Below are 103381 nucleotides of genomic sequence, written 5' to 3' on the forward strand. Positions count from 1 at the left end.
GAATCTTGTGTGATATATGGGTTATGGCCTCTGGTAATCGATTACCAAGGGTGGGTAATCGATTACAAGGCTTAAAAATGAAGACAGGAGGCTAAGATGGTCTCTGGTAATCGATTACCACAGGGTGTAATCGATTACCAGGCTTGAAAACGAGGTCAGGAAGCCATGAGGGCTTCTGGTAATCGATTACCAAGGGGTGTAATCGATTACCAGGCTTAGAAATGAAGGCAACAGGTTGTGAAGGCCTCTGGTAATCGATTACCAGTCTGTGTAATCGATTACACAGAGGAATGGGCCACTGGTAATCGATTACCAGGTATGTGTAATCGATTACACAGTGCCTTTTTCAGGTTTTCATGTCCTGAAGATGTGTGATTCGAGTTTGGCCTCTGGTAATCGATTACCAAGGCTGTGTAATCGATTACCAGAGATGAAAAGCCTTAAGATACCCCTTTTCTTGCATGTAGTGGTTATGAGACGAATTGTGTACGGCGTAGTTAGATTTTCGTGAAAGAGTCTACCTCTTTCTTTTCTTTCTTGTAGATCGTGATGGCGGTGCAGCTAATCCATGATCGAGTAGAGATGGAGTGCCTAGAGGGAGCTTGGGAGACCCTCGAAGGCAATGCGAGGTGCCGATTTCGGGGCACGATTCGATTTACGGCTACTTCTTTGGCGCATCCAGATGAACCCGTGCGCACGCTTCAGCGTACTATGGAGTGGATACTACCCACGCTTACATCATACCGTCTAGTGGAGCCAGTCCAAGTGATCGAGGTGACGTCATCCGAGGAAGACCCTGAGGAGGATCCCGAAGAGCTACCTCCTGAGCCTGCTGTAGATACTCTTGACTTTCTAGAGGGTGATGAGGACCCACTCCACTTCCTGAGGTGGATTCTCCCGAGGAAGTCATGTCGGCATCTGAGGCAGACTCTACGGAGGATAGTGGCCCGAGAGAGATGGCGACCAGTGGAGGCTCTTCATCATAGTGGACAGTTCCATGGACTAGTTTTATATACTTTTTTAGGCTGGGTGTATCTAGGACTGACTATTAGGTTTACTCTTTTTGTTTTTGTATGGGTAGACCTGTTGTATAGGAATTTGATGATTGTATACATGTGGCTGAAGCCACCACTGTGGACACCTTTGCTCTGGATGACACTATGTATTTTGTAAAACTCCCATATTTTGGATAGCTTTAAATGATGAATGTATTTATGATCAATCTTGTTACTCAAAAAGAAAGCATTAGCAAATTTATTTGTAAAAGAGTTTATCGACCGTGTTTTATTCTTTTATTTTCACGTGACGACCTAAAGTAATGGCTGGTACATTCTTCCTTTTGAAACAGCAAAATAGTTTAGAGATTATGAGCGGTAAGAAAGAAATGACTCCGAATAGAGTTGTGAACTGGCCATTCAGGACTCTATAGTGAGGATTTTCCTTCTAAACCTAGTTATGGTGAAAAGAGAAAGAAATGAAAAAGAAAAAAAAATTTACCATGGTTTTTGTTATTTAAATCATTACTATCAAACCAGTCATTAATTTAGGGACGCCACAAATGGTGTTGGTGTGATTTGTGGATAGGTTTAGGTTTGCTTTTAAAGAAAGGCTGGGGCATTTTGATTGGCTGAGGTGGGTGGAGGGAGTAAATGCAGTGATAAAGGTGGTTGATGAAGTGAAGACGAAGACGTGTAACGGACTATAACACACAAAAAACACGCAAGTAATTGATTAAAATTACATAGTAATCAATTAAATTCACCCTTATTTCACCCAAAACCCAAAATCTGATATAAGTAATCGATTAAAACGTAGAATAATCAATTAAAATAAGACACAAAGCCAAAGAAACCATAAACCAGAGCATGTAATCGATTAAAACAAGGTTGTAATCAATTAAACCATAAACTTTAAAACATAAAAACACAAAAGCATACATTGCAATCGATTAAAATATCAAGTAACCGATTAAAACAGAAAAACACAAAACAACACTGTGTAATCAATTAAAACGAGCACATAATCAATTAAAATAGTGAAAAAACATAGTAAAAATGTATCTTTTAAAAATTCAAACACATCTCAACATATCAACATACATAGGCATTCAAAGAAAAAAAAAATAGATAGACATAAAGAGCATATATCAAGATGCACATACTATAGCACAATACCTTTCAATACTAGATCCATCTATGATACCTAGCTCATTTCTAATAAAGAAGAACCTATCTCCAGCAAGAGGTTTAATAAATATATCATCTAGTTGATGTTCACTATCAACAAAGTCAATGCAGCAATCACCTTTTGATACATGATCTCTTAGAAAATGATGTCTAATCTCTATATGTTTAGTTCTAGAATGCATGACTGGATTCTTAGACAGATTAATAGCACTTGTGTTGTCACATTTTAGAGGAATGTGATCAAGGGTTACCCCAAAGTCTTCAAGTTGTTGTTTCATCCAAAGACTTTTAGCACAACAACTTCCAACTACAATGTATTTTGCTGCTGTAGTGAATAGTGCTACACAAGCTTGTTTCTTGTTATTCCAAGATACAAGTGAATTTCCCAAGTGTTTTTCCTATCTACCTTGCATCCTGCAAAGTCAGAATCTGAAAAGCCAATTAAACTTAAGGAGGTACCCTTGGGATACCACAAACCAACATTGGTTGTGCCCTTTAGGTACTGAATAATCCTTTTAACAACTATTAAATGGAATTCTTGGGATTTGCTTGATATCTTGCACACAATCAAACACTAAGCATAATATTAGGTCAACATGCATTCGAGTAAAGGAGTGAACCAATCATACTTCTGTACTTTGACTCATCTATCGATTTACCTTTTTCATCCAAGTCAAGATAGGTGGATGTTGCCATTGGTGTCAATGCTTCTTTGCACTTTTCCATATTGAATTTATTAAGCAATTCTATACAATACTTTGTTTGACATTGGAAGGTTCCATGTTTCATTTTCTTTACTTGAAGTCCAAGGAAGAAAGTTAATTCTCCCATCTTAGACATCTCAAATTCATCCTGCATAGAACTAGAAAATTTCTTGCACAAAGCTTCATTAGAGGCACCAAAAACTGTCATTAACATAAATTTGCACAAGCAAGAACTCATTGTTTGATCTCTTGATAAACAATGTTTTGTCAACTTGACCTCTTACAAAAGACTGTCCAATTAAGAAATTGTTTAATCTTTCATACCAAGATCTAGGTGCTTGTTTTAAACCACATGGTGTCTTTTTCAACTTGTAAACATGATTAGGATGTTCAAAGTCTACAAAACTTGGAGGCTGGTCTATATATATCTCTTCTTCAACGCATCCATTGAGAAATGCACTTTTCACATCCATTTGATATAACCTGAAATTCATAATACAACCAAAAGCAAGCAATAGCCTAATAGCTTCCAACCTTGCAGCAAAGGCATAGGTCTCATCATAGTCAATGCCTTCCTCTTGGTTGTATCCTTTAGCAATCAATCTAGCCTTGTTCCTAACTATGATACATGATTCATCAAGCTTGTTTCGAAACACCCATTTGGTTTCAATTGGCTTGTGAGAGGCAGATTGAAGGACTAAATCCCACTCTTCATTCCTTTTAAACTGATTTAGTTCTTCAAGCATAGCCAACAACCAATGTTCATCATGTAATGCTTCATCTATGTTTCTAGGTTCAATTTGAGGAACAAATTTCATGTTATTGCATAAAATTCTAAGTCTAGATCGAGTGGATACTCTCTTAGATATTTTACCTATGATGTTGTCCAAGAGGAGGTCTCTTTGAGTTCCTCATTCCTTTGGGAGGTCTTTAGGAGGTGTGGTTGTGATTTCTTTATTTTGTTCAAGATCCTTAACCTTGGTTTCATCTTCAAGTGCAATGTCCTTATCCTGAAAACCTGTATCTTCATCTTCCAAAGCATTTTCTTGAATAAGAGAGTTAGTTTCATCACACACAACATGTACAGATTCTTCCACACATAATGTTCTCCTATTAAACACTCTATATACCACCTTGCTTTCCAATGAATAACCAAGAAAAATTGCCTCATCAACTTTTGCATCAAATTTTCCTAGAGATTCCTTTCCATTGTTTAAAACAAAGCATTTACATCCAAAAGCCCTTAAATGAGAAATATTTGGTTTTCTTCCTTTGTAAATCTCAAAAAGGAGTTTTCTTTAAAATAGGTCTTATAAGAAGCCTATTGAGAGTATAGCAAACAATACTCACAACATCAGCCCAAAAATACTTTGGTAGTTTTATTTCATTTAAAAAAGTTCTAGCTCCTTCTTCAAGAGACCTATTTTTCCTCTCCACAACACTATTTTTTTTAGGTGTTCTTGGGAAAAATTATGATGAATTCCATTTTCTTCACAAAATTTTTCAAAATACTCATTTTGAAATTCACCTCCATGATCACTTCTAATTGAAACAATATTGAGACCTTTCTCATTTTGAATAACTTTGGCTAGTTTGCAAAAAGCATCAAAAGCATCATTTTTGGTTCTCAAAAACAAAGTCCAAGTGAACCTAGAATAATCATCAACAATTAATAAGTCATAGTAGTTTCCACCTAAACTCATAGTTCTTGATGGTCCAAATAAATTCCCATGAAGTAGTTCAAGGGGTTTTGAAGTAAAAACAATGTTTTTACTTTGAAAAGAGTTTTTGACGTGTTTCTCCTTTTGTTAGGCTTCACACAATTTATTTTTCTCAAACTTTAGTTTTGGAATACCAATTACTAAATCATTTTTAACTAGATGATTGAGATGATGCATGTTTACATGTGTAGCCCTACAATGCCATAGCCAAGAATCATCAATCTTACTTACCAAGCAACTAAGCTCATGAAATGATGCATGTTCAATATTAAGCATATAGATATTGCCAATTCTTTTACCTATGTGAACAACCTCACCAGTTTTTGCTTCACAAATGAGACAACAATTCTTGTTGAATTCAATTTTGAAGCCTTTGTCACATAGTTGACTTATGCTCAAGAGATTGTGCTTAAGTCCATCAACATATAGAACATTTTTTATTTGTGTCTTTTTCTGATTTCCAATATTTCCTTCTCCCATAATTCTTGCCTTATTGTTGTCTCCAAAAGTGACATATCCACCTTCCTTTAACACAAGGTCAGCAAGTCTGGACTTGTCACCAGTTATGTGCCTAGAGCAGCCACTATCCAGGTACCATAGTGAGTCTCTTGATTTTAGGCTACAAGACAAAATCAATTAAAGAGAGGTGGTACCCAATTGAGGTTGGGTCCAATGGGGTTAATTTCTACAATTAAATCTTTAGGAACCCAAACACATTTACCTCTCAGAACATCAAATCTCCTAACATAACATTTGTAGGATGTGTGCCCTCATTTCATGCAATAATGATAAGTCTTTGCATCAAGCTTAGGATGCATTATGTTTTTCTTTTTGGAGACTCTGTTTGGGTTCACCTTTTTGGAGGATGCAAACTTAGTTTTCTTTAAAAAGTTAGTTTGCTTGTTATACCCCAAACCAGTCTTACTGGTAGTATGCTTTTGCACACTGAGCAAGTGACTAAGATCATTCTTTTCTTTGTTCATTTTCCTGAAAAGATCTTTAAGATAGGAAAACTCAGTTTGTAACTTTATAAGTTCTTCATAGTAATCCTTTTTAAACTTTTCAAACTCATTTGGCAAAGATTTGTAATCATCCATATTAAGAGAAGTAGAAACACAAACACAACCAATGGCTTTATAACTTGAAACAAGTTTTTCACTTTCATGCTTCAATTTAACAAGCTCACTTTGTGTTGAAGCCAATTTAGTGATATTTCATTTTAGATCGCTTCTTAGCTTATTGTTCGAAATAGCAAGCCTTTGTGTTTCCTCATGCATTTCATTAAAGGCTTCTAAAAGTTTTTCAAATTCAAAATTTACCTCAGTTTCTTCAATGGTTAAGGATTCATCCTGCAAGTTCTTCTTCACTAGAAGAATCAGAGGATGTTGACGCATTGTCTTCCTAAGCTATGTAGGCCTTTTATGGTTTTCTATATTTCTTTCCTTTCTTTTCAACAAGTTGTTTTTTAAGGTAGATAGGACAATCTGATTTGATGTGGCCTTGCTTCCCACAATCTGATTTAATGGTTTAGAGAATTTTTTTTCATTGGATCTTTTGAGAACTTTATCAAAGTTCTTCACCATCAAGCTCAAATTCTCTACATCTTTATCATCACTAGAGCTTTCTTTGTGATCTTCCTTTGTGGAACTAACCTTGAGTGCAATCCCTTTCCTTTTCTTTTTTGTATCTTCCACATGAAATTGTCGAATCAACCCATGTTCATATTCAAGAAATTTTCCGAAGAGAGCTTCCATCCACATAGATGCCAAGTCCTTGGATTCCTTGATCATTGTGATTTTCGATTCCCAAGTTCTTGTAAGACAGTTGAGAATCTTGATTTTTAGCTCATCATCTTCAAACGTTTTTCCAAGACCAAGCAAGTGATTTACTATATGGATGAATCTTGTTTCAAGTTCTGAAATGGTTTCACCATTCTTCATTCAAAAAGCGTTATATTTGGATACAAGAGTGTACTTTTTTGCTCTTCTCACATCTATTGTGCCTTCATGAGTGACTTCAAGCATTTTTCATATCTCCTATTGTTCGACGGTCGGCAAGTGCACCGGATCGAGCAAGTAGTATAAAACGGTAAGTGAATACCGAGTATCGAACTCTCGGGGAACTTGTTTTACTTGGTAAGCTGTGGTTCAGTAAATAAGTGTCTTTGGATGAAAGTTTGGTGTGTGGTATGGACAAGTATGGAAACTAAACTATTCAAATGTAAATCATGTGAGTAGTGGTGTGAGAAGACAGATAAAAAAAATGTGTTGGTATTCCTACTGGATGACTGATGTTATTAAGGATGTTCTCTACCTAACAATGTTCATGTGTTCTATGTTGTCTCCTGGACTACTAAACCCCGATGTCTCGTGCATGTTTAGCCTAATCCTAATCAAGCGTCATCCTCAGATCCCTCTTGTTGGACTAAACTTAACCAGAACCGCATTGAGACATAACATAACAAAAACTAGGTTACCGTACCCCGATGTCTCGTGAATATACGATAAGCTAGGCCTGTCCTATCAGGTTCTAAGGATCAAACCATTTCCCAATGTTGAGTGACCCTAACTAAGCATGCAAGTGCGTGATCAAGGCAAAGGCACACTAGAATTAAGTACTAATAGCACAGTGAACACATAAAACATCATTAGATAGATATGAAAGTATTTATATCAAGTACCCCATAGGAAGAACCAATTGAGGATTTAGCTCTCCATAGCAGGGAAGCTTCTTTTACAACAATGAGAAGAAAAGATGAAAGATAGAAGAAATACAAGTAGTGGGGATGTCTCCTCCACCTCTAGAAACCTCACAATCTCTCAAAATCTCATCCAAAGCTCCGCAAGATGGCTTCCTCTTCAAGCTCAGCTCTCTCTCAGTCTCTCCACAGCCAAAAACTCTCAAAAAAACTCAACTCCTTCAGAAATCGTGATTTCAGCTTAAATAGGCAATCCTGTCGGTGGACGCGCGCTTAGCGGAAGATGAGTTCCCTTAGCGCACGTAAGTGACTTTTGGCTTAGCGCCAGTCATACTCGCTTAGCTTGAAGGTGAAGACGGTGCGATTAACGAGTTGGCTTTTGCTCAACGCCTTTATACAGCTCATCCTTCTTCCAGAATTGTTCATGCGCTTAGCCATCAGATGGGGCGCTTAGCGGATGATGCACTTAGCCAGAAGATGAGTGGCTTAGCGAGTTCATGAAATCTGCACTTCACCAATCTTGCCTATTTTACCTGAAATTGAAGTGGAATGATAATTAAATACACAAAATTGGGATACTAAAGTATCTATTACCTAAATTATCAAAAAGTAATTACAATACTACCAAAAACAACTATACATGGGAGGAGTTGTATACAATTTACAACAGTTTTTTACACAAAAGTTAGTCGTATTGACCGACTAACACCTATGCACTTTTACACCTTGCAATATGGAAAAATTCAATCAGAAGATAAACCAAAAGTTAAAATGATTTTAGCCTTTTGATCATCTTGCACTTTTCTTTTCTCTTCATCTTTCATCTCATCCCATTCTTTAGGAACCAATTCACCATTGACTTCTTTAGTTAGTATAAATGGTCCTTTAACAATAGCATTTCATGCACCAGGATCAATTGATTGAATAAATATTTCCTTTCTCTTTTGCCAAAACAAAAAATGCTCTTCCTCAAACAATGGTGGTCAATTAAGAGAAGCACCCCTTTGAAAGTGATTTGTTTAGAGCCCATTTTTTGAAAAACTGTGACCTTGAGCAACTTTCAAGATGTAGCTCTAATACTCATTGAAAAAGATGATGGAACTCACAAACCAAGAGGGGTGAATTGGTTTTGAAAACAAATCAAAATTAAAAACAAAGTTTTGAAAAACTTTTGCTTCCAAGGATCGTATCATAAACTTTTTATTTCAAACCAATATCTAATCAATCACCCGTACACAATATCCTTTTGTTAAAGGACTTCAAAAAGAAATATCTTTAAACTCATCAAATTGATAAAAAAAATGCAATGAAAGAGAGATAAGATTCAAGAGAAGATGAATAACAAGATTTATATTGGTTTAGTCTCTATTTCTAGAGAAGCTACTCCAGTTATCTAATTCAACCTAAATTAGATTTCCACTATGCACTTTGAGTTCTTACAAGCAATCAAAATCAATCTCAATTGCTACCCAAAAAAAGAGACTACGGCACCCAACCCTAGGGTCCATTGTGAATAAAAGCCTAAGAGACACCTAGCCTTAGCTCAAACTAGAAAACCCTGTTCTAGAATGCTTTAGAAACTCATGCATAAGTTGTAACAATATGTAAGAACATATGAAAACAGAGTCAAGGAGAGACACAACCTTATCATTTAAATGCAAGAACCAAAACTCGATTGAATGGATTTCTTTTTTATCTCACAAGATGTTAACAACTCACTTTAACCTTTTAAAGCTTCAAAAACGACGACTAGAAAGTGTGAGTCGTGAAAGCTCGTTCTAAATCATTGTTTAAAGTGAAAACACAAGGTGACTATTTATAGAGAAAATAGTTACAACCGCCTGTAATCGATTAAATTACCAATGTAATTGATTATCTCAAAGAAGTAATCAATTAGATTCTCATTTCAATCAATTAAAGTGTTATTCCCAAAACTTGGAAAGCTTTCAAGAGCAATGTAATCAATTTGATTCTTGACTTAATCGATTAAAGTGTTCTCGATCACTTCTAGGAGCACTTCAAGAATGATGTAATCGATTACTATACCCACATAATCGATTAAAGCAGAGATCCTAAGAAAACTAAGATGGTCTCAAAAGAACAGAGTAATCAATTACGGATAAGGAGTAATCGATTAAACCAAAATGAAGATCTCTCTGCAAACTTCTCAAAAGACTTATGTAATCGATTACGGATAGCATGTAAATCAATTAAAACAGAGAGTTTATGCACTGAAGAAGTTTCTAACCTTAGAAACAATCTTCCTATCTCTACATGATGATGCATGATGTACACATAGATGGATTAAGACTAAAAAGGCAACAATTAATACAAATGTCACTCAATAAGTTGGGCATGTAAAAAGACAAAACTCTTCAAAGCTTAATCTTCATGTTGCTCCCCCTATCTCTAGCCAAAATATAACATATTTCAATTTTGAGGACCAAAAAGGACTCAAAATTTCGCAAGGACAAATTCCAAACATTTGGATATTTATTGGGACAAAAAACATATTTTAGCCTATAATTTAAGTTTTAAAAAATATCACGTAGGCTCAGATTCATCCTAGCCTAGCTCTAGGCCAAAAAAATAATACATTTCAATTTTAAGAGGAAGAAAAACATATTGAAAATTTTGCAGGGACGAAAAACATATTTAAATTAATTAGACCTTTGGATCATATAATTTCCCTTTTTATCTCTCTTTTCCATTAACTAAAATACTTCATTTTGTTGTTTATGTTTATAATGTTTCAGACTTCAGAGGGATAGGATAATACCTCTCAATATCTCATAACCATATCATGGAGATATGAATATGAATAAAAAAATCCTATAATAAATAAAAAATTATAAAGATATGGATTATTAGAGAAAAAAATATACATCTTATAATTACACATATGATTTTAGTTTAAATGTTTTAATCATTGTTTTTTTATAGATTTGAGTATTGATCCTTATAAATTTATAAGGCATGGGTTCTTATATTTTCAATTAACTAAATTTAGTCTATGGAAAACTAAAATCATAATATATATATATATATATATATATATATATATATATATATAATATTTAAACCCAAATATATAATAAATATAGCTAGACTTTGTGTTGGGAGAGGTGCATCATGACTTGCTTTTTGTAGCTTAATTGGTTTATATTTTGCTTTTTCTTTTCCTCCTATTCCAAAAAAAAAGGATAAATAGTTTGTTTTGTTCCTGTAGTTTGCATTTGGTGACAATTTTGTCCCTGAATTATGAAAATGATCAATTTAGTCCACAAAAATACAAATGTCCCAACAATTTAGTCCAACCATTAAGTTATCTTGGTCTCTATTAAAGTTTTAGGTAATGTGGCATGTGAAGATCAATGTGGCACATCCACATGTGCGAAAGTGAATAGCATGCGCTGAGCCAAGCAACTATGGACCAATTTTTCAATTTACTCTTTTTGTTTTTACATCTAAAAGTCACCACAACCACACAAAGAGAGAAGAACCTAAAACCCCTGTGTTCTTGACTGTTCTTCTTCCCGCCATTTACATTATTAGTGGCCAATGGTGATGACGCAGCGTCAAATGGTGGCATTGCATTCGTGGTTTTTGTTTGAACACAATATATCCCTGTGCATTGAAGATGAGAGAGACCATCTTGTAAGGTAAGGCCACATCTCGTTACTTCATTGCACAACAAATGCATGAATGAGGATGCTTTGTTGGAACCCTTAATTTTCCAACCACAGTTTGAAAGAATGTATTTGTGCCTTCATGCATGTAAGAAGGGATTCAAAGCTTGTTGCAAGGACATCAACTATATCATAATTCGATCAATGCATGGAAGCTGTGAAATGGAAGATGATTAGGTTGTGATGGATAAGTTGCAATTTCCTCTATTATTTTAATTTGAAGAACAAATTACTTTCTTAACCTGTTTCTTTTTTGGAATTTCTGTTGTGACAATATTATGTTTTGTAACATCCCAATTTTCTCAGGTTGTGAAGTTTGATGTAGAAATTGTCTATGTTTGTTGATATGCAATGTAGTAGTATTATTCTTAGTGTAATCATACATATAAGACATAGAACCATCATCATTAGATAATCATGTGACCTAGATTTAAGTCTTGAGTCTAAGGAGTAGTGGTTTAGATACATAGAGCCCTTAGTCAAATTGTAACGACTTGCCTCGTACCATAATTTTTCCTCATGAAGAACCACAGGTACTTACTAACAAATTTATACTATTTTCACGCAGTTATGTAGTATGAAACATGGGCTCCAACAATACACTGACCTCAGATAGTTAAATTTTTTTTATAAAAAAACCCTTCCCTCTCCAGGGACACTTATAATTTTTAAACCAATCATCTTCCCTTTCTAGGGATATTCAGACAGGGTCACTACACTCCCATGTACATACACAACAAACATTCATCTCAATGACATCATCAACATCAACATCATCTCATCTCATTGTCATCAACATTACAAGCAATCGAATTCCACATATACACATATAAACTCATGCATGGGATTCACATTCCCCAGGTCTTCAGTGTAACGCCCTGCAATTTCGATAACTTAAAATTGATGTTTAATGTAATTCTTGTGTTATTTGATTGATTTGGATAAGTTGAGGTGTTGTGTGAATTAGCCATGTGTGATTTGCTTGATGTGGATGTTGAGTTATGTAGAGTTTTATTGACTTAAGTTGAAATTATGAGATTTCAAGTTTTACCTAAACTTGTTCCAATAAAACCGCTCAGCACAAATCCCAACTCGAGAGGAATTGCGCTCCTCGCAAAATGTCACGCTCTGCACCAAAAGTGGATTTCCGCTTAGCGAGACGAGCTCGCTAAGCAAGATCTGTAGAAATATATTCAAGGGAAATTCGGTTTGCCGGAAAGCGCACTAGATCGTTAAGTATTTAAAAATTAAAACGGATGAATTCGAGTATCGAACACAGGGAACTAATGTTAGCCTGAGTTAAGTTCAGAAATGAAACATTGTTGAGAGAACATGTATGATTGATAATTTCAAACAGAATTTAAACTAAACTTTTATGCTAAAAACTATAAAGTGCAAAGTAAAAGTGACAGTAGTAAGTAGAAATGTTGGGTCTTTCTAACAAACAAGCTTATGTATATAAATATATTTTTCTAATCAATCATGCTCTTGTGTTCTACGTTGTAGTCTAAATTACTAAACCTCGCTGTAAGAGAAAAAAAAACACAAATGAGTGACAATGCATTAACCAATACCTTAAGAAGTAACTCATACGAATCAAAATTGAATTGGATAAAAACTAAAAGGATTTTCTTTATTATTATTTAAATCTAACTTTCTTGTTCATACTCGTAAACAATTGTCCACCTACAATAATTTTGTCCGTCACAAAAGTACTTCATCGATTTCAGTAAAAAAAAAAAAAAAAGGAGAAACAAAATACAAATTACGCAAAAAATGTATTGCACATTACTAGCTAAGATCTTTGAATAATGCCAAGACTACAGCTTCCTCGGACCCAGAATGGATCGTTCTTGTTGATATTTAAAAAAAAAAAAATCGGTTCAATAGTAACTCAGAAAAGATTGTATAGTATGGACATCATGGCTTAGTTTCAGCTGAAAGAGACAAAATTAAAAACTATAAGACAAAACTGAATAACACTCGTATAAAGCCCTTCTAGTATAGGACAAGTGGAAAACTAATCCAAATCCCTGATACATGCATTTTATACTCGTTTGACAACTAGGAAGGGCTTTTGTGGTATTGAACCCAAGTTGTTGCTTCAAAATGCAAGACGTTAAATAAAGGGTTCTTAGATGTTATGTCATTTTATGCTTTTAGGGCAATATGATATCCAATGGGATATGATACATGAAAAGTCACCCTTTTACCTAGAACGTGAAAACGACAAGTAGCTGTGCCCTTTGCTCAGGTAAGGTGGGTCAAATGGACTCCACTTGCCAACCAGTAATTAAGAGATTTGCAGACTTTCTCCTATTTGGTGGCATATTGCATGACTACTTTGGAGTGGAAGGATTGAAAAAAAAAAACAGATTAAAGCCAAAGTGGGAGTGCTTATTGTAGTTACACCTATCAATCAACATGCCATTAATTCTTCTTTTATTTTTATCCATAAGATCTTCTTTTATGTTTGGCTTAAATTGAATTTAAACTCGTGGTCATATCGTTTTTGTTCACTTATAGTCACATATACTCATAAAAAAAAATAGTCACATGGTATGAATGTATAATGCCATTTTCAAAGCTTTTAAATCTGTCATCAACTACAGCACTATTAGACATTCATCTTTAACATTGTTCTATTATAATGAAAGAAAAGGAAAGAAAGTATGTGAAAAGAAAATAGATGAAAAGAAAAAAAATGAAAGAGAGTGAAAAATAAGATTGTCAGGTAGAGATAAAAAAAATGAAATAATAAGAAAAAAGTGATATGGTAGATAATAAAAAAATATAAATAAAGTATTTGTGAAATTTCAATTATACTCATGTTTTTTTCTGCTTTAATATTTTTCTCTTAAACGATTTTGTTTTTTTGAAAACAAATTGTATCCTTTTTTATCACGTTTTATTTATGTGTGTGCAATGGATTTTACTGCCATCAAATTCGATGCTCTACGGAAATTCAATTTTACTAGGCATAGGCATATTCTAAATTATGCTAGTCATATTTCATTCTCCAACCCATATTCGAGTGTGCCTGCATTATATTTGATTTTGTTCCCTACGTGATGAATTAAAAAAGTGACCCACGCACATCATCAATTCTTGAAAACACCCATTTTAACATTTTTACCGTATTCTTTCTTTGCATTTCTTCTCAATTTAGCGGAGAAATCCGAAAGCATGGACAGCATAAATTTTGTACAAATTTCACTGTAATTTTCTACTAAAATGAACGAACGAAAGTTTGTCTTTTTTTCTATTTCGTTGGTGCAATCACTTTTAGCACATTTCTTTCCTCTAAAAGGAACGTAATCTAAGAGTGTGTTTAATTTAGATCATGAAAATAGAAAAGATAAAAATAATTTTTCTTTTTAATTAAAATAAAATGTAAAAGATAGGAGTCTCAAAAAAAAGTATAACATTTCTCTCTAATATTATTTTTCTCATTCCTTCTAAACACACCCTAAAAGATGTTTTGACAAATGACAAGTTTCGAAAAACACTGATTAGGAATTATAAAAGGAAGAAATATTGAATAAATAAAAATTCAATATGTTAGATAAAATTAATAAATACATTTCCTTGAATATTTCGGTTTTATAATATTAATTATTTAAATAAATGAAAAAAAATATTTTTACTTTACTAAAAATTATAATACAGTAAATATATTTTCCTAATTTTATATTTAATCTCAGTTTTTATGTAGTAAAGCAAATAATAACATTCACAAGAAAAAATATTTAAATGTAATTATTTAATATGTTTAATGACTTAACCAGAAAGAATTTATGGATAAAAAGATTTAATGTTCTCAATTTTAGCCAATCACAATAAAACTCAGTCGTTACTTCAATATTTTCAGCAAGTAATAAAACAGAAAGACATTTATAAACTAATAAAATAAAATAATAATTTACACAAATATACTAGTATATCATTTATTTTCCTTCATGGTGACGAAAACCAGTCAAAAAATCCACCATTTAATATTATATGATTTGAATGGTTGGGAGTTGAATAAAGAAGTTGCAAGTTTCCCATAGGACACCTCAAATGCAGCGCAACGGGGTTAGGGACAAATAGCAATAAATTAAAGACCACTGTCTTTGAATTTTGTCACTACGCTGCACTAGGAAGCAGAAACGAGAAGAAGAAAAAAAATGGTACGTATAAGACAAATTAACGTGCAGCACATACCCGATCCTTGCTATTCTGGGATTTCAAGGGCGAGCCATTATAAAATAAATAAATTCACTAGTATTTCTATCCCCGTTTCATCCTCCTCTTATTTTTCTTCTCTCACTACTACAAAAAGCAGTTTTAACATCGGCTTATTAACATCGATTTTGGACAAAACCAATGTTAAGTTAAACACGGTGATATATTTATAAATAAAGTATCATTCTTAACATCGGTTTTCCAAAAAACTGATATTAATGCATACACATTAACATCGGTTTTTCAAAAAATTGATATTAACATCATTAGTTAACATCGATTTTTCAAAAACCTATACGTATGATATGTCAATATCGATTTTCCAAAAAACCGATGTTAATGCATACACGTTAACATCAGTTTTTCAAAAAACCGATGTTAACGCATGATATGTTAACATCGATTTTCCAAACAACCGATGTTAATGCATGCACGTTAACATCGGTTTTTTATGTTAACTAATGATGTTAACATTGGTTTTCCAAAAAACCGATGTTAATATAATTTTTTTTAAAATTATTTATATATTTTTTTTAAAAATCATATATTGTGTTATTAATTATATTTTAATTAAAAAAATATAATAATTAATAAATAATAATAAATTCAAAAGGTAAACATTTAAAAATTAAACTAAATTTTTAAAATGAATTTCATAATTTTAATTTTATTATTTCATGATTATCATTTAAATATAACACACATTTATATAAATTATTTGTTATTAGTTAATTTGAAAAAAAATTATTTTTAATAATAGAGTTTAAATTTTATAGAATTTTTATAGAATGTTGGTAAAAATAATTATATCGTAAAAAAATTAAAATTTATTATTACTATATTTTTATTTAATTATTATAAAAACAAAAAATTATATTTCTTCTGATTGTTTTACATATATTATATTTCTTCTAATTGTTTTAATCAAAGATGGTAATTAAGCATTCGCTTTCAAAATACTACTACATTAATTAACTATTCTCACCAAACTTGCCCTCAAACCATAATAATAACTAACGTTAAATTATATATTGTGGTTGGAAGGGAGATCAAATTCGAATAGGGATTACGATATTGGCGGAAGTGAAGTCATGAGCAAGGTGTTCAATGCTTTTGGTGCAATTTTGGCCGAGATACAAGTCATATTTCTATTCTTCTTTTTCTTACACAAATTAATTGCGATGACACTTAAATAGATAGAGAAGAAAAATTATTTTTTTTTCTCTCAAGAAAACATAATAAATTAACTAGTCAAGTTTGTCGAAAGTGGATAATTAATGCCACTTAACCCGTGAAACGTTACATAGATAGAAAATTGCTTTTAATTTTATTGATTCAAATATTTTATTTGTTTTATAAGTTTGTGTTTTAGAAATTAAAATTAAGAAAAATATAAACTTATAAAGATTAAAATGAAAAAAAACCTTACCAAGATCAAACATAAAAAAAAAACCCAAATTTACTTGAATAAATTTAATAATTATATATATATATATATATATATAATTATTACACTATAATTATATATATATATATATATATATAATTATTACATATATTGTGTTATTAATTAGAGTTTAATTAAAAAATATAATTATATTTTCTTTAACGATCAAAACTGTCCAATCATTCTAATTTTTTCTATTTAATTAAATAAGTTATATTATTTGTCTTATCTATATAAAGAAATGTTAACGTATTCTTTTTTCAACACTCTCTTATGATTAACTGACATTTGTTAAAAATTATCAAGTTTGATTAATCATACTTATCATTTAATGATTTTATTTCTTAATTTAAATATAAGATTTTATCTCTGTATATCCACTTAGATAACATACAATCTCACATAATATTTTTTCTTTTTTAAAAAATTCCTCTCTATTTCTTTTTAGCATCTAAAGTGTAAAAGATACGAGCAAATTTTCAAATTTACCCAACTAAACGCCCCTTTGTTGTCAGGAACACAGTTTCATTGCTTCTACGCCACTTCCTTTAATTCATTACAAAAATAGTGCAAGGTCGCATCCTGTGCGGACGGTGCCAAGAAATGTCACGTTTATTTTTGTTGAATAAGGAATGTCATATTTATTAAATTTGTTGTCATTATTAAAAAAAAAATACAGGACCATGCGTTTAAAAAGTGAAATCAAGAGGTGGCCTTGCTTTGAAAAAAATTAATGTATAAAACGAAATATAAAAAAATTAGAAAAATCTTTGTTTTTTTATATTTCACATTATTTATTGAATGAATTAATAGATTTGTAAATATAAAATAATATCATTCTTGCTTTCTTTTTTCTTTTTATTGTTATCATGTTTTTTTCTTTCTTTTTCATTCTTTCAATTCTCTGTTTTACTTAAATTTTAATTTAAAGAACCTTTTCGTTTCATTTTAAGATAATAATAATAATACATCAAAATCTCAAGTTACTATCTATAAAAAAATATAAAATTCTACTATATAATTCTTTATAATAAACTATTATAAATATAATTATTTATCAAAATAATTTCTTTCTCCTTAGTAGGTAGATGTTAAGCAGTGCGGTAAATTTTTAATATGTGTTTTTACAGCGCCATAGATTATTGCTAGTTTAATAGGCATGCTATCATTTGATTATTGAGGATAACTATTGTTTCATTACCCTTTATTGAGCCCGAGTAGTGCGGTAAATTTGGCTCTCAAATAACTGAAAGGATGTGTACCTTTTAAAATACAACTTGCATTTTAAATATAAAAAACGGTAGATATTAGTTCAATTCAATCAACGAATTCATATACGGAGAAAAAATATTTTGTGTTTCTTATTTAAAATCCTTTCTATTTTTTTTTTATAGAAAACTCTCTTATTACACGCCCATATAAAAAAAACAAATCAACTGTTCCCTCTTATTACATTAGTGTATCTCAATTTTTGTTATTTTATGAAATTATATTGATCACGCTTTGTCATTTAGAAAACATATTTGGACACCGATACAATATATTTTTATATTCTATTACGGTTATTTAAATATTTGTGTCGCACCACCTGACTAAAACGGTGGGAACGTACACGGTACACCAGACGGTGTCTACTGCTTTGTCCAAAATTAAACAGAATAAGTATAACGTGTATAACGTGTATATCAACATGCTCATTATTATTTGACGAGATTCTACTCCTTCAATAAATTTTATTAATGTTTTGTCAAAATAAAAAATATTGACATAATATATTTCATTAAAAAATAAAAGTCTTAAAAAATTAAAGATGAAATCTTCACACATGAGAATCTCATTTTGTTTTACCACTTGAGAGAATATCTTTCCCCTAACATCTAGATAACACCTAAGGAAAGAAGAAAGAAATAAAAGTACAATAGATGAGAAAATATATTAAAATTGTAAAACAAATTATTTTTTATAATATCATTAATCATAAATTATTATTATTATATATATAATAATAAATTTATTAACTTTAAAAATAATTACTTTAAAATCACACTAAAATTATTAGTGTTTTTTTACGGGGTAAAATTGATTAGTTACGTCTCAGTACTCATTCATTTAACTTATAAATTTTTTTGAGAGCTTCATTTAACTTATAATATTTAATAAGTTTAAATATATTTTTTTATCTTAAAAAAATATCTAAATTTTTTTTATGTTCCCTACAATTTAAAGACACACGTCACCTATCCATGTGGTAGCAGACGAAACCTAATTAAAGGGAGCAAAGACAAAAAAAATAATTAATTATAAGAACAAACATTAAAGAAAAAAATTTCAGAGAACAATAATAAAATTTAACTATTTTTTGGAATAAAAAACATATTTAATTCCGATTAATATCATATCATACTCTAAATAAACGACCCCGACTCTCCAACAAAACTTAAAACCTTTTCATTCATCATTCCTTCCTTCGAATCCCCAAGCACACATCAATGCCAACCAAAACCTCCACTCCAAGTTCTCAATCCCCAAAACTCTCTCATCTCCGCCCTCAATACATTCCCAACCACATCCCCGACTCCTCCTACGTCCGCATCTTGGACACCACCCTCCGCGACGGCGAACAATCCCCGGGAGCCACCATGACAGCAAAGGAGAAGCTCGACATCGCACGGCAGCTGGTGAAGCTGGGCGTGGACATCATCCAGCCCGGCTTCCCTTCTGCGTCGAACAGCGACTTCATGGCCGTCAAAATGATAGCACAAGAGGTTGGCAATGCTGTTGATGATGATGGTTATGTGCCTGTCATTGCTGGCTTCTGTCGGTGCGTTGAGAAGGACATTTCTACTGCATGGGAGGCTGTGAAGTATGCTAAGAGGCCACGGCTTTGTACTTCCATAGCTACGAGCCCTATTCACATGGAGCACAAGCTGAGAAAGAGTAAAGATCAGGTGATTCAGATTGCCAGGGATATGGTCAAGTTTGCACGGAGTTTGGGTTGCAATGATATTCAGTTCGGTGCTGAAGATGCTACTAGGTACGAGTCTTTCATTTGTCTTACTCTTTTTGGATCACGTTTTTAGTCTTTATATTTTAAAATAAACATATTTAGTATTTCATTTTTGTAAATTTTGATTTTTTCATCAAATTTAAAAGACATGATTGATAAGAAATTAGCATAATGTGATTAAAGTATGTTTTCACATTGAGAGAAAAGGACCAAAACTGCAAATTTTGCAAAAAGTAGAGAACTAAATATCTTTATTTTAAAATAAAAAATTAAAATTATGTATTTTAAAAAATAAGAAAATTAGATGTATTTATTTTAAAATAGGATCAAAATTAACGATTTTAAAAAAATAAAGAGATCAAAATTTCTTTTAAATGTTTATGAGAAATGCTAGGAACATCTCTCACACTTTCCTATTCATGATTAACTAAAATTGATTAAAAATTTCTCATTTTAGCAATTGTCAATTTTAAATCAGAAAAGAAACATTAAATAAGAAATATAGTTTATGGGAATATAAGATTGGTCTAATGCTAAAAAGAGAAGGAAAGAAAAATAAATTAGAGTTCAAATTTTTTCACTGACAAAAACTAATCATATTTACAATTTATAATTACTGATAAAAAGAGAGTGGTAGAGAAAGTATTCCTACCATTTCTTTAGAATTTTGATAATTTTATCTTCAAAGACAATTTTCATCTTTCTTTAGACTCATTTATATCTAATTTTATAATATTGGATGAGACAAGATTCATAGATGGAAAGTATAAGTATATTTTCTTTAAAGAATTCAAGAGGTTATAGTTAATTATTTGGCTACCCACTTTATTCCTATCTGTGTTATAAATATATGTGTCAGAAGATTAAGATCCTTATATTTTTTAGTGGCAGCCATGTTTCCATTATTTTGTGACACTTTAAGACCTACTTATTGGAAATATTCGCTCTCACAACATCACTAATGGCTGTTGTTTTATTTCTTTCAAAATAAATAAATGTATCAGAAGATTAAAATCCTTCATTTTCTTTTAGTGGCAACACCATGTTTCTATTGTTTTTTACACTTTAAGGCACACCTATCGGAAATATGAATTCGCTCCCATATGGCATCACTCATGGCTGTCGTTTAATTTCTTTCCAGAAATATACCATGGTGAAGCCAAAGCAACCGCCCTTCTTAATTACCTTCTTGTTGAAATTTCTTTTGTGCAGCGAGAGATTTTACTATTTTAGTTACAAGTACTAGGACGATGGACTAATTTAGGGAATTTAACAAATTATTTACTAAAATGAGGTTGTTTTAAAACAAAAATTACCGACATAAGATTGGTTTAAATTACTAATGATTATCTTCTGAATATCTAAAAAAATACACTAATGATCATTGTTTGACAGTTTTTTTAGACTATAAAAAATGACATTAAGTAGTTTTAAATGATCTCATACCAGTGATTCGTTTTAAATAATCTTATTTTTGAAAATAATTTGTAAGAGAGACCCAAAGGTCAATCACTCTTGATATGATGTATTTTTAAAGTGTCAAACTTCTTTACGCATTATGTTATTTGTCTTACATGTTAATGTTAATTACTTTGAAATTCCTTCCCAAAAAAGGCCTTCACTTCTATCCTAGTAAAATCTATATTAAATTACTATTGATATACGCCGTTGACATGATATTTTGTAGCTCATATATACGCTTGTTCTAAGTTTTAAATATTGAATAAGGATTTAACTACACTTAATCAGTTATGTTGCTCTTAAAGTAGTCTAGAATGAAATCTTTTAAATTTTAAACACCGGTTTTATATTGAGATAACTTCCTTTTTAAATGGGTTGTCTCTAGTCCGAATTTGACTATTGAATTCTAAGGTTGGCAAGTGTACGATGATCATTTCTTCCTCTCAAGATATACTATATGTTCCAAATTTTAAAACTTATTCATGTCATTGGTATTTGTTTAAAAACAATATTTTTTATTTATTTAATAGAAAGCATTAAATTAAGAGTGTCAAATTAATATTTCGTTAAGATTTGAGAAAAATAAAGATTAGGTAATTGGCAAAGAAAAGAGGAGAACAAATATATTATAGGCTAACCCGCTAGATCAGTTGATTTAGTGGTTGAGAGTTTGAATAATATGTATGAGATTAAAGGCTCTATCTACCCTGTAACCATTGTTATAACAACTTGTTACGTAAAGCTACAGGAGGAAGAAGGAGAGTATTCAGAATAGAGAGGGAACTAGATATTTTCTTCTTATTCCTCCTACAATGAGCTATCATATATATAGGCACTTGTAGGGCACCAAAAGATAAGCACTACACGAAAATAGAAATATTATAATGGGGAACAAGCCCTAACATCAACTCGACAAGCATAAAGAAATATAATTGCCTAATAACATATTGTTGTATGCTACCCATCACTCGACAAAGACATGCACTAAATAACAGAATCTAACAACGTCTAGCTACGCTTTTGAAACATTAGCACTTAAACGTAATCGCAAAAACGTTGAGGAGGTGTGACCTTCCTCTGAGGCCTTCCATGCTGGGCTTCATGCATGTTGACTGGTCTATCATTCCTGATCCCTTCAAAAATCACCTTGTCCTCAAGGTGATATTCCTCCTTTAATGAAGCCCAATATTCCCAAGATGTGTCGTCAACTGGTAAACTGGCCCTTTGCACTAGCACATGTAAACGAGGTCCATTGTTTGTGTCTACCCAACGAGTATTGAGGATAGTTAGAGGGGTGATGAGAGGACGGTTGTCGAAGTCCTTTCCAGGTAATGGAAGTGAGCTGGGTTTATTTCTTGCATCATGCCGGAATGGCTTGAGGAGTGAGCAATGAAAGACAAGGTGGATACGTGAGTCCTACGGAAGAAGGAGCTTGTAAGCCACAATACCTATACATTCCAAAACCTTGAAGGGGCCATAAAAACGTTTAGCGAGCTTGGTCTTGTTGGGGCCCGTTAGGGACGACTGACGTTGAGGACGGAGTTTGACCAAAGCCCAGTCACCTTTTGCATAGTGTACTTTTGGATGGTTATTGTTTGCAAAATGTTTCATTTGAGCTTGCGCTTTTAACAATTTATGACGTAAGCTATCAAAAACTGCCTCCCATGTGGTGAGTAATGTGTCCACTGCCTCTACTAAAGAAGAGCTTGTGATATACTAAAGGATTGCCGATGGTTTATTGTCGTATGTGACCTCAAATGGGGAGGTTCCAGTGCTAGTATTTCTGGAAGTATTATACGACCACTCGACCCAAGGTCGGTCTATTTCTGGCATCATATCCATAGTTAGCGTATTCATCATAGTAATTGCTCAATTATGCGGTTCATAACCTCGGTTTGACCATTAGATTGAGGATGATAAGTCAAGCTTAAGTGTAACTTTGTGCCAGATAGCTTAAACAGTTCTTGCCAGAACTTACTAATAAACAAGGGGTCTCTGTCGGAGACTAAGCTCCGAGGCATGCCACGAAGCTTGGAAACTATGTCCAGGAAAGGAGTGGCAACTTGATAGGCAATATATTGAGATGGAAGAAGGCCCAAATGAATACCTTTGGAGAATCGATATACAACAACCAGTATTGTGGTGTTTCCTTTATATATCGGTAATTCGACAATGAAAATCGAGTGATAAGTTCTCCTATGGCTGAGTAGGAAAAGGTAGTGGAGATACAATCTGCTGGTTTCCTGGTCACATATTTGGTGTGTCGACAATTGAGGCACTGTGCAACAAAATCATGAACGTCCTGTCGAATAGAATTCCAGGTGAAGTTGTCCTGTAGTCTGGCCAAAGCTTTTGTGACACCCATATGACTGCCTGTGGGTGTGGAGTGGAATTTATGCAACAAAAGCCTGATGAAGTTCAGTTTGTTGGGCAGCCAAATGCGACCATTTTGTAAGACCAACCCATCACTGTAAGTTAGAGTAGGACGATTGGTTGGGTTCTCTTGTAAGTCTTGTCGTAGAGCATTAAACTCGGGGTTATCAGCTAGCTCTCCTTTTAGTTCATCTATAAAAAAGAAATGTGGCATTAACAAAGTGAGGACCATTCCCTTGGAATGGTCAAAGGTACAAGATAAGGCATTTGTGATCACATTGGAGCGGCCAAAGCAATATTGTATGATAAAATCATATCCCATTAAACGCGTGAGATACTTCTGTTGCTCCGGTGTCTGGATAGTTTGAGCCATTAGTTCCTTGAGACTCCTATGGTTAGTGAGAATAATCATGACCCAATAGGTATTGTCTCCATTTTTTTACAGCAGCTGTTATGGCGCATAATTCACTAACATAGGTGGAGGCTTGAAGAAGCTTAGGGCACAATGGTTTACTGAAAAAAGCTATGGGGTGCTGGTAGGCATAGCACTGGTGCTGAGCTGACTGCCTCTTGTAATGCATGAAAGGCTAGTAGGACCTCCGGTGACCAGATGAGGTGTTCCTTGGTCAAGGGATGAATCAGAGGGGCTGCTATGGTAGCATATCCTTTGATGAAGCATCTATAAAAACCTGTGAGACCCAAAAATCCCCGCAGGGCTTTAAGGGAGGTGGGTCATGGCCATTGTTGAATGGCAAGTATCTTGTCGGGAAAGGGCTGAACACCAGTAGCGGACACCACATGACCCAAGTATTCAATTTGTTGTTGGAAGACACAACATTTAGATAACTTAAGGAAGAATTGACCATCTTGTAGGATCCAAAAAGCATAATTCAAATGTTGAAGGTGGTTTGCGAATGTCTGACTGTAAATTAAAATATCATCGAAGAAGACAATAATGAATTTACGCAGGAAGGGTTTAAAGGTGGTGTTCATCAATGCTTGGAGTAAAGAAGGAGCATTGCAAAAGCCAAAGGGCATTACAAGGAATTCGTAATGCCCATGGTGAGTGCGGAATACAGTTTTATGTACATTGTCCTCGCGCACAAGTATCTAGTGATACTCTTGTAGCAAATCGAGTTTGGTAAACCAGCTTGCACCACCAAGCTCATCCAAGAACTCATCAATATTTGGAATCGGAAATCCATCTTTAATAGTAATGGTGTTTAATGCTCTGTAATCAACGCAAAAACGCCAGGAACCATCGTGCTTCTTGACCAATAAAATCGACGAGGAGAATGAGCTCCGACTGGGTCTGATGATACCATTGCTCAACATGGCTTCGACCTAAGTCTCAATCTCATGCTTTTGAAAATGGAGGTTTCTGTAGGGTCAGACGTTAATGGGAAGGGAGTTTGGGAGAAGGTTAATGGTGTGGGTAATATTGCGGGGTAGGGGTAAAGTGGTTGGTGGTTGGAAAAGGATATGGTATCGGTGAAGTAGGGAAATGATGGTTGGGTCTTGGGTCAGGGGTTGTGTTTGTTGGTTAGAAGGGAGCTTAGGGTTCATGCGGTCGATATGGAAAAAAGCATTGACGCCATCTATTTGAACCATCCCTTTGAGTTGATAGTGATTGATCCCGCAAATGGTGTAATCACGTTCACTGTGAAGTTCGATGATCTTGTTGTGGTGCTTGAATTTCATAGTCAAGTCTGTGTAATCCGTCAAGATTGGACCCAGTGACTTGAGCCATTACACACCCAGCACTAGATCATCTCCACATAAGGGTAGAACATGAAGATTTATAGTGAATCCATGTCCCTAGAGCTTAAGCGAAACGTGCTTTCAAATTTGTAGACATTCAATCTCGATACCATTACCAATCATAATGTGTAATGGTGGAGTAGACTGTGCATATGGCCCTAGCATGGTGACCAAGCGTTCTTGGATGAAGTTATGAGTACTACCTCTGTCCACCAAAATGAGGACTTTCTGGTCAGAGATAGACCCCATCACGCGTAACGTTTCTGGTGCCATGTGCCCTGAGATGGCATGGAAGCTAATTTGAGTTGGAAGTGGATCATCAGGTTCCTGTGCAACCGGAAAAGCTTTAGTTGGTGGCATCTCTTCCGGTGAAAGTTCATCATCATCAGCTATCAGTAGAAAAAATTTGGAAGAGCATTGATGGTCGCGGCTAAACCACTCGTCACAATTAAAGCAAAGTCCCTTCTCTTAGCGTATGGCTATTTCTTCAGGTGAGAGGCGTTTGAAAGGTATGGAGAGTTTTGGTGGTGTGGGTAATAAGGGTGGAGGTAGGAGTAATGGTGGGGTTGGTGAAATATTTGGTTGAGGGGGACGAGGGCCGAAGGAATGCAGAGAGTAAGCATGAGAGTGGGTTGGATGACGTAAGTCACAAAACTTCTCCTCCTGAAGCCGCACGAGAGCGATGGCTTGACTAAGGGAAAGAGGTTGGAGCGCTTGGACTTCCCATCATATTTTTGGTGAAAGGCTGGAGATAAAACAACTTAATAAAAAAGGAGGCGGAAGGCCTATTATTTTGTTAGCCAAAGCCTCGAAGTCAAAGAGTAGTTACTCACGGAATCTTGTTGGATGAGTTTGAACAGGAACCGGTGGGATCATCAAAGTGAGAAGGCGCAAAGCGAGACTCCAAAGCTTGCAAGAATCCAAGCCATGATGTAATCTGGCCATTGCATGACATCCATTGATACCACGCGAGCGCAGGTTCGTCCATGTAGAACAAGGCAATTGTTAATCGCTTATGGTCCGGTGTTGCATGATATTTAAAGAACTGATTGATTTTGAATAGCCAACCCATCGGGTCAGACCCATCAAAACATGGAACTTCGAGTTTCATGCAATATGGTTGCATGGACAGAGATACGGAAGAAGCGGGGGAGTGTGTGGAAGACGAGACCGAAGAATGGTGAATGGACTCCATAACCGCTAGTTTCTGATGAAGGTCGTTGAGCTTGGTTGACATTGATGCTTGAGTTACAGCGAGCTTGGCTATCGCATCCTCCAAACAATCGAGGTTGGATTTAGAGCGAGTGGATTCCTCCATGATTTAACTCAATGAAAGCACCAGTGTTACGTAAAGCTACAGGAGCTACAAGAGGATGAAGGAGAGTATTCAGAATAGAGAGAGAGAGAGAGAGAGAGAGAGAGAGAGAGCTGGATATTTTCTTCTTATTCCTCCTACAGTGCGCTATCCTATATATAGGCACTAGTAGGGCACCAAATGATAAGCACTACACGGAAATACAAATATTATAATGGGGAACAAGCGCTAACATCAACCCGACAAGCATAAATAAATATAATTGCCTAATAGCATACTGCTACCCATCACTTGACAAAGACATGCACTAAATAATAGAATTCTAACAACGTCCAGCTATGCTTTTGGAACATCAGCACTTAAACGTAATTGCAAAAATGTTGAAGAGGTGTGACCTTCCTTTGGGGCCTTCCGTGTTGGGCTTCATGCATGTTGATTGGTCTATCACACCCAATGGGATATTACATTTGTCTTTTTATATCACTAAATTATAAAACTTAGCATATAAAAATTATGAGAGTAACCTACGCAGAAACTAAAACTTAAAAGTTAAAACATACATTACATGAACAAACTAATACAAATCTCTTGACTCATATGTCTTTTACAAAAACATAAGAAAGATACATTAACATCCACTAAAATCCCATACATTGGGAGACACAAACCATACTAAACTTTTTCCAAGTAGCTCCATGCTCCAAGCTTCTCCTTGAGCACATTCACCTGCTTAACTTAAACATAAAACTAAAAGGGATGATACATATCTCAATGAGTGCTCTAAAGACTCTAAGCCGACTCTCCATTCTAGATATCCTTTTCTTAACTCTCATGCTTTCTCTTTTTCTTATATACCTCACAACTATTGCCCCAGAACATCAACATTATATGTGTGTTGGATCATACCTTAATCTTTACTTAGGCCATTAGAATTGATCTCCTATACCAAATCTAAGACCACTAGTGCACTAATGCACCTAAACATAATTCTTACTCTTGATTGCTCACTAGGGTTTCACTTGACTTCAGTATAACATTGGATAGGAATGTGCATAGCATTTACTTTACTCTAAATTGCCTAAATATTGGGTTTACATCACCTCTCTCTCTGTGACGCATAACTTCCAACGTACCTTTCTAGGTAGCTTACATCAAATTTCTATAGGTATAACCCCTCTCCAACCACTAAGGGTAGATTCCAATTACACACGTCCTCATCTAATGTGTTGATTTACCTTACATCATACAATAAAAAATTTTCTAGTTTTTTTCTACAACTGTGTTGCTTGTAATATCTTTATTATTAGATTTCACTTCCGCACATGAGGTATAGTAACATGAGGTATAGTCTTAAATGTCATAACTATATCTTATTAAGAGGTTTATCGTTCCATACAATCCTAAGCATATGCAACAATCATATGAATAAAACCACATTTAGCTACACAACTACATCCACAATCCATAAATAAGATTTAATAAGAACTCCAAGCAATAACAACTATACAAATAACATGCATGGGAGGTAGTGAAATAAACAAGCATAGATTGCACATTAGTCCTCAAACAACTTTAATTCTAATTCTAATAGTCTCACTCCCAACCTAAGGTATTTCCATGCTTAACATGAATTTTAGAAACTCAAACCCCCTCTTTTTGCCTCCCACACACCCAACATGAGGAACCTCATGCTAAGCTTAAAGTCCCAAGCCCAACCTTAGCCCTTCGAACTAACATTCTAATCTGGTTGTGAATGTCTTCTTATGGTCATCCATAATCTATCAAAAATTCATATTTAGGGTTCAAAGGAAAAACGGGGAAAACATGAAACAACTATGGAGGGATAAGGAAGACAAAGGAAGGAAGCACTCACCTAATCTCTGGATCTAAGCTCTCTTTTCTCTCTTCCTCTTCTTCTTTTCTCCTCCTTCTCTCTAACTTTCCCTTTCTTTTTTATTTCTCTCTCTAACTCTCCCTTCCCTCATCTTATAAGAACATGAATGTGTGTTAGATGTGGTGGGCCTTGGGTACCGATATGGATCCTAATATCTTGTTCCTGTCAAATCCTAATATAAGGTGAGTATTATTAATAATGGCTAAAGGTATCCTTTAACCATTAAATGAAGACTATTTCCATAGAAGGGGTCTATTTTATTTTATTACTAAAGTCCATAAAATTTGGGATGTTACAATTGTCACTACAACAAAATTTGAATTTTACAATAGGATTCTAGATTAGTTGCAAAACAACTAATCTAAAACAATGTGGTTACATTTTTGTAATTATAACAATCTTTTTTACATTGATTGTATTTAATTATAATTGATGTAAAAATACATGTTTACATGTGCTAGGAAATATGAGGAGAGATATTCACCAATGGGCCATGAACAAACCACACAAGTGAACTTGACACCACACTTTAACCCAAAACCTTAAGGCATTAACTTTGTGGATCTTTTTCTCACTTATATGTTATTCAAGTTTTCCAAAACTATCCATCGTGTGACTTCAACTATACACTTGCACTCCAACTATATCTCTAGAGTTGTTAGTAATAGAAATCAGAATTCTACAATAGAGTAATCGCACACACTAACACAAGATTTACGAGATTCGGCAAGTTTGCCCACGTCCTCAGGAGAGGAACAGTTGTTTCTTTTATCCTTGTTTGAAATCAGGGTTACATATGTTTATAAAATAATATATTACAAACCACTTACAATATCTTGTACGTACAACATTATCCTTGTATCGTACCACGAGGGCTTCACCCCTGTACCATTACCCACATCGTAAGCCAACAACAAGTGACTCAAGCTAAGCCCAAAGGGTAGATGCTTATGCTTTATTGTGCTATTCTTTACTACACTCCAACATTTGTCCGCTCATAAAACATGAGCCATGCACAACAACGTCATCTATATAAATTGAACTAATGTAAAATGTTATCTTATACTAGTTATAATTATAAATACAACAAATTTAAAAACTTTTATGTTTTATTTGTATCTAAAACGTCCATTCTTCATTCCCAACCTCGTCAAACACCCCAACTCGATTCAAAACCAAGATTCTGAAGAAGAAACCCTCATTCAAGTCCAAATAAAATGTCAGTGATTTGACATTGAAGATCATTGGCATGATGTCGAAGCTCCTCCACCTCTGGCACTCTATCTTTGACACCGCCATCATTCACATCTAAAACAACATTGTGAATCTTGTGGGCATGAGGAAGATCATCTTCAGTAAGGATATGTAGATATGAACCTATGGCTTTAGTTCCCTCTACGTAAGAGGTTGTTGATTGGTAAACATAGTGAAAAGGCTTTAGGTTATTCTTCAATTCAATTTCACTTCTTGGTGCTATTTCTTTCATTATCAATGGTGGTAATATTTTGGAGTGGCCCATGACTTTAGTGAAGAGGGTGTGGAAGGGCTTCTTGGTGGACTAGGTTTGAGAGGTTGGGCCAAATAAGGGTTGGGATGTGGTGGGTCTATGAAGGGTTTTCAGACTTTAGGGATTAAGGGGTGACAATGTACAAAAATAGAAAAGGGTATTGAGGATACTCATGGAGAAAATGAGTAAAGTATCAACCAAATGGTGAAACCTCAATTACATCCACAACATTGCACATTGTGAGCACCAACAATGACAAAACCATTTGTATTTGGAACTAGCAATTGTGACAACCAAACATTCACATATGGAACTAGTATTCACATTTGGAAAATGGAAATGACACACTTGTATAGAACCGATGTAGAAAAAGAAATATTTTACATCAATTCAGTTAGAACTAATTTAAAAAATTCTGACTTTGTGTATCACCATGTCTACATCACCATAATATCCAGTATAAAATGTCCTATTTAACCTATGCAAAGTGTCTAAAGTGAAGTGGTGTGTACATCAGAAAAAATATGTATCATAGGCTATAAAAGGTAAAATAAAGCATTTACTCTCAAAAATTGGTACCACTGTTTAATTTGATATATGATATTATGAAAAAATAAATCTAACTCTCGTCTTCGACAATAGTAAATCAATTTGGTTCCTAAGATAGATATTAAAAGATAACTTAGCTCTTAGCTTTTTTATTTTAAGGTAGCTCCTAGCTTATTAAATAATCCATTTTTTGAAAAAACAAATATTTGCACTGAAAAAATCAACCGTTAGTATTGAAAGTTGGCGATTAAACAAAATTCGGCCCCTAGGTTCATTGTTATCTTTGATGTTAGAGGTCAAATTAATTTACATGTATTAGGGACTAAAATGCATAATAAATATCAACATGAAAGATCAAACTATATATCCTAATGTTTAGGATTGAAATGACCAATAAATAATACGTTCAATTAATTCGTAAATCCTTGAACTTTGATATATTTTTTTAATGTTTCCGGAACTATTTTTGTTAATTGGGTTCTCGAACTTATTGTTTTTTTTTTACTTGGGTCCTTCTGTATAACGGCCTTTACGAAAAATTAACTGCCTTAGTCAATTACGTGAGTTTGAGCGGGTTGTTGTAGAATGAAGCTTGGAGAGACTTGTAAAAGAATAATTGAGTTGAGTGGATCTAGAGAGGTGAGAAATATCGGTTGAAAAACTTGATTAAGAATACTAGATTTAGAATTTATAGAGGCGAGAAGACTTACATGAAGAGGCGATCATATATACTTTCATAAAGAGGTGTGAATATTGGCCTAGAGAGATGAAAATGCATAGTGTAGACTTGTAGAGGTGACAATACTAGATTCAAAGACTAATTAGGTTCTTGTGATTCATTTTCCATAATGAGAGTTAGAAAAAATGACACAATTAAAAACAAGTACAGGTTTAAGGACCTAATTGAAACTAAAATTCAAGGAATTGATTAAAAAATAATGTTAAATAGTTTAGAGACCTACAAATTAATTTAACCTAAATATATTAATTTCAAATACTTTTATTTTAAGGACTAAATAACTAACAACAACTAATGGGGGTTGGTTTAGTGGAAGGGACTAGACCTTTAGTATATGATGAATTAAAGTTTAAATCTCTATTGAAAGAAGTATCCATATGTAGTGTCAGATTGTATCTCTAAATAGAGTTGTCTTTAAAGAAAGATATATATAACAGAAAAATAACTACATTTTTAGAAAGTTTTACATATTTTGTTAGGGTTTTCTTAACCATTCTCAATTATTTGTATGCACTAGTTATGCGTAGTAGAAATTGTTTAACATTTTCTAGATTATGTAACAACAATGCCTATTTAATTTTTATTACTTAAGTATGTAGTGAATTCAATACCAATAAACATCACAATTTTAAAGCTTCATATCACCAGGATGATCTATATAGCACTTGTTTAATAAAATGTTGTATCTACGGAATATTATGTACATAATTGTTTGTTTTAAATATTGTTGTATTTAAGAATTTTGAACCTTTATTTTGTATTGTTCAATATGATAACAGATCAGATAGAGAATTTCTCTATGAAATTCTTGGAGTAGTTATTGAAGCCGGGGCAACAACAGTGAACATAGCCGACACTGTAGGTATAGTAATGCCATTGGAGTTAGGAAAATTAATTGTTGATATAAAAGACAATACCCCAGGAATTGCGAATGTTATTATTTCGACTCATTGCCATAATGATCTTGGGCTTGCTACGGCTAACACCATCGAGGTATAACGTACAACTCCACTAGTTAATTTGGACAATTGAACTACATAGCAATTTTTACATAGTCTTGGTTACTCTCAGGGTGCTCGTACAGGTGCACGGCAATTAGAAGTAACCATTAATGGGATTGGGGAAAGGGCTGGAAATGCGTCGTTAGAAGAGGTAAGTATCAATCTTTCTTATGTATGAATTTTTCCATTATGGAAAAAAATCATTTTGTTATATTTCAACATGATTCCTTTGGATGCATGCTCAATTTCACACTATTATAAATTAATTTGTCCAATGTGAATATGAGACTAAACACAATATTTTGTGTTTCCTAAATTTTTTCATGATAAAGGTGTTAAGTCCTAATGTTTATTTCTATATACTACAAACTAAAAGGGTAGAAATAATGCATTACGTTTCCCTTGATAATGTTCATAGTCTCTATATTTGTAGCTTTCTTTATTTCTTCATCATTTTCTGTCATCAATTTATTTACACAATATAATCTAAAGGTTTTTGGTTTCCTTTGTTATTCAACTTAAGTATCACTACTCTTAACATGCATGTTATCACTGTTTTTTTTTGTGATAAATTTTTTAACATGCATCATTGATAATTTTTGTTTGCCATTATGCTAGTTATAAAGAATATCAATGACACAATCAGTTTCTTAATCCTAAAAATTAACAAATATCACATTTCTAGGCATGTTATCTTCCATGAGAATGTTTTTTGTTTTTATTTTTTTATTTTTCCACAATCCGTTTCTTTTGTTAATCTTTTAAATTACTTAATCATACCATAGTTTTATATTTCTTTTCCAATATCACTTCACAATAAGCCTATACCTATTCAAACTTTCTGAAAGATGATCATAAATAAAATTTTGTTTTATTTATGTAACCATTCAATAGTCATGTTCTAATTAATCTTATGTAACCATTTCCCTCCTTATCATTGTTTATAACTTAAATTTTATGTCATATCATTTGTACTTTAATTGGCTCCTAAAAAACATTCTATAACATTCTTTGAATATAAAAATCCTTATTAGAGGGACACGATGAAAATGTTCATGAAATCTAGTTAATACACACTTTGGAGTATTACTGTTAATGGTGATTATAATGTTCCAAAATCACCTCTAGGGATTCCTTTCTTAAGGGAAAAATAGGCTATAGAAAATGTAAGCAAGATTCAATTGAATATAAAAGTATGATACCTTATAATCTTTTTCCTTATAAAATAATAGAATATATGATTAGGTATATGCTATTGGACACAACCTTGTACTTACTGGAAAAACAGCGTTCCACCATGATTTTTCAAAGCATTCAAAGACGGTTTTGAATCGTCTTTGAATCCAACATCATGGAAAGTGAAGACTTTCCACGATGATTCTTAAAAAACCATCTTAAAAAAGTTATTATTCTAAGACAGTTTTTAATCAAATAATTGTCTTAGAATATATTTTTTTAAAAAACAAAAGGTTCAAAATTGAGAATTCTAAGATGGTTTTTCCAAAAAAATGTCTTAGATTGTAGACGGTTTTTCAAATAATCGTCTTAGAATGTTTTTTTTTTATCAAAAAATTTAAAAATTGAGAATTCTAAAACGGTTTTCGCAAAAACCGTCTTCGAATGTCTTTTAAAAAAAGGAAAATTAAAAAAAACACTATTTTTTTTGCCTAATAAAGAAGATTTATTCATGAAATCATGTAACATATAACAAATCATATATATTGCTTTAATAACTATTTAAGTGACATAACATATCTAAATAATTTATAAAGAATAAACTAAAGTCAAAAGGAAATAAATTAATAACCATTGAGCTGAACCAATGAGCATTTATATCATGTGGATAAAGAACATAAAATCTTACAAAAAAAAAGAAAGCTAATTAATGCAATAACGATTCAAGCATTGTTTAATTCTTCATCGTTCCTCATCACCAATCGAATGTGGCGCGACACAATTCGAGTCTTCTTATTGTCTCTTGCAGCGTTTCCAACCAACTCCAAAACTTAAAAAATAAAAACATCAAATTCCAATTTTCCAATCATCCAATTGCTCAAAAAACATACAAGTATTAGGGGAAATTAAACCAATTGAAATTCAAAACCCTAGATCGAATCACATGGTGAGATAATTTCAAAATCAGATTTAAAATTGCGGCTATTACCTCGGCTGTGAGATATTCGAGGATAGTGGCGAGGTAAGCGGGAGCACCGACGCCAACACGCTCGATATATTTTCCGGCCTCGAGGAAACAGGCGATAGGTCGACGGGGAATTGGAGGCCGGCTTTGCTACTCCTTGAGGTGGCCTTTTTGGCAGTGTTGGACCCTAGGGTTTTGCCACAACCAGCCATTGATGAACTTTAACCTAGTTGTTGGAAAGAGAGGGTTCAAGATGTGCGAAGTGAAGGTAGAAATAAGTTCTGGTGACTGAGAAATATGAGAAGAGTATGTATTTCAAGACTTTTAGTGAATGCGAGGTTTATATGGTGGGATGCGTGAAAATTCGGTCAATGAGAGTGAATGATGTGGAGCCAAACCAAAACATAAAGGAAGGGAAAGGGCATTGCAGGTGAGAGCAGAGGTGGAGCCAAACCTCAAAATGAAAGCGCGAGAGGTGATGGCTTGGGAACCCTAGAGGGGGAGTCGAAGCGGAAGTTGAAAAGTGAGAGCGCGAGAAGGTGGAAGGAGAAATGAAATATTAAAAATAGTATAAAATATTCTAAGACTGTTTTGTAAAAAATGTCTTAAAATGACAGTTTTCTAAGAGGGTTTTCGCACAATTATCTTAGAATGACAACCTTCTAAGACGGTTTTTGAAAAACTCTCGTAAAGTTGTTATATTTATTTACAAAAATGTCATCGTATTCTCTCTAAGTTGGTTTTTTTTATCACAAATGATTTCTTCATGAGGTGTGTTTTGGCAATGCCCCTAAAAGATTTATCTGCGGTATCCCATGCAAGTCCCTCATGACACAACAGGAACTTCTCATACATTATGAGGCTACAAAACTAGCAAGGGCTAAAACTTAAACCTAGGAACAGAGAAAGCAAACTAGAGAAGAAAAACGAGGTGAGATAATTCTTGATGTGAAAAAATATGAGGCTACAAAACTAGCAAGGGCTAAAACTTAAACCTAGGAACAGAGAAAGCAAACTAGAGAAGAAAAACGAGGTGAGATAATTCTTGATGTGAAAAAATAGTGTCAAAGAGACTCATATTTATTGGGTTTAGAAGGAAAATCCCGTAAAAGGATTGCACTCACAAGGGGGAGGGTAAAATTAGTGGATTTGCACTATGACAAACCCACACAACTGAATTCAAAATAAATCTCAAAATAATTTAATTGAATAAAACGTAAAAGGATTGCACTCACAAGGGGGAGGGTAAAATTAGTGGATTTGCACTATGACAAACCCACACAACTCATGCTCATGTGCATGAGACTTCCATCTCCTGGTAGCCACTTTGAAAGTCCATATCACAAAATGGTATATAAACACTTGAGCCAAAGCTATCCCAAGCAACATGGGACTTTGTCTTTTGCAATACTCAAAACTACAACATATTCATGTATGGTTGCAAAGGAAATATAAGTCACCTTGACTTTCACTTGTGATTGAACTAAGTTCAAAAAATGAAGATTGTATATGTTGGTGGATCAATACAATATATTGAAAATGAAATACATAGAAACTAATGATAAAATGTTTCAAATATTAAAAAATATCATTAATGGTTTTATGGCTATCAGAAGAAAATACAAATATAAGGATAACATTATAAAACTCCTCACAACTTCACCTTTATCTAAGAGCCTAAGATCATTGTCAATCAACAACCTTTCTAGATGAAAGGAAAGAGAAATTAAATAACTTAAAACTGTTGAAATACATGTAAAGAGTGCATAAATACACAAGCATACTGAGTTTTGAAAGTGTTAAATACATCCAAGGGCATGAGTGAGTCAAGGCGCATATAATGGAATCCGATGGTTGAATATAGAAATAAAAGTCTGAAGCCTAGGCCTACCCATAACAAATACATTGAGAGATAAAGGTCTTGGACTTAGAGTAGTAATCTCTAACACCCAAGCCAATTTGGAAACTACACCCAAGCATAAGTCAGTAGGTGTTTGAGCATAATTAACCAGTATACCCAAGGAAGTGATCTACGCCTCTGATCACATCGTGTATCCATCGTCTCCAAGTGCACTTATCCTCGAGATAGTGTCATCTCTTTACCCGTAGTATGATCCTAAAATAAAAACATAAGGGGTGAGTCATTTTGCTTCATTAGCCAAAATACAAAAACCGTAAGTCAAGTCAAAACACACAAGGATAACAACCACTGCATTGGGGTTATTCACTAGGTCTTACATGCATCCTAAGGTGTCTCTTTTTACTAACTCAATCATATAGATCACATTAGCCAACCGCCACTGAAACTCCCAAAACTCATTGGAGTTACAAAATTTTATTTTGAGTGATTACCAGGAGTACACCCTATGCCATGGTAAGATGGCAAGCTCTCACTAGCTAGTTATGTCTTGCATTTGTCAGGATTGCCAAGTTGGCACTATGGAAAATGAGACCTCAACCTCAACACCATATCCCCAAGAAACAATAAGTTAGTGAACATAACCCAGGTACCACCTGTAAGGCCATCCTAACTCTAAGGATTTAATCCTCTATCACTCCTCACCGAGTGCTTACTTTGTCATTACCGTGGGGCCCAATTGCATAGGTACAAAACATCGTAGAAAGGTGAACCAAGTCCGAGAATCAATCAAACTTAAGATAATCACAAAATAGGAATCTCATCTACACCTCTTGGTGGAAACCGCCAATCGATCATCTTTTAGAGAACTCTCATAACTTCCTGCATGTCCCCCAAAGTCGAATCTCTTGAAAAAAATCTTCGCATACCGTTGAGAGTCTAAATTTCCTTGTACGTCTCTCAAGCGCATTAATCTCTCGAAGGAAACATCCTAGTCACATGGGTACTTATGTTCATGTTCTTGCAAACTAACGTAAAGCATTGTACGTCGTTCGAGACACACAATGTTCACTAGAACGGGGTTCTAATCCACACCTGGTGCATGCCTTTCGAGATGCACTATGCCCATTAGAACATTGTCCTAGTTGACACCAGGACTCGTGCCCGAGTCCTTGTATCTACCACACATAGGTCTTAGCGTACAAATCATTATCGTCTCCAGTTGCAAGCCAACCAGGTCACACACAAAAGATCACGTGCAACAGTGCCTGATGTCACACCTCCCGGTCTCCAATTAAAACATTACATTCCATAGTTATAGTTGCTCAAAATTCACACTCCTTTGGCCTTTCAATAATCAAAAAACAGGTCTTAACTCATTGAAATCATTAAATTCAGCAAACAATCCTTAGACAAAAAATTAACAAGGAAACACATCAACACATAGTGAAAATTTAATGATTCAATACATCAAGTAACATGCATTAAAGACCCTAGGTTTTAAAAGCATAGAACATTCAAGCCTCTTTAAAATTTATCAAAAAAATTTATGATTGAAAATTTTTCATACAGCCTTAAAGGAAAATTTCTTATCTTTCCAACAAGTTAAAGTACTTCATTAGCAAAAATCTACAAAAACACATAAAAATTTCAACAAGGCAGCAAGACAGAGAGCACTTCAGTTTGGACATAGGTCAAAGATTTGCGAATTTATACCTCTTCCCAAAACCAAAAAGAATTATATTTTTTACAGTGTGAAACTAAAAAACTTTCTTCTAAGCAAGGTAAAAATTACACAAAAATTCTCCCTATGTTGCTCCCAGTAAAATTTTATTTCTAACACTTTTCCCAAAACCTAAATATTTCCTTTCTTATTCAACTCCGTTTTGCTAGGCCTTTAGAAAATGAAGATGAAATCCATATTTTTTGAAATTTACATGTCTAAATAGAATTTATTTCTATATTTTCATAAAAAGCAAACCTTTTGTTCAGATGACAACCACATAAGCTAAAAGTTACAAAAAATTGAGCACAATCAGACACTTGTTGCACAACAAGTTAGTCACTTTGCATGTCATAGATGGGCTTCAAAATGACCCCATCTCTCAAGGTCTTGAACACTAAAGGTGTTGAAAATTGTGTCTAGAGTTAAAAACAATTTCACGAAAAACCAACAGGTAAGTTTCATTCAAGGCTTGAAACCTCGAGACTTGTCCAGAGAACTAAGCCTTCCAGCCAACCTCTCCCTAATCATTGCCCATTTTCGAAAATCCAAACTTTCTTTATAAAATATAAAAAAAAACATGGAAAAGTCTCCTTTGTATTGGGAGCTCTTCTAAAGCATGAAAATGAACAAAAGAAGAAGATAAGTCATGCATGCAAAGAAAAAGATCTTAGCTTGTCAAAGCACAGTTGCAAAAAAAACTATAAAAAAAGATACTTTTGATGTGTGCAATGAAATGGAGGATCAAATCACCATGGTTTCCAGGGTTGCGTTCACCAAAAAGACCCCCTGACCATAGATTTCACTGCTACATGAAAATTAGAGGAAGAGGTGGTTAAGATTATGTAAGCTTCCAAGCCTTGCAAGCACAACACAAAACTAGTGCAAAGATTTTAGAGTGACTCTTCCTTCCTACTTGGCGGTTAACGAATTTGTGTGTTTCAGAAGAGGATATGAGTGCTCTTGGTTCAATTGAGGGTCATCTGAAGCGTTTTTGGTGAGAGAGAGAGAGAACCTAACTTGTTTGCTAAGTTGAGGGAAAATGAGTAGAGAGTGAGTGTGAGGGGTATGCATGAATTTTGATTGGTTAGGAGGGTGGTGTGTGAAGGTTGAGTGTTGAAGTGGCTAAAGAGAGGATTCAGGAAGGGTGTGGCAAGGAATTGTCAGCCCCTTTCCCCATTGGTGACTAGAGATTTGCTATGATTGTGAAAAGGGTTTACATTGGGTAATTAATTTACACAGTGTAACTCTACATTGTAAAAATATATTTTTCTCGCGACGGAAATTATTTTTCTGCTAACTTTAAGAATTAAATTTAATCAAATTATTTTTTTATAAAACTTAATACTTGAGATATATTTGTGTAATTAAATAAATCCTAATGATCAAATATATATATTTTGTCTCTTAAAAGGAATTAAATCACATCAAAATGTCATAGGCAAAATAATTCACTAGCAAACACTTACCGACAATTAATCTAAAGAAAACCAATTATTTAAAGAAATTTCGCTAACAAATAAATAAGTTAACACTTAATGTTTAATCAAATCACACACTACATGCAATTCTCATAACAAGAAACACTGAGATATAATTACACACATATTCACATAATTGATTTTTGTAGACTTTTCTAAATAACCATTATTAAGAAACTACTAATTTCTTCTATTTTTCATTATTTTACACAATTATTTTATTAATCACATGCAATTTCTGAAGACATTCTTATTATAAATAATTAAATAAATCTTAATTAAATTACTTACGTAACAATTTACAGGGTTATAAATTTTGAAGTGTTACAAATGAACATTTTAGTTTATTAAGAATCGGAGTTATATATTAATAAAGAAGAACCTAAGTGCGCATGTCCATTGCCAATCCAAAAATAATATTCTAACTTCAAGTCTTAAAATTATAGTGACCATCCCTATGTGTTTTGGGTGTTGTTGGGGCATTTTGTTTGGGGTTAAGTTGTTGGTTTTATTTGGCTAAATCATATGTGAGTTTTTAACATGGCTAATGCACTTCTCTTGCTTTTAGCTACTCTTTTTTTTTATATGAAAGTTTAGCTTATATTTTAAAAAATTATCCCTAAATTTATATAGTAAAAACTATCATGAAAAACCTATTACATATTACAATCAAATGTAATTTATGTTCAATTTATACAAATAAAAATAAATAGTGAAAGTAAGAGTATTACACAAGGAATTTGAATAATAACATAAAACTTTACTAAGGATAGTTTTCCATAAAGATGTTTATTTACATCTCATCTGCACATATCAATAAATCATATACATCTTTACTAAGGCTTTGTCATATTTTATTGTTCCATTATTTTTTAAATAATCTATTTTTTTTTTGTTTCTTAAGAGTCAAGATGGTGATAAGATAAAAAAATATATATTCATTTTATTTTCATAAGATAAGATCAAAGTGCTACTTATGATGTTGGTTGATATTATTAGATTTTGTTAGATTACAACACACTAATTATTATAAAAATGTGTCATAGATTTCTATCATTTAATCTTTCTATAATTATTAAAAAATATCACTTGTTGCATTAAAATTTACTCTTTCTATAAAAACTTAAAAAAAAGTAAAAGTTGTTTGTGAACTTTCATTTTTGAGATTAAAAGTTCCTTTCAAACGAAAAGTTGAATGGTATTTTTTTTTAAAAAATGCAGTCTTATTTAAAAATCATTATCTTATCAAAGACAAAATATTTTTTAAAATAAAAGTAATATTGCAAAAATTTTATTTTATGTGTATAGAATTATTTTAAGATGATAAAATATTAATTTAAGTAATTAAAACTTTTAACTTTAAAAATATTAAACATATTCTAATTAATAAAATTTTATGAAATTATATAAAAAGGTTATAATTCATACATAATGGGAATTAAATTTACAGGTCAATAATCTATATTTACAAATATCCCATGAAAAGAAAAGATTGAAGTTAGCATAGGTGTGTTCCACCCTATCCATTTAGGTTGCTTTTAAAATTATAACAACTGAACTTTCAAATCAAAGCAAAAAAATAAAGAAGCAAAGTAAAAAAAAAAAAACATATGATGACATGATTCAAACAATGAATGTTTAGAAAAAGCTCCACTTAAGTTGGATTTAAGCTCCTCTCATTAGCTTTTATTTAAGCTATATTATTTTGACAATTTTTTTTAAAAAATAAGTGACTTTTTTTTAAGTACATGATTTTTAAAAAGAGTGTTTGGATCAACTTCTCTTTTTTAAGATATAAAAAAGTAGAAAATAAGTTGGGCTAAACATACTCTTATAGTGCTTACATGTGTCCACTGTTATTTAATCAATCTTTTCCTTAATATTCTATCACACATTCCCTTGTTATTTTTTTCATTCTAGGTTGTGATGGCCTTGGCATCCAAGGGAGATCATGCCTTAAATGGTCTATATACAAGAATCAATACAAGACACATATTAGAGACAAGCAAGATGGTTTTTAATTTGAATCCATTCTTGTATTTTATATTTTCTCTCTCTTTTTTTTACTTACCTTTGTTCTTTTCAAATTTTCATAACTTCTATCAATAGGTCGAAGAATACTCTGGTATGCATTTACAACCTCACAAGCCTCTTGTTGGAGCTAATGCATTTGTCCATGCAAGTGGCATTCATCAGGTTAGTCGTATCCTGTACATGCTATGTGTTGCTATATAATAGTATAAAGATACTTCACTCATCATTGTATTCCTAAAGCATATAGGTTTTAGCTTTTATGTTATCAATTTAATCTACCAGTATGCTACATTTTTTTTTGTAAAACTTGTTTACTAGAGTTTTTAACAATTAGTAATTTAGTCATACTAGTATACTAGCATGAAAGAAGTATTAGCAAACACTTCATTGTGATATCCAAATTTCAAAGTTAATTAGTTTCGCAATTTGTGTTTTCTTTTAATAAATCTATGGAATTTTAAACTTTGCATTGTAAATGAATATCCACAAATAACGTTTAAGAATTTGAAAACTTGTTGTTCTTTTAATCTATTATCTTAATGTATATTTTGTTCTTACTTTGATTAAGATTAAGATTAAGATTACTCATAGTTTTTTGGATTCGTGAATTGCTTGTCATTTACAAATTTTAATGTCTTTAAAATTCTTAGCTTGTTTTAAATCAATACATTTGTTGAATTTTCTATTATATGAAACATTCAACAATACAAGATTTATAATTTATAGTAACAATCTAATATATGATTAAAACCTTTTAATCTTCATTTACACAACCCTTGTAAAACTCAAAATCAAATGTATATTATAATTTTATTTTGATTCCTTTTATATAATTAAAGTTCTTTGCAAGAATACAATTTAAGTTTTTCATTTCTTTCTTTCTTTCACGGGTGTTATTTGTCTAGTGAAGTTAGCTCTAAGACTATATGAAACTTCTCCTTTATATTTTATCCAATTTTTTTATTATTTTATTTTCTACTTTGTAGGATGGAATGCTTAAACATAAAGGTACATATGAAACAATATCTCCTGAGGAAATTGGACATAAAAGAACCACCAGAATTGGTATTGTGCTAGGGAAGCTTAGGTATGCAAATTACTTTTTTCTCAAATATGCTTATGTTAGAAAAAGCATGACTATCAATATAAGAGGAAGGTGAATTGGATTTTCAACAATATTATTTCACAAATTTGTTTTTGACTTCCTCAAATTGAAATTTAATTGAAAATATTGTTTTGTGTTGTGCTTGTGATGTAGAAATGGAAATAAAAGAAACACACTAGAAGATGAATTGAATAGTGAGTATATGAACTTTGAAAACTTTTTGCAATTTTTTTGCAAAACACAAACTTTTAAAACAAGTCTGAAAAGCTTTTCATCTAGGAAAATGTGAGAAAAGAAAAAAAAGTGTAAACACAAGAACACAAGTTGTATACTATTCACTCAAAATGAGCTATGTCAACTTTTCCTTCAACCTTAGAAGGGCTATACTTATCAAATTGAGGTTGTGGACGAGTATTTTTTATGCCACTTATGGTTACACCAAATATTATCTAGTCCACTTTTGACTTTACAACAAATAATTTCTCATTGAGATTGAAAACTTGAGTGTTGTTTCAAACTATGTTAACTTCTCTTTCAACGTTAGAAGCGTTATACTTACCAAATCGAGGTTGTAGACGAGTATTTTCTATGTCACTTATTGCTACACCAAATATTTTCTAATCCACTTTTGACTTTACAAAAAATAATCTTTCCTTGAGATTGAAAACTCAGGTATTGTTTCAAACTAATCCACTTCTCACTTTCAGAAACAACATGTTTGAAGATTACAAGAATCTACTCACAAAGTGAGGATATAGAAGTTTAGCACACAATTATAAAAACTGCGCAATGCATAGGATGGACATTTTAGAGCGCTTATAGTATTCGAATGTCTTGTCCACATATGCTTTGAATATTTTTGTTAATGAATCCTTCTTTTAAGGTCTTCTCTCCTAGTCTTTATATAGGCACTCAGAATAATATTTTCATTGGGAAATGAGACCTTGAAAATTTCCCATTATCAATCTTTATTGAATGTAAGGAGAGCTTGACACTTTTCTACTTTTAACATGTCTACTATTGGAAAGGAGAAAGAAACATGTTTCATGAAAGGTACTGTCCTTTTTTTAATAAAAAGACACAACTGTCCTTTTTCTGACCATTTTTTCTTTTATGAAAATCCTTGCCTTCACTACTCTTGTCTTTGATCAGGAGTGGTACTTAGACTCAATTATTTTTTTGCTTTTTATTAAATTATTGAAATTCAAATGTTAGAGACGATACAAAAAGTTGAGGAAATATTAAATGCATAAAGAAATATAAGAGCAGGGAAACCTTAGCATCCAAAAACACAGATCTCATCCTGTGATATTGCTTTGGATGAAAAAATTAATAAAATATATAAATTAGAGTGTAAGTTTCTTGTTAAGTGTTGGATAGAAACAACACATTGAACATTGGGTTTTTTTCAAAGCATCGAACACAATATTTTGGTAGCCTGTTGGACACTATGTATTTTATGAAATCTGATAGCAATAACAGCACTACAAAGGTGGTAGCTAATGGCAAACCAGCAAGGAACCATAACAAACCCACTTACCTCAGGGATTACGTTTAGTGGAGACAGCCTTAGTGCACTTTATTCAAGCTCCAACAGCACAGCTCCGTGAATGAGTATCTCACCGAGTTCAAATGCCTCGCAAACCGCATAGTTAGCCTAGCTCCACCCTCCTTGCTGAGTTGTTTCATCTCCGATCTACCCCGAACTCCACCGCGAAGTGCAGGCGTTTCAACCCCTATCCCTTCTGCAGGTCGTAGCTCTCACAAAGTTGCACATGGAGAAACTCAATGACCGTCGTCGCCATTATCGGCCCAACCCTTCTTCTCCTGTCCCTACCACTACCTTCCCTCCAAACCCGAAACCCTCGATTAAACACCTTTCGACGGAAGAGTTGGCCACTCGATGAGACAAGGGCCTGTGCTATCATTGTGATGAGAAATGGGTTCTCGGCCATAGATGTCGCCCTCGTCTTCACTTACTCATCACAAATGATGAAGACGATGAATCCTCCTCGATTCCTCCGGCTCCTCTTTCCACTCCTGATCTAGACCACCATCAACTCGACTTGCCTTGTGTGCCCCAAATCAGCTTTAGTGCCCTATCAGAAATGCCCTTGTCGGAGACGTTTCGCATCTACGGCACTATCACTCACAACTTCCTCCAATCCCGCTTGGCTAACTTCCTCCACCTTCCTTCCACCCCGACGTCCATGATGCGCGTTATGATTAGTGATTGCACCATGCTGGATTGCACCTCTATGTGCCTTAACATCCCCGTTACGATCCACAGACATACTTTTCCTGTGGACCTTTACCCCTTACCTATTGGGGGCACAAACATCGTCTTAGGGGTACAGTGGTTAAAACTTTTAGGTCCTGTGACCATAGACCATTCTGCACTCACGATGAGCTTTAGTTATTTGGGTCATAATATAACATTGCAAGCAGATGTTCCCCTTTACCCAAGCCCAGCCTCAGCCCAACAACTCAAACGGTATGCCCAGACTCATAGCATTTCTCCTCTTTACCAGATAACCCACATCCCAGACCCAATAACCCCTCAGTCATCTTCTACACCACAGCACGACCTCCACACACCCCCTTCCCTTGACAACCTCCTTCACCGTTTCGCTTCACTTTTCCACGAACCTCACCAACTCCCACCGTCTAGCAATATTACCCATCATATTCATCTTTTACCTAATTCGAGCCCCATTAATGTCAAACCATATAGATACCCATACTCTTAAAAGAATGAACTCAAACGCCAAAATGCTGTGATGCTCCAATCCAACATTATCCAACCTAGCCATAGTCCATTCTCTTCCCCTGTCTTACTGGTTAAGAAAAAGGATGGTAGCTAGCGCTGTTGTGTTGACTACCGGGCACTCAATGCTATCACCATTAAGGACTATTTTCCCATGCCGACGATTGATGAGCTACTGGATGAAATGGGTCGCACTTCTTGGTACTCAAAACTGGACCTCAACCAAGGTTTCCATCAAATTCGCATGCACGAAGCCAACATCCATAAAACTGCATTTCGAACGCATCACGACCACTATGATTTTAGAGTGATGCCTTTCAGACTTTGCAATGCTCCGTCAACATTCCAGGCCACCACGAATGATCTTCTTCGGCCATTCCTCTGGAAATTTGTCGCAGTCTTTTTTGACGACATTCTAATTTACAGTCCTTCATTTCTCTCTCATTTGGAGCATTTGGAGGCCATTTTCTCGTCCTTGTCACATAATGAATTGTAGCTTCGTCATTCCAAATGCATATTCGCCAAACAATAACTTAATTACCTTGGCCATATGGTGTCGTCTCAAGGAGTGGCCCCAGACCCCAACAAAATCCAGGCCATGCTGGATTGGCCTACTCCATCCTCCCCCTCAGATTTGTGTGGTTTTCTAGGCTTAACCAGTTTTTACCGGAAATTCATTTGCCACTATGCAGCCATTACAACACCATTAACTGTGCTCCTGTGGAAAGAACAATTCTCCTGGTCACCATCCGCTCAGACTGCGTTTGACCAATTGAAGCTGATAATGACGCAAGCCTTGGTGTTGGCGACGTCGGACTTCACCATTCCCTTCACCATTGAATCCTATGCTTCCAGCACCGCGATGGGCACAGTGTTGTTACAAAACTCTCGCCCAATCGCTTTCTTCAGCAAGCCATTATGTCCATGGCTTCAATGGGCCTCCATATACGTCCGAGAGCTTCATGCTATTACGTCCTCCATTCGTAAATGGCATCACTACCTTCTGGGGCATTCATTCATCATTTTGACTGATCACCGGAGCTTAAAGGAGCTCATGTGGCAAGTCATCCAAACGCCGGAACAACAACTTTATTTATCGAAGCTACTCGGGTATGATTATATTATCCAATATAAGTATGGCTCTTCAAATGTCATCGCCGACGCGCTATCCCAGATTCTAGACCAGTCCACGAGCCATCTCCTTTTATTGTCGGCACCCAATTTTCTTTTCTTAGATCAATTATGACAATCCTTACAGACTAATTCAGATTATCAGACTCTGTTTCAACAGATTCTTTCGGATTCAGCTTCCCACCCAGGTTTCACTATTAACAATGGTCTCCTACTCTTCGAAGGGAAAATATGGTTACCTTTGGGCCACACCTTTATTAATCTAGTCATGGAGGAATTCCACAAAACCCCTTTGGGAGGACATATGGGTGTCACGAAAACACTTCGTCGTCTGCGGTACAATTTCTTTTGGCCCCATATGTGCCAAGATATTACACGTTATGTGGCCCAATGCTCCACCTGTCAACAGATGAAATACGAGGCTAAGAAACCGGTGGGTCTGCTACACCCACTTCCAATTCCATCCGCTATTTGGGAAGATTTATCCCTAGATTTCACCACTGGGTTGCCCATATCTAATGGTTACACTATGATCATGGTGGTTGTCGACAGATATTCCAAAGGCACCCATCTTGGCCATCTTCCATCGCACTTCACGGCACACAAGGTTGTTGTCCTATTCTTGGACACAATCTGTAAGCTACATGGTTTTCCCCGCAACTTGGTGTCTGATCATGACCCAATCTTCATCAGCAGTTTTTGGCGTGACCTATTCCGCTTGAGTGGAACCAAACTCTGTATGAGCACGGCGTACCACCCATAAACAGATGGCCAGACGGAAGTCCTCAATAGGGTCATTGAACAATACTTGCGCTCATTCGTTCATGATCATCCTAATCAATGGTTCAAGTTTCTTCCCCTGGCAGAATGGTCCTATGACACATCTGTGCATTCTGGCACAAGATTTTCTCCCTTCGAAGTCATTTATGCATTCGACTCTCCAGCACAGGCTACTTAAATCTCAGAATGCGATGAAGACTCAAGCTGATGCTCACCATTGGGATGTCCAATTTGACGTCGGTGACTAGGTGTACGTTAAACTCCGGCCTTATCGCCAGACCTCTCTGCAGCCTTCTTACTCCAAACTCTCAAAGAGGTACTACGGGCCTTACCTTGTAGAAGCGTGTGTCGTCCCAGTCGCGTATCAACTACATCTGCGTCCTGGCTCCAAGATACACCCTATTTTTCATGTTTCACTCCTGAAACCACATCAAGGGCCCATTACTTCTGACACCTCTCCTCTCCCTCCTCTAAGTACAGACAATCATCCAATTGTTCGTCCTTTGCAATTCTTGGATTGGAAGATAGGCACTGCTTCCACTCCACCAACCCAACAAGTTTTAGTTCAATTGGATGACCTCACCCCAGAAGACACTTCTTAGGAGCTTTGGGATCACCTCCGCCTCACTTACAACCTTGCGGACAAGGTTGATCTTCCATAAGGGGGTATTGATAGCAATAACAACACTACAAAGGTGGTAGCTAATAGCAGACCAGCAAGGAACCATAACAAACCCACTTACCTCAGGGATTAAGTTTAGTGGAGACAACCTTAGTGCACTGCAGTTAGTTAGGGGCCAGATATAGTGCTCCCTCAAATTCTGTTATAACAAAATTTGCTATCTTCTGTTAAGAAATCAATAAGCAGTGTTAGCCTATAAATATCTAGAGAAAGGAATGAAAATACACAGAAACAAAATTTGAATTTGCTTATCTTCTCTTAATTTCTTAGTTTCCTTTATCCTGCTCCTCTACTTCACCATTAGCTGATAGTCTCTGCTATCAAAATTATTGGAGATAGACCATTTTAGCAATTTGGACACAAGTTCATTTAAAACAATTTTATTGTTGTTTTGGCTCATGATTTCTTTAGAAAATTTTAAATTATAGATCATGAAACCCAACTGTTTTTTATTGGTTGCTTGTAGAGGAAAGCAATGATATCATTCTGAAAGGCGATTCTAAAGTTAAATAAGTTTTCTTGGCACCAACAATATTAAAAAGATACCACTTGGTTTTGATTTGAAAGTAAAGCCTAAAAGAGAAAAAAATCTAAATAACAAGAAAGAAGGGAGAAGAAAGAAGAAGGCCAAAGCTAGTGGTAATGGATAAAGAGACTTTTGAGTTCATTGACTCTGACAAAAAAATCAAAAAGTTGGAAGCTAAAGAGAAAAAGTCAAATCCAAAAACTTGTGCGTCTAGTAAGAAGAAGGAACTTGATGTTGTTGAGAAGGCTCGTTTGTCCAAGAAATCCAAAACTAGGTTGAAGCTTCCACAACCAAAGACAACCTTGAAGTTGCATTTTAATTCTATCTTAGAATGAGGAAACTGAAGAACCTCTTAAGAGGAAAAGAGTGGACGAAGTGGAAGCCACTACTGAATCTGATGAACCTAAAGCTCCATTAGCTCAAGTGGTGCAACAACCAAAGAGGATCAAAACCTTGGAGTCATTGAACATCTCATTCCCTTAACTCAAATTTGAAAAAAAAATCATCCCAATGTTGTTCGAGAACCTATAAAGTGGAAGGAATACCTTGGAATCATTCAACGTCTCATTCCATTAACTTCGGTGGAAGCCATCAAGGAGAAAGAGCTAAATAAGGAGACTACAATTGTTGTTGCTCCTAAGTTATTTAATAGAAGGAGAAAAAGAAGCCAAGGAAAAGAGAAAAAAGAATGTTGTACAGGAACAATGTTGCTATTGTTGCAATACTAGACGAAACCACGTATTGCTCATCCTGAGCATGAACTTGTGATCAAACATTTTAACTTAAGGTTCCGTCCATTGCACAAAAAGGAAGAAAGCTTCTACCTTTCAACTAAACATAGAGTGCGTTGCGTGGATTTATAAATAATTAAAGAAATATTTAAATAAATTATTTGTTTGATAAATGAAATTTTAAATTAAGATATTTTTTATTTATCAATATATTATAAGAGAATATTCTAAAATTGGAGGTTGACCACTCAACTAAAGTCGATTAACTTGAAGACAAAAGTGAAATTGACATAATAGAGCAGTCAAAGAAATATATTTAATGAAAGAAAAAGTCAACCATAATGGTAAAGAACATAAAAATGATGTGAATAAAACACCAAAAATTATTCATTTAAATAGACTTTTTGTATTTATTTCCTTTTGTCGGTGACCTATTGTTGAATTTTGTTTTCTTTGGCGTGCTCCTTTTTAAACTTTGAAGTAAGATTGACTCTTGACTAGAGGATGTTTGAACAATTTGTTTATTTGCCTTTCTCCTTAATGGACTTTCAGAGATTGAATAAACTTCATTTGATGAAGAAGATGCATCTTTTGACTTCTTGGATTCTTGTAGCTTTGAGCTTTTACTTATGACAAATTGTTTTTTCATACTTTTCTTTAATAGACTTTCTTCTTCTTTTTATGATGAAGATACATCTTTTGATTTCTTGGATAGTTGTAGCTTTGGACTTTGACTTGTGACAATTTGTTTATTCACATTTTTTCTTAATGGACTTTGTGATATTTGATAAACTTCTTCATTGGATGATGAAGATGCACCTCTTAACTTGTTGGATGCTTGTAGATTTGGGCTTTAACTTATAATTAGTTCTTCACCTGACTCATCTAATGATATTTGTTGTGGTGAAGTTGGTTGTTTTTTTTAATAAAAATATTAATTAGTGGATGAAAGTGCATTTGCAAAGGGTATACAATATTGGGGTATGTCAGCCTTATTCGCATTTTGTGTGTGAAGGAGTTCAAATGTTGTTGTGCTTAGAATTTGTTGCGCATCTCGATCAAACAATTTGAATGTTGCTACACTGGTATCATTAGAGACTTTCAATTGTATCTTGAACCTAAAAAATATTTTAAAATTTTTAATATTTATTTAATTGTTATAAAAAAATAATTCATTATATACAAAACATTAAACCTTGTTGTTGGGCCTTTGGATAGTTGTTTGCATTCTCTAAAAATGTATTGATTTCCCTCTTTTGTAACTTTCTTTTGGCACCTCTCACATGCAACATAATTCCAACGGAACCGTTGATTTCATTGATTGTTGCATGAATTGTGAACACATTATCCTATTATTTTATATATGTTAAAACTAAGAAAAAATAAAGTATTATTGAATATTATGAATATGAAGGTCATGATAGGTTAGCATACTGATTCTGATACCCATCTCATGGACATTATATCTTGCAAAGATTTTCTATTTTCTGATATTCTCTTGTCAAGATCAATGTTGGCAGAACTTGGAGGAGATAATTCTTTTATTTGATGTTGCTCCATTTTTTCCACAAAGTAGATATTTAAAATAAAATTTATAATTTTTTAGCTACATCAATCAAAGAATTTGAATAAACTAACAATTTTGTTTGTTGAATGTTACAAAATGTGTATAATAAAAAAAATAAAAAAAGGAAGTTCCTTGTACTTGAAGTTGAGTTGATTGAATATTCATCTGAAAAATAATTATTAAAATATAATTGTTAGTAAATTAAAATTATTACAGTAAATAAAATATAAAAAAATTATTGTAAGCATAAAGTATGATATAGACTTAATTGAATTAAAATTATTTATTTATTAAATAAGTTGAATTGAAAACAATACTTAAGATAGTAAAGAAACATCTCAAATAAAGAAATAAATATCAAATTAAATAAACATGCTAACATAAAAATAAAGAGAGAGGAAATTATGGATCAATTTTTATTTAAATGTTATTTAAAGATTATATATATATATATATATATATATATATCTTAATATAAAAATTAAATTTAGAAAAATAATTTCAATTCCATAGTGAAATGCATATGAGAATCATTCAATATAAATATTAAGTACAATTTGATCATCCATTTATTTAGTTATCTATATTTTTTTGGCTGAATTATATATATATATATATATATATATATATATATATATAAAGAAAAGAAAAGAAAAGAGATAGAGTAGTAAGATATATAAAGTGTAGAATATAAATTTTGTTAAGGATTTTAAATGTGTGAAAGTAATCAAACCTCTTAATTTCTTAACCATGATAAAAGTGATTGCAACTATGTTTGAATCTTCTTCTTAGATGTTGATTGTTTTTTCAAATTTTGAGGCTATGTTTGTCTACAAAGTAACTTTAACAACTTCATTTATGAAAATAACCAATAAAAAAGGGAGATGTGAAAATATAATGATATATATTACATTCTACTGTGTAAAAAATGTATATATTAATGAATTGTATAAAATTATTATTTAAACAAAATTTATAATTAATAAAGTAAGGATAATTTATTTACTCTTTTTGTAGCAATTCCAATCCCCTTATTTTTTGTTGGTTTGCCACTAACAAGTACCTCTTCTTCATTTCCAAGTGCATGAAGTATACCATTAATGTCTATAATAAAATATGAGATATGTTAGAGTGAAATAAGTTAGTTATGAATTTGCAAAAAAATTAATGTTGTACTTGTTAAGACAACTCTATCATTCATCCTTGGAGTTAGAGTTTCCATTGAACCAAACTCAAAATAGTGTAGAGGAATGCTAATGGATATGTTATTGACTTTCTTGACAACAATAGTAAGCAAAAATAATCTTTTAAATGTTCCTTTGACACAGGTTTATATGCATCATTTGTTGAGACGATTCTTAAATTATGTATTATGTATAAGTTTTTCCTCTTGTAAAATATCATTGAATTTTGAAATCATATTTTCCTGTATCGCTACATGTAGTGGAGTTTCCTGTTGCAGTATATTTAAAAGTGCAAATCAAGTTAAAATTAAAATATTAAATAAATTTAATCAATATAAAATTTGTTTAAATTAATTTAATGTAAAAAAAAAATTTTCATTTTGTGATATGTAATATTGGAGATAGTAAATAAAATTATATTTGCAATAGTTAAAGTTGATGTTAAATATATTATTTTACATACTAATGTGAAAAATAAATAAATTTCAATTTTGTTTAACCAACATATTTATTTTATAGATTAGTTTGAAAACTAATTTTAGATCATGAACTTTGTTGATGTGAAATATTTATTTATATTTATATAGCAAAAAATATATTAGAATTTAGAAATTACTAATATGAAAAAATTGAATGATATGCAAAATGTAAAAGAAAATGGTTATAGGATGCAATATAGAACATTGAAGAATGAGGGTTGTGAACTTGAGAAGCATTTGAAGGTCAATAAGATTGAATTGAAATGTTTTGGTATAGAGTTTTGTTATGTTGTGGGTAACATTGAAGAAGGAAGAAAAAAAAGAAAAGAAAAGTGATAGACACAAAAAGAGAATATTCTCCTTCCTCCGAATCATCAATTTTGCTGACGTGACAGTGTAAAAGTAAGGAACTCAACTTTTATATATTATAAATAGATATTTGTTGGTGGCAGAGCAAGTAAAGGCCTAAACTTGGGTGAAGTAGTAGGCCATTGCATATCCAACAACCTTACACCTTAAGGAGTCAATGAAGTTCAAATTCTACCCTAATAGGATTTGTCAAAGGTTTCCAATCATTAACTTTCATAAAAGGAAAGGTGTGGAACCCGAAGAAGTAGATATGGCAACGAAGGCCAAAGTGGAGTTCCAACAATACTTTGAGCTTTTTAAAGAAGTTTGGAAAAAACCTAGGCTCACAAACCTAGAAACAAAACTTACATGAACTCATAAAGGAGATTTCACCATCCAATCTATTAGAGGAGGAGGAAAAGGAAATAGAGACAACATTCAACAACTCTTGGTCCTTGCATCTAGTAAAAATATACCATTTCACAAATACAATGATCATTGCTGAAGAAGATATCACTTATCTCAAAAATAGTTACACTTATTGGATCTTGGTTCATTGCCTGATAGGATGAACTTTGAGATTCTATTTTGTAAGATGTTTTCACCTCCTGAGCCTAAAATTCTACCCTCGAAGGAAAACACTTCCATGATTGGTGTTTCTTCACTATAAGGTGAACCTCCAAAGACTCCTCCACCTCCTCTTGAGATGTCAATGGTTGTTGCATCTACTTTTGAACAAACTTCTAATGTTGCACCATCTCACATACTGCTAAAATGATAACTATGGCTAAAGTTGAAGAGCTTATTGGTGTCTAGATCAAAGATAATCTTTAGAAGCAAGATTCTAGGATCATTGAAAAACTTAATCATAAGTTTTGGTATCTAGACTCATGATTTGATTAGCAATTCAAAAACAATTTTCCCCTATGATGGCACTCCTTCTATCCATAATTCCATGGATACCTATTCAAGCATCTTAAACTAAGAATCCACCTCAAGCACCACCTTGCGTGGAATCAAAAGAGCAACAAAAATAGCCTCTAGAACTACCCAAAGTACCACCACCACAATGACTATCATGTTTTTACTCTTTACCTTTTTGGATGATGCCAAAACAAGGAGTATTATTTGGGACTTAGAACATTCTAGTTTGTCTTGTAAATATGGTTATTTTGATTGCAATTGAGCTTATGGTTTGGTTTGCTATGATATATCTTGTAGTTCTCTTATATATGCTATATGATATATGCTCTGATTTGTATGCATAATGATGCATTATGCTTTGATTCTCATGCGTGTATGAGTATTGGACTCAAGGGGAGTCTAAATACTATGCATATATCTATAGCTTTGTTTGATGACATATTTTAACTATGATGTATAGCATGAGTTTCTGCCCCGATGTTTGTTTTTTTACGCTATGTTTGATCAAAATTTAATATTGTATGTCATTATAAAAAAAGGAGAAATTGTTAGAACCAAAGACAGAAGATGTTTAACTCCTAAGAAAATCTTGTAGTTTTTATGAAAAAAAATATATTAAAGTTTGATGGACTAGTAAGTTTGAACGAGTTATTAAGGAAAAACATGCATCTAATGTTGATATAGGTATAATCTTCCTTACTTTAGACACTAAAATTGTTTTAAATGAACATGTATCCAAGTCGCTAAAATTGTTCTAATTTACAAGTATCAATTTTACCCTAACCCTATTCCTAAGTAATTCCTACCATAAGTTAATTACCAATCCCTAAAGTTACCTAAAGCCTTTGATTCGGGTCAATAGGTGCTTTTGCCTTAAATCGATACTCCAATGATCATGAATATATCAATTTAAGACAAAGGAAAAAATAATGTCCAGGGATGACTAATTTATTGATAAACTAATCTATTGGAAATTACCCAAAAAGTTTGATCATGCAAATTGGTATAAAGCATTCACTACCTAGATCTACCAAATACACATGGATGATCACCACTATATATTTGACAAAGAAAATAAGGTATAAAATAAATTGACATAAAACATCAAGGAATTTTCAGAAGAACAAGGGAAGGAGTACAATTGGACGATTACATCATAACCGCCATACTAGGGGAGACTAGCCACTCATGTTCAAAGCAAAACTAGAAAGCCTAACAGAAATTAGCATAGACATATCAGTAAGGAAGGAACGATGATCACGACCCATCCTGTCAGTGTTGTCCATGCCTCAAAAATGCTCAAAAGCGTAAATAGGTAATGAATTTGAAATATGTAAATTATAGGTTCGAGAATCTTATTTATAGGCTCCTAAAGATAATTTCCTTAATAAGGTGAACTATGGTCGTGGTCAAATCCACCATCACCGTGGTAAAGTTTACCACGCCCATTGTCTGAAGTTTAAGCTATTCAAGGCTTGAGTCGTTGTCAATTTGCCATAACCCATATGAACTTACCATAACAGTGGTGATATTTACCATGGTCGTTGTTGACAACTATTCATTGAGGCCTTGGTATATTGTAATTTGGACACAACCCTCCTCATGAAATTGACCATGGCCCTCTATAGCTGACCATAACCCTTATCAAGTGAAAATAGCATCAGATCTTCATGAAATTGGGCATTTTCCAACTTTTCCTCTTGATTGAGTGGTTGTACTTCAAGGTAAAAACTAACGTCCAAACATGAGTTCTGCTAAGAAAATACATGAAATAACACAAAACTCACAAAATATCACTCAAATTATGGTTTATTAGTTAGCTCATGGTACACATGTAGGGATTTGGTGTGATACACTTCTCTCTCTCTCTCAATAGTGAATTATCAGTTTCATGTCATCCACAATTCCATCTCTCTCATATATATAGGAGCAAGGTTGTCAAAATCGAGATTTTACCTAAGATCGGATGGGAGTTAAAAAATTGAAACTCGAGAATTGTAACTCGGACTGTAAGATCCTACATCGCTATCTAAAATATTTGTATATGATAGTATAATACATATGCATGGAAAATTACATTGATAATAAAGAAAACAACCAATAAATGACAACATTAAATAACCTAATATCACGATTCTTAAACTATACACTTTATTTGCTTAAGAAATAATATAGAGAAAAAAAAGGTTTCTTTTTAAATCCAAGAAAAAAAGGTTATGGCACAACCAATATAACCCATGAGTATTAAGAACAATCCATGTAAGTGCATTGGTTATTTGTTTTGAAAATACTACCAAGTCCTTAAACTATAAACTAGGGAAATATGATAATTCTAAGGGAACAAAAAACTAGCAAAGCTTCATCTTCGCATGCAAAAGTTTGATTTTGTTTTTTCATAGATTAGGTAGGTAATTCTCGATGTTATTGGCCTTAATGGTGCAGTAAAAACATTCAAATAACAACTACCACACTAGAAGGGGGGGGGGTGAATAGTGTGTTAATCAAAGAATAAAGAAACTTATATCAACTTTTAATGCGATTATATATATGGAAATGTAGAAGAGAGATAAATCATCCACTAAGGAGAAAAAAATTTAATAAATACACGTTTAATCGTCTAGAGACTTAGTAACAAAGAGTCCTTTTAAAACTATTTTTCAAATAAACACTTGGTATTAAACAATTGACAGAAGTGTTAATAGAATGCTCAATAAACCATAAAAGAGAGAAGTAGAAACACTTAGTTTATACTAGTTCACTCAACCTAAGCTACGTCCATTTTTCCTTTACACAATAGTAAAGGGTTCTACTAATCAAAACTTGATTACAAACAAGTATTTGGACCTATCACTCCTGGCTCTACAAGTATTTTTAATACCACTTATGGCACTTTCTTAAACTCCCCCTGAATCTAAGAAACTCAAGTATTTTTAACACTAAGCAACTCCTGGCTTTCACAAACAGAAGTTTGAATGAATACAAGTATTCAACAACACTCAAAGAGTGAATAAAAAATAAAGATAAATTACAAAATGAATTTTCTTAGCAAAGAGTAAACAGATGAAAACGTTGTATTGATTGTCTAGTAATTTCAGCAGAATTTCACTTTTGTTCATTTCTTGCTTTTTCGTCAGCATTTTCCTCTACTTCTTTTTTAGTAGTGGCTGCCTTTTATAGACCGTTGTCTCACAGTGAAGGAAAAGCTACGTGTCATGCTTTGATTTGTGAGGATTTGTATGATAGTGTTGGATCGAGTGGCCTCAGAATAATTAAGAAGGGGGGTTGAATTAATTATTCCTAAACCTTTACTAATTAAAAAATTACTCTTCTAAGGCTTTTACTAAATTGTTAAGAGAATAAGGAGTAGAAGAGAAACTTAACAGAAAGTAAAAACGGAAATTAAATGCACAGCGGAAAGTAAAAGAGTAGGGAAGAAGGAGACAAACACACAAGAGTTTTTATACTAGTTCGACAACAACCCGTGCCTACATCCAGTCCCCAAGCGACCTGCGGTCCTTGAGATTTCTTTCAACCTTGTAAAAATCCTTTTACAAGAAAAGATCCACAAGGGATGTACCCTCCCTTGTTCTCTTTGAACCTAGTGGATGTACCCTCCACTAGAACTGATCCACAAGAGATGTACCCTCTCTTGTTCTCAGTCAAACCCAAGTAGATGTACCCTCTACTTGTACCACAAAGGATGTACCCTCCAATGTGTTAAGACAAAGATCTCAGGCTGTTAAACCTTTGATACTTTGTGAATGGGGATACAAAAGAATTCTCAGGTGGTTAGTCCTTTGAACACTTTTGTATAAGGGAAAGGGAAGAATCAAAAGAATTCTCAGACTGTGTCGTTTTGAATTCTTTGACAAGGGAGAAGGGAGACACAAAAGAATTCAGGCGGTTAGTCTTTTGTTATTTTGGAAAAGGGAGAAGAGAGACACAAAAAGAATTCAGGCGGTTAGTCCTTGGCGAATTCTTTTTGGCAAAGGGAGAAGGGAATGAAAAGATGAATAGCACAAGTTTTCAAGGTTTAGAAAACCAGAAAACTTCAGAAAGCTTTTGGTATAAAGAAGAAGAAAAAGTTCAAAGAGATTCAAGGCTTGTAAAAGATTGTATGAATAAGTGTAAAAAGTATATTGAAAAGCAAATCAAAGCCTTGCATTTATAGACTCTTCATGTCTGGCCAAGAGGACCATTTAGAAGAGTTATAACTTTTAGAAAAACTTAAAACCAATTTGAAAAAGTCAAAAAACCTTTTGAAGAGTTACATCTTTTGATTTATTCAGAAACAGTCACTGGTAATCGATTACCAAATAAGTGTAATCGATTACACAAAGCTTTTAAGTGAAAGGATGTGACTCTTCACATTTGAATTTGAATTTCAACGTTCAAAGGCTCTGGTAATCGATTACCAAAACATTGTAATCGATTACAGCTTTTTGAAAATAATTGAACGTTGTAAATTCAATTTAAAAACTTTTTCAAAACAATTTTGCTACTGGTAATCGATTACAACAATTTGGTAATCGATTACTAGAGAGTAAAAACTCTTTGGTAAGAAGATTTTGAGAAAAATCATGTGCTATTCAATTTTTGAGAAAAACTTTTCATACTTATCTTGATTGAGCCTTCTCTTGATTCTTGAATCTTGAGTCTTGAATCTTGATCTTGATTCTTGAGATCTTGAACCTTGAATCTTGATTCTTGAGATCTTGAATCTTGAATCTTGATTCTTGACTCTAAACTTTCTTCTTGAGTCTTGAATTCTTCTTGATTTACTTGAGTTGTTCTTTGATTGATCTTTGATTCACTTGAGTTGTTCTTTGATTGATCTTTGAGCTTTTTGTCATCACCTTTGTCATCATATTTTGTTATCATCATTGTTATCATCAAAACACCTTTGAATCACCTTTGATTCACCATGAAGCTTTGCCTCTACAGATAGTACAAACATCCTCATGCTCTCCTTTGTCTTTTAATGAAAGCAACCTTTAGAGAATATTCTTATTAGCACATTCTATTTTGTCATTTCCTTAAATTCAAATATTAGCATTTCAAAATAAAGAGAGACAAAATAAATTTGTATAGGATGGAATACGTGTACTTCCTTTTTACGGTTACCACAGACTCTTTGTCAATGCTGATCATTTCAGAAGATGTATGGGTTACTTACTGGTTGGACGCGTGGTATAACCAATAACATAGTGTATAACACTAATTGTCATAGAGAGTGGTCGCCGTTTAGTTTTAGTGTGTTGGACACTGGATAGATAGTTAACAAAGTAATCCTTCTTGGACAATACAACATATTCTTAAGTCTTTTAAGAAATAGAACCAGTCCATTTGTCAAAAAGTCATTAGAATATTATTAATTTATACTTTTTTTTATTCATCAAAATCTAAAGTAGATAAGACTAGTGATTGTCTAGACCTAACAAACGTGGCAACCAACAAGCACCTAAAAACGGGCCACACAGAGAGATATTTCGGAGTGACTCATAATTTGATATCGAAAGGGATCAAAGATCCCACGCTTACATTAGTAAGCTCGTGATTTTAGGATGATTCAATATCTTGACAATCTTGTGCACGAGCCAGCATGGTGAGGAGGCTGTGAATTGTAAAATTGAATGACACTACGAGTTGTAGTGTGATCCTAATAACCAGGTATAAGAGAATGATGTGATTCAAATCCCAATCACATCTTATCCTACCAAATCCTATTTGATCTTATCAAATCTTATTCGATTAGATACATAAATACTTATCTTATTTGATTAGATCTATAGATAATTAATTAAATCATATATAATTAGCTATCTTACTAGACTATGTCCTATTTAATTAAATCTTAATTAAATATGTCATTAATTAAGTAAATCCTATTTTATTAATTAACTATTAACTCACATTTAATTTATTCATTTGCTCTAATTAATCACTCTATGTGTGTGACTTTATAGGCTCCCACTAGACTAGAAACAATATTATCTTTATAATATTACAGAAAGTGTTTGACATCTAGCAATGCATTGTTGCCACCCCGCTGATGAGAAAATCGGTGCTTCAATTTCAATCTTACCACAACCATTTTCACCATGTAACCTTTGACTCTTCATCCAAATGTCTTGATCAAACAAGAGGCACAAGAGAGTCATCCTTGTCAAGTTTGATCTTTAATTTCTTGATACCAAAGTGGACACATAAACAAACTACTCACATAATAACCTCAATGCATTATTGTCACCCTAGTCAATAATAATACTTGTCTACAGATACTTTTAAAACAACAATGAATCTCACACTCAAGTCTCATTTGATTTGCCATTGAATGAATTGCCTATTCTAAAGAAATTATTATGCTATAAAACTAATAACATTATAATTGACATGTCTTATGTATATAAAATATATAAACAAAAGTCATGATATAAATATAGTCTAAAATAGGTTAGCCTCTAGGGTTAACTCCAACAAATTCATCATAAACCCATTGATCCCAAAATGTTTGTTTACCAGTGAAACATAGGTGATGTTCTTCATTTACCCTTAGCCATTCAAATTCCTAAAATATATTAGTGTAGATTGTAAGTGGATGTTGAAGGCAATACCTTCTAGTAGATGAAACAGGCCAGAAAAATATATGAATCTCAGTGATGAAGTCTTTCGACCTCACTTTGGGAAAGATGGCCTTGTTTAGAATTTGTTGGAACACTTGAGCATTACACCTTAGCATCCCTTGTCATGTTTCCAAATGACAGAGGCAACTCGAATTTGTCTCCTAATAACACCTTCTATATTGCCTTGGACTCAACATAATTGTCTACTCTTTCACTACAAATTGTAGTAGTAACGGTTGCTGGTGTAATTTTCACTGTTTTCCCCAAAACTTCTCCAGCAATCATCCATTTACTAGAAAACTGTCCTTCAATACATCATGATCAACTTTGGGTATATGACCTCATTCATATTGAAGTAGCTTCTGATTCTACATATCTATGTTCTTCTTGATCTTCAGGCCAAGTTTATCTAGATAATAAATAGTGAAGTAATACTAAACATTGAGTATTGCACTATTGATATCAAGAGGACTCAGTGTGAGTAGGAACAATGTCAACAAAATCTTCGTTGGAATCCATATTGGTTCTGGTTAGGATTAACATTAGAAGTGGTCTTTTTTGGATTATGGGTGCAAAAGATAGAAGAGAGGAAAGTTACGTAGTAAAAATCACAATATTGTAAGTGAGACTCGAAGGCTAAATTTTTTTGGTAAGGTGTTTATTTTAAATGCCAAAAAAATTTGGCACTCATTGAATTTTAGTAGAGAGAAAGGGTAATTGTTTTGCATTTAATGTGACATGATGAGGTGTCCAAAGGGAGGTATGGGTAATGATGCATAGTTCTAGGCCATTTATGTGATTCGGTAGGGAATTTGACACTTATTTCAAATCATTGTTAGTTAACGGACTAATGAATTTTCCGTTTTGCATACAAATGCACATATATATTATAAACACAAAGACATATGATACACCATGAATTAGACGCAACACATGGATGGATGAATGCTCATGTATTGGATGCTAGGTCCTTTGCATGAAAGGTCCCATTGGACGCAACATATGGAATTATTCATTCCTTTGTAATTTCTCCAATGGCAGTTGAAGTCTTATTTTAATGTTTTTCAACATGTAAATTCACTATAGTAAGGAACCTCGTCTTATACAGGTGATTGGTGATCCTCTTGGTGCTAACCTAGTTGGGATTATTATGATGCTTTAGAAATCCTAGCCTTTTATTAAAAATTAAGAAATGTATATTTGTAACCAAGAAAAAAAAATATTTTTTTGTGTTAGGATATTGAATGCCAAGGCTTCTTGTGTTAGGATATTAAATTCCAAGGCTTTTTGTGTTAGGATATTGAATTCCAAGGCTTTGTGTAATCTTTACTAACAACTTTTTCATTATTTCCGTATTTTATTCATTGCGCAATCAATTTCTAACTAATGTTTTCTTGATTTCTATTATTTTTTTACATTTATTGATGAAGTGGAAGCCAAGCTTTGAGAAAGAGACTTGAAGAGGTATACAAATACTTTTTTTTATTGTGTATTTAGATAGAGTTTTATGAAAGAATGTAACTTTAAGGAAGATATGAAATACCATGTTTGGCTTTATAGCTCGAGTAAATTTAAAATTTTATACTAATCTCAATAGGTAATTTATTTCTTAAATGTGCTAAATTAAAATTTCAACAAAATAGGTGGTAGTATACTAAAATACAAAGACAAAAAAGTATTTAAGAGCGCACATGCACCCTCACACACATATATATAAGTGAATGCTAATATCCATCCTAATTGGTTTGCCTTAGCGTTTAACACATAAAAATTGGACTAAAAAATCAGTCAATCTTTTATTTTTCAAAATTTAATTCAAAGACATTATCGTATTTTATTATTTTAATTAAAAAATAAAAATATTTCTCGTATATAGGAGAGAATCGTGGAAAAAGATATGAGAGAGAAAAAAAATTATTTTTATTTTGTGAATTAAATGATAAAGTTCTATAATATCCTTAAATTTTGGAAAACAGAAAAATAAATAATTTTATAGTCCAAATTATTTTGTGTTGAATGCTAATACACTCCAATTAAGAAGAATATTAGCATTCCCCATATATATCTTATTTCTTTTTCTTTCTTCATGATCTTTTCATATATGACTTCTTTTAAAATATCCATGTATTCATTTTGTGTGCTTTAATATCGATCAAATTCAACACTACCATAATCCATGAGATTTATCATCAAGTTTAAATTACTAATATATATTTTTCTTGCATCAATAAACATTAAAACAAATTAAGATTCACCAAAAAAATATAAATTAATCAACACCTGGCAAATTTTATTTTTTACAGTATAACTTTTTTTTTTCATAAATGAAGAAAATTTAATTTAATTATTCTATTCAAGAAAAAAATAGAACCTAGGAAATTCAATTACTATAGATTCGACTTCACCGGGTGGAATAAAGCTTTGTTATTGTTTTTACTATTACTCTATCGAAACACATTGTTAATGTTTAAAATATACTTAATGTTACCCTTTGCTATTTTGGTTATAATCTATATTTCAGCTTGGTTATGATCTTAAGGAAGATGAAGTTGATAGTGTGTTTTGGCAATTCAAAGCAATGGCTGAGAAAAAAAAGGTTAAGAACTACTAATTTTCTTCCCTCCATATAATTTTATTTGTGTGTCTTTCTATGTGTAAGCATATCAATTGAATTATTTTTTTAGTTTTGTGAAGTGGGAACCATAAATATGAGTCATACAATTATACATAAATAATCAAGAATAAAATTTAGTAAGTGGTCACATGATCACTTAAAAAATCATGGGCATTTTTCTTTTAATCTTGATCATAATGTATAGTACAAAATTCCCATTTTAGCCCAACCCCACCCATATACAAAACCAAAACACCCCATCTTTAATATTGATCATTCAAATATAGTAAGATATCACAATGTTAATTCAAAATGTTAGGTCCATGTTGGTATATTTAGAATAGAATACAAATAACCTTTTATTGTTACATCCATTTTCACTATGCCAAAGTTAATTTATAACACATAATACCTCTAAGAGAATAGCAACATACTATCTAATACACTCTTTTGAATATAATTTTATTATTGATTAAATTTTATTAAAAATCACATAATTATATAGGTATTTTTTTTTAGTAAAAAAGGAATTACAAACTAGAAACCATGAGGAAAAATAATGGAAGAAGTATTAGCATGAAGAGAAACAGTTAAAAAATCTGGAACTATATTGAAAATCCTATAAAAAGAAACTTCACTAGCTAGACTATATTTAACTAGGAGATTAAACAATTGATTTACTTATCTAAGTAATGAGGATCTACTCATAATTTTTTAATTGGTAAATTTTAACTAAAACTGGAAAAAAATTTTAAAAAATGTGTTAAAATGTATGTTACTAAGATTCCTTTTTTTCTTATTTTGTATTTAATCTAAAAACATCACTGTTAGGCATACCTTTGACAACCTCTTAAACATGGCCTACCTACCAACAATCTCTTAAAAACTACTTTTTTTATCGTTAGATCAATGGGTTAATGTTATCTATGATTTTCTAATTTTCTTTTGTGCTTACTTAACCACTAGTTGTTGAAGTAGAACCCTTTTTAAGCAACAGTTTTAATGACAACAAGTTTTTAAGAAGCAAGTTCTAAGTTGTTTAGACTTGTGCTACTAATGGATAATTTGTCTTTAGTGTTTTTAAAAGACAAAACTTAATCAAAAAGCATGGAGAAAGGTCTAAAGCATTAGCCTACAGTGAAGGTACCTCAAGTCTTAAGATTGTCTAACTTCATAAGAAATATACTACAAGCAGAAGGGTAATCATGAGTTCTTTGTCAAAGTGCAAGTATTCAAAGTTGCATATGACTAAAAGCATGATTCTGGAGGTCACTTTAGTCCAAGGGTAGATACTAGAAGCTACACATGACTAAGGGATCATTAGAGAATGCACTACAAAAGAGAATAGTGTAGAGAGACATGTCTACACAGTTCATAAGCACACACCGGAAGTTATAAAGAAGATGCCATAAAAAAATGTACTCGGGTCCTATCATCTAAAGTGACAAGTCGTTTTGAAGACAAGAACCATCTTGAAGAAGAAAGAGATAGTCATCAAACTATAAGTCCTATACAAGCAAGGCAACCAAGAACAAGAAAAGGAGTCTTGAGAAAATTTCGCCTATTCAAAGAAGACTTACTTGTAGAAGACTTATCTTTGAAGTATAAAAAACTCATGGCTATGCTAGAGAAAAGAAAAGTCATGAGCCACTAACAACAACAAGCACCAACGACCATAATTTCGAATTTAAAAGTATGCAACCTTTTCTAATTAAGAATAAGTACGAACCAACTGTGTTAGTGAAGACAATTCACATCTGATATCCTTGACCTCCAAGCCTCTCAAGAAAAGGTGCAATGATCATCTCCAAGCTCTATTTAAGGATGGTGAAGTGAAGTTCAAGTTCATTGCTAGGAAGGAAAGTAGGATACAAAGAATATATATCAAGAAGTCGTATTTTACATATAATATTATTTCCTTAAGATACTTGTCTTTCTAAGCCTAGACTCTCTAGGAAATTAGAGCCAATTCCACTTAGCCACAGAGTGTCTATAAACACCTTCTCGGGGGGAGCTTACTAATTAGTTTCCCCAAAATGGTGTATTAGGTACTTGTCCTCAAACATAACCTATTTAGGATAGAGAACCTCATAAGAGAAATCAAGTGATTGTTGCTTTTGAAGTTTGAGAGTCAGCACAATATAGTGTTGTGTTAGTCGGGTAGGAATTGCTCCTTTGAGGTTCGAAGCCTAAAGAGGCTTTTTGAAATAATATTTGGATAGAGTCTGCAGAGGCTTGGAGAATACTGGAGGTAAAGCCTACAAAGACTATTAGAAAGAATACTTGGATGAAGCTTGAATAGGCTTTTTAAAAGAATACTTAGGGTGAACCCTCGAGAGGATATTCGAAAAATACCCAAGGGGAGCCTTTAAAGGCTTGGAGAATACTTGTTGTAGGAGCCTCTGAAGGTTCTTGGAGAATACCACAATTGGTTCTTCTATTAGTGGAAACCCTACAAGTGTAGAAACTAGATGTAGCCCAAGGTTGTGGGTGAACTGGTATGAATGGTGTGTGTGCTTTATCCTTCTATACCTCTTCAGATGTGTTGTTTATCATAAGAAACGTCTATTTTTCTTGAAAAGGGACAAAAAAATCTATTTTAGCTAGAATATGATATTTTCAAGTAACTTCTGAAGCAATATTTATTAGTATCTTTGAAGTAATTTAGTAGTTAATTATTATCATACAAATTAATTACTATAGAAGTATAAGTTGTACTCTAACAAGGCTTCTGATATTCAATCTGAAAGTCTATTCATAATCTTCAAAAGTCGCATGTTCTTTAAAAAAGAAGAAGTGATTGTTAGCTAAATATATGCTACTATTCATCTTCTAGTGTCTTTCTGATCCACTTTAATAAGTTTAGTTTTATGTTTAATATGTGAATTTTGGAATAAACAACCTAAAATAGGGCTTCATGACTTCTCCTTATTCTTCTAATGTTTTCTAGGTTTTAAATAATTGGCGAAATTCATTGGTTTCCATTTGGCAAGGTCTAAATCACTATAACAATTCTAATTCTGCACACCAAGGTCACTAAACAACCATTCACGTAATAAGATTTATTCTATAAACATTATTAAAACTAATCCCTTTGTTAAAAATTTAAGATATGAAATATATAACACAATAGCATGACTATTCTTTAGTATCTTATTTTAACATGTGTTCGTTTAGTTTACAATAAACATACTTCATCATTTAAAAGGATTTATATAAATATTCCTTAGTTAGTTATTTCGATTAATTTATTGAAGAAATAAGGCATGTTGCCCATAAATAAGAAGGGGGAGAGAAAGAGATCATGTTATTTAGGTTAGCTTGTGAGAGGAATAGAGCCTTTGGGCATTGGGAGGTATAGACCCTCGAAATTTTGCAAGTTAGAAATTTTTCTTTCTATATATTTAGTCTAGTTTTTATTAACTAGCATGAAGCTATGATATTTGGAGCTAGGGAAATAGTCATGAAAAAGTTTAAAAGATTAATTCCATGATTTGATGGACATGAGGTATACTATTGATGTTATTTGGGCATTGGGAGGTGTAGACCCTCAAAATTTTACTAGTTAGAAAATATGTTTTTAGTTCCCATTAAATAATCAAATTTTATTTTGGTATCTAATATTTTTTTTAACTTTTTAGTACGTAATTTTTTTCTTTTTAATCCCCAAATTTGTTTAAATAACCCTTTCAAAAGTACTTTAGATAGCGCTTGAGGGACAAAAAATAAAATAAAAATTATTAGGGATCTAAAAGTTAAAAAAAAAGTATTTGAGACTATAAAAAAGTATTTATCAGGATCAAAAACATATTTAAGTTTTATTTATCCCCAAAAATAGAGCCTAGTTACCAAGGAGTTTACAACAGCTCATGAACCATGCTCAACCAACTAAGTTAAACCCCTTTGATATTTAAATACTATTTTAAAATTGCATTTATCAAATTTATGTAATAATTACTTTAAAAATATTAAGAAAATAATTTATGTTTTTGTTTTTGTTTTTATACAAGTCGGTTAAATAAATTACTTAACATTTATATTATTTTATGCTAATAGATAAAAAAAATCAAAAGCATGAAGAGATTTATTAAGACCTAAAAGAAGCATACTATCATAACTATAGGATAACGAAAAATGTAGAGAAGAATATACACATGATGCTTAAAGTTTACTCAAATATTATGTATGGTGCATGCGAACCATAGCCAGCTAATTAAACTTATAACACTAGACAAAATTGTGTAAAGCTCACAAAAAGGTTACCATTTGACACCTCTAGTTCTAAACTAATTGTAGTCCCAAACTAGGAATGTGACAAGGATTCAATGACTCAATATATTTAGCATGAATCTATCCTTAGATGGAAGAAACTTTAATTAGTACTCAATAACTTGGGCTATTTTGGTTGATGCATAATAAAACTTTATTTAGTCAGGGTCAATTAGATATGGTAAGCATCTTAAATCTTATCAAATCGAGGTCTTGGTCAGGGATTATGGCAACAAAGAAGGAGTATTGTTTTCAATTTTCATAATGGGATGTCAACGCTTTAAATTGTATTTTTCATTGTGATTGGAATCATTTGATGTGTGGTTTGCACATATTTTTTAGTACCCCTTGTACTCATCTAATATAATTTATTTATAAAAAAAACTAATTATATCACATAACAAACTTTTAGAGTTTTTATGGGTTTATTTAATATACTAGACATATAGGGATTAGTGTGTCAAATAGTGTTGAAAGTTGAAGAAAGTGATAAGTGGGTGCGGAGGGCATACCCCTCTAGTGCAAATTTTGTAAAATAGATATATAACGTTATTAGGATTGCAAATAAGTCCCACTCAGATGATTTTATCAAAAGCATTTGGAATGAATGTGCACTCTCCAAGGTGGTTGCTTTATTATGGGAATTAGCTCAAGATCAACCACCAACTCTTGATAATGTGGAAAGTATAGATGTTATACTGAGGAAAAAAGTATATGCAATATCTTATTGAATGAAGTGCAAATTGCAAACCATATTTTTTTGAGTTTGAATTCGTAGACAAATGTGGTTGCAATTACAGAAAATACTACAAAATTCTTTTCATTATTGCTACAAACACAGTCTCACCATATTTTAAAAACCTTATGCCATAGGAAGCAATCTGACCTCACTCATAAGGAAAAGGCCTTATTCTGATTTGTGATGGAGATGAAGGAAAGAATGTATGATATTATATGTTTTATTTTTAATTTTAAGAAACAAGATAACAAAAGGAACTGTGCAAAGGTTTTGCCACTTCAACTCTGCATTAGTGCATTTGATTATAGCACATGTTAATGGGAGGTATTTTGCGATGTTGGAAAGGAATAAGAACGAAAAGAATAGGAAATCAAATTGGATGCTATTTATTTATTGTATGAAACACCAATTTGGGTGCCCTTTCATGTGGGTGTGCCAAGATCCTAAAAGTGTTATTCGTGTAGTATTCATAGTAGCTTGCACCGACAAACATCTTTGATGTTACGTACACCTTTGTATATTATACCGATGCATTTAAGCAGTAAACCTTATCCTTAAGTTGCATTCTTCAATGTAGAGAAAGAGATCATGCTTAACATTTGGTTCTTAAATTGTTAATGTTTTAAGAGGTGTTGAATTTACCATGGGTGTTAAAACTTGTAATCTTGTGTTGTATGCTAAGATATGTTTCATCATACGTGTTTACTTTTTACTATAATTGTAATTGTACTATTATGATATATTATTATTTGCAAGATATCTACGCATCCATTTTGAAGAAAATATTCTTTTCTTACTTTTCAATTTCAATTTGTGTTCTTAGGTTGTAACTGATGTTGACCTCAAAGCATTAGTATCATATAAAGCTTTTCATGCAGAATCTATCTGGAAGCTTGGTGATTTACAAGTATATTATAATATGCCTAATTTAAAACTAGATTTTCATGTAATGTCATAACTTTACATTAATTAATATTTACGAATGTAGGTGACTTGTGGAACTATTGGTCTTTCTACAGCAACAGTAAAACTTGTTAATATTGATGGTAGCACACATGTTGCTTGTTCTATTGGTATAGGAGCAGTGGATTCAACTTACAAGGCCATTAATCTCATTGTGAAGGTTTGTAATTTACAAACATTTTTCACTATTAAGTCCATTTCATTTTAAGAGCTTTATCGAACATATTTCAACCTATATAAACATTTAGCCCCTATTGTGATATGATATCTTATCTATCGTACGATAATCTAAGAGTTTAATTTCTATGGACTACAAGTTTAAAAATTTCATAGTATCAATCAATAAAACAATTATACTAGGTATGATTGTTATCAATAATTATTGTAATAGTCATCAAACATAACATACATCACAATTTAATATTAGTTGATTATGTAAAAATCCTTTTTACTTGAGGGCATACTCTATTTACTCATAATCTAATCATATTTAAAGACTAAGCTTTAAAAAAGGTAAAAGGTTATGATAATTTCCCCTTTTTATGTAAGATTGTGATAGATTTTTATTGAAAAATATATAAAGGGCTAGAAGGTTTTCAATATTAAACGCTGATAATTTTGTATTGAAACATTATTAATCTTGTTTTTCTTTAAATGTAACTTCAAAAATTTAAAATCACTATCATACAAAACTCTCTTGGTTATACAAATTATTCAAAAGGAAGTTTTAAAATCATTTAACTGGATTTTATATCAGACAAATTGCAAGGAATAAAAAATGGGAGTGAATTGAATTTTCAAAAACATGACCCAAAAAGTTTTTCTAAACCCTCGGAAAGATTTCCTTTTAAAAAGGTTAGCATAATTGACTTAGATTCTTGGGATGCAGAAAACATGATCATATAATTCTAGTGTTCCTATATGATGCTAATATGATAACATAGAGGAGGATTCAAGAAATATTAAGCATATAAAGAAACAATAAATAATTAAAGGTTAAAGAAGAGAAGAGGAAAAAGAGGTATACAATTTTGTCATGGACATTGTGACCTACAAAACTTGTTGAGATTTCACTTTGTAAAATTCTGTTACAAGCAAACAACAATCAAGATACCTCTTGACATCAATCATTTTCTTGAAATTCCTCGTACTTAGAACACATTGTAGAACCCTTTTAAGAAATCCCTTTGACAGAGTTTCAACTCTTATGGACACATAGACCTATACGCAAACAATGAAATCACCTAAATATGTAGCACAACCAACTTTAAATTCCAACTTCTTTACATTTATCTATCTTAATTAAGAGAAGAAACCCAATCAGCAGAGTTTGAATTCTATGAAAAATTGTAAATGATTATAGTGTAAAACAAGTGTTCTCTCACTTTTTGTTTTTCCCTTCATCTTTTAGTCAATTCCATATGTTTTTCCCTTCATCTTTTTGTCATTATGTTATTTTTGGGTTTCTATTACTGATCTAATTGATTATTGTTCCAATTAATCAATTAAACTATTCAATTAGACTATATGGATTTCAACCATAATCAATGAAATTAATTAAACTTTCATGTAATATATTATTATTGAACCATTTTTCTTATAAAAAGGTTTTAAGAGATAACAAATTATTAAATTCATTTGTAATTGATTATTAAAAACGAATAGTTTTTTTTATAAACCAATCTTTTGAGCATGTAATCAATTATCGTAAGCCACTATCAAAACTCAAGACAAAGAATTGAAAGTCTTCATGCCTTCCTTCATCATCATCCTTTGCTTTGTTTCACATTCTTTTCATTCTTCATACATATGTAACTATTTTTTGTAGGAACCTACAAAACTTTTGGATTACTCATTGAATTCAGTTACAGAAGGCATTGGTGTAAATGTCACAGCACGTGTTGTAATTTGTAGGGAGAACAATCATACATCTACTTATGCTTTCACTGAAGATGCTAATTATCCAACATTTAGGTATGATAATTCCTTAAGTTTATTTCTCTAGTCTATCATGTTCTTTTAAATCTTATACTTGCACCACTAGTTAATGTATTACATTTATTGTAGTGGGATTGCAGCAGAAATGGATGTTGTTGTTTCCACTGTTAAGGCTTATCTGGTTGCACTAAACAAGTTGTTACGATGGAAGGAATCATTTAGATGTGCTTAATGTATTCAATTTTTTATTGAAGAGTTTTGAATTTGTATTATTATCAGGGATAATCATTTATATTTCATGGTAACATGAAAAAAAAAATGAGAATAATAAGGAGTGGCGGTGCAAGTTCCATAAATCCAGCTAGTCTCCTCTATATATACTTTGTACTTGAATAACAACATGTCAACACTTCATTCATTCAAATGAAATGTAGTACCTTAAGAGCATTTAATATATCTCTATTATATATTTTATATTTGTTAAAAAATGCAAACACTAAATATGTTTTTAATGTAATAAATAATTTTTGTTATATAATTTTTTTTGTTTCCTTTGCCAATAACTTATATCTTGAGAGATGCACCACTACAAAAAGTGGTTTTTATGTATTAAAAGTGTCTTACCAAAAGGATTGGTCCAAACTCATCTTTTCCAAATTACCAGAATTTTTATACCTAAACTGTATAAATTTTGAATTTGTAGAACTTATACTTTCTAATGTACAAATTGGACAAATTTTTGAGTTTTGTAGAATTAAAAAAAAATGAGATTGTTATTCTTGATCCATTGAAGTACCTTTCTTTAACTTCAAATCTGTAAAGACAAAAAATACAAGAAAGAGAGTTGAATTGAGGTTTTAAAAAAATTCACATACTTTTTTTCCTAAGAACATTATCATTTGATAAGAGAAAATATAAAAAGAGTTTTAACAACAATGTGTCAGATGAAAGAGTTGAACTGGAATTTTTTAAGTAGAAACTTTCACAAAACAAAATCAGAACTAAAGGTTAGGAAACAAATAAATAAGACAACATAATAACACAAGATACAGGTATTCTTTACACTTAGTCACTTCTGATTTTTTCTAAGTATTGTTTACAGTATCTTTCCAAGCCAATATCCCCAAGTATTGTTTCCTACCAAGAAACTTCTAGATCTAAATAAATCAACAAATTTGTTTAAGGTTAGGCGCAAATAGACTTAAGCTAACGCTTTACAGACAAATATACAAGGTTAACCTAATTGAAATAACAGATATCACACTGGTAGAGGGATTGAATAATGTGTTGGATAAATATGAAAATCATTTTGCAATAATATAGTTTTCACAAGCAAATAAGGTTTGGGATTAGACGGAGGTTGTTTCTTAGGTTTCTTGGCTTGGTCTGAAGGCTTAGGGTCAGATGGTGGTGGAGGTGGGTCTTTTATTTGGGTAAGGAGTTTGGGTTTGGGTTATCTAGGTTTAGTCTTCTGAGATGTACAACCTGACTCAAGATCAACAGGTTACCTAAGCGTGTCCACACAACACTTTCACTTAGGAAAACTAGGCAGCAAATGTCGATGTCACCCTGATGTGCCATCATTTTCTTCTATTTTCTAAACCCTTTTTGCACCATTTTAATTACTGATTGGTCTTAATTGTCAATTAATCAGGCAGTTTTATTATTTGGGCTCATTTAGCTAATTTGATGTTTTTAATCTAATTTCAAGAATTAATGAAACATTGGGCTTAATCCGGATTTTGGTTATGGACTTGAAGAGGGCAAATAAAGCAGCGCTTACCTTAGTTAATTTCTAATTAGGAAATTTCGCAATTTTATTTTATGTTGTTCAGTGTTTATTTCGTTTTGGGCCAGAGTATTGTAATAGGGCCCAGTGACTTTGAGTGACTCTTTTTAAATAGCAGCCTTAGGATTCGTGCAAGGCTATTCTGTTATGCTATTTTATTATTCAGAGCTTTTGTTTTAGGTTTTCATGTTTTTCTGTTCTAAGGCTACTGTTTTCGTTCTTAATGTAATTTTCCGTTTTCTGCTTCTAATTACAATTTCGTTCTTGCTTCTTCTTCTACTCTCATTTACGTTTCTGTTCATTTACGTTTCTGCTTCATGTTTCATTTGTGTTTTCTGTTTGAATCTATGGAAGACTAGTTTTTCTGGTGTTGTTTCCTTTTGAGGACGAAGCCCAACTCTCTTTGAGGTTTCGTTTGTAATGTGGTTTCCTGGCAGTTTTCCCTTCACCAGTTATCCCAAATTCGTGAACATTAATCAGTGCACGCTTCATATTCGATTAATTGCCTCTGAGCCTAACTCGCGTTCATGCTAAATGGACGAAGGGGTAACTGGTATATGTGGTGCCTAATCACGTATTGACAACCCTAAGTTGATTTTCGCTTAGTAAATTGAAATAGGGTTGGATTAAGTGGTTGACTGTTAGGGACGAATTCTCCATAACCCAGGATAAGAGAATGGCTTCTGAATCAGAGGAAACAACCCATTTTTAATATTAGTAGTTTCATATTCCAGTTTACTTGTTCTGCTCTTTAATCACGAGACAAACAAACCGCCCCCCCCCCAATCGTTACTGTTACTGCGCAAGTATATTATGAATATTTGGTTTATCATTGCTCGTTGGGAAACGACCTAGGATCACTTCCTAGTTACTGCATTTTCATGTTTATTTGATTCGGGTACGGCCTCGATCACACCCTATCGTACACAGGCAACTCCCCCCTCCCCCCATGGTGATCAACCTGAGTCTCATCATTAACATTATCTAATCTCAATGACATTATCATCACCAACATCATCCTATCTCAATGTCATTCTCAACATCAACATCATCTCATCTCAATGACATTATCATCATCAACATCATCTCGATCATGTTACATTATCATCAATAATAACATCATTCTCATATCAATATTATCACCAATAACAACATCATTCTTTATCAATACTATCATCAATACCAACATCATTCTTTATCAATATTATCATCAATAACAACACCGCCTCATATCAACATTATCATCGATAACAACATCATCAGTAATCACATCCCACAAATACATACATATACATTTCATGCCTAAGACTCACACCTCCCAGTTCTTCAAACAACACAAGTCTAATAAAATTATACATCATTTATCAATAGCTCATGTATCACATCCCATTAGTCGAAAACATTATTTTTCTTGAAAACCAACATGCACAGGGACAAACACTCATTCCCATAATTGGGTTCCTGGCCCCAATTATGGTATCAAAGTCATAAATTATAATAAACTCTCCTCACCTATCGTGAACTCTCTGTCAGCTCCTTTTTGCGTCGCTCAGAGACCTCTGTATTCACGTTCGTTGGTCCAAACACAGTGTTTTATATACCTAATCGAAGGAAATTTAATATAAATTTCACAAACAACGTTAATAATAACATTCAAGGTCACGAAAATAACATCAATTTTATAAAAAGATAATTTTTACAACGTCTCATTTTTAAGGGTTTTTCAAAGGGAGTGTAAAAACATCCTATTACGGTACCTAAAACACAAGAGACACTGAGAGAAGTTCAAACTAACTTGGAGAAAGACATATAAGTTAAGATTACCTTAGAGAAACTACAAAAGAAAGGATTGGGAGCTTCTTCTCCACCAAATCCTTGAGGTGGATTTTGAGGATTTTGCTCTGATTAAAGTGTTCCTCTCTGTGTTGTGGTCTGGCGGTAAGCAACGGTGGCTCATGGTGGCCATCAGTGGTTGTGGGTGGTGGAGAAAAAGTTTCTAGGGTTGTTTGGGTGGAATTTTGACGTGAAATCGTATTTTTCATGTTGAAGAACGTATTTATAATCTGAATATCTCGCTTAGTGAGCTCGTCTCGCTAAGCGAAAATCCACTTTTAGCACTAAGAATGACATTTTGTGTTGATCACAATTCTACTCGGGTTTGAATTTGCGCTAAGCGTGACATTTCGCGTTGAGCGCAATTCCTCTCGGGTTGAAATTGCGTTTAGTGTGTTTGTCTCGCTAAGAGAGATGTCCAAAAGCGTTATTTTGCAAATCCCAAAGGTCAAAGTATGAAGGTGTGGGTTTTGAACCTACAGACCCAATTTGAAGGCAATCCAACGGTCAAAGAGTTCGGGGTCATGGTTTTAGTGGAACAGGTTTAGGTAAAACTTGAAATCTCACAGTTTCAACATAGGTCAATAAAACTCCACATAACCTAACATCCACATCAAGCAATCACACTTAGCTAATTCACATAACACCTCAACTCATCCAAATCAATCAAATAATACAAGAATTACATTAAACATCAAATTTAAGTTATCAAAATTCTAGGGTGTTACATAAGGCACACTAGAAGTAGACTTAATGGGCTTGGTTGCCTTGATCATGTGGTTGATGATCAAATGGGGTAAACGGAGAGGAATCTTCTTGCATAAGTAGTAATTGACATGAAAATCATGGTCATTTACCTCTTGGAAGGTGCTAGCCCTTGGCATCACATAGTGCATATTGATCCAATGGATAATCCTTCCAAAGGATGCTAGAGACTTAGACTTAAAGTCTATATCCTTGTCCTCCAAGAACTTCTTCATAATCTTTATCTTTCTGAGCCCCATGATCTCAAACTAGTATTCATAGAGCCTTAAACTATTAGCAGGAATTCCTAAAAGGTCTGCTAGGAGTTTTTCTGAGATCAAGGCCTTCAGGGTGAAGTTGTTTCTATCCACCACAATAGCTTCAAAGAAGTCTCTCACTAGCCTTGGGTAGATTGGTTCATTCACTTCAAAGAACCCTATCCACTTTTGCTTCTTGACAAAGCACAAAATGTCCCATCCACTATTTGATCTATAAATGATCAATGTATCTGCTATAAACAACTTTCTTGCTTGCCCAACTCTTGTCAAACTTCTCCTTTAACTTCTTATCACTGAAGAGAGTAAGAGACTCGCATTTTGACCTTCTTCTATTTTTTCCAAATTTTTCTTTCTTCACAAAGCTTCTCTTCCTAGATGACCCAGTCACAATGCCCTTGGTACATGGGGTGTGAGGGTCATTCCACTTTCCTTACTTGCGCTTTACTTTTAAAGACTAACCTTGCTTTGGTCTATACATTCTAGTCTATGCTCACATAGTCTCATTCTAGATAAATTAATCTCTCTCTATGTTCTTAAAGGGCCGCATCTCATCCATTCCATGTCATCACAATAATTTCACAACACAATATATGATAACTAAGGATGGAACCATTCACACATAACACAACAGTAACCCAAGGCATTCATGGCATCCATGTGACACCCTCTACCCACACAAATATAAACTAATAACAAAAGAAAAAAAACCACGTGTAATTAATTAAAAAATTTAAAACACATTTAAATAAAAACAATTCAAAAGGGTAAAAGGTTCACATCCACATAGTGAAATCATAATAGAACTTGTTCAAATAAATGATAAAATTATCCTGAATCAAAACAAGGCCACCTATTCTAAATGAAAAAAAAACACTAAAGCAAAAAACAAAAAACAATTATATCATTCATGAGATTATAACATATGAAGTAAAACCCTATGCCTCGATGTCACATTTATCAGAGCATTTCCCTGTCACAGGCTAAGTCTCTCCATCTCTAGCATGTAACTCATCATATGTTGGCTCACCTAAAACAAAATGGCAATCAACCCAAACACAAAACACACACCGGGAGTGAGTTATCACATTTTAAAGTAAAATACGGATAAACAAAAACATAAGTAAAATACATCATACAATTATTTATAACATAACTCAACTTAATTCAATCCACGTTACTTCACCACTATATCATGTAAAATTCTTATTTCAATCACCAATCACATTACACATGAATCACACACTTGAGTCAAGACATAACAACACTCATCAATTTCATAATAAACAATTCACAGGCGTTATGCAACAATTATACTAAGCCTCAAGCCTATATGCAATGTGGTACTATGTCAGTGAAAAACCACACTAGGGCTTAGGAGTATATAACAAGACACAACACACAATGGGTATGTCAGGTCACTTTCACTAAGTAAAATCGTAAGGTGACTAGTCAGGGTCACTTTGTTTTATGAGAATGCTCCAACCACATGGGATCAACATACGCTTAAAGGAGCACTCAAACTGAGTGTCTTTATCCCCAAGGCTTAGACTCCAAAGAATCTGTTAGATCCTTACCTTCCTGATTTAGGTCCAACCCCTAAAACAATTTTTTCCACACAAACACTGTTCATGAATTATACAATGCCCATGACCTCACACTTATGTTTCAAGCACGTTTAACACATTGCGCTACAATTTAACACTTCAGGTTCCTAACTTGGAACCCTACATTTTTCTTTTAACACTTCGCGCATAAACATTTTTTTCCAAGAAAAACACCAGTCGGGTCATTGTATAATTCACAACTCACAACACAAGTAATATCACATCAAGTATTAATCACACACTTATTCATAACCATATCTCAAGTCTACAATTTAACATCTCATAATTTAACTAATTACAAAATATACTTAACAAATAGATAAGCATGTATAATAATAATAACAAAACACATCTAACTTGAAGACTTATAAATATATTTACATGTATCAAATATATATAACACACCACTATACAATTACATGTAATACTAAATATATATATATATATATATATATATATATAATTAATTAATAATAACAATAATAATAAGTGTATCATTAGATAAATATTATATATATACATGCATAAATAATTAAACACATTAAATATATATGTAAGTAATTAAATGTATTATAAACATTAATATATATATAAGTAATTAACGTACTAAAAACATTAACATAAATATATTAAAATATTAACATAAAGTTAATTATATATATATATATATATATATATATATATATATAAATTAATATAAAATAATAACAATAATATCAAACATATCATTAGATAAATATATGGTATACATATATAACAAATAAAAAATTTATATACTTATATGGATTTACATAGAAAACATGTATACCTATATCCTAAATATATTTCAACGAAGCCATGGACATCCAGTAAATGCCTAATTATAAATGTGAATAAAGCTTTAGTCAATTCCTACAAATAGCTTTAGTCAATTCAATTATCTAATAACCACTGCACCTATGCATTTGATGGTGAGAAGTCACGTACGCGGAAGAAGAAAAATAAAGCTTGTGAAATAAAAGTGTCAATAAGTGTACGTGTATACAGTGCGGCATCAAAAATTTTAGACAGAACAAAAAGAAATCAATAAGATTGAAAGACCAATATATCAAGTATAAAAAAAATCACCGCCACACATTTTTTATGCTAATTATAAAGAATACCAATTTCTGGGGTTCACACTCAACACAAGAACACATCAATTTCACAACAAATTCGCATCGGGACACCAATTGGTCTGTCAAACATAGTCAATCGGCGATTAAAAACATAAAAACAAAATTGAATTTCATAAAACAACCCAAAATAACCCAAAAATTGATCTTCTAGGGATCTCTACACATGTTCATTCTAATTCCCAAGCGTGAGTAACTCATCCCTTACCACGAGATAGTCACTCAAGCGTTCTCCGTTAGCAATGGTGACATTTCTGGTGCTTTCTAGAGCTCCTCCTCCGGTTGCTCTGTTAGGATTCTTGAGAGTCAGAGAAAAACGAACAAAAATGTTTTTACAAAGTTGCTCAGGGTTAAAGTTCCTTTATATAGTGAGTACTAATGACCTAATCTTCTTTTACATTCCCCCTGTTGTTAATAAATGCATTGAAGTTGGAACAAAATTGAATTATATCTCTAAATCAACATAGGTTATTCTTGTACTCCATAATTAATCCTAGTTTTATTTGTTTTGCAACGATTCGACAATCGTTATCAAAACCGACGTCGCTGCCAGGGATACAATTCATTGTGTGCCAACCTTAATTGACTCATAACTAGATAGTAGTATTAGTATAATAGGTTTGCATCTGTACATTGGAAAAGAAAAAAAATACACATTAAACAGATTCCAGAATATGCAAAGTTCTTGAAGGATTTGTGCACCTATAAGAGGAAGCTAAAAGGAAATGAGCCATCAAATAGAAATGTTTCTACACTTATACAGGGCAAAAATATTGTTGCCATTGCACCATCCACCTTGCCACAGAAGTGCAAAGATCCTGGCACTTTTAGTGTCCCTTGCACCATTGGAGATTGCACTTTTACATATGCCATGCTTGATCTTGGAGCCTCAATTAATGTCACGCACACTTCAATTTACAAATCACTACATCTTTGTGATTTGAAACCCATCATTGTTGTCATTCATCTAGCCAACCAGAGTGTTGTGATTCCACTTGGAGTTATTGAAGATGTGTTGGTGCAAGTTAAGGATTTGATTTTTCCAGTAGATTTTTACATTTTGGATATGGAGAATGAGTCTTCCAACCATGGGTCCACATTGGTCCTAGGGAGACCATTCTTGATGACAGCTAGGACCGAAATTGATGTGCATGCAGGAACTCTTTCCATGGAGTTTGGTGATGATGTTGTGCATTTCAACATTTTTTAGGCCATGAGACATCCTGTTAGAGATAGGGGAGCAACAAGAAGACTAAGCTTTGGAGCTTGAAGAAGTTTTATCTTTTTACATGCCCAACTCTTTGAGTGGCATTTGTATTAATTTTTGCATGTTAGTCTCTATCTTTTCATATGTACATCATGCATCATCATGTAGAGGTAGGAAGATTATTTCTAAAGTTAGAAACTTCTTCAATGGATAAAACTCTCTGTTTTAATCAATTACAAGGCTAATCGTAATTGATTACACAAGTATTTGTATCTTGTAGAGAGATTCTAGTTTCGGTTTAATCGATTACCAGTTAATCATAATCAATTACATAGTTTACTTGAGACCATGTCTAGTTTTTCATGAGTCTCTGCTTTAATTGATTTCCAACTGATCGTAATCAATTACTTTGTTCTTAAAGGTGTTCCCAAAAGTGATCAAGAACACTTTAATCGATTGAAATGGTAATATAATCGATTACTTCTTTGAAATAATCGATTACATTGGATATGTAGTCAATTACAGGCGGTTATAATTGTTTTCTCTATAAATAACCACCTTGTGTTCACAATTTTATAAAATAAGGAAAACGAGAGAAGAAAAAGTGCTTAGAATAAGTTTATGACTCACAACTTCTAGACTTTGTTTTTTCTGAAGCTCTCATGGTAAAAAGTGAGTTGTGAATTTCTTGTGAGATCAAGAAGAGACTCATTCACTCAAGCAAAGGTTGTTGCATGTGATTGATCAGGTTGTGTCTCTCTTTGACTCAAGTTTTTCGTGTGTTTTACATGTTAGAATATGCATGAATTTCTGAAGGCATGTTAGAATAGGTTTTTCTAGTTTAGGCTAAGGGTGGGTTTCTCTTAGGCTCTTATTCATAAAGAACCCTAGGGTTGGGTACCTTAGTCTCTTTTTCTAGGGTAGGAATAGAGATCGATTGCGATTTCTTGTAAGAATTCGATATGCATAGTAAAAATCTAATTTGGTTTAGATTAGTTAACTGGAGTAGCTTCTCTAGAGATAGAGAGTGAAACAGTATAAAAATTGGTGTACATCTTCTCTTGATCAATTTGCTAAAGGTTAAAGAAAATATCTTTTTGAATAAGAACTTTAACAAAAGGATTTTGTGTTAAGGATGATCGATTAAATATTAGTTTTAACAAAAATTTGTGATATGATCCTTGGAAGAGAAAACTTTTCAAAACTATTTTTTTATTTGATTTAGAACCAATTCACCCCCTTGGTTTGTGAGTTCCATCATCTTTTCTCACATCCTGCAAAGGAGCATTAAGTTTTCCTTGTAGATATCATTGATGATGTAGTAGATAGTGTAGACATTTGTACAAATTTACTTTCTGAGTTTTCTGACTTTTATGATTTTGATCTTTGTTCGTTTAGTTGTGCATGTGATAATTCTCTTGTTGTATGTAGTACTTGTGTAGAGATTTCCTCTGCAATTCACTCTGATTATGATATAGGTGCAGGTCCTGATTCTTCTACTTCTTTTCCACCAGCCATCAACCTTCTATTGCCTTTCACCATTTAGCCACCTTCCTTGGAGCTGAAACCACTACCTGAGCACCTTAAATATGCCTATTTAGATTATGCTCAGAAGCTCCCAGTCATCATAGCCAACATTTTTTCACATGAGAAAGAGGATAAGTTTCTGCACTTTTGAGGGGCCACAAAAAGGTGATTGGGTGGACACTTGTTGACCTTGATGGAATAAATCCTTCCATATGCATGCATCAGATACTCTTACAGGATGATTCCAGGCCTGTAAGGCAGCCACAGAGGAGGTTGAATCCCACCATTCTTAATGTGGTGAAGAAGGAGGTGATGAAGTTACTAGCTGCAGTGATCATTTATCCCATTTCAGATAGCACTTGGGCTTCACCTGTCCAAGTGGTCCCTAAGAAGTCGGGCATCACTGTTGTGAGGAACCAGGATAATGAGTTGATCCTAACTAGAGTTGCCAATAGTAGGTGAGTTTGCATTAACTATATGACACTTAGCCATGCCTGCAAGGACCGTTTCCCTCTCCCATTCATTGACCAGGTTCTAAAAAGGTTAGTAGGTAAATCGCATTATTTCTTTTGTTATTAATAATATTTTCCCCCATGGTGCAGTTGAGATTAAAAATGAAGTTATCAAAAAAGTGTTCAAAATGAACGGTCACCAACTCAAGTTTTTTCATGAGAGCCCTCAAGTGAAGGGGAAGTTTGTGGCGAACCTCTCTTTGGTCCTGCCAATTTTATGTGATGATGTGCCTTGATGGGCACCTGAGGAGCTTCCTTCTCCCATCTTTTATATGTTGTCTCTTTGTTTACATTTCATTGCATGCTCACATTTAAGACAATGTGCATTTCAAATGTGGTGGGAGGGTTTAGAAAAAAAATCTGTTTTTTGTTTTTGTTTAATGTTTACTATTTTTCTGTATCTATTGTTGTTTTTTTGTTTTTGTATTATGTTTAGTTTTTGTGTTTGTATCTGTTTTTTGTTTGTTGTTCTGTCTGTTTTCTATATATGTATGTTGTTTCTATTTTTTTGTATTTGTTTTGTTTTGTTACTGTTTTTACTATTTTAACATACAAAAAATAATAAAAAAATAATAAATACGAGGTCACCCTATTGTGCATAGGCAACTTCCCTCCCCCACCACGGTGATCAACATGAGTCTCAAGGGAGTTCCAAACCAAGTGACATGCACCCAAGTACAAGTATTTTCCCTCATGAAAAATTATAAGTACTTATTGACAAAGTTTATACTATTTCCATGCAGTATGAAATATGAGCACCATCAATACACTGAATAATTAAAGATTCTAAGCCATCACCCAACAGAGATGCTTAAAACTCTTTAACCACTTTATTTCCCCCACCAGGGACATCTAGCTTGGTCACTGCATCCCCCATGTACATGTACATACACAACATACATAATCACAATGACATCATCAACATCAACATTATCTCATTTCAATGCCATTATCATCATCAACATTATCTCATCTCAATATCATCAATAACATTAACATCATCTCATCTCAATATCATCATCAATATCAACATCAACATCATCTCACACAAACATTATCATAAACAACAACATCATCTCATATCATCATCATCATAAACATCAACATCACCTCATATCATTATTATCATAAACATCTACATTATCTCATATCATTATTATCAGAAACATCGACATCATTTCATCTCTATGTTATCAATGTCACCATTAATCGCATTCCATATATATACATATAAATTCTTATGCCTGGGATTCACACTCCCCAAGTCTTCAGACAAGACAAATCTCATACAACAACGATATCATTCACAATTTCTATCATCAATAACAATTAACTACATCCCATTAGTCAAAAACACAGTTTTTCTTGAAAACCGACATGCAACAGGGACATACATACATCACTATAGTTGGGTTCCCTGACCCCAACTACATTATCAAAGCGGTAAATCAAAATAAACTCACCTCACCTATCATGAGCTCTTCGTAAGCTCCTCTCTGCGTCGCTCAAAGACCTCTCTTGTTCACGTTCGTTGGTCCAAACACAGAGTTCTATATACCAAATCGAAGAGAATTTAGTATAGATTCCAAAAACAAGGTTAATAATAACATTTGGGGTCAATTACCCTTGTCAAAACAAAAGGCCTAAGGGGTGTTTCAGGTTCTACAACAAAGAGACATCATTTTGAAATTCTAATCACACCAATGTGACCGGGGTTCAGCGAAGGTCACAAAAATAACATCAATTTTATAAAAAAGATAACTTTTTCAATGTCTCATTTTCAAAAAATTTTCCAATAAAGTGTAAAAACATCCTATTACAATACCCAAAACACAAGAGACACTAAGAGAAGCTTAAACTAACTAGGAGAAAGGCATAGAAGTTATGATTACCCGAAACTATGAAAGAAAGGATTGGGAGCTTGTTCTCCACCGAATCCTTGAGGTGAATTCTAAGGATTTTGCTCTGATTAAAGTGTTCCTCTCCGTGTGGTGGTCTGGCGGTAAGCAACGGCAGCTTGTGGTGGCCACCGGTGGTCATGGGTGGTGGGGAAGGAGTGTTTAGGGTTTTTGGGCAGAAGTTTTAGAAAGAGGGAGCTCAAAATGCGTAATTTTACGTTGTTGGATGTATTTATAATCTATAGATCTCTCTTAGCAAGCTCGTCTCACTAAGCAGAAATCCACTTTTGGCACTGAGCGCGACCCCTCGCACTGAGCAAGTTTCCTTTCGGTTGGGATTTGCGGCAAGCGCACCTTTCTCACTAAAGGAATTTCCCTCTCAGGTTGGGAATTTCACTTAGCGCGCTTGTCTCTCTAAGCGAACAATCCAAAAATATGATCTAGACAATCTCAACAGTCAAAACATGCAGACTTAAGTTTGAACCTACAGTCCAAATATGAAGGTGATTTTACGGTTAACGAATCCGAGATCGTGGTGTTATAGGAACATGTTTGGATAAGACTTGAAATCTCATAATTTCAACCTAGGTCAATTAAACTCCACATAACTCAACATCCACATTAAGCAAATCACACATGGATAATTCACACAATACCCCAAATCATCCAAATCAATCAAATGATCAAATAACACGGGAAATACATTAAACATCAATTCTAAGTTATCGAAATTTCAGGGCGTTACATCTTCAGTGTTCCCAGCAACAGGCTCTACAGCCATTATCCATTCATGATCAACATACCTTATACCAAGTGTCTTGAGATGTCTTTCAGTTATCTCACTAGAGGCTTTGGTAAAATCCACAATCTCATCAAAGACATCAACCTTAAAGTAGTCAATAAATTAGAGGCAAGCACAGCATATGGAAACTCATAATCCACAAGGCGACGACATTTTAACAAAATGTCTTCAATCTGTAGTACCAAATTCATCTTGATACCTGATTTCATACCATAAACAATCTACAGATCATCATCTAGTACCTGAGCATGATTGCTTGACCTTGGTGTGAGAATGTAGGTGATGAGGTATACTAGCATTTTGTCCTCAATAGTCAATCCACCAACTCCTTAGTGATTTCTCAAAATCCTAACAGGATCAAGAAACATTCCCCTATAGATCTGCATCTTGTTGTAACCATCTATAGTTTCATCAAACTTACGGACTCCACCCATGTCCAGACCAATAACTTCCTTCCACACAGTAGCATTAATAATCATATCTACTACATTAATAGTAGAGAAGAGGTTACCTTTAAGGTCAACATGTGCATAAGTGTAGAACACTTTGACTAGTTCTGGATAAAATGTCCCTTTCATTTGCACCAGCTTTGTCAGCTTGTGAACTTCTAACAAATTGGGAAAGTTGAACTCTTGCTGAGAAAACCACTCCAAGTCTAGATACTTGGGGACTCTCACATTTTTTACAGCATAAATCAGCTTGTAGTCACTCTTCTTTCCTTCATCTGTGAACCATGTATCTAAGCGATTGATGGCAGCTTGGGAGCATTCACCTTGCTTCCTTTTGGAGGACGTTTCCTTCTTCTAAGCTTTTAATGGGTTACTTTCCATTTTCGAAGAGAAGACAGAAGGTTGGAGAGAAGAGGTTTGGGTTCAGAGAAATGGTGGTTGCAGAAACTTGAGAAATGGTGTTGGTGTGATTTGTGGATAGGTTTAGGTTTGCTTTTAAAGAAAGGCTGGGGCATTTTGATTGGCTGAGGTGGGTGGAGGGAGTAAATGCAGTGATAAAGGTGGTTGATGAAGTGAAGATGAAGAAGTGTAATGGACTATAACACACAAAAAACATGCAAATAATTGATTAAAATTACATAGTAATCAATTAAATCACCCTTATTTCACCCAAAACCCAAAATCTGATATAAGTAATCGATTAAAAACACAGTGTAATCGATTAAAATGTAGAATAATCAATTAAATAAAACACAAAGCCAAAAGAAACCATAAATCAGAGCATGTAATCGATTAAAACAAGGTTGTAATCAATTAAACCATAAACTTTAAAACATAAAAACACAAAAGCATACATTGCAATCGATTAAAATATCAAGTAACCGATTAAAACAGAAAAACACAAAACAACACTGTGTAATCAATTAAAACGAGCACATAATCAATTAAAATAGTGAAAAAACATACTAAAAATGTATCTTTTAAAAATTCGAACACATCTCAACATATCAACATACACAGGCTTTCAAAGAAAAAAAATAGATAAACATAAAGAGCATATATCAAGATGCATATACTATAGCACAATACCTTTCAATACTAGATCCATCTATGATACCTAGCTCATTTCTAATAAAGAAGAACCTATCTCCAGCAAGAGGTTTAATAAAGATATCAGCTAGTTGATGTTCACTATCAACAAACTCAATGCAGCAATCACCTTTTGATACATGATCTCTTAGAAAATGATGTCTAATCTCTATATGTTTAGTTCTAGAATGCATGACTGGATTCTTAGACAGATTAATAGCACTTGTGTTGTCACATTTTAGAGGAATGTGATCAAGGGTTACCCCAAAGTCTTCAAGTTGTTGTTTCATCCAAAGACTTTTAGCACAACAACTTCCAACTACAATGTATTTTACTGCTGTAGTGAATAGTGCTACACAAGCTTGTTTCTTGTAATTCCAAGATACAAGTGAATTTCCCAAGTGTTTTTCCTATCTAGCTTGCATCCTGCAAAGTCAGAATCTGAAAATACAATTAAACTTAAGGAGGTACCCTTGGGATACCACAAACCAACATTGGTTGTGCCCTTTAGGTACTTAATAATCCTTTTAACAACTATTAAATGGAATTCCTTGGGATTTGCTTGATATCTTTCACACAATCAAACACTAAGCATAATATCAGGTCAACATGCATTCGAGTAAAGGAGTGAACCAATCATACTTCTGTACTTTGACTCATCTATCGATTTACCTTTTTCATCCAAGTCAAGATAGGTGGATGTTGCCATTGGTGTCAATGCTTCTTTGCACTTTTCCATATTGAATTTCTTAAGCAATTCTATACAATACTTTGTTTGACATTGGAAGGTTCCATGTTTCATTTTCTTTACTTGAAGTCCAAGGAAGAAAGTTAATTCTCCCATCTTAGACATCTCAAATTCATCCTGCATAGAACTAGAAAATTTCTTGCACAAAGCTTCATTAGAGGCACCAAAAACTGTCATTAACATAAATTTGCATAAGCAAGAACTCATTGTTTGATCTCTTGATAAACAATGTTTTGTCAACTTGACCTCTTACAAAAGACTGTCCAATTAAGAAATTGTTTAATCTTTCATACCAAGATCTAGGTGCTTGTTTTAAACCACACGGTGTCTTTTTCAACTTGTAAACATGATTAGGATGTTCAAAGTCTACAAAACTTGGAGGCTGGTCTATATATATCTCTTCTTCAACGTATCCATTGAGAAATGCACTTTTCACATCCATTTGATATAACCTGAAATTCATAATACAACCAAAAGCAAGCAATAGCCTAAACTGATTTAGTTCTTCAAGCATAGCCAACAACCAACGTTCCTCATGTAATGCTTCATCTATGTTTCTAGGTTCAATTTGAGGAACAAATTCCATGTTATTGCATAAAATTCTAAGTCTAGATTGAGTGGATACTCTCTTAGATATTTCACCTATGATGTTGTCCAAGGGGAGGTCTTTTTGAGTTCCTCATTCCTTTGGGAGGTCTTTAGGAGGTGTGGTTGTGACTTCCTTATTTTGTTCAAGATCCTTAACCTTGGTTTCATCTTCAAGTGCAATGTCCTTATCCTGAAAACCTGTATCTTCATCTTCCAAAGCATTTTCTTGAATAAGAGAGTTAGTTTCATCACACACAACATGTACAGATTCTTCCACACATAATGTTCTCCTATTAAACACTCTATATACCACCTTGCTTTTCAATGAATAACCAAGAAAAATTGCCTCATCAGCTTTTGCATCAAATTTTCCTAGAGATTCCTTTCCATTGTTTAAAACAAAGCATTTACATCCAAAAGCCCTTAAATGAGAAATATTTGGTTTTCTTCCTTTGTAAATCTCAAAAAGGAGTTTTCTTTAAAATAGGTCTTATTAGAAGCCTATTGAGAGTATAGCAAACAATACTCACAACATCAGCCCAAAAGTACTTTGGTAGCTTTGTTTCATTTAAAAAAGTTCTAGCTCCTTCTTCAAGAGACCTATTTTTCCTCTCCACAACACTATTTTTTTTAGGTGTTCTTGGGAAAAATTATGATGAATTCCATTTTCTTCACAAAATTTTTCAAAATACTCATTTTGAAATTCACCTCCATGATCACTTCTAATTGAAACAATATTGAGACCTTTCTCATTTTGAATAACTTTGGCTAGTTTGCAAAAAGCATCAAAAGCATCATTTTTGGTTCTCAAAAACAAAGTCCAAGTGAACCTAGAATAATCATCAACAATTAATAAGTCATAGTAGTTGCCACCTAAACTCATAGTTCTTGATGGTCCAAATAAATTCACATGAAGTAGTTCAAGGGGTTTTGAAGTAAAAACAATATTTTTACTTTGAAAAGAGTTTTTGACGTGTTTCTCCTTTTGTTAGGCTTCACACAATTTATTTTTCTCAAACTTGAGTTTTGGAATACCAATTACTAAGTCCTTTTTAACTAGATGATTGAGATGATGCATGTTTACATGTGTAGCGCTACAATGCCATAGCCAAGAATCATCAATCTTACTTACCAAGCAACTAATCTCATGAAATGATGCATGTTCAATATTAAGCATATAGATATTGCCAATTCTTTTACCTATGTGAACAACCTCACCAGTTTTTGCTTCACAAATGAGACAACAATTCTTGTTGAATTCAATTTTGAAGCCTTTGTCACATAGTTGACTTATGCTCAAGAGATTGTGCTTAAGTCCATCAACATATAGAACATTTTTTATTTGTGTCTTTTTATGATTTCCAATATTTCCTTCTCCCATAATTCTTGCCTTATTGTTGTCTCCAAAAGTGACATATCCACCTTCCCTTAACACAAGGTCAGCAAGTTTGGACTTGTCACCAGTTATGTGCCTAGAGAAGCCACTATCCAGGTACCATAGTGAGTCTCTTGATTTTAGGCTACAAGACAAAATCAATTAAAGAGATGTGGTACCCAATTGAGGTTGGGTCCAATGGGGTTAATTTCTACAATAAATCTTTAGGAATCCAAACACATTTACCTCTCAGAACATCAAATCTCCTAACATAACATTTGTAGGATGTGTGCCCTCATTTCATGCAATAATGATAAGTCTTTGCATCAAGCTTAGGATGCACTATGTTTTTCTTTTTGGAGACTCTGTTTGGGTTCACCTTTTTGGAGGATGCAAACTTAGTTTTCTTTAAAAAGTTAGTTTGCTTGTTATACCCCAAACCAGTCTTACTGGTAGTATGCTTTTGCACACTGAGCAAGTGACTAAGATCATTCTTTTCTTTGTTCATTTTCCTGAAAAGATCTTTAAGATAAGAAAACTCAGTTTGTAACTTTATAAGTTCTTCATAGTAATCCTTTTTAAACTTTTCAAACTCATTTGGCAAAGATTTGTAATCATCCATATTAAGAGAAGTAGAAACACAAACACAACCAATGGCTTTATAACTTGAAACAAGTTTTTCACTTTCATGCTTCAATTTAACAAGCTCACTTTGTGTTGAAGCCAATTTAATGATATTTCATTTTAGATCGCTTCTTAGCTTATTGTTCGAAATAGCAAGCCTTTGTGTTTCCTCATGCATTTCATTAAAGGCTTCTAAAAGTTTTTCAAATTCAGAATTTACCTCAGTTTCTTCAATGGTTAAGGATTCATCCTGCAAGTTCTTCTTCACTAGAAGAATCAAAGGATGTTGATGCATTGTCTTCCTAAGCTATGTAGGCCTTTTATGGTTTTCTATATTTCTTTCCTTTCTTTTCAACAAGTTGTTTTTTAAGGTAGATAGGACAATCTGATTTGATGTGGCCTTGCTTCCCACATTCGAAGCATGTGAAGGTGTTTTCGTTGCTTTCCACCATGTTTAATGGTTTAGAGAATTTTTTTTTTCATTGGATCTTTTGAGAACTTTATCAAAGTTCTTCACCATCAAGCTCAAATTCTCTACATCTTTATCATCACTAGAGCTTTCTTTGTGATCTTCCTTTGTGGAACTAACCTTGAGTTCAATCCCTTTCCTTTTCTTTTTTGTATCTTCCACATGAGATTGTCGAATCAACCCATGTTCATATTCAAGAAATTTTCCGAAGAGAGCTTCCATCCACATAGATGCCAAGTCCTTGGATTCCTTGATCATTGTGATTTTCGATTCCCAAGTTCTTGTAAGACAGTTGAGAATCTTGATGTTTAACTCATCATCTTCAAACGTTTTTCCAAGACCAAGCAAGTGATTTACTATATGGATGAATCTTGTTTCAAGTTCTGAAATGGTTTCACCATTCTTCATTCAAAAAGATTTATATTTGGATACAAGAGTGTACTTTCTTGCTCTTCTCACATCTATAGTGCCTTCATGAGTGACTTCTAGCATTTTTCATATCTCCTATTGTTCGACGGTCGGCAAGTGCACCGGATCGAGCAAGTAGTATAAAACGGTAAGTGAATACCGAGTATCGAACTCTCGGGGAATTGTTTTACTTGGTAACCTGTGGTTTAGTAAATAAGTGTCTTTGGATGAAAGTTTGGTGTGTGGTATGGACAAGTATGCAAACTAAACTATTCTAAAGTAAATCATGTGAGTAGTGGTGTGAGAAGACAGATAAAAAAAATGTGTTGGTCTTCCTACTGGATGACTGATGTTATTAAGGATGTTCTCTACCTAACAATGTTCATGTGTTCTATGTTGTCTCCTGGACTACTAAACCCCGATGTCTCGTGCATGTTTAGCCTAATCCTAATCAAGCGTCATCCTCAGATCCCTCTTGTTGGACTAAACTTAACCAGAACCGCATTGAGACATAACATAACAAAAACTAGGTTACCGTACCCCGATGTCTTGTGAAAATACGATAAGCTAGGCCTGTCCTATCAGGTTCTAAGGATCAAACCATTTCCCAATGTTGAGTGACCCTAACTAAGCATGCAAGTGCGTGATCAAGGTAAAGGCACACTAGAATTAAGTTCTAATAGCACAGTGAACACATAAAACATCATTAGATAGATATGAAAGTATTTATATCAAGTACCCCATAGGAAGAACCAACTGAGGATTTAGCTCTCCATAGCAGGGAAGCTTCCTTTACAACAATGAGAAGAAAAGATGAAAGATAGAAGAAATACAAGTAGTGGGGATGTCTCCTCCACCTCTAGATACCTCACAATCTCTCAAAATCTCATCCAAAGCTCCGCAAGATGGCTTCCTCTTCAAGCTCAGCTCTCTCTCAGTCTCTCCACAGCCAAAAACTCTCAAAAAAACTCAACTCCTTCAGAAATCGTGATTTTAGCTTAAATAGGCAATCCTGTCGGTGGACGCACGCTTAGCGGAAGATGAGCTCGCTTAGCGCACGTAAGTGACTTTTGGCTTAGCGCCAGTCATACTCGCTTAGCCTGAAGGTGAAGACGGTGCGCTTAGCGAGTTGGCTTTCGCTCAACGCCTTTATACAACTCATCCTTCTTCCAGAATTGTTCATGCGCTTAGCCATCAGATGGGGCGCTTAGTGGATGATGCGCTTAGCCAGAAGATGAGTGGCTTAGCGAGTTCATGAAATCTACACTTCACCAATCTTGCCTATTTTACCTGAAATTGAAGTGGAATGATCATTAAATACACAAAATTGGGATACTAAAGTATCTATTACCTAAATTATCAAAAAGTAATTACAATACTACCAAAAACAACTATACATGGGAGGAGTTGTATACAATTTACAACAGTTTTTTACACAAAAGTTAGTTGTATTGACCGACTAACACCTATGCACTTTTACACCTTGCAATATGGAAAAATTCAATCAGAAGATAAACCAAAAGTTAAAATGATTTTATCCTTTTGATCATCTTGCACTTTTCTTTTCTCTTCATCTTTCATCTCATCCCATTCTTTAGGAACCAATTCACCATTGACTTCTTTAGTTAGTATAAATGGTCCTTTAACAATAGCATTTCATGCACCAGGATCAATTGATTGAATAAATATTTCCTTTCTCTTTTGCCAAAACAAAAAATGCTCTTCCTCAAACAATGGTGGTCAATTAAGAGAAGTACCCCTTTGAAAGTGATTTGTTTAGAGCCCATTTTTTGAAAAACTGTGACCTTGAGCAACTTTCAAGATGTAGCTCGAATACTCATTGAAAAAGATGATGGAACTCACAAACCAAGAGGGGGTGAATTGGTTTTGAAAACAAATCAAAATTAAAAACAAAGTTTTGAAAAACTTTTGCTTCCAAGGATCGTATCATAAACTTTTTATTTCAAACCAATATCTAATCAATCACCCGTACACAATATCCTTTTGTTAAAGGACTTCAAAAAGAAATATCTTTAAACTCATCAAATTGATCAAGAATGCAATGAAAGAGAGATAAGATTCAAGAGAATATGAATAACAAGATTTATATTGGTTTAGTATCTATTTCTAGAGAAGCTACTCCAGTTATCTAATTCAACCTAAATTAGATTTCCACTATGCACATTGAGTTCTTACAAGCAATCAAAATCAATCTCAATTGCTACCCAAAAAAAAAGAGACTACGACACCCAACCCTAGGGTCCATTGTGAATAAAAGCCTAAGAGACACCTAGCCTTAGCTCAAACTAGAAAACCCTATTCTAGAATGCTTTAGAAACTCATGCATATGTTGTAACAATATGTAAGAACATATGAAAACAGAGTCAAGGAGAGACACAACCTTATCATTTAAATGCAAGAACCAAAACTCGATTGAATGGATTTCTTTTTTATCTCACAAGATGTTAACAACTCACTTTAACCTTTTAAAGCTTCAAAAATGACGACTAGAATGTGTGAGTCGTGAAAGCTCGTTCTAAATCATTGTTTAAAGTGAAAACACAAGGTGGCTATTTATAGAGAAAATAGTTACAACCGCCTGTAATCGATTAAATTACCAATGTAATTAATTATCTCAAAGAAGTAATCAATTAGATTCTCATTTCAATCAATTAAAGTGTTATTCCCAAAACTTGGAAAGCTTTCAAGAGCAATGTAATCAATTTGATTCTTGACTTAATCGATTAAAGTGTTCTCGATCACTTCAAGAATGATGTAATCGATTACTATACCCACATAATCGATTAAAGCAGAGATCCTAAGAAAACTAAGATGGTCTCAAAAGAACAGAGTAATCAATTACGGATAAGGAGTAATCGATTAAACCAAAATGAAGATCTCTCTGCAAACTTCTCAAAAGACTTATGTAATCGATTACGCATAGCAGGTAAATCAATTAAAACAGAGAGTTTATTCACTGAAGAAGTTTTTAACCTTAGAAACAATCTTCCTATCTCTACATGATGATGCATGATGTACACATAGATGGATTAAGACTAAAAAGGCAACAATTAATACAAATGTCACTCAATAAGTTGGGCATACAAAAAGACAAAACTCTTCAAAGCTTAATCTTCATGTTGCTCCCCCTATCTCTAACATGGGCCAAAATATAACAGATTTCAATTTTGAGGACCAAAAAGGACTCAAAATTTCGCAAGGACAAATTCCAAACATTTCAATATTTATTGGGATAAAAAACATATTTTAGCCTATAATTTAAGTTTTAAAAAATATCACGTAGGCTCAGATTCATCCAAGCCTAGCTCTAGGCCAAAAAAATAATACATTTCAATTTTAAGAGGAAGAAAAACATATTGAAAATTTTGCTGGGACGAAAAACATATTTAAATTAATTAGACCTTTGGATCATATAATTTCCCTTTTTATCTCTCTTTTCCATTAACTAAAATACTTCATTTTGTTGTTTATGTTTATAATGTTTCAGACTTCAGAGGGATAGGATAATACCTCTCAATATCTCATAACCATATCATGGAGATATGAATATGAATAAAAAAAATCCTATAATAAATAAAAAATTATAAAGATATGGATTATTAGAGAAAAAAATATACATCTTATAATTACACATATGATTTTAGTTTAAATGTTTTAATCATTGTTTTTTTTATACATTTGAGTATTGATCCTTATAAATTTATAAGGCATGGGTTCTTATATTTTCAATTAACTAAATTTAGTCTATGGAAAACTAAAATCATAATATATATATATATATATATATATATATATATATATATATATATATATATATATATAATATTTAAACCCAAATATATAATAAATATAGCTAGACTTTGTGTTGCTTTTTGTAGCTTAATTGGTTTATATTTTGCTTTTTCTTTTCCTCCTATTCCAAAAAAAAAGGATAAATAGTTTGTTTTGTTCTTGTAGTTTGCATTCGGTGACAACTTTGTCCGTGAATTATGAAAATGATCAATTTAGTCCACAAAAATACAAATGTCCCAACAATTTAGTCCAACCATTAAGTTATCTTGGTCTCTATTAAAGTTTTAGGTAATGTGGCATGTGAAGATCAATGTGGCACATCCACATGTGCGAAAGTGAATAGCATGCGCTGAGCCAAGCAACTATGGACCAATTTTTCAATTTACTCTTTTTGTTTTTACATCTAAAAGTCACCACAACCACACAAAGAGAGAAGAACCTAAAACCCCAGTGTTCTTGACTGTTCTTCTTCCCGCCATTTACATTATTAGTGGCCAATGGTGATGACGCAGCGTCAGATGGTGGCATTGCATTCGTGGTTTCTGTTTGAACACAATATATCCCTGTGCATTGAAGATGAGAGAGACCATCTCGTAAGGTAAGGTCACATTTCGTTACTTCATTGCACAACAAATGCGTGAATGAGGATGCTCTGTTTGAACCCTTAAAGAAGGGATTCAAAGCTTGTTGCAAGGACATCAACTATATCATAATTCGATCAATGCATGGAAGCTGTGAAATGGAAGATGATTAGGTTGTGATGGATAAGTTGCAATTTCCTCTATTATTTTAATTTGAAGAACAAATTACTTTCTTAACCTGTTTCTTTTTTGGAATTTCTGTTGTGACAATATTATGTTTTGTAACATCCCAATTTTCTCAGGTTGGGAAGTTTGATGTAGAAAATGTCTATGTTTGTTGATATGCAATGTAGTAGTATTATTCTTAGTGTAATCATACATATAAGACATAGAACCATCATCATTAGATAGTCATGTGACCTAGATTAAGTCTTGAGTCTAAGGAGTAGTGGTTTAGATACATAGAGCCCTTAGTCAAATTGTAACGCCCTGCCTCGTACCATAATTTTTCCTCATGAAGAACCACAGGTACTTACTAACAAATTTATACTATTTTCACGCAGTTATGTAGTATGAAACATGGGCTCCAACAATACACTGACCTCGGATAGTTAAATTTTTTTTTTAAAAAAAAAAACCCTTCCCTCTCCAGGGACACTTATAATTTTTAAACCAATCCTCTTCCCTTTCTAGGGATATTCAGACAGGGTCACTACACTCCCATGTACATACACAACAAACATTCATCTCAATGACATCATCAACATCAACATCATCTCATCTCATTGTCATCAACATTACAAGCAATCGAATTCCACATATACACATATAAACTCATGCATGGGATTCACATTCCCCAGGTCTTCAGTGTAACGCCCTGCAATTTCGATAACTTAAAATTGATGTTTAATGTAATTCTTGTGTTATTTGATTGATTTGGATAAGTTGAGGTGTTGTGTGAATTAGCCATGTGTGATTTGCTTGATGTGGATGTTGAGTTATGTAGAGTTTTATTGACTTAAGTTGAAATTATGAGATTTCAAGTTTTACCTAAACTTGTTCCAATAAAACCGCTCAGCACAAATCCCAACCCGAGAGGAATTGCGCTCCTCGCAAAATGTCACGCTCTGCACCAAAAGTGGATTTCCGCTTAGTGAGACGAGCTCGCTAAGCAAGATCTGTAGAAATATATTCAAGGGAAATCCGGTTTGCCGGAAAGCGCACTAGATCGTTAAGTATTTAAAAATTAAAACGGATGAATCCGAGTATCGAACACAGGGAACTAATGTTAGCCTGAGTTAAGTTCAGAAATGAAGCATTGTTGAGAGAACATGTATGAAGTGCAAAGTAAGTAGTAAAAGTGCAAAGTAAGTAAAAGTGACAGCAGTAAGTAGAAATGCTGGGTCTTTCTAACAAACAAGCTTATGTATATAAATATATTTTTCTAATCAATCATGCTCTTGTGTTCTATGTTGTAGTCTAAATTACTAAACCTCGCTGTAAGAGAAAAAAAAAACACAAATGAGTGACAATGCATTAACCAATACCTTAAGAAGTAACTCATAGGAATCAAAATTGAATTGGGTAAAAACTAAAAGGATTTTCTTTATTATTATTTAAATCTAACTTTCTTGTTCATACTCGTAAACAATTGTCCACCTACAATAATTTTGTCCGTCACAAAAGTACTTCATCGATTTCAGTAAAAAAAAAAAAAAGGAGAAACAAAATACAAATTACACAAAAAATGTATTGCACATTACTAGCTAAGATCTTTGAATAATGCCAAGACTACATCTTCCTCGGACCCAAAATGGATCGTTCTTGTTGATATTTAAAAAAAAAAAAAATTGGTTCAATAGTAACTCAGAAAAGATTGTATAGTATGGACATCATGGCTTAGTTTCAGCTGAAAGAGACAAAATTAAAAACTATAAGACAAAACTGAATAACACTCGTATAAAGCCCTTCTAGTATAGGACAAGTGGAAAACTAATCCAAATCCCTGATACATGCATTTTATACTCGTTTGACAACTAGGAAGGGCTTTTGTGGTATTGAACCCAAGTTGTTGCTTCAAAATGCAAGACGTTAAATAAAGGGTTCTTAGATGTTATGTCATTTTATGCTTTTAGGGCAATATGATATCCAATGGGATATGATACATGAAAAGTCACCCTTTTACCTAGAACGTGAAAACGACAAGTAGCTGTGCCCTTTGCTCAGGTAAGGTGGGTCAAATGGACTCCACTTGCCAACCAGTAATTAAGAGATTTGCAGACTTTCTCCTATTTGGTGGCATATTGCATGACTACTTTGGAGTGGAAGGATTGAAAAAAAAAAAACAGATTAAAGCCAAAGTGGGAGTGCTTATTGTAGTTACACCTATCAATCAACATGCCATTAATTCTTCTTTTATTTTTATCCATAAGATCTTCTTTTATGTTTGGCTTAAATTGAATTTAAACTCGTGGTCATATCGTTTTTGTTCACTTATAGTCACATATACTCATAAAAAAAAATAGTCACATGGTATGAATGTATAATGCCATTTTCAAAGCTTTTAAATCTGTCATCAACTACAGCACTATTAGACATTCATCTTTAACATTGTTCTATTATAATGAAAGAAAAGGAAAGAAAGTATGTGAAAAGAAAATAGATGAAAAGAAAAAAAATGAAAGAGAGTGAAAAATAAGATTGTTAGGTAGAGATAAAAAAAATGAAATAATAAGAAAAAAAGTGATATGGTAGATAATAAAAAATATAAATAAAGTATTTGTGAAATTTCAATTATACTCATGTTTTTTTCTGCTTTAATATTTTTCTCTTAAACGATTTTGTTTTTTTAAAACAAATTGTATCCTTTTTTATCACGTTTTATTTATGTGTGTGCAATGGATTTTACTGCCATCAAATTCGATGCTCTACGGAAATTCAATTTTACTAGGCATAGGCATATTCTAAATTATGCTAGTCATATTTCATTCTCCAACCCATATTCGAGTGTGCCTGCATTATATTTGATTTTGTTCCCTACGTGATGAATTAAAAAAGTGACCCACGCACATCATCAATTCTTGAAAACACCCATTTTAACATTTTTACCGTATTCTTTCTTTGCATTTCTTCTCAATTTAGCGGAGAAATCCGAAAGCATGGACCCCATAAATTTTGTACAAATTTCACTGTAATTTTCTACTAAAATGAACGAACGAAAGTTTGTCTTTTTTTCTATTTCGTTGGTGCAATCACTTTTAGCACATTTCTTTCCTCTAAAAGGAACGTAATCTAAGAGTGTGTTTAATTTAGATCATGAAAATAGAAAAGATAAAAATAATTTTTCTTTTTAATTAAAATAAAATGTAAAAGATAGGAGTCTCAAAAAAAAGTATAACATTTCTCTCTAATATTATTTTTCTCATTCCTTCTAAACACACCCTAAAAGATGTTTTGACAAATGACAAGTTTCGAAGAACACTGATTAGGAATTATAAAAGGAAGAAATATTGAATAAATAAAAATTCAATATGTTAGATAAAATTAATAAATACATTTCCTTGAATATTTCGGTTTTATAATATTAATTATTTAAATAAATGAAAAAAATATTTTTACTTTACTAAAAATTATAATACAGTAAATATCTTTTCCTAATTTTATATTTAATCTCAGTTTTTATGTAGTAAAGCAAATAATAACATTCACAAGAAAAAATATTTAAATGTAATTATTTAATATGTTTAATGACTTAACCAGAAAGAATTTATGGATAAAAAGATTTAATGTTCTCAATTTTAGCCAATTACAATAAAACTCAGTTGTTACTTCAATATTTTCAGCAAGTAATAAAACAGAAAGACATTTATAAACTAATAAAATAAAATAATAATTTACACAAATATACTAGTATCAATCAATATTTATATACTAAAACAGAAGTATGTGGAAAATACTGAAATACCCATGACTGAGAGGTTGACAGTTGTCCAAAATTTTGGTTTTTTTGGTCAAAATACCCATAACTGAGAGCTTGACACCTGTCCAAGTTTTTTGTTTTTTGGTCATTTATGCCCTTCTAGGTTGGGTTGGTTTTTTGCCACCTTGCTGCCATGTGTTATTTTATGGTTCTATGATTATGGTTTTAAGCCACGTAGCTTGGTGTGTTGTTGAGTGATTAGATTGTCGTTTGCAGTTTTGGTGGTTGGTGGTGTACGTGGCTTCTTTGTAGTGTTTTTTACTTCTTTCACTAGCAAGTTGCAAGCTGCTGATTGCATTTGTTTAACTTTTTCCATTTGTTTTTAGTTGACTTCCGTCTTCAATATAGCTATTCAGTTGTTTAGGATTTTGGCGTGAGGCTGTGGCTTCCAGTTCGTGATTTCCGTTCTTCTGTGGTTGAAGGTTCGAGTGCATGTTTATGTTCGTCTAGCACGTGTTCTATTCTATTATTTATTGTTCACAAATTCTTGCTTTTCTTTTCGTTGGCCTGCATTTGTCAATTGTTCTTTGGATTGCATTTACATGGTTTTAGATTGATCGTATTATTCCTTTAGAGCTATAATTATTTGGTTCTGTTTTTTTGCTTTTTTGCTGAGTTGGCTTTTTTTTTTTTTTTGTCTCTTATCACTGGCTTCGATGGTTGGATTGTATTTACATGGTTTTTGGTTAATGATATTATTGTTTGTCTGTTGTGCATGTGTGTTTTTTGATTAACCATATTATTGTTTGTGTGTTGTGCATGTGTGATTTTGTCAGGTTTTTGTTGTTTGGTGATTTTGGTTTCTGCATGTTTATGTTGCTCTGGCACGTGTTCTGTTCTGTTTTTTATTATTTACAAACTCTTAGTTTTTTTTTGTTGGCTTCCATTTGTCTGTTATTGTTTGTTGGATTGATTGATAGTGTAATACTTTTTGTGGTATGTTGGCATTGATGGAAATCTTATTGCTTGTGTGGTTTAAGGATGGGTTGGTATTCTATTTTCCAAAAGATGAACTTTGTTGTGTTTATTTTCGGCCTTTCTATTTGTTTGTTGATGGTTGCAATATTATTTTTTCAGAGATATAATTTTTGTTTCTGCTTCTCTGCTATTTGTTGATTTGGTTTTCTTTTTTGGTTCAGGTTGTTGCATGTATTGGCTTAGTAGTTCAACGAATAGTATCATAGTTTTTATGGTATTTTGTCATTCATTGAAATGTTATTGCATGTGTCATTTGAGTCTGTGTTGCTATTCTATTTTTTGTTAGCATTATTTTCTATTCTAAATTGACAATCATTCTTTACATAGCATTTCCATGGTTTTGGATTTATTACATTTTTCATTTAGAATTGGCAGGTCTATGTAATTTTATGGCGAGGATTCCTGACAAGATTAAGTCTATTGATGGATCAAAAGAAACGTTAAGCTTGTTGTTAGGATCACCGATCTTTGGTTCGTTGGGACTCCTAACAAGTCTGAGCAAGCGGAGATGGTTTTTGTTGATTCTGAGGTATATTTTGTGCTCTCTATTTGATTGTTGGATTGTTGTTGATGTCATTTATTGATTATATAGTTTGCATATTTCAGGGTGATCAAATTCATGCTATTTGTAAATCGGACCACCTCAAGTCTTGGAAAACTTATTTGAAAGAGAATTGCACTTATGTTATGCATAATTTCAAAGTTGTTAAGAATGATGGTCAATTTAGAGTGTGCGAACATGAGTACAAGTTATTTTTTATTGGAGTGACGGTTGTTAGAGAAGCTAATTTGCATGAACTGCCTTTTAAGGAATTTGGATTTGTTGAATTTGCAAATGTTGTTGCTGGCAATTTTGTGTCTGGCCTGTTGGTTGGTGAGTACAGTCACGATTTGTGCTTTCATTTTTATCATAACTTCTTTGGGTTTTTTTCGATGACCTATTTTTATTTCTGGTGGTTTAAGATATTATTGGGGTCGTTGATCAAGTGGTCTTTCGGCATGTTTCAACGAAAAATACCAGGGTTGTTTTTAGAATGAAGGATTTGAGGTTATGGTTAATCACAGCTTTTGCTATCTCCTGTGTATATTTGGTTATTTAGAGTTTATATTGTCGAGAATTTTATTTTTCATTTTGGATGGTGCTTATTTCTATCTTATCCTTATGAGGTGATGGATGTAATGTTGTTTCTTTGCTGTAGTGGTGAAATTTTGTCTTGCACACTTTGGGAGAATTACTGTACTCAGTTCCTATCCTATTTGAATGAACGTGGGGATGATGGGCCGATGGTTATTATATTGACACATGCCAGAATAAAAGATGCACAGGGTAAGTATGATATTTTATTTGTTGATTTGGATACTCAATAACTGAGTTTTGTTGTTGCTGTTGTTGGCATTTACAGGAAGTTATCCAGCTTCAGTGAGCAATTCCTTCAAGGCGTCAAAACTATTGATTAATGATCCTATATTGGAAATTCAAGAATTTAAAGAGAGGTATTTTGCTTATCATCTTTGCTCTGTGGTTGTTAAATTCGTGTGACAATCGTCTTAACTGTTTTCTGTTGTTTTATTCTATTGATTCGATTGGCTAAGGCTTTTAGATTTAGGTGTTGAGGTGAGTCGAGTTTTGCTACCTGGCGATCAAGCAAGCTCACAAGTTTCAGGGGGAAGTCAGCTATCATCAAAGGATTCGTTTCTTTCAAAGGCTGAAGTCAAAACTATTTTAGAAATCAATGCCATTTCTGAGGTGGACCTGTTATCTGTGTTTATTTTATATTCATTGTAGTTGGAAGTCGAATTTGGCTAGATTTGTTCGCATTCATATATTATAGCTAATGTGTCTAACAATGGCATTTTATTGTTGGCAATTTGATTGTTATGGTTTTTTAAAAGGACGTTGTTTGTGTTACGGTGGGGACTATTAGCAAAATAGTCATGGATAACCATTCATGGTGTTATCCAGCCTGTGCTCAATGTCATAGGAAAACTGACATCCAAACAGGACCATTCACATGTGGATGTGGCAAGGATAATGATCAGCCTGTTCTAAGGTAATTGGAGTTTTGGTCCATCAACATGTTTTATTCAGTATTTTGTTTTTGACTGGCATCTAAATTGGTAGGTATAGAGTTGAAATCATGGTTACCCAAAACAATGAGAGTGGCAAATTTTTGCTCTGGGACTGTGAATATGCTGAATTCATTGGTCAAACAGCTGATGATGTGAATAGGGTCAAGATTGAAGTATGTTCATGCTTTATGATATGCTGCTTCTCATTTTATGTATTATATTTTGTTCTTTGAGTTGTAACTGGCAGCTGGTGAATTTGTGTTGTTTCTGGCAGGATGGTGATCTTGATTTGAATGCTTCCCCTCAAGCACTTGACAAATTGTTGGGTCATGTGCTTGCTTTTAAGGCCAGGATTCAATCAAGATTCAAAAATGCAGTTGTACTTAGATACTCAAAAGACCTGGATTTGATCAATGCAGTTCTGGAGATGCTGCCTGATAGTGAGGTGTTCTTTTCTGATATCTATTTTAGTCGTTATTGTCATGATGATATGATTCATGAGTTTGACTATCATCAACTTATATATGGTGCAAGCATGTTCCAAAATAGATCCTTCCAATGTTGATTGCAATGATGCTACACATGCTGAATGTGTGAGTTAATGTTGTTGTCATGAACATTGATATCTTATATTTTTTTATTTACCAGTTTATGCTTTATGCAGCAATCTCTGTTTGTCACAGCTGACCATGATCCGGTTGCGGGATTGCCTTTAACACCCAAAAAGCGGATGTCATCTGATGAAGCCGATGATGAGTTAAGGAGCTCTCAAATTTCGCCAGCCCAACTATCGTCTAACAAATTAACAAGACATTCTCATAGGAGCTAATTTAGCTTATTCCAAATTCTTATTGTTGTGTTTTCATGCTGCTATTAAAATATTGGCATATTGAACAGATAATTATGTAGTTTTTGTTATCACTGCATTTGCACATTTGAAAATCGGTTTTTTTGGATTCATGCTTTTAGACGTTCTAAATTAAGATCTGTCCATATTTTGTTCCTACTGTAGTATTGCAAGTTTTCTTATATTAAATATGGCATTGAAAACAATTGATTTTCCCAGTATTCTTTGTTTGGTTGTCCTCGATACAATTGAATTGTTGTTTACCATACCTTTGATGGTCTATATGGTTCTAACAAATTAATGGCAGAGTTAGCCTAAATAAAAAAAACAGTGAAGGAGATAAATTGGTGTTCAAATAACATCAAATATTGAAAAACAACCAAGGAGGAAAATTAATAGCTACGTTGGCGATCATGTTGCTACTCGATATTCTCACGTTTTTAATCTGTTTGTTGATTAACTGCTTAATGAATTCCATTCCCATCTGAATTGCCTGGAAATAACAGGAATAAAACCATATTAAGAAAAAAATAACATGCAGAGGATTGTGTTAAATTTTTAGTTTCAGTTTTCCTTCTCAATCAAGGTGTTCTTTAAATTAATCAAAGTTTCTATCCTGACATCGTATTTCCTTATTTGGAATGTGTTTGCCATGAATGTTATCACTCCATTTTTGTAGCTATCACTGCTTTGCTAAAATCATGTGTTTGATATTTCAGTTGCAATTTTTAACTTCATTGATGGCTTACGCAACTTTAATCTTGATTTTAACTACAACAAAGTAGAACTATATAAAACAGGTCTAATCAATGGCGAAGAGAAATCAAAGAAAAAATTGTGATGTGCTGGACAAGGTTACATAATGCCAAATAAAAGATGTAAAATAGAAATTTCATATTTCAAATTGAACTCATGAGCTAATAGATTTGAGCATACAAATTAAACAAATTTGTGTTAGTGAATGGAAAATTCATCAACATATATACAATGTCTTCCATTGCAAGCTTAGTAACAGTTACAGAAGTCAATATTTCCGCCAATAACTATGATCATTTCTACCTTACCTATTTTCCATCATGGCCTTGGTTTGTGTGTTTAGATTGCCACCAGAGTCCTAAATAGACAATATC

At 33.1% G+C, this 103381-nt stretch overlaps 2 protein-coding genes and 1 long non-coding RNA gene across 5 annotated transcripts; 2 read left to right on the plus strand and 1 right to left on the minus strand.

Moving 5' to 3' along the window:
- The first annotated feature begins 19070 nt into the window (after positions 1-19070).
- On the plus strand, positions 19071-71332 carry N-56 (probable 2-isopropylmalate synthase). 3 transcript variants are annotated; one of them, NM_001250820.3, is made up of 12 exons: positions 19114-19706; positions 32058-32271; positions 32350-32430; positions 41402-41494; positions 41591-41677; positions 42502-42602; positions 61793-61826; positions 62884-62958; positions 68808-68891; positions 68973-69107; positions 70776-70921; positions 71015-71293. In NM_001250820.3, exons 1-12 carry the CDS (start codon positions 19162-19164, stop codon positions 71115-71117), a joined length of 1698 nt encoding a protein of 565 aa, NP_001237749.1. In that variant the 5' UTR covers positions 19114-19161; the 3' UTR covers positions 71118-71293. The 3 variants fall into 3 exon arrangements, with proteins under 3 accessions (XP_040863770.1, XP_025980610.1, NP_001237749.1); XM_026124825.2 differs by lacking the exon at positions 68808-68891 and having other exon boundaries at positions 19072-19706; positions 71015-71332; XM_041007836.1 differs by lacking the exons at positions 68973-69107; positions 70776-70921; positions 71015-71293 and having other exon boundaries at positions 19071-19706; positions 62884-62957; positions 68806-68840.
- On the minus strand, positions 36130-39162 carry LOC102668794 (uncharacterized). The gene is made up of 2 exons (XR_417531.4): positions 38754-39162; positions 36130-36535 (listed from the first exon to the last, which is right to left on the minus strand). It is a non-coding gene; the product is annotated as an uncharacterized lncRNA (long non-coding RNA).
- Positions 71333-99842: 28510 nt separating the features above from the next.
- LOC121173258 (replication protein A 70 kDa DNA-binding subunit E) lies at positions 99843-102233 on the plus strand. Its single transcript, XM_041007903.1, has 10 exons — positions 99843-99863; positions 99941-100208; positions 100298-100382; positions 100534-100661; positions 100738-100828; positions 100928-101089; positions 101317-101385; positions 101457-101577; positions 101679-101849; positions 102069-102233. The coding sequence occupies exons 1-10, from the start codon at positions 99843-99845 to the stop codon at positions 102231-102233; spliced, it is 1281 nt and encodes a 426-aa protein (XP_040863837.1).
- The last annotated feature ends 1148 nt before the right edge of the window (positions 102234-103381 follow it).

The sequence above is a fragment of the Glycine max genome, chromosome 13, assembly GCF_000004515.6.
Source record: "Glycine max cultivar Williams 82 chromosome 13, Glycine_max_v4.0, whole genome shotgun sequence".
In the NCBI taxonomy this organism is placed as follows: Eukaryota; Viridiplantae; Streptophyta; class Magnoliopsida; order Fabales; family Fabaceae; genus Glycine; species Glycine max.

Coding starts and splice junctions, on each gene's coding strand:
- N-56 (NM_001250820.3), top strand. CDS start 19,162: ATGCCAACCAAAACCTCCACTCCAAGTTCTCAATCCCCAAAACTCTCT. Junction 61,827..62,883: donor TGAGAAAGAGACTTGAAGAG/GTATACAAATAC, acceptor TCTATATTTCAG/CTTGGTTATGATCTTAAGGA. Junction 69,108..70,775: donor CCATTAATCTCATTGTGAAG/GTTTGTAATTTA, acceptor TATTTTTTGTAG/GAACCTACAAAACTTTTGGA.
- LOC121173258 (XM_041007903.1), top strand. CDS start 99,843: ATGGTTTTTGTTGATTCTGAG. Junction 100,383..100,533: donor TTTAGAATGAAGGATTTGAG/GTTATGGTTAAT, acceptor TCTTTGCTGTAG/TGGTGAAATTTTGTCTTGCA. Junction 100,829..100,927: donor ATTCAAGAATTTAAAGAGAG/GTATTTTGCTTA, acceptor CGATTGGCTAAG/GCTTTTAGATTTAGGTGTTG.